General features: G+C 39.8%; 1 protein-coding gene and 2 pseudogenes across 5 annotated transcripts; 2 read left to right on the top strand and 1 right to left on the bottom strand.

Moving 5' to 3' along the window:
* Positions 1 to 27,974: 27,974 nt before the first annotated feature.
* Gm6386 (predicted gene 6386) lies at positions 27,975 to 30,579 on the bottom strand (annotated as a pseudogene).
* On the top strand, positions 39,797 to 141,926 carry Slc22a27 (solute carrier family 22, member 27). 5 transcript variants are annotated; one of them, XM_017318076.2, is made up of 12 exons: positions 39,797 to 40,352; positions 40,541 to 40,593; positions 79,503 to 79,945; positions 80,353 to 80,456; positions 96,209 to 96,363; positions 96,453 to 96,621; positions 109,436 to 109,556; positions 126,035 to 126,150; positions 126,710 to 126,924; positions 139,323 to 139,431; positions 140,369 to 140,572; positions 141,477 to 141,906. In XM_017318076.2, exons 2-12 carry the CDS (start codon positions 40,560 to 40,562, stop codon positions 141,535 to 141,537), a joined length of 1,731 nt encoding a protein of 576 aa, XP_017173565.1. In that variant the 5' UTR covers positions 39,797 to 40,352; positions 40,541 to 40,559; the 3' UTR covers positions 141,538 to 141,906. The 5 variants fall into 5 exon arrangements, with proteins under 5 accessions (XP_017173565.1, XP_006526791.1, XP_017173566.1 ...); XM_006526728.2 differs by lacking the exon at positions 40,541 to 40,593 and having other exon boundaries at positions 79,531 to 79,945; NM_134256.1 differs by lacking the exon at positions 40,541 to 40,593 and having other exon boundaries at positions 40,287 to 40,352; positions 141,477 to 141,926.
* Gm6192 (predicted gene 6192) lies at positions 45,142 to 46,771 on the top strand (annotated as a pseudogene).
* Positions 141,927 to 144,179: the final 2,253 nt, after the last annotated feature.

Below are 144,179 nucleotides of genomic sequence, written 5' to 3'. Positions count from 1 at the left end.
ATCAAAACAGACAACGGTCCTAGATATACCAGTCTTAAGTTTAAACAGTTTTGTGCACAATTACAGATCAAGCACATTACTGGAATTCCCTATAACCCTCAAGGGCAGGGAATTGTTGAAAGGGCCCATCAGACCTTGAAGAACACCCTGACTAAGCTCAGGGCACAAGAGACTATCTACACCCTTAAGGGAAATTCAAAACAGCTACTGTCTCATGCACTTTTTGTGCTTAACTTTTTAACTCTAGACATAAGTGGTCGCTCAGCAGCTGACCAACTTTGGCATCCTAAAACCAGTCTAGAATATGCTCAAGCACTATGGAAAGATCCCCTTACAGGGATTTGGGACGGGCCAGACCCCATCATCATCTGGGCAAAAGGCTCAGCCTTCATCTATAATTTCAAGGAAAGGGGAGCCAGATGGCTCCCTGAAAGACTAATTAAGCCATTTAATACCACCCAGGGTGGTGCCTGAGAAGATGTTTCCTGTTTTCTCTTGTATATCGCCATAGATAGATCTCTCACCATATTTATGATGCTGGTCATGACGGCGACAGCCAGGCAAGCCCAGACCTATCAGGTTTTTAACTATACCTGGATTATTCAAAATCAGGCTGGAGACATAGTTAACTCCAGCTCCAAGATTAGTGCCGAGCCACATTGGCCCGAGTTAGAAGTAGACATCTGTGTCCTCGAATTGGGTGCACATGCCGCCAGGGGCACCCCTGATTATTATATGCCTCAATTAACAGCAGTTAACACAGGTGATAAAAAGATTGATCCAGGTTGCAGCAGTGATATATGTCATACTGCCCTGGCCTTATAAACTGCAGGTATATATGTCTGTCCAGGAACTCATCGAGATAGATCTCTAAATTATAAATGTGGCTATGAAAATGATTTTTACAGTGCCTCTTGGGGCTGTGAAACCACTGGGGATACCTATTGGACCCCATCCTCCTCTTGGGATTATATTACAGTTAAATGACTTCACCCCAATTCCAAAGTCACCTCCCCTGGAAAACAACCACTTAATACCTATTGTTCCCCCCAATTCTTCTAGACAAGGGTGGTGCAACCCATTAAAAATTGGCTTTACAACAGCCGCAAGGACTGCTGACTGGACCAAAAGAGGACTGATTCTCTTGGGGGTTGCGTATATATAAAGAGGGCACAGATTGGGGATTGACATTCAAGATTAAGCTACAAAAGAAAATCCCCAACAAATATAAACCAAATATAGGACCTAACCCCCAATTACATCACCCTAATTCCTCAAACAGTCCCCGACTTCCAGGTACCTGCCCCACTGTTCCTGCCCCAGGGCGTGCTATGACCCTATTTCAGCCCACTTTCCCTGCGGGGGCCTTCCTCTTCTACTGATTTAATGTGGTCTCTATTGAATGCTTCTGCTTTAGCCTTGTTGGATAAGACACAAAGAGATAATGCATCAGAATGTGAAGATTGTTGGATGTACTTTTCTGCTTCCCCGCCCTTTTATGAGGGTATAGCCTTATTTGGAAATTTTACCCTGCTTTCAGATGCTAGGCAGCTTCCTTTTGAGTCAGTTCAGCTTACCTTGACAGAACTCTCTGGGATAGGAAGTTGTGTGTTGGGCCCAGGCATGATCCGCCGCGGCCCTTGCTAGAGATTTGCAATAACACGTTTAGAGTAAATAAAAATGGGTTTTCTTATCTTCTTGCCCCAAATGATAACTTTTTGGCATGTTCCACAGGCCTTACATGGTACATTATTATACAAGATTTTATAAATAATAGAGATTATTGTGTCTTGGTTCAGCTTTTTCCAAATTTTAGTATTCATAAGTCAGATGACTTATTAAAGTTTTGGGACCGAGTTTTGCCATCCTGCCACAAAAGAGAGCCTATCTCAGAGGTGACTCTTGCAGTCCTTCTTGGCCTGGGTGCTGCTGGGACCGGAATTGCAGCCCTTATGTCATCTCAACAGAATGAGTGCAATTACCATCTGCTCAATGAGGCTATTAGCCAAGATATAGAGAATATAAAAAGGGGCCTAGATGATCTTACTGATTCCTTGTGCTCCCTTTCAGAAGTTCCCCTTCAAAATAGAAGGGGATTAGATTTGCTCTTTCTACAACAAGGAGGCTTATGTGCTGCACTTAAGAAAGAATGCTGCGTATATGTTGATAAAACTGGATTAGTTAAAGATAGCATTATCAAAGTTACTGCCAATTTAGAAAAAAGAAAGAGAGAGAGAGAGAACAACAGGAGTCATGGTATCAAAATTGGTTTTCAACCTCCCCCTGGCTTTCGACCTTGTTACCCTCCCTTTTGGGGCCCCTATTGGGACTCCTATTATTGATTTCCTTCGGTCCTTGGGCATTTCAGAAATTGACCCGATTTGTTAAATCTCAAATTGATTCATCTCTTTCAAGTGCATTTGTTTCAGTTCATTACCATCAGCTGGACGTTGGTGATAGCAAGCAGGTTACTGGAGAAGAGTCAGACGTGGATACTGCTTCATCACCCTCGGCTCGGGGAGAGAGACTCAATTTCCATAAAATGCTTAAGTAAGATCATTCCCCTCCCCCCTAAATTTGGCCATCAGTCTCATGCCACAAATCATTTATAGATTGCCGTAGTCTGTGCTTCCGACATGGTAATATACATTCTCACCACATTGGAAACTAAACAGTCATCCCAGGCTAGACACATCGAAAAATTGGAACTTGAAGCCATCGCCCGTGAGAGTTGTGAGACTAAGTACTACACAGAGATTAGTGTGGAAGCTATTAGACAGTCTCTGAGAGGCATGTCTGATTGCATGAAGGTTGAATGCCCTAGGGTCCTTCCTCCAGGAAAAACGGCACAGGAGCAGGTCAGGGTTGCTCTGGGTAAACATCTGTGGGCCTGAGAATCAATCCTGTACATGGCCCCCTAACATTGTACACTGGGGATCAGACCTCTACCTCTACCCACGGAGCTTGCTTCATTCCTAAATCCCTTGGGTAGCCCAGGTTATACCCAACAGACTGGAACCGTTAATTCAAGCCTCATAGATGACTTGTCCTTGTGTCCTTTGTGGTTTTAGAGAATCACCCAGTGAGCAAACAGACATTTAGGCGGACATTAAAAATGTAGCTACAAATTTATTATACAATATGCCTTTATACAAATATTAAAATGGGGGAGATGTTGGGAGCTATTAAGACAACGCTATTGTCCTGATCACCGAATTGGGCCTCTCCCCCAGAGAAGAAAAGGGGGTCAAAAGCTGGCCACCGACACACCGTTCCGAGAACAACCACAAAATGTTCCAGCCCTAAGTCAGCACCGATGTCCTGACCACACCCTGATACCACTAAGTTCCTGCTTCCCTGTGTAACTGCCTAAAGAAACATTTCTCCTGCCCCACCCCTCCTGCTGAAAAGTACTTGTTCTTCCCCTTTTGCTTGTGCATTTAAGCCTTGGGCCTTTCTCAATAAAGCAAGACCTTGATGCTACTCAGACTGCTTCCATGTGTCGTTCATTGCACAGGGTTCTCGTCTCTCTCTACACCCCATTTGGTTCTTAGGAGAAGGTCCCCTTGGGACCCTCGAATAACTGGACCTGCTGGATGGGTCACTTCTCCCATATGTAGGGAAGCAAAGAGGAATCCTGAACAAGTGTCAATACAAACACGTACATATATTTCAATTTTCCAAATTCTGCATAATGAGTTACACCCATTTGCCAAATATTATTAGGCATAAGGCCTCATGTATTAACCCCTAAATGCAGAACTGGAGATAATGTAAGACAGTTAGGGCATTGTTTTACAATCATTCTTGCCTGCTCCTTAGTGATCTTATGTCAGAATCATAAGGTATGGCTACAAAGATGAAACTTATCATGATCACGTCTAGCCAATGCAACAGCATCTGAAACTAAGGCCTCTCCTTTTAGAATTCTATCAGTGCAATCGTTACTTGCAGCTAAATGCTGAGGAAGACCAGAATGAGCTCATATATGACCAATTTAAACTGGATTTTTTTGCAAGCAAGAATGATGTTTTGCAATTGTGAAAAGAGAGATCCTGCTGGCTTATTAAAATTAAATGTACCACAACTTTCCAATAAAGGAACCGACTGCGCTACATATAGATTATCAGTAAAAAGATTAAAAGCCTGCTGATAGAGGCTAACATAAACAACTGAGGAACAGGATCTAACCAGAGACAACTACAACAACTAACTCCAGAAATTACCAGATGGTGAAAGGCAAACATAAGGTTCTTACTAACAGAAACCAAGACCACTCACCATCATCAGAATGCAACACTCCCACCCCACCCAATCCTGGGCACCTCAACACACCCAAAAAACTAGACCTGGATTTAAAAGCATATCTCTTGATGATGGTAGAGGACATCAAGAAGGAGTATAATAACTCACTTAAAGAAATACAGGAGAACACAGCTAAAGAGGTAGAAGACCTTAAAGAGGAAGCACAAAATTCCCTTAAAGTATTGCAAGAAAACACAACCAAACAGGTGATGGAATTGAATAAAACCATCCAAGACCTAAAAAGGGAAGTAGACACAATAAAGAAAACCCAAAGTGAGGCAATGCTGGAGATAGAAAACCTTGGAAAGAAATCTGGAAATATAGATGCAAGAATCAGCAACAGAATACAAGAGATGGAAGAGAGAATCTCAGGTGCAGAAGATTCCATAGACAACATTGGCACAACAACCGAAGAAAACACAAAATGCAAAAAGATCCTAACTCAAAACATCCAGGAAATCCAGCACACAATGAGAAGACCAAATCTTTGGATTACAGGAGTAGATGAGAATGAAGATTTTTCACCTTAAAGGGCTGGCAAATATCTTCAACAAAATTATAGAAGAAAATTTCCCAAACCTAAAGAATGACATGCCCATGAACATACAAGAAGCCTACAGAACTCCAAATAGACTGGACCAGAAAAGAAATTCATCCTGACACATAATAATGAGAACAACAAATGCACTGAATAAAGATAGAATATTAAAAGCAGTAAGGGAAAAAGGACAAGTAACATATAAAGGCAGGCCTATCAGAAATACACCAGATTTTCACCAGAGACCATGAAAGCCATAAGATGGACAGATGTTATACACACCTTAAGAGAACACAAATGCCAACCAAGGCTACTATACCCAGCCAAACTCTCAATTACCATTGATGGAGAAACCAAAGTGTTCCATGACAAAACCAAATTCACACATTATCTTTCCACGAATCCAGCCCTTCAGAGGATAATAACAGAAAAAAAAAAAAAACAATACCAGGACAGAAATCACGCCCTAGAAAAATCAAGGAAGTAATCCCTCAACAAGCCAAAAAGAAGACAGCCACAAGAACAGAATGCCAACTCTAACAACAAAAATAAAAGGAAGAAACAACTGCTTTTCCTTATATCTCTTAATAACAATGGACTCAATTCCCCAATAAAAGACATAGACTAACAGACTGGCTACACAACCAGGAACCAACATTCTGCTGCTTACAGGAAACCCATCTCAAAGATAAGACAGACACTACTTCAGAGTGAAAGGCTGGAAAGCAATTTTCCAAGCAAATGGTCTGAAGAAACAAGGTGGAGTAGCCATTCAAATATTGAATAAAATCGACTTTCAACCCAAAGTTATCAAAAAAGACAAGGAGGGACACTTCATACTCATCAAAGGTAAAATCCTCCAAGAGAAACTCTCAATTCTGAATATCTATGCTCCAAATGCAAGGGCAGCCACATTCATTAAAGAAACTTTAGTAAAGCACAAAGCACACATTGCACCTCACACAATAATAGTGGGAGACTTCAACACACCACATTCATCAATGGACAGATCGTGGAAACAGAAACTAAACAGAGACACAGTGAAACTAACAGAAGTTATGAAACAAATGGACTTAACAGATATCTACAGAACATTTTATCCTAAAACAAAAGGATATACCTTCTTCTCAGCACCTCATGGTACCTTCTCCAAAATTGACCATATAATTGGTCACAAAACATGCCTCAACAGATACAAAAATATTGAAATTGTCCCATGCATCATATCAGACCACCATGGACTAAGGCTGATCTTCAATAACAACATAAATAATGGAAAGCCAACATTCACGTGGAAAATGAACAACACTCTTCTCAATGATACCTTGGTCAAGGAAGGAATAAAGAAAGAAATTAAAGACTTTTTAGAGTTTAATGAAGATGAAGCCACAACATACCCAAACTTATGGTACACAATGAAAGCATTTCTAAGAGGTAAACTCATAGCTCTGAGTGCCTCCAAAAAGAAACTAGAGAGAGCACACACTATCAGCTTGACAACACACCTAAAAGCTCTAGAAAAAGGAAGCAAATTCACCCAAGAGGAGTAGACATCAGGAAATAATCAAACTCAGGGGCGAAATCAACCAAGTGGAAACAAGAAGAACTATTCAAAGAATCAAACAATCAAGGAGCTGATTCTTTGAGAAAATCAACAAGATAGATAAACCCTTAGCCAGACTCACTAGAAAGCACAGGGACAGCATCCTAATTAACAAAATCAGAAATGAAAAGGAAGACATAACAACAGACCCTGAAGAAATCCAAAACACCATCAGATCTTTCTACAAAAGGCTATACTCAACAAAACTGGAAAACCTGGACGAAATGGACAAATTTCTAGACAGATTCCAGGTACCAGAGTTAAATCAGGATCAAGTTAATGATCTAAATAGTCCCATATCCCCTAAAGAAATAGAAGCAGTCATTAATAGTCTCCCAGCCAAAAAAAAAAAGCCCAGGACCAGATGGGTTTAGTGCAGAGTTCTACCAGACCATCCAAGAAGATCTAATTCCAGTTCTGCACAAACTATTCCACAAAATAGAAGTAGAAGGAACTCTACCCAACTCATTCTATGAAGCCACAATTACTCTGATACCTAAACCACAGAAAGATCCAACAAAAATAGAGAACTTCAGACCAATTTCCCTTACGAATATAGATGCAAAAATCCTCAATAAAATTCTCGCTAACGGAATCCAAGAACACATTAAAGCAATCATCCCTCCTGACCAAGTAGGTTTTATTCCAGGGATGCAGGGGTGGTTTAATATATGGAAATCTATCAACATAATCCATAATATAAACAAACTCAAAGACAGAAACCACATGATCAACTCGTTAGATGCGGAAAAAACATTCGACAAGATCCAACACCTATTCATGACAAAAGTCTTGGAAAGATCAGGAATTCAAGGCCCATACCTATCCATGATAAAAGCAATCTACAGCATACCAGTAGCCAACATCAAAGTAAATGGTGAGAAGCTTGAGGCAATCCCACTAAAATCAAAGACTAGACAAGGCTGTCCACTCTCTCCATACCTATTCAACATTGTACTTGAAGTCCTAGCTAGAGCAATTCGACAACAAAAGGAGATCAAGGGGATACAAATTGGAAAAGATGAAGTCAAAATATCACTTTTTGCAGATGATATGATAGTATATATAAGTGACCCTAAAAATTCCACCAGAGAACTCCTAAGCCTGATAAACAGCTTCAATGAAGTTGCTGGATATAAAATTAACTCAAACAATTCAATGGCCTTTCTGTACACAAAAGTATAAACAGACTGAGAAAGAAATTAGGGAAACAACACCCTTTCCAATAGTCACAAATAATATAAAATACCTTGGCATGACTCTAAGGAAGTGAAAGATCTGTATGATAAGAACTTCAAGTCTCTGAAGAAAGAAATTAAAGAAGATCTCAGAAGATGGAAAGATCTTCCATGCTCATGGATTGGCATGATCAATATAGTAAAAATGGCTATCATGCCAAAAGCCATCTACAGATTCAATGCAATCCCCATCAAAATTCCAACTCAATTCTTCAACGAATTAGAAAGAACAATCTGTAAATTCATCTGGAATAACAAAAAAACCTAGGTAGAAAAAAACTCTTCTCAAGAATAAAAGAACCTCTGGTGGAATCACCATGCCTGACCTAAAGCTTTACTACAGAGCAATTGTGATAAAAATAAAAATGGCATGGTACTGTTATAACGTCAGAAAAGTAGAGCAGTGGAATAGAATTGAAGACTCAGAAATGAACCCAAACATCTATGGTCACTTGATCTTAGACAAGGGAGCTAAAACCATCTAGTGGAAGAAAGACAGTATTTTCAACAAATGGTGCTTGCACAACTGGTTGTTATTATGTAGAAGAATGCAAATCGATCCATTCCTATGTTCTTGTACTAAGGTCAAATCTAAGTGGATCAAGGAACTTCACATAAAACCAGAGACACTGAAACTTATAGAGGAGAAAGTGGGGGAAAGCCTTGAAGATAGGGGCACAGGGGGAAAATTCCTGAATAGAACAGCAAGGGCTTGCACTGTAAGATTGAGAATTGTCAAATGGGACCTCATGAAACTGCAAAGCTTCTGCAAGACAAAAGACACCGTCAATAAGACAAAAAGACCACCAACAGATTGAGAAAGGATCTTTACCTATCCTAAATCAGATAGGGGACTAATATTCAATATATATAAAGAACTCAAGAAGGTGGACTCCAGAAAATCAAATAACCCCTTTAAAAAATGGGGCTCAGAGCTAAAGAAAGAATTCTCACCTGAGGAATACTGAATGGCTGAGAAGCACCTGAAAAAATGTTCAGCATCCTTAATCATCAGGGAAATCCAAACCAAAACAACCCTGAGATTCCATTTCATACCAGTAAAAATGGCTAAGATCAAAAATTCAGGTGACAGCAGATGCTGGCAAGGATGTGGAGAAAGAGGAACACTCCTCCACTGTTGGTGGGATTGCAAGCTTGTACAACTACTCTGAAAATCAATCTGGCAGTTTCTCAGAAAATTGGACATGGTACTACTGGAGGATCCCGAAATACCTCTTCTGGGCATATATCCAGAAGATGTTCCAACTAGTAAGAAAGAAACATGCTCCACTATTTTCATAGCAGCCTTATTTATAATAGCCAGAAGCTGGAAAGAACCAAGCCCCTCAACAGAGAAATGGATACAGAAAATGTGGTACATTTACACAATTGAGTACTACTCAGCTATTAAAAAGAATGAATTTATGAAATTCCTAGGCAAATGGTTAGACCTGGAGGTCATTATACTAAGTGAGGTAACCCAATCACAAAAGAACTCAAATGATATGTACTCACTGATAAGTGGATATTAGCCCAGAAACCCAGAATGCCCAAGATAAAAGTGACAATTTGCAAAACCCATGAAACTCAAGAAGGAAGACCCAAGTGTGGACTCTTTGCCCCTTCTTAGAATTGGGAACAAGACATCCATGGAAGGAGTTACAGAGACAAAGTTTGGAGCTGAGACAAAAGGATGGACCATGTAGTGACTGCCATATCCAGAGATCCATCCCATAATCAGCCTCCAAACGCTGACACCATTGCATACACTAGCAAGATTTTGCTGATAGAACCCTGATATAGCTGTCTCTAAGGAGACTACACCCTGGCCTAGAAAACACATAAGTGGATGCTCACAGTCAGCTATTTGATCAATCACAGGGCCCCCAATGGAGGAGCTAGAGAAAATACCCAAGGCGCTAAAGGGAACTGCAACCCTATAGGTGGAACAACATTATGAACTAACCAGTACCCCGGAGCTCTTGACTCTAGCTGCATATGTATCAAAAGATGGCCTAGTCGGCCATCACTGGAAAGAGAGGCCCATTGGACTTGCACACTTTATATGCCCCAGTACAGGGGAACTCCAGGGCCAAAAAGTGGGAATGGGGGGGTAGGGGATCGTTTGGGCGGGTATGGGGGACTTTTGGCATAGCATGGGAAATGTAAATGAGGAAAATACCTAATAAAAAAGAAAAAAGGAAAAAAATAAAATAAAGTTAAAAAAAGATTAAAAGCATCATTTACAGACTGAAAACATTCAGTATCGCTGTAAGTTCTACTAAATGAGCTGGGACCCCAGGAGCCTCTATGACTACCTATTGATTATTCATAAGAAATGTTCAACATCATTAGTCATCAGGGAAATGCAAATCAAAACAACCCTGAGATTCCACGGTACACCAGTCCGAAGTGCTAAGATAACAAATTCAGGAGACTTCAAATGCTGGTGAGGATGTGGAGATAGAGGAACACTCCTTCATTGCTGGTGGGATTGCAGGCTCATACAACCACTCTGGAATTCAGCCTGCCAGTTCCTCAGCAACTGGACATAGGAGTATCTGAGGAGCCAATTATATCACTCCTGGGCATATACCCATAAGATGCTCCAACATATAACAGGGACATGAAAGACCCACAACGTGAAGACTCCCCCACCTTCTGAGTCAGGAGAGGCAAAACCCCCAATCACTCATGAGAAACGGACTTGATGCAAACTGCAAGAGGATTTTTATTCCAAGAGCCCTCGATGACCCACAGTCGTACACCATGCAGGGGTAGAGGACCCTGGGCCCATAGTAGCTGGGTAAGAGGGTATTTAAAGGAAGGAACCACAACCCCAGGGAGTGGGGAGGGCATCGTTGGAAAATACCAAAAATACCAGTTAAGAGTCACCAGGAAGTGCAAAGTCACAAGAGTCACAAGGAATACCTGGTAATTGTGCAGGTTATTTCTCAAGACAGTTTCTATGAGTCTCTAACAATAGCACATTTGCATAGGGGGTTCCATGAATGGTCAGGGTGGTCCTTTTTGAACAAATACTCCCTGAACCCAGGAAGTAGGTGGGTTGAGGAATGTTGATATCTGTTTTATGATTAGAATGCCTTGGAGCATTGAGTCACAAAGGTCACATTCTCAAGCCTGGGCCTAAAGGCCTAGTTTTTATGTTTCGCTTTTTCAGACACATGTTCATAGTAGCCTTATTTATAAAAGCCAGAGGTTGGAAAGAACCCAGATATCCTTCAACAGCGGAATGGATACAGAGAATGTGGTACATTTACACAATGGAGTAATATTCAGCTATTAAAAACAATGAATTTATGAAATTCTTAGGCAAATAGATGGAACTAGAAAATCATCCTGAGTGAGGTAACCCAATTACAAAAAAACACACAGGGTATGCAATCACTGATAAGTGGATATTAGCTCAAAGGTCCAGCATTTTAACATTGAACAATGGAGTTCTGATAAACTAGAAAAGCACTGACTACTGTTACCAGTTATAAACTTAAGATTTTAAATTTCCTCTGATTATGTTCTGTAGCAGAATTTATCAGAACCATTGTACCTGGTATGAATTCCAGAGTGATGACAGCTAGGCTTTGAAAATAGACTTTTGTCAGTGACTGTTATCTAACTTTAAAAAAATTATTTTATTTATTTACATTCCAGATGTTGCCCACCTCATTGTTCCCCCTATAGTTCCTCATCCCATTCCTTCTTTCCTGGAGCTTTAAGTTTCTCCAGGATTAGGTGCATCTTCTCACACTGAGGCTAGTCCATCCAGGTGTTCCTCTGCTATATATGTCATGGGGCCCCATGTCTGCTGTATGGTTGGTGGCTCAGTCTCTGGGAGCTCCCTGGGGTCCAGGTTATTTGAGACTGCTGGTCTTTCTATTGGGTTGCCCTACCCTTCAGCTTCTTCAATTCTTCCCCCAATTCAACTATAGAGGTCTCTGACATTAGTCCAATGGTTGTGTGTAATTATCTAAGTCTGCTTCAGTCAGCTGCTCTTAGGGCCTCTCAGAGGATAGCCATGGTAGGGCCCTGTCTATAAGCACATCATGGATAGCATCAGTAACAGTGTCAGGTCTTGGTGTTCCCTAACCCCTACAAGATGGAGATTTTATAGAGCTATTATTTTGAAGGATTCTCACAGCCTTTGCATAACTTAGTCTTGAGATATACCTGACAAACCAGAACATGTGAGACTTGCTTAAACTGATGCTTCTTTTAGGACAACGCCTAGACCAGATAAGAAGTTCTGATATGCAGAACTTGACTTGCTAAAGGTGCCTTTTGTGTAACAATTAAGAGACTCTGCAAAAAGTGTTTGGAGTTCAGTCTTTGAGAGGCTGATTCCCTGCTACACGAGAAGGCTAAACTCATCCTGCAGTGTCTTTACTTCTTCGATCAACCAACTAATCAATCAATCAATCAATCAATCCCATGTAATGAAGAATAAGAAGAATCTTTCCATAATGGACTTAAAGATGCTTTTTATTATGCTCAAACATCTCTTCCCATTTTATATACAGACATCTCTCAGTACAGAGAAAACTATGTTCATTCTTTATAACCCAAGGCCATAGTTTGTGAGGTGCGGGTGTGGCAGCAGTCCCAAGAAGGAGCCAGGGACTGCAGCTAAGTCTTATGACTTGCACCTGACTTCCTCATACACCTGAAAATAAGCCACAACCATCGTGAGAGCTGCACAGGTGCACCAGGATACTGCTGAATCCATTTTGGTGGAGACATGCCCCTGCTGCCCTGATTAGCTGAAGCTGCATGCCTGGTGAGGTGACATGGCCTGCCGTGAGTGGATGAGGGCTGAGAGTATATAAGAGTGAGAGGCCTGGGTCAGGGAGAGAGAGAAAGATGGAGAGAGAGAAAGATGAAGAAATAAAGTTGAAGCGAGAGGGATGAAGACTGAAGTTTTCTGAATAAACTGCTGTTAGGACTGGTGGTCATGTAGTTCTTGCTGGTTGAGAGCGGATGTGACAAATGGTGGCCCGTACAGGAAACTGACTCCCCCACCAACGAGTTCAGAACTTTCAGCAGTCAGTGTTTGCCGGCAGGGTAAGTTCACGATAAGTGAAACTTACGACCCCAGGAGTTTGGGAAGGACCTGGGATAAAATAGAGGCAAATATAAAGTTGCCAGGAAGCAGGCACAAAGTAACCCAGGAGTTTTGGGAAGGACCTCGGATAAAATAGAGGTGAATATAAAGTTGCCAGGAAGAAGGCACAAAGTAAAAATGAAAACATGGGAGCATCCTCATCGCATCCGATTTCTTCAGCTCTTCAGGAGCTCCTTAAGTCTAAAGGTTTAAAAATTCAAAGAATAACCATAGAAAAGTTTCTTGATGAGTGCAATACTGTCATGCCTTGGTTCGCCCTCTCAGGCAACCTCACAGTCGCTTGCTGGGAGAAGCTAGGTAGGGACTTAGATGTTGCCTGGGAGCAGAGGATCTTGAAGGGAGGCATGAAGGCAGTGTGGAGGATAGTAAGAAGCTGTTTGGATGATGAACGCTGTTGTAGGGCGCTAGAAGCTAGCCAGCAAATTCTGGAGCAATTAAAAGAGGAGAGGTTGTTACAATCTGAGAAGGCCAAGACATCCTCAAGCAGCTCAGAAAGTGAAACAGAAGAGGAATTAGAGCGATTGGCAAAGAGAGTGGAAAAAACCAAATTGTACCCTGACTTGGCTAGGCAAAAAGGGGAGAAGTCGAAGGAAGAGGGAAATGAGAATGAGAAAGGAGACACAGTATCATCAGGTGGACAGAAAGGACAAAACAAAAGAGTCAAGGCAGAGGAGGAATGTGAATTAGCTTCTGCTCCCCCTCCCTATGCCTCCTCGACAGCCGCCTATGGGCGGACCTTCTGTCTGGAGGTTTGGAGAGAGGTTAGACTCTCCTTGCTGGGATGTCCTATTTTCACCGACCAAGCAGGGCAGAGATATCATGAGCCTCTAGATTTCAAAGTAATCAGGAATTTGGCTGAGTCCGTGCGGACATGCGGATGTGACAATAGTTCTTTAAATACCTGGAAGATATGAGTCTATCCAGCTTTGTCACAGACAGCTGTTAGCGACCTTTTCTACAATGTGGATTTCAGTATAGATTACAAAGAGGGGCAATGTTAATATACCTAAAACATTTATCTATTTTGTAAACTAAAATAAAAATCATGTAAACTTTATAGAGTCTAGGGAGACATAAACCTTGGATCCCCCTCTCACAGATAAGACTGACTCCAATAGGTGCTTTTTCTACAATGTGTATTTCAGTTCAGACTACAAACAGTGGTTATGCTAATATACCTGAAGCTTCTATTTTTGCAAACTGAAACAAACAAACAAACAAACAAACAAACAAACAACTTGTAAATTTTAGGGAGTCCAGGGAGTCTTAAGACTTAGAATCCACTCTTACAAATCAAATGGACTCCAGATAAGTGCAGCCTGTTTTCCTACCTGCCTATTCCTAAGGGTATGTATGATCTCTTACCACTCCCCTGTTCTTGGAACTCCTCCTTTCCCCAGACTACCAGAACTGTCACCTGAGAGCTTGAAATGCAACACTTTCCTTAAGTTCCTAAACTTTAATCTCTGTACCTAGTCAATATCTGCCTCAGCAGTTTTCCACTTGACCAACAGACTCTATCTAGGAATCAGTGTGGAGTATAAACTGTTTCAAATGTCTTCGAGCCCGATATTTGCTGAATGCTGAGGTGAACCAGTCTAGCTGATGTAATTGCTCCCCATTTCTTCATCTGGATCATTGACCCAGATGCTTTTGATGAATGCTCAATTGCCTGAATCCCCTCCAAGTCTTTGACTAGCAATCCAGCCTTCAGTAGTAAATAGCTACAGAAGATAGTACATCATCCTTTATCCCTGAAATTCACTGGCATAGGGGACAAAATGTTCCCCTATAATGCTTATTGGTATTTAACAGGAAATGTACCTGTTAAGACCAAATAGACTCAGACCTATCAACAATACTTTTACAATATGGAAACTTGTAGGGTGGGGTTCATGCTCCAAAGGCACCACTCTATTCCAACTTGCATTAGGCTTATCTTTAACCTTATACTGTTGAAAACAAGAGTAGGTTGCAATATTAAATCTTTTGGTGCTTTTTTGATACTCAAATTGCCCTTTCAGTATCTCCTTTTCTTTGCCTTTTCACTTTAGAATTTTACAACTGTGATCACTAATAACCATTGTTAAGGCACAGGCAATTCTACTTGCCTGCTCTCTAGGACCTAGCAATTGGTTCATCTGCCCCTGCTGCAAGAATGCCAGGTACAACAGGTGTTCTAGGTGTGTGCTGCTGATAAATCTACCATCAGTCATACCAGTTTTATTTATTTGTGTTCCCTCTCTCTGTTGTCCCTGTGTGCCCTCTATGCCCCCTTTTTGTCCTCATAGCTCTCTCACTGCTGACTGTCTGTCTGTCTGTCTGCCTGCCTGCCTGCCTGTGTACACATCCACTTGTCTGCTTTTATTCTTTGCCAGGTCCTCACTCCTTTCCTCCATCAATAAATGTCTTTTGTATCAGATCTTCTGTATAGTGAATTTTTTCAGGGGTATATATGGATAGCCTGCCAAAGATACCCCCTAGCTGTATTATATTTCACAACAACCATGCAATAGAATCAATGTTAGGTTCTCTTGAAAACTCTGACAATGATATTAGTACAAAACCTTTGAATTTGGCCTCTGGCAGATTTCTAGGATAAGGGCAGGAAACAGACACATTCTATGCAAAACATCACAAGAATTGTCACTATCCCAGTAGCTAATATTTTTGCCTTCTGTAACCTCTTGAGCTGAGCCTCCATAGTCCTCATTAATGTCAGCACTATTGTCTTCCAAGCTTAAATATGAGCAAATACTAAGTGGAGCTTAGTAGATACTAAGATATGATGGTTTCTAGTCCAAAGTCTCCCAAATTTTCCACAATTCTCCAAAAACCTGAATAACCAGGCCTGTGACAGAAATAAACCAACTTCTGCTAACAACTTTTGTCTTAATTAATTTTTATCCATGTGAAGCGACACCAGAACAAAGATAACCAATAGAACAACATATTAAATTTAGAGTTTGCTTACAATGTCAGGGCATGAGTCCACATTCATCCTAGAAAGGAGCCTGGCACCATACTGGCAGGCAAAGCACTGGATCAATAATTAAGAGCTTATATCCTTATATGCAAGGCCAAGACACAGAGGGACAGAGAAAAGCTCACTGGAAAGGGAATGACCATTTTCAACCTCTAAACCAACCCCCAGTGAAAAATGTCCTCCAACAAGGTCACATATCTTAATTTCATCAAGTTCAATCTACTGAAAACCAACCATTCAAACATATGAATCTGGGAGGGGCATTCATATTTGAAACAGCATGTAGACATTGTTTTACTATGGAGGAGTGTTTAACTAATTTAATTTTAATTTTTTTCTTAACTCTTTTAACAGTCTTCAATATTAAACACAATATACTGAATAAAAGTTAAAGTGGGTCAAGTTGGAGCCTTATAAATTGGATGTTCTGCAATGCATAAAATGTTATAGTTTAAGTTTTTATTTTCTGAGATTTGCATATCAATGTCCATATTTGTCCATGAGGCATTGTGTAAAAAAATACTTTTAAAAGTAAATCTTTCATAAATTCATTCTTTTAATAGCTGGGTAGTACTCCATTGCATGAATGTACCACATTTTCTGTATCCATTCCTCTGTTGAAGGGCATCTGGGTTTTTTCCAGCTTTTGGCTATTATAAATAAGGCTGCTATGAACATAGTAGAGCAAGTGTTCTTTTTTAAAAAATATTTCTTTTAGGTATTTTCCTCATTTAAATTTCCAATGCTATCCCAAAAGTCCCCCATAACCTCCCCTCCACTCCCCTACCCACCCACTCCCACTTTGTGGCCCTGGCATTCCCCTGTACTAGGGCATATAAAGTTTGCAAGTCCAATGGGCCTCTCTTTCCAGTGATGGCCGACTAGGCCATCTTTTGATACATATGCAGCTAGAGTCAAGAGCTCCGGGATACTGGTTAGTTCATAATGTTGTTCCACCTATAGGGTTGCAGATCCCTTTAGCTACTTGGGTACTTTCTCTAGCTCCTCCATTGGGGGCCCTGTGATTGATCCAATAGCTGACTGTGAGCATCCACTTCTGTGTTTGCTAGGCCCCGGCATAGTCTCACAAGAGAGAGCTATATCTGGGTCCTTTCAGCAAAATCTTGCTGGTGTGTGCAATGATGTCAGCGTTTGGAGGCTGAATATGGGATGGATCCCTGGATATGGCAGTCTCTAGATGGTCCATCCTTTTGTCTCAGCTCCAAACTTTGTCTCTGTAACTCCTTCCATGGGTGTTTTGTTCCTTAATTCTAAGAAGGGGCAAAGTGTCTACACTTTGGTCTTCGTTCTTCTTGAGTTTCATGCGTTTAGCAAATTGTATCTTATATCTTGGGTATCTTAAGTTTCTGGGCTAATGTCCACTTATCAGTGAGTACATATTGTGTGACTTCCTTTGTGATTGGGTTACCTCACTCAGGATGATGCCCTTCAGGTCCATCCATTTGCCTTGAAATTTCACAAATTCATTCTTTTAAATAGCTGAGTAGTACTCAATTGTGTAAATGTACCACATTTTTTGTATCCATTCCTCTGTTGAGGGGCATCTGGGTTCTTTCCAGCTTCTGGCTATTATAAATAAGGCTGCTATTAACATAGTGGAGCATGTGTCTTTTTTACCAGTTGGGACATCGGCTGGATATATGCCCAGGAGAGGTATTGCGGGATCCTCTGGTAGTACTATGTCCAATTTTCTGAGGAACTGCCAGACTGATTTCCAGAGTGGTTGTACAAGCTTGCAATCCCACCAACAATGGAGGAGTGTTCCTCTTTCTCCACATCCTTGCCAGCATCTGCTGTCACATGAATTTTTGATCTTAGCCATTCTGACTGGTGTGAGGTGGAATTCAGGGTTATTTTGATTTGCATTTACCTGATGATTAAGGATATTGAACATTTTTTCAGGTGCTTCTCTGCCATTCGGTATTCCTCAGGTGAGAATTCTTTGTTCAGCTCTGGGCCCCATTTTTTAATGGGGTTATTTAATTTTCTGGAGTCCACCTTCTTGAGTTCTTTATATATTTTGGATATTAGTCCCCTATCTGATTTAGGATAGGTAAAGATCCTTTCCCAATCTGTTGGTGGTCTTTTTGTCTTATTGACGGTGTCTTTTGCCTTGCAGAAGCATTGCAATTTATGAGGTCCCCTTTGTCGATTCTCGATCTTACAGCAAAAGCCATGGCTGTTCTATTCAGGAACTTTTCCCCTGTACCCATATCTTCGAGGCTTTTCCCTACTTTCTCCTCTATAAGTTTCAGTGTCTCTGGTTTTATGTGAAGTTCCTTAATCCACTTAGATTTGACCTTAGTACAAGGAGATAGGAATGGATCAATTCCCATTCTTCTACATGATAACAACCAGTTGTGCCAGCACCAATTGTTGAAAATGCTGTCTTTTTTCCACTGGATGGTTTGAGCTCCCTTGTCAAAGATCAAGAGACCATAGGTGTGTGGGTTCATCTCTGGGTCTTCAATTCTGTTCCATTGGTCTACTTGTCTGTCACTATAACAGTACCATGCAGTTTTTTATCACAATTGCTCTGTAGTACAGCTTTAAGTCAGGCATGGTGATTCCACCAGAGGTTCTTTTATTCTTGAGACGAGTTTTTGCTATCCTAGGTTTTTTGTTATTCCAGATGAATCTGCCGATTGCCCTTTCTAATTCGATGCAGAATTGAGTTGGAATTTTCATGGGTATTGCACTGAATCTGTAGATTGCTTTTGGCAAGATAGCCATTTTTACTATATTGATCCTGCCAATCCATGAGCATGGGAGATATTTCCATCTTCTGAGATCTTCTTTAATTTCTTTCTTCAGAGACTTGAAGTTCTTATCATACATATCTTTCACTTCCTTATAGTCACGCCAAGATATTTTATATTATTTGTGACAATTGAGAAGGGTGTTGTTTCCCTAATTTCTTTCTCAGCCTGCTTATCCTTTGTGTATAGAAACACCATTGACTTGTTTGAGTTAATTTTATATCCACCAACTTCACTGAAATTGTTTATCAGGCTTATGAGTTCTCTGGTGGAATTTTTAGGGTCACTTATATACACTATCATATCATCTGCAAAAAGTGATATTTTGACTTCTTCCTTTCCAAATTGTATCCCCTTGATTTCCTTTTCTTGTCTAATTGCTCTGGCTAGGATTTCAAGTACAATGTTGAATATGTAGGGAGAAAGTGGACAGCCTTGTCTAGTCCCTGATTTTAGTGGGATTGCTTCCAGCTTCTCACCATTTACTTTGATGTTGGCTACTGGTTTGCTGTAGATTGCTTTTATCATGGTTAGGTATGGGCCTTGAAATCTTGATCTTTCCAAGACTTTTAATGTTTCCTGGTTCTTTAAATTGGAAAGCTTCACTCTCTTCATTTTTCTTTTTCTTTCTCTTTCTCTTTCTCCTCTTTCTCTTTCTCTCTCTCTTTCTCTTTTTCTTTTTCTTTCTCTTTTTCCATTTTTATTAGATATTTTCTTTATGTACATTTCGAATGTTATCCACTTTCCTAGCTTCCCCTCCAAAAATTCCACTATCCTCTCCTCCCCCCTGCTCCCCAACTCACCCACTCCTGCTTCATGGACCAGACATTCCCCTCTACTGGGGCATAGAACCTTACTCTCATTGATGACTGACTAGGGCATCTTCAGCTACATATGCTGCTAGAGCCATGAGTCTCTCCTTGTATTTTCTTATTTGGTGGTTTAATCCCAGGGAGCTCTGGGGTTACTGGTTAGTTCCTATTGTTGTTTCTCCTAGGGAGGTTGCAAATCCCTTCAGCTCCTTGGGTACTTTCTCTAGATCCTTCATTGGGGACCCTGTGCTCTGTCTAATGGACAACTGTGAGCATCCACTTCTGTATTAGTCAGGCACTTGCAGAGCCTCTCAGGTGACAGCTATATCAGGCTCCTGTCAGCAAGCTCTTGTTGGCATCTCCAATAGTGTCTGGGTTTGGTGGTTGTATATGGGTTGGGTGCCCTGGAGGGGCAGTATCCGGATTGTCATGCCTTCATTCTCTGCTCCAAACTTTGTCTCTATAACTGCTTCTATGGGTATTTTATTTCCCCGTCTAAGAAGGATCGAGATGTCCAAACTTTGATCTTCCTTCTTCTTAAGTTTCATGTATTTTGCAAATTGGACCTTGGGTATTCTAAGCTCCTGGTCTAATATCCACGGATCAGTGAGTGCATATCATGTGTGTTCTTTTATGACTGGGTTGCCTCATTTAGGATGATATCCTCCCGGTCCGAACATTTATCTAAGAATTTCATGAATTCATTGTTTTTAATAACTAAGCAGTACTTCATTGTGTAAATGTACCATATTTTGTATCCATTTCTCTGTTGTGGGACATCTGGGTTCTTTCCAGTTTCTGGCTATTATAAATAAGGCTGCTATGAACATAGTGGAGCATGGGTTCTTATTACAAGTTGGAGCATCTTCTGGGTATATGCCCAGGAATGGTATTGCTGGATCTTCTGGTAGTATTATATCCAATTTTCAGATGAACCGCCAAACTGATTTCCACAGTGGTTGTACCAGCTTGCAATCCCACCATCAATGGAGGAGTGTTCCTCTTTCTCCACATCATCACCAGCATCTGCTGTGGCCTGAATTTTTTATCTTAGTCATTCTGACTGGTGTGAGGTGGAATATCTGGGTTTTTTTTGATTTGCATTTCCCTGATGATTAAGGATGTTGTCCATTATTTAAAGTGCTTCCCAGCCATTTGGTATTCCTTCATTGAGAATTCTTTGTTTAGCTCTGTACCCCATTTCTTAATAGTGTTATTTGGTTTTCTGGATTCCGGCTTCTTGAGTTCTTAATATATATTGGATATTAGTCCCCTATTGGATTTAGGACTGGTACTAAGTCTGTACCAGTACCATGCAGTTTTTATCACAATTGCTCTGTAGTACAGCTTGAGGTCAGGCATGGTGATTCTACCAGAGGTTCATTTATTGTTGAGAATAGTTTTTGCTATCCTAGGTTTTTGTTATTCCACATGAATTTGCAAATTGCTCTTTATCTTTGCCAATCTGTTGCTTGCCATTTTGTGTAATTTAATGTATCCTTTGCCTTACAGAAGATTTGCAATTTTATGAGGTTCCATTTGTCAATTCCTGATCTTACAGCACAAGCCATTGCTGTGGTCACCACTGTCAGGGCACTCACAGGTCACAGGTCAGCCTGTCACATTGGAAGCTAGCATGCTCTTGCAGCAGTCTGTGAAAAAAGCAGAAACATTCCCCCTTTTCCCCACATTAAGTATCTGAACAGGATCATGCCATGTGCCAATAAGTGGATCCCTTTATCTCATGAGTATGCCTGATTATAGGGTGCCATAGACACTCAGAGAGATGTTTGGCATTTAAATTAAAAAGATATAGATTTAAAGTTCCACAGTACTGTTTCCTTGAGAATTATAGAAATCTCAGTAACATGGATAACATTAAATTGTTGACAAAACATCTCAAATGCTTGGCTGTGATAGCCAGTTTTAATTTGATTTGGAACACCAACTTTAAGAAAAAATCAACACAGGCAATGACTAACTATACTTTTAGTTGCTTTTCTTGTTAAAGCAGTTGTAATTAGAAAGACTAAAAAGGTATCACTAGTCACATGTGCATAATTTTATTTTTCTAAAGTCAAAAATGAGCATCTATTTGCAATAATTGATTAAGTATAAGTCCTCAAGAATTAACACCAATGTGTGGAACAGGTAGAAACTGAGGACACTGAGAGCAAATCTTTACAATATGACATGCACCTTTATTTATTTATTTATTTATTTATTTATTAATTTATTTTAAATATCAAATTATTATTTCAATCCATTACTATTTTGATGATGTAAAGAATGAGATTATATGGTTAATTATTTTTGTATAAGATCCATAATCTACCTGGGATATAAATCTAGCGTGGCATTGCCTTAAGAGGTCTTTTCCAGGCAATCTTCAAGATTTTAAAACACCATCTACAGCACATAATTTAATTATCTGTGCTGGACCAGGTAGAAACTCAAAAGAATAAACATGTGATCCAATTCACATATACTTTTCTCCCATATAAGGGTTGTTTTTAAATACAGTAAATGGGATGCATGCATGTATGAATTTATAGAAGATAGAAAAGCATGCATATAAGCAATTAACTTATTTTTAGGATGAATATCAATTTTATTTAAAATGATGGTATGCAATAGGTCAAATATCAATATTCTGCAATAACCAATTGCTGTTTGGAGCAAGGAATTCTTAATTCTTAATTAGCACCACAGCAGCCTTATAATAGGATGTTAAAACTTTGAGGTGAAGAAGGATGATTTTACATTAATGTTTATTCTTGCCAAAAATAGCTATGGACACATTTAATAACAATAACTAGAATATGTAGCTAATATTTGATTACCACCAATTACAATCGATACCAATGGATTACAGAAGTTTCCTCTACTTTCTGTTAAATCCTTTTTGATTCTCTCCAGTTAATTTGAATCTCACTTGATAGCACCTAACAAAGGCTTAGTTTCTCCTGTGGTGAATTTAAGGTGAGGTCTTAGCCAATTAACATCTTCTGGAAGCTTTTGAAAATAAAATTTTGAAGTAAATTTGTACCAATTTTCCAGTATAACTAAAACCCTAATTATTAAAAAAATATTGCCTCTGAATCTTATGAAGCAACAACTATTCCCCAGAAGTTTAAACTTTCCTTTAGAGACATTAGCTAATAAAATACTTTCCACTTAGGAAACAATATATACTGAAAGATTTAAACTTTTTGCTTCTTGTATTGAAGCCTGGACAATGAAAATTTCTTACATAATATAAGACTATATTAGCCATACCTAGGGGCAAAAACCTCTAATAGTCACTAGTTTACTAGAAGTAAACTCTTTACAAATAGAAAAAATAAACTTTCAAATCTATAATAATTTTATATGAAGTAGGCAAGCTATCTTGTAATGCCTTTTTAAGTTTTATAGCCTGATTGACCTTTTATAAATCTTGAATTTAGACTTTATTATAAACAACACCTGGGTAGATCTGAAAGGAAAATGTTGTTTAGCAACCTCCCTGAAGGCAGGGAGGGGTAAAGTTTCAAGAACTTCCCTAGGCTCAGTCTGCAAAACACAAGAAACTTTGCACAAATTTCCCTGAGGCTGCTCTAAGCTTTGTATCAACCCAAATGTATATATTTTCTAATCTGAGCATCTTGACCCTCCTGCAATGAGGACAGATTCCAGAGGAACAATTTAACTGTCTGTTGATGCCTCTGGTTTTGAACAATCTTTCTTAAGATGACTTATACCTTAAACACTTTCTTTTATGACCTTTTATGGTCCTGCAAGGCCGCAACCATAGCCAAACTGATTGTGTGAGGGTCTAATTTCTGCACAAAGACGAATATATCTAGTTAACTCTGCCTTGCTTTGTATGGCTGAATGGCCAAAGTGAGCAGCATTAGCACTCTTATAAGATGATTACTCTTGTAATAATCTTAATTATGAGTGAGTTAAAAATCTTAAGCTTTTGATTAAACTGCAAACTGCAGTCAATGGGACACTGGCCATTTTAACCATAATTTTTAAGTTTCCGTTGCAATATTAGAATATATCTCTAACTTTTGGTAAGTAAGACCCAATTTTAACAATTTATTCTCCTTAAAATCAATACTAGAAACATCACGATCACGTTATAAAGTTTGGCTGCCAATTCATTAATGCATGACAGTTTAAATTTTAATGTTCCATTAAAGAGACGTTGTTTTAAAATCTTATCTCTATAAGTCTACTTTTTAGGATGAGAATTACATAAAATATTATCTCAATTTAGAAGTATCTTTAGAGGAATAGTTTTCTGGGCTGGTTTATGTCAGGTGCTTTTGTTTGAAAATGACTCTAGCCCTGAGTTACTACTTTTAAGTTAACTTTGTAACCAGTGTTACATCTTTTTAATCATACCCAAATAACTTATAAGCCAATTCTCTATGACCAAGATATGCAGATCATATTTATACCTTTAAGACCAATCAAAACCAAATGAAGTGACTACAGGAATCTTATAAATTTAGATCAATCAAAGAATTTTACGTTTTATAGCTATACTTATAAGATAAAAAAGCGATTCGTCATTTGCTAAACACAATAATCACAACCTTGCAGAGAATTTTTTAGGAAAAAATGACTATCAGCTTATTTGCCTTAGAACTAAGAGGTTGCAGATTCCTTTTCTTTAAAAAAGTTTTTTTTAAGCAGGACCTCTCTTGGTGTGCTTGATTTATGGCTAAAGTAAGGGGCCTCTCTCAGCTTCCTTTGTGCAAACTGAGAGTGAATCAGCAGGTAAAGTTTTAACCATTTATTTTTATTTTACTTTTCAACATGAAACATAAAACAGTCATTCAGACAACGAAACAATCATTCAGACAACTAAACAAAAGACATACATGAATTGACACGTGATTGGTGCACCAAACATTAGACAATTTAAAGAGGGTAGAGAATTTCTCCTGTAGGTGCCAGAGAGAATAAAATAGGGCATCCCCCGATTTCTTTCTGTCCCTGGGAGAGTTCTAAAATCCATTTTCTTTTATCCCTTTCTTTCCTTTCTTGCTTGTAAGAGGCAGGTTGTCAAACCAAGATTAAAATCCAAAATTTTCTAACAGCTTCTGGCAAGCATCCAAAACTAATTTATTTAATCTGAGGGCAAATTTTTGAGAAAACACACAATCTCTATACACTAAATGTCTCAAGTAGCCTAAAAGTTTACCATGCTGAATCTTTTTGAAGCCATCATCAGTCCACACTTAGTCATATATTTTGTAGCCATCTGCAAAAACGCTCTCTATTTTCTGCAACCAGCAAAAATACCATTTATAGAATGAATTATATATGTTTTAGGAGATGATTTAACTTGCAATAAAGCCTTTTCTACGAATTTTTAGCACAGTGTAGGTTTGGGAAATTGTAAATAAGGTAACAGTAAGAAGTGACCTATATTTTGACCTTTATGAAGTCTCTTTTTATACTTTGACCATAATTTAACCATAACTTTTAATTTTACCTAAAGTATCGGAATCCACAACTAGAAGTTTTTCTTATAACTGGAGCTGTGTCCTATAATGAGCTCCACAGTTTCTGGACGGGGCTAAGAGACTGCCCCTTTAGTTTTTTGTCTTACCTGCTTCTTAGTGAGCAGAGTCCCATCCTTATGGGACTTTGATTTACATTCAATTTTCCAGTGTTTGTCACAATGCTGGGAGGGACCCAAAGGAATGCTCTTCTTGTCTCCTGAGAGATTTTTACAATCTTTTCCCAGGTGCCCCGGTTTTTTCCAACCGAAACATGTAATTCCATAAGTAGCGCCAAATTTCTTCTCTTTCCTTGCTACAGCATAAGCTATCCCCTGAATTATGGCTGGTGAGGCATCTATACATGCTTTAATATAATCTTGTAGGGAACTTGTCTTACAGATTGGTCTGTTCAGGACTTGGCACGAGGTATTCATGTTTTCCCAAGCCAATTGTTTTATTAATATATCAGTTCCTTCCGAGGGAGGAAGTATCCTACCTGCTTGCTTCCAATCCTCCAATGTTAAGCTTCCCTCCTCTGGAAACCAGGAACTAATTTTTTGCACGAAATTATAAAATTTATCTGAGACCTTTAGGCTTCTGCCAGACAACATGTGCTTAAAGACTGACAGAAACAATGTCTTCCCTTTTAACTTTTACTGACCCATAATAAAACTTACTCATCTCTTAACTGATGTACGAATCAGTTCGTCTTCAGCACGGTCACGACGAGATCCTATCTTTGCCTGAGAAAATAAAGAATAGAAAGAAAAAAGAAAGAAAAATGAGTAAAGACTAACCTGCTCTTGTGTCCCTTGTTCAGGCGCCAAACCTGCCGCAGACCCTCTGGGTCCCTGTGTCTGCGTGGAACGGGTCTCTCGAGCAGGTGGGCAAAGCGTAGGAATTGACAAATAGACGCACAAGAGAGGTTGTGTAGAATCTGAATGTAATGTCTGGTCAAGCATTAGACTGTTTTATATTACAGCGAATTATCAGGAGCTACAAATCACAATAAGACAAGGTACACTGAAATTTACCAGATACAACAGAAAGGAATTTGTAGGAACTAGATAATTGTTTACAATAGAGATTACCAGCCCCGCCTAGGATCAGCCTAATGCCAGGCAAGAATTTCACACTTTAGTGTTAATAGCACCAGGGGGTTTTAACTCTTGACAGACCTCAAGAATAATGTAGTATCACGGACCCCTAAATTCTTAGGCCTTGTAAAATCTTATCTTGTCTGGAGAATTCCCCATATATCAGGATAGTATATCAACTTACTCTTGGCATGGAATGTAGCCTGTACTAAAGATTTTTATCTCAGTGAGATTCCCAGGCTCTTTCTGCAGACCAATTGAGTTAATGGCTCTGTCTATTGTAATGCTTAATTAGTTCCTGAGTAGGTTAAACTATGTTGCTGTAAACTGGGATCTTGGAACACTGGGAGAGGCTTTAGCTATGTCAAAATTCAATCTTAAAAGGCACTTATAATAGGGCAATGCTTAATAGAGGGCACGTGGATCCATACACTAGACTAAAGCGGGAGTGGAAAATTAATTTTATCGGTTAGGGGGCTTGCCGGACTCCAGGAGGGAGTTTCCTTGAAACCCTTTTCCTCATGGCCAGCTTCCAAGCTTCCGCTTATCAAACTGACCCAACTGGAGAACGTGGCTTTCGACAGACTCCAAGAGGGAGCTTTTGTGAAACTCTTTTCCTCATGAGATAGATTCCAAACTTTCGCCGGTCAAGCTGACTCCACCAGAGTACGTGGCAGAGAAAGGGTTTCTCTGTATAGACAGCCCTGGCTGTCCTGGAACTCACTTAGTAGACCAGGCTGGCCTCAAACTCAGAAATCCACCTGCCTCTGCCTCCCAAGTGCTGGGATTAAAGGTGTGCGCCACCACCTCCCAAGGAGTACATTGTTATTAGTGCCTTAAAAACAGAATAGTGACTGTCCTTCTTATAGGACTGGGAATTAAATACTTTTGTGGGTAGCATTTGAAATCTAAGAGGTGCATGCATGTTTTTTAGAGAGTAATTTTAGAGACAGTTAACAAAATATGTTCATTATGGATATAATATTTTGCTTGGTCTTACCTATCCCCTGGGAATTGCTCATGATGTAAGTTATATTTAGTAAAGTTAATTAAATCATAGTAAAATCTTTACATTGATGGCAACAAAGGCTGTGATTTCTGGAAACAAGAAAGTTGAAGTATGGTTTATAGGCACCAGGCGTCTTGTCCAGCATTCATTGCTAGGAAGTAGAAATGGAACTAATTGTTTATCAAATTTCTATCAATGATACCAGTTCAGTGCGCAGAAAAATCTTAGTCACCATTCAAAGATGTTAAGATAATTTAACCTTCTTTGATATAGCAGCAGATTTTAAATTTCAGTGTATACATTGTATGTACATACACACGTGTGCACACACACATTTAAAGAAGTTGATTTTAGTGTTTGGGAAAGATGCTTTAGACAATGTGGCAAGTGACTATAAGTGAAGGATTTCAATCTGGTTTTCATGTAGAGGGTGGAAACCACAGTTTAATGCCATGGTAAACCAGGATAGTTCAATCCATATGAGTAGTCTAAGAATCCCAAATTTATTGCTAAAAGTTGTATGTTAAACTCTAGTCTGTGCTTTTTTTTTCTGCTAGCTTCATTCACGTCTCAGTGTGTCTTGTTTGACCATGAGTAGAAGTCCTCATTCCTAGAAAAGTAGAGTTCAGGCAGGAAAGGAGATTGATGCTCCCAAGGTTTACCTTGGGTCATCTATCATTAATTTATTATTAGCATCCCCAAAAGAGTTATACACCGAGTATACAATATTTCATGTTTGACTTATCAACATTAACCCTAAGATACATCAAAGCTGAAGAAAAAGATGTAATAAGAAATCAAAATACTGACAAAAGTTGGGAGCATTATTTTTCAAATGCCAAATATTTAGTGCAAACCAAAAATACTAATGAGATTTACAGGCACTGTATATATAATATGCAAAGGTTTATAAAGGCTTTCTGGGATTTTTTTTGTGTTTTAAAAAACTATCAAATATATTTCTTACAAATATAAAGCTTCCTTCTCCCATCTAAGAGCAATTAAAAATCTTTGAAGTTTATCAAAACTCAATACAGAACACAGGTGAAACAGACAAATTCATTTTCGTTCTGGAAAAGAATAACAACTCAGTGTTTAAGATGTCAAAAGACATAACAAATACCACTGTCTAGAAACCACTTGGAAAAAAACTGTCATCAATGCCTTTGTTCTTCAAAAGTCACCATCCACAGCTGAACAATTTCTATTCAGATACCCTATTGAAGAATGGGTCAGAATCCATCGTTGTTCAAATTCATTAACTGTGTCTTGCATCTTCATTAGCCTTTGGCTTGGACACTTCCTCTGTCTTGGAAGAGTCCTTTATTTTCTCTCTATCCTTGGATGCTTTGGAAGTTGAAGTCTTCTTGCTCTTCTCCTTTGCTGTATTCTTTGAGGTCTCTGTAGTTGAGGGGCAGCCACCCAAATCTTCTGAGAGGGCATTAATGGGGTCCCGGTCCTGATCAGGTTTCTCTGTTTTCTTAGTCAGTGGCTTCTCTGGTTTGTCCTTCCCATCATTATCCAAGAGATTCCTATATTCAGGGGGGATGGTGTCGTCTCTTTCTCCCAGTTTCTCGCTTTCTCTGCTTTGACTTTTTTCCTTCACTTTATCATCTAGTGGTTTCTTCTCATCTAGATCATGCTGTCTTTATCCAAGACTGTCAAAAAGTACAACCAAGGCATCATCGAGTCTTTATCTCTCTGCTCAGTTCCAGGCAGTGGGGATGCTGCATGGGTGCTTGGAGCAGGTGTATGGGAAACACTTCAGAAATGGCAGCAGAAAGTTTGGCACCTTCAAATTCAAGAGACGATATATTTGCCAGACTGGAGAAGTCCTGAGATGACACATCAAGAAGGAAGTCATCTTTTAAGGGTGCAAGTTGTTCCTGGGATTCTTTGGGCAGGAGTGGTTTTCCATCCTTATCCTTGACTTCTAGTCGATAATCAGGAGGCACCGTTTCTTCTTTTCCACCAAGTTTTTCGTGCTCTTCTTCTTTAGCTTTCTCCTTGACATTATCCTCCACAGATTTTTCATATTCTGGATCTGCTTCCATTATCCCCAGACTTTCAGCCAAGGCTTCAACAGCATCTTCTGGCACCAAGCCCTTCAAGGATTCAGGTTTGGGTGGTGCTGACTGTATACTGCACATGGAGGCCCAACGCACAGTCTCCCTTAGAGGAGTTTGGGATGTGTCATTAGATTTCTTTTCAGCTGGCATAGATGGTTTGTCTTGATATGTAGATCAGCCAAAATCTGCTGAAAGCTCCCCAATCAGCTCCGACTCACTCGGGCACTTAGATGTTTCTTCAGGCTCTGGCAATGGCGGTTTTCCATCTTTATCCTTTGCTGGTTTATAACCTGTACTCAGCTGGGGCTGTGTCCTCATCTTCACCACACTTCTCCTGTCTTTCTTCTTTTGCTGTTGCCCCTTTGACTTGTTCAGCATGGCTAAAGTGGCTCTGAGGATGTGGCTGCTGGGTGCCCAGTGAATCTGACAGAGCCTGAAGAGCTTGATCATTTATGACCCCCTCTTCCACCTTCCTTTTCTTCTCCTCGGGGGGAACAGAACTTCTGGTCACTCCTAGAGACTGAGCTTTGAAAATTTCCCCAGTAGACTTCTCTTTCTCACTTTGCTTTCCAGTTGAAGAATTATAGGTGAAATCAAATGACAAGGCAACTATAGCATGGTCAGTCTCCATAGGTTTAAGAGAGTCTGGAAGAGGTCGTGTGATCCCTTCATCTTTTTCCAAAAGTTTCCTATACTCTGGAGGAATAGTCCCTTCTTTTATACCCAATGCCTCAAGGAGGTAGAATCCATTGGGTCCAAAACTACTGGTCCAGTATATGGTGGATCATCTTTGTTAGTATCTTCACGTTCACCTAAGGTGTCTATCAGGTCATCCAAGACAGCATCCATGACTGACTTGTCAGATGGCTTGCTCGGTGTGGAGTGCATAGGTAAAGCTGGTGTGAATGATTCATGTTCTTTTTTCTTACCAACCACTTTGTCCAAGGCAGTGGCCACAGTTCCACCTCTAGCCACAGTCTCTCCAGCAGCAGAAGGAACACTTGAAATTTTGTCTTAGATTCTGATGGTTTCTCTGACACCATCTGTTCATTTGGTCTGGAAAGTGCTTTTTCTTTATGAACATGCTTACTTCCTGTATTTGATGTGTGCTTGGGAAGATTTTTGGGCTCTGACTCTTCCTTTGACCCTCCTTTTGACTTTTTCTCATAAACCACAGGTGGCAGGCAATCTCCTCTGCTTGACTACACCTCTTTTGTTCCTTTCTCACTTGATTGTGACTTCTCAGACTCTGTTTTCACAGTCTTAGTTTCTGTGGTACTGATACTGGGAGAAATGCTGGTGGCAGCAGAGGAAGCTGTCACCTCTTTGGATCCTTTCTTTTCTCCTGGTTTAGAAGATGATCCAATATTCTTTTCATTAACATGTGTCTTGTACCACCAACTTGCAAATGCCATGGTGACAACTCTGACTTGCTCTGCTGGGAACCTCTCGAGAAAGCAAAACGTGCACCACGATGACTCTCCTCTTAGCTGAGACCTCTATTTGTGACTATTTTGAATCGTGTTGTTTCCCTAATTTATTTTTCAGCCTGTTTATCCTTTGTGTAGAGAAAGGCCACTGACTTATTTGAGTTAATTTTATATCCAGCTAATTCACTAAAATTGTTTATCAGGTTTAGGAGTTATCTGGTGTAATTTTTGGGATTACTTATATAATCTATCAGATCATGTGTAAATGTGATATTTTGACTTCTTCCTTTCCAATTTGTATTCCTTTAATCTCCTTTTGTTGTCTAGTTGCTCTGTCTAGGACTTCAAGTACTATATTGAATAGATAGTGAGAGAGTGGGCAGCCTTGTCTAGTCCCTGATTTTAGTGGGACTGCTTTAAGTTTCTCTCCATGTGGTTTGAGGTTGGCTATTGGTTTGCTGTAGGCTACTGGTTTTCTGTATATTGCCTTTATTATGTTAAGCATGGACTTTGAATTCCTGATCTTCCTAAGTTTTATCATGAATGTGTGTTGGATTTTGTAAAATGCTTTCGCAGCATATAATGAGATGGTCATGTGGTTTTTGTCTTTAGTTTGTTTATATAGTAGATTAGTTTGTTGGATTTCTCTATATTGAACCATGCCTGAATCCCTGGGATGAAGCCAACTTGATCTTGATGGATGATTGCTTTGTTGTGTTCTTGGATTCAGTTTGCTAGACTTTTATTGAGTATTTTTGACTTGATATTCATAAGGGAAATTGGTCTGAAGTTCTTTTTGTTTGTTGGGTCTTTGTATAGTTTAGGTGTCAGAGTAATTGTGGCTTCATAGAATGAATTGGGTAGAGCACCTTCTGTTTCTATTTTGTGAAATAGTTTGAGGAGTTTGAAGGTCTGATAGAACTATGCACTAAACACATATGGTCCTGGGCTTTTTTTGGTTGGGAGACTATTAATGACTCTATTTCTTTACAGGATATGGGTCTGTTTAACTCAGTAATCTGATCCTGATTTAACTTTGGTACCTGGTATCTGTCTAGGAAGTTGTCCATTTTATCCAGGATTTCCAGTTTTGTTGAGTATTGGCTTTTGTAGTCAGATCTGATGATTTTTTTGGATTTCCTCAGATTCTGTTGTTACGTCTCCTTTTTTATTTCTGATTTTGTTAATTAAGATACTGTCCCTGTGCCTTCTATTTAGTCTGGCTAAGGGTTTATCTATCTTGTTGATTTTCTCAAAGAACCAGCTCCTGGTTTGGTTTATTCTTAGTACAGTTCTTTTTGTTTCTATTTGGTAGAATCCAGCCCTGAGTTTGATTATTTCCTGAAGTGTACTCCTCTTGGGTGAATTTGCTTCCTTTTGTTGTAGAGCTTTTAGGTGTGCTGTCAAGCTGTTCATGTATGCTTTCTCTAGTTTCTTTTTGGAGGCACTCAGAGCTATGAGTTTTCCTCTTTGGACTGCTTTCTTTGTGTCCCATAAGTTTGGATATGTGGTGACTTCATTTTCATTAAACTCTAAAAGTTTTATTTCTTTCTTTACTTCTTCTATGACTCAATTATCATTGAGTAGACTGTTGTTCAGCTTCCACATGTATGTGGGTTTTGTCTTATTTATGTTGTTTTTGAAGATCAGCCTCAGTCCATGGTGATCTGATAGAATGCATGAGGTTATTTCAATATCTTTGTATCTGTTGAGGCCTCATTTGTGACAGGTTATATGATCAATTTTGGAGAAGGTACCATGGGGTGTTGAGAAAAAGGTATATCCTTTTGTTTTAGAATAAAATGTTCTATAGATATCAGTTAAATCTATTTGTTCCATAACTTCTGTTAGTTTCACTGTGTCTCTGTTTAGTTTCTGTTTCCATGATCTGTCCATTGATGAGAGTGGGTTGTTGAAGTCTTCCACTATTATTGTGTGCAGTTCAACATCTGTTTTGAGGTTTACTAAAGTTTCTTTAATGAATGTGGACACCCTTGTATTTGGATTCTAGATGTTCAGAATTGAAAGTTCATCTTGGTAAATTTTACCTTTGATGAGTATGAAGTATTCCTCCTTATCTTTTTTGATAAATTTAGGTTAAAAATCAATTTTATTCAATATTAGAATGGCTACTCCAGCTTGTTTCTTGGGACCATTTGCTTGGAAACTTGTTTCCTATCCTTTTACTCTGAGGTAGTGTCTGTCTTTGTACCTGAGGTTGGTTTCCTTTATGCAGCAAAATGTTGGGTCCTGTTTACATAACCAGTCTATCAGTCTATGTCTTTTTATTGGGGAATTGTGTCCATTGATATTAGGAGATATTAAGGAAAAGTCATTGTTGCTTCTTGTTATTTTTGTTGTTAGATATGGAATTTTGTTCATGTGGCTATCTTCTTTTAGGTTTGTTGAAAGATTACTTTCTTGATTTTTCTAGTGCATAGTTTCCCTCCTGTTATTGGAGTTTCCCTTTATTATCCTTTGAAGGGATGGATTTGTGGAAAGATATTGTGTATATTTCATTTTGGCATGATATGCCTTGGTTTTTCTGTCTGTGATAATTGAGAGTTTTGCTGGGTATAGTAGCCTGGGCTGGCATTTGTGCTCTCTTAGGGTCTATATGACCTCTGTCCAGGATCTTCTGGCTTTCATAGTCTCTGGGGAGAAGTCATGTGTAATTCTGATAGGTCTGCCTTCCTATGTTACTTGACTTTTCCCCCTTACTGCTTTTAATACTCTTTGCTTTGTGCATTTGGTGTTTTGATTATTATGTGTTGGGAGGAATTTCTTTTCTGGTCCAGTCTACTTGGAGTTCTGTAGGCTTCTTGTATGTTCATGGGCATCTCTTTCTTTAGGTTGGGGGAATTTTCTTCTATAATTTTGTTGAAGATATTTACTGGCCCTTTAAGTTGACAATCTTCATTCTCATCTATACCTATTATCCTTATGGTTGGTCTTCTCATTGTGTACTGGATTTCCTGGGTGTTTTGGGTTAGGTTCTTTTTGCATTTGGCATTTTCTTTCATTGTTGTGTCAATGTTTTCTATGGTATCTTCTGCACCTGAGATTCTCTCTTCTATCTCTTGTATTCTGTTTGTTATGCTTGCATCTATGGCTCCTGACTTCTTTCCTAGGTTTTCTATTTCCAGAGTTGTCTCCCTTTGTGATTTCCTTATTGTTTCTACTTCCATTTTTAGATCCTGGGTGGTTTTGTTCAGTTCTTTCACCTGTATGTATGTATTCTCCTGTATTTCTTTAAGGGAGTTATTTATGTCTCTCTTATAGTCCTCCATCATCATCATGAGAAGTGACTTTAGATCCATATCTTGCTTTTCTAGTGTGATGGTGTATCTAGGACTTGCTTGTTTTCTATTGTATCTTCTACACCTGAGATTCTTTCTTCTATCTCTTGTATTGTGTTGGTGATTCTTGCATCTATGAGTCCCAATCTTTTTCTCAGGTTTTCTATCTCCAGCATTGTCTACCTTTGTGATTTCTTTTTTGATTGTACTTCCATTTTTAGATCCTGGATGGTTTTGATCAATTCCTTCACCTGTTTATTTGTGTTTCTTTAAGGGATTTTTGTGTTTCCTCTTTAAGTGCTTCTACCTGTTTGCCTGTATTCTCCTCTATTTCTTTTATTGAGTTATTTATGTCCTTCTTAAAGTCCTCTATCATCATCATGAGATCTGGTGTTAGATCATAATCTTGCTTTACGGCTTTGTTAGGGTATTTAGAGCTTGGTATGGTGGCAGAACTGGGTTCTTATGAAGTCAAGTAGCCTTGGTTTCTGTTGCTTATGTTCTTGTGCTTGCCTTTATCCATCTGTTTATCTCTGGTGTTAGCTGGACTTGCTGTCTCTGATTAGAGCTTGTTCCTCCTGTGAGCCTGTGAGCCTATCACCTTGGGTGTCTCCACACTCCTTGAGGACACGTTTTCTCTGGGCAGTATTGGTGTGCAGAAAACTATGGCATAATTAAGCTCCTGGGCACCGATGGAAACTGGAAGGATACTGTCCCCAGCTGCTCTGTAGGTTCTGCATCTGGAAATTCTGTTCTTATAAAACCTACTAACTTATGATAAATTGTTAAAGATGATTAAGACATGAAACTTAATAGTTACCTTAGAAATGATTAAATTATTTATTGTGTTCATAACTATACTAGTCAAGCCAAGTTAAACTGTAATTACAAGAATAAGCTTTATTTAGCCTACGACATATGTTTTCAAGGTGAAGCTGAATAAAATTAGTATGAAATCAGATATACTTAATAGATTATACTCCTTAAATTTTCCTGAGATCTTCTGATTGTGACATTTAACATTTTAAATGGAAGAATCTTCCTGAGATAGAAATGTCAGATCCTACAGGGAATCCAGGGAATCCTAAGATCACCCTAACAGTCAAGGTGGCACTGACTATTCCACCTATATTTTGGTATTACTAACTACTGGGGAAATCTTCCTCATGTCTCACCTTCTACCAGGGCTCTGCACAAGCTGTGGACACTGTTGAGTTGATTGCTCTACTTTGCCTGGTTCTCCAAGTTTCTCCTCCATAGGAAAATCTCTCATACCTATGTCTGAGAGCTACTGTGTGTGGCAGCTGAAGATCAAATTATCTTCTATATAACAACCAAAGACTGATCACTTCTCTTGATATAGCCATAGAGACAATGGTAGCCAAATCCACCATCTAGATAGTAGATAAGTTTCTATCATTTTAATTGACACACAGGCTTTTGGATTATACTTCCTGCTATAACTTATTCTTGTCAGAACTCTGATGGCAGTGATAGCTAGGCTAACTATCTTTGTAAGTTTAACAACACCAAGAAACCAGCTCTTTTCCCCAAAGCTGCAACTATCTTGTTACTTCATTTCATTATGTACCTTCAGGCCTTGCTTTTTCTAGAGCTACTATGTCTTCAGCTGAGAAAACCAGACAGGTTTGCCTTGCTAACTGGCTTGATATTAAAGATGGTAAACAGGTTTCAGATGTAACTTTTTACTATGTCTATTCAAAAGAACTTGCTTTGCAATGATTACTCTTAGTAATAACTACTTTATCTCTGGTAAGTGGTTAAAACTGTTTTAAGTTTATGTAAGTTCAGAGGGTCTAAGAAAGTGTTTTAAGGAACATAAATGCAAGTTTTAATGGTATAAGAAAGTGCTTTAAGGAAATAAAATGTTTCAGATTTACTCCCCCCTTTACATTATTGTTATAGTAATATTTCAAAAGTTCAAAGTTTTAACATTGATCAATGGAGTTCTGATGAACTGGAAAAGCACTGACTACTGTTATCAGTCACAAACCTGAGATTTTAAATTTGCTTTGGATGTGTTCTGTAGCAGAATTCATCAGATCCATTGTACCTGGTATGAATTCCAGAATGGTGGCATCTAGGCTTTCAAAATACAGTTTTGTTGGTGACTGCTATCTGTGTTTTAAAAAATATTTTGTTCACTTACAGTTCTCCTGTAGCTCATGTCCTGGTTCCCCCTCAAATAGTCACTCATTCCATTCCTTCTCTGCGTTGTCTCCGAGTGGGTGCTCCCCCTCAAGAGGCATTCCCACTTCCCTGGGGCCTCAAGTCTCTTGGGGATTAGGTGCATCTTCTCCCACTGAGGTCAGTCCAGGCAGTCCTCTGCCTTATATGTGCTGGGGGTATTGCACCAGGCCATGTATGCTGTCTGATTAGTGGTTCAGTCTCTGGGAGCTCCCAGGGGTTCAGGTTAGGTGAAAATGATGGTCTTCCTATGGGATTGCCCTACCTTACAACTTCTCTAATCCTTCCCCTAATTCAACCACAGGGGCCCCTAACTTCAGTCCAATGGTTGGGTGTAAGTATCTACGTCTGTCTCAGTCTACTGCTGGTAGAAACTCTCAGAGGACAACCATGCTAGGCTCCTGTCTGTAAGCATATCATAGCATCAGAAAGTTTCAGATCTTGGTACTCCCTAACCACCATGAGATGGAGATTTTATAGAGCTATTCCTTTGAAGAATTCTCATAGCCTTTGCATTACTTAGTCTGAGACATGCCTGGCAAACCAAGAAATGTGAGACTTGTTTAAGGTGATGGTTCTTTTAGGACAAAACCTAGACCAGATAAGAAGTTCTGATATGCAGAAATTGATTTGCTAAAGGTGCCTTTTTGTATAAAAATAAAAAGGCTCTGCAAAAAGGGTTCAGAGTTCAGTCTTTCAGAGGCTGATTCCCTGCTGTATGAGGAGGCTAAACTCATCCCAAGTGTCTCTCTTTTTTCAACCAACCAACCAACCAACCATCTCATACCATGTAATGAAGAATAACAACAGCCTTTTAATCATGGACTTAAAGGTGCTTCTCATTGGGCTAAAAACATCTCTGACACACACACACAAATATATATATATATCCAGCACTCAGTACAGAAAAAACTATGTTCCTTCTTCATAACCCAAAGGCATAGCTTTTTAAATAACTTAATGGCATGACTCTATCTAGCTTTCTTAAGCCAGCTATTAGCTGGTTTTTCTACAATGTGGATTTCAGTGGATTCTGAAGAGTGTAATGCTAACATATCTAAAAGATTTATCTATTTTGTAAATTTAAAAAAAACATGTAAACTTCAGGGAGCCCTGGCAGTCATAAGCCTTGGATCCACCTCTCACAGATCAAATGGACTCCGGATAAGCACAGCCTAAGTCTTCCCATCTGTCTATTCCTCAGCATTTGATCTCTCTCTCTCCTCTCTCTCTCTCTCTCTCTCTCTCTCTCTCTCTCTCTCTCTCTCTCTCTCTCTCTCTCTCTCTCTCTCTCCCCACCCCGGTCTTTGGACTCCTTCTCTCCCCAAACTACCAAAACTGTGAACCTGAGAGCTCAAAATGTAACATTTTCCTTTAAGTTGTTAAACTTTAACTTCTGTATCCAGGCAATATCTGTCTGAGCAGTTTTCCACTTCACTGACAGACTCTATCCAGGAATCAGTGTGGAGTACAAATTGCTTCAAATAGCTTCAAGCTTTGGATTTTCTGAAAGCTGAGGTGAACTAGTGCAACCGATGTGATTGCTTCCCATTTCTTCATCTGGGCCATCAAACCAGATGCTTTAGATGAATGCTTGATTTCCTGAATCCCCTCCCAGCCTTTGACTAACAATCCAGCCTTCCTTAGCCCTGGCGATTTCAGCAGTAAATAGCTACAGAAGTTTGTATATCACCTTTTATCCCTGAAATGCTGGAATGTCAGTTCATAAGGAAACTCATTTAGGCACAGGGAACAAAATAGCTCCCTATAGTACTTATTTATGTAACAGGAAATGTACCTGTTAAAACCAAATAGGCCCAGACATATCAACAATATTTTTACAACTTGGAAACTTGCAGGTTGGGGTTCATGCCCCAAAGGCACCACTCTATTCCATTTTTCATCAGGCTTATCTTTATCCTTATATCGTTGAGAACAAGAGTTGGTTTCAATAGTAGATGCTTTTCTGATACTCAAACTGCACATCCTGTATCTGCATTTCCTTCCTTTTTCACTTTAGAATTTTGCAAGTGTGGTACTAATAAATATTGTTAGGGTAAAGGCAGTTCTACTGGCCTCTTCTCAAATGCTGGAATGTCAGTTCACAAGGAAACTCAGTTAGGCATAAGCAACAAAATGCCTTCCTATAGTACTTATTTATATAACAGGAAATGTACCTTTTAAAACCAAATAAACCCAGACCTAGATTTGAAAACTTGTAGGGTGGGGTTCTTGCTCCAAAGGCACCATTCTATTCCATTTTGCATCAGCAATTGGTTCACCTGCCCCTGCCATTAGGATTCCAGGTACACATGGTGCATAAGGTGTGTGCTCCAGAAAAAACTACCATCAGTTTATTTTTTATGTTTCCTCTCTCTGTTCTTTCTGTGTGACCCTCTATAGCCCCTCCCTCTGTCCTCATGATCACTCAGTGCTGTCTCTCTTTCTGTCTGTCTGTCTGCCTGTATGCACATCCACTTTTCTAACTTTATTCTTACCCCAGGTCCTGACTCCCATCTCCTCCATCAATAAAGCTCTTTTGTACCAGATCTTTTGCATGCTCAATGTTTTTCAGGGGTTCATCTTGGTAGATCCTGACAAAGGTACCCCTGGCTGTATTATATTTCATAACAGTCAGGCAATAGAATCAAAGTTGGGCTCTCTTAAAATCTCTGCCAATGAAATTAGTCCCAAACCTTTGAATTTGGCCACTGGCAGATTTCTAGGACAAGGACAGGAAGCAGGCACATTCTCTGCAAAATATCACAAGAATGGTCACTATCCCAGTTGCCAATATTATTCCCTTCTGTAACTTCTTGAGCTGAGCCTCCATAGTCATCATTAATGTCAGCACTGTTGTCTTCCAAGCTTAAATATGAGCAAATACTAAGTGGAGCTTAGTAGATACTAAGAAATGATGTTGTACCACTTTCTAGTTCAAAGTACCCAAATTTTCCGTATTTTTCCAAAAACTGCATATCCAGCCCCATAACAGAAATAAAACACCCTCTGATACCAATTTTTGTTAAAATAAATTTTGTATCCCTGTGAAGAGAAACCAGAACAAGCACAACCTATAAAACAACATATTTAATTTAGGGCTTGTTTACAATGTCAGGGCATGAGTCCACGTTCATAAAAAGAGCTTGGCAACAATACTGGCAGGCAAAACACTGAAGTACTAGTGACAAGCTTATATTGTTATATGCAAGGTGGAGGCAAAGAGAGAGAAAAGCTAAGTAGTAATGGAATGCACATTTTAAACCTCTAAGCCTAGTCCTAGTGACAAATGTCTTTCACCAAGGCCACTCCTCTTACTTTCATCAACAATTTCCATACACTGAGAACCAAGCATTCAAACAAATGTGTCTGGGAGGAACATTCTTATTTGAAACAGCTTTTGTATGGTGTTTTGCATTAACTAATTTAACTTTAATTCTATTCCTTAACTCTTTTAGCAAGCTTTAATATTAAACACAATACATTGAATAAAAAACAAAATGGGTCACCTTGGAGCCTTTTAAATTGCATGTTCTGAAAGGCATAACATGTTATAGTTTAACTTTTTTGATTCCTGAGATTTGCAGATCAATGTCCATATTTGACCACGGAGCATTGTGTAAACAAAATACCTTTTAAAATAAATCTTTAACAAGTTCAATTGCTGAAATAGAAACAATGGTAGGAAGCTTGTTGATTTTAAAAGAAGCTAAAGAGAGAAAAGTTCATTACTAATGGCATGGACATTTTAAACTTTTGTTAGCTCACTAAAGGATAATTTTTCTATGACAGCAATGCAGAAGTTAGTAGGGACACATGAAGAACAGCTCAGGACTATTTAGGGTGTCTTTGTGAAATATAATTTTTAAATGCTTTGTACTAATACTTTTCTATAGTAAAGTATTATTTGTCCCTCTTTGTAGATAGCTATTCAGCTTCGATGGCCTTTCAAGAATTCCTGAATCAAGAGGGAAGCCTAGGGAGATTCTAGATCTTTCATATAATTTTTCATTTCCTCCTCAACGCTATTGTGACACCTCATATTGCAATGGAGAACTTTACTGCGGCCATTCCTAGTCATCGCTGCTGAATCCCCATCTTTGACAATGACACTGCCTCTGATAATGACAATAGGATCCTGAGCCAAGATGACCTCAGGATCTCTATTCCCCTGGACTCCGACCTGAGACTGGAGAAATGTCATCATTTTGTCCAACCACAGTGGCATCTTCATTTGAATAGCATGTTTTCCATGTGTGACAGAGCCAGACACTGAGCCCTGTGTGGATGGATGGGTGTGTTACAGGAGCAACTTCTTATCCACTGTGATCGAGGTAAGGCATTCCCCAAAATGATTTCATTGTGGGGTTTTACCAATAGTACAAATAGTGGATATTCAATTAGCTCAGTCTTCAACTTTAAGCCAACATTAATTACTGATATTTTAAATGTGAACATTTCTCATTCTTCTAATATTTTATTCTAAGGTTGACCACAGTTTATGAATTAATTTATTTATCAGTGTTTTCTAGAATCTAAGTATGTGGACCACCTGTGTGCTTGGTACACTAAGAGGTAAGAAGAGGGTGTTGTATCCTAGGAAACTGAAATTAGAGATGTTTGTGAGCCACTATGTATGTGCTGAGAACTGAATTCTGGTTCTTTGCAGCAGCAGTAAGTGCTCTCTATTGTTTAGGTATCTCTTCAACCTAAATCTCTTCAATGAATTATTAATTCATTTTTAGCAAATCCTTATGTGCCTTCTTGGACATGTTATGACAGGACAGTGTTATTCAGCCTCAATTTAAAATTTAAAAGAAATGGGTGATTATATAAAACCACAAGGTCAGCTAAGGCTATTGCTCAAAGGAAGAGTGATTATGTTTCATGTGTGTGACTCAGGATCCTTTATCAGCCTTGTCTAAGAAAAGATATTATATTTTACCTCTATAACAGGATAGAATGTTTCTCATTGTTAGAACACTGTATCACTTAGTTAAATACTCATTCTACCAAAAGTAACAAAAGAAAATAGGAAAAAAATAAGAGAGGGATGGAGAGAGAGGTGAGAGGCAGTCATTCAGGCTCTGTCAACAGCTAGTGAAATAATGTCAGAGTTTATATACTAGTATATAGGATCCCGAAAATTCCTTAAGTCAGATTGCATCAAGTATCTCTTCAATTAATTTGATATTTTATTTAATCATTTATTGATTTATTTATTGTTTTACACTCCAGATTTTATTCCCTTCCTCTCAGTCCACATCACATAAATTTTCCCTATGCTCCTGTCTCTAGGATGTCCCCACCCTCTACCTGCCACCTATCCAGACCTCTAAACTCTCTGGGGCTTCTAGTCTCTTGCAAGTTAGGTGCATCTTCTCAGACTAAGCCCAGACCCAGCAATCCTATGCTATATATGTGTGTTGGGGGCCTCATATCAGCTGTTGTATGCTGCATGGTTGGTGGTCCAGGATCTGAGAGATCTCTGGGGTCTAGGTTAATTAAGACTGCTGGTCCTCTTGCAGGGTCACCCTCTTCAGTTTCTCCCAGATTTTCCCTAATTCAACCACAGAAGTCAGCTGCTTCTGTACATTGGTTAGGTGCAAATATCTATATTTGACTCTTTCAACTGCTTCTTGGGTCTTTCAGAGGGCAGTCATGATTAGTCCCTTTTTGTGAGTGCTCCATAGTAATAGTGTCAGGCCTTGGGAACTCTCCTTGAGCTGGACCCCACTTTGGGCCTGTTGCTGGACCTTCCTCAGGCTCCTTTCCATTTCCATCCCTGTAATTCTTCCAGACAGAAACAGTTATGGGTCAGAGTTGTAACTGTGGTATGGGAACCTCTTCCCTCACTTGATACTCTGTCTTCCTGCTGGAGGTGGGCTCTATAAGTTCCTTCTCCCTACTGTAGGTCATTTCATCTAAGATCCCTCCATTTGATTTCTGACAGTCTCTCGCCTCCCTGGTCTCTGGTGCATTCTGGAGGGTCCCCCCAACCTCCTACCTCCTGAGGTTGCCTGTTTCCATTATTTCTGCCTGCCCTCAGGACTTCAGTCCTTTTCCCATACCTAGTACCAGATAAGATCTCCTCTTCCCCCTCCACCCTCTGACCACTCTCTCCCAGGTCCCTCTCTCCCTTCCCATTTGTGATTTCTTTCTTCTCCCTCCCAAGTGGGACTGGGGAGTCCTCACTTGGGCCCTTCAGCTTGTTCTGTGGCTTTATCTTGGGCATACTGTATTATGTTTTGGCAAGTATTCACTTATTAATGAGTATGCATGCCTTTTGGGTCTGAGTTACCACACTCAGGATGATACATTCTAGTTCCATGCATTTTCCTGCAAAAGTCAGGATGTCCTTGTTCTTAATAGTAGTATTAATGGAGTAGTATTCCATTGTGTAAATGAACCACATTTTCTGTGTTCATTCTTCTGTTGTGGGACATGTGGGTTGTTTCCAATTTCTGGCAATTACAACCAAGGCTGCTATGAACATAGTGGAACATGTGCCCCTGTGGCATAGTGGGTCAGTTTTGGGTTTATTCCCTGATTTCAAGAGTGGTTGTATTAGTTTGCAACCCCACCAGCAATGGAGGAGTGTTCCTCTATCTCCACAGCCTCACCAATGTGCTATCCCCTGAGGTTTTGACCTTAGCCATTCTGATTGGTGTAAGTTGGAATCTCAGGGTCATTTTAATTTGCATTTCCCTGATCACTAAGAACTTCAAACATTTCTTTAAGTATTTCTCTGCCATTCCAGATTCCTTTGTTGTGAATTCTTGGTTAATTTTATATCCCATTTTTTGATTGGGTTGTTTGGTTTTTTGGTTGTTAGCTTCTTGAGTTCTTTATATATTTTTAATATTAGCTCTCTGTTGAATGTGGGGTTACTGAAGATGTTTTCTCAATCTGTAGTTTGCTGATTTGTCCTATTGACTATGTCCTTTGACTTACAGAATCTTTCCTGTTTCATGAGGTCCCATTTATCAATTCCTGATCTTAGAGCATGAGCCATTGGAGTTCTGTTTAGGAAAATTTCCCCGTGCCAATAAGTTCAAGGCTCTTTTCCACTTTCTCTTCCATTAGATTCAGTGTATTTGGTTTTATTTTGAGGTTCTTGATCAATTTGGACTTGAGCTTTGTGCAAGGTGATGGATATGGGTCTATTTCCATTTCTTTAAATACAGACAGCAGTTAGACCAGCACCATTTATTGAAGATGCTTTCTTTTTCCCATTGTATATTTTTGGCTTCTTTGTCAAAGATCAATTGTCAGTACTTGTGTGGTTTTATTTCTGGGACTTTAATTCTATCCCACTGATCAACATATCTGTCTCTGTACCAATACCATGCGCTTTTTAATCACTATTGATCTGTAGCATAGCTTGAGGTCAGGGATAGTGATTCCCCTAGCCATTTTTTTATTGTTAAGAATTGTTAATTTTTATCCAGCCACGTTGCTGAAGTTGTTTATAATCTGTAGAAGTTCTCTGGTAGAAATTTTGGGGTTGCTTATGAATACTAACATATAATCTGCAAATAGTGATACCTTTGTTTCTTTTTTGCCAACTTGTATCCCCTTGATTTCTTTTGATTGTCTTATTATTCTAGTTAGCATTTTGAGTACTATATTGAGTAGATATGGGGAGAGTAGGAATCCTTGTCTTGTGCTCAATTTTGTGGGATTGCTTCAAGTATGTCTCCATTTAATTTGATATGGACTACTGGTTTGCTGTAAATTGCCTTTATTATGTTTATGTATGGGCCTTGAATTCCTGATCTCTCCAATACTTTTAGCATGAAGGGTATTGTATTTTCTCAAATGCTTTCTCAGCATCTAAGGAGATGAACATGTGATTTTTTTTATTGAGTTTGTTTATATAGTGGATTATTTTAATGGAATGTTGTATATTGAACCAACCTCACATCCCTGGGATGAAGCCTACTTGATCATGTTGAATGATGGTTTTAACATGTTCTTGGATTCGGTTTGCAAGGATTTTATTGCATAGTTTTGCATCAATATTCAGAAGGGAGATTGGTCTGAAGTTCTCTTTTTTCGTTGGGTCCTTGTGTGGTTTAGGTATCAGAGTAATTATGTCTTTATACAATGAGTTAATTAGTGTTCCTTCTATGTTAATTTTATGGAATAATTTGAGGAATATTGATATCAGGTATTCTTTGAGGGTTCGGTAGAATTCTGTACCAAAGCCATCTGACCCAGGACTTTTTTTTGGATGGGAGGTTTTTAATGACTTCTTCCATTTTCTTAGGGGATATGGGACTGTTTAGATAGTTTACCTGCTCTTGATTTAACTATGGCACATGGTATCTGTCTAGAAAATCACCCATTTCATCTAGATTTTCCAGTTTTGTTGAGTCTAGGCATGTGTAGTAGAATCTGATGATATTTTGAATTTCCTTAATTTCTCTTGTTATGTCTCCCTTTTCATTTCTGATTTTGTTAATTTTGATATTTTCTCTGTGCCCTTTAGTTAGTTTGGCTAGGGGTTTTTCTCTCTTGATGAATTTCCCCAAGAAACAGCTTTAGGTTTTGTTGATTCTTTTTATCCTTTTCTTTGTTTCTATTTGGTTGATTTTGGCCCTGAGTTTGAGTATTTCTTGTTGTCTACTCATATTTAAGTATCAATTATATCACAATTTACAAGGTGCTAATACAATAATTTCTGAGCCAATTGATAATGATAAATGCCTTATTCCAATTATCTAACCTTATGATGCCACAACTACTTGTAGGTGGTAAATGCCACGCAGGTTCACGTCTACAACCATCTCTCTTTTCCTCCTACCCTGAGACACTCCCTCTCTCTCTGTAACTCTTACTCCAACTCCTTTTACCCTGTCCAATCATAAACCTACCCTGTACTAATATAATTGGAAAGGGAAAATTCTGCAACACTTCTTGTACATTTATGGCCATCTCTTTCTTTAGGTTGGGGATGTTTTCTATGATTTTGTTGAACATGTTTTCAGGTCATTTGACCTAGGAATATTTGCTCTCTTCTATTCCTATTATTCTTACGTTTGATCTTTTCATTGTGTGCTGGATTTCCTGGATGAATTGTGTTAGGAGTTTTTTATGTTTTAAATTTTCTTTTACCCGTTTCCGCAACGGGTTTGCGGTCAGAACGCAGGTGTTGTGAAAGACACCACTTATTACAAGCAAAAATGGGAAAGGAAAAGACTTGTATCAACATCATAGTAATCGGACGTGTAGATTCCAGCAAGTCCACCGCACCAGCCACCTGATCTACAAATGTGGTGGTATCGACAAGTAAACCATCGAAAAGTTTGAGAAGGAGGCTGCTGAGATGGGAAAGGGCTCCTTAAAGTACACCTGGGTCTTATACAAACTGAAAGCTGAGTGTGAGCGTGGTATCACTATTGACACCTCCCCATGGAAATTCGAGACCAGCAAATACTATGTGAACATCATTGATGCCCCAGGACACAGAGACTTCATCAAAAACATGATTACAGGCACATCCCAGGCTGACTGTGCTATCCTGATTGTTACTGCTGGTGTTGGTGAATTTGAAGCTGGTATCTCCAAGAACGGGCAGACCCTTGAGCATGCTCTTCTGGCTTACACCCTGGGTGTGAAACAGTTGATTGTTGGTGTCAACAAAATGAATTCCACCAAGCCACAATACAGTCAGAAGAGATACGAGGAAATTCTTAAGGAAGTCAGCACCTTGAAGAAAATTGGCTACAACCCTGACACAGTAGCATTTGTGCCAATTTCTGGTTGGAATGGTGACAACATGCTGGAGCCAAGTGCTAATATGCCTTGGTTCAAGGGATGGAAAGTCACACGCAAAGATGGCAGTGCCAGTGGCACCACACTGCTAGAAGCTTTGGATTGTATCCTACCACCAATTCGTCCAACTGACAAGCTTCTGCGACTGCCCCTCCAGGATGTCTATAAAATTGGAGGAATTGGAACTGTCCCCGTGGGCCCAGTAGAGACTGGTGTTCTCAAACCTGGCATGGTGGTTTGCTCCAGTCAACGTAACAACTGAAGTCAAGTCTGTTGAAATGCACCATGAAGCTTTGAGTGAAGCTCTTCCTGGGGACAATGTGGGTTTCAATATAAAGAACGTGTTGGTCAAAGATGTTAGACGAGGCAATGTTGCTGGTGACAGAAAAAACGACCCACCAATGGAAGCAGCTGGCTTCACTGCTCAGGTGATTATCCTGAACCATCCAGGCCAAATCAGTGCTGGCTATGCTCCTGTTCTGGATTGTCACATAGCATGCAAGTTTGTTGAGCTTAAAGAAAAGATCGATCATTATTCTGGTAAGAAGCTGGAAGATGGCCCCAATATCCTGAAGTCTGGTGATGCTGCCATTGTTGATATAATCCCTGTCAAGCCCATGTGTGTTGAGAGCTTCTCTGACTACCCTCCACTTGGTCATTTTGCTGTTCGTGACATGAGGCAGACAGTTGCTGTGGGTGTCATCAAAGCTGTGGACAAGAAGGCTGCTTGAGTTGGCAAAGTCACCAAGTCTGCCCAGAAAACTCAAAAGGCTAAATGAATATTACCCCTAATACCTGCCACCCCAGTCTTAATCATTTGTGGAAGAATGGTCTCAGAACTGTTTGCCTCAATTGGCCATTTAAGTTTAATAGTAAAAGACTGGTTAATGATAACAATGCATCATAAAACCTTCAGAAAGAAAGACTGTTTTGTGGACCATTGTTTTGTGTGTGGCAGTTTTAAGTTATTAGTTTTCAAAATCAGTGCTTTTTTAATGGAAACAACTTGACCAAAAATCTGTCACAGAATTTTGAGACCATTAAAACAAGTTTAATGAGAAAAATTTTTTTCTTTGATCATTGTATCTAAATCTTTTAATGTATCTTCTACACCTGAGATTCTATCTTCCATCTCATGTATTCTGTTGGTATTACATCTTTTCTGTAATTCCTGACTTCTTTCCTAGGTTTTCCATTTTAAGTGTTGCTTCCATATGTTTTCTTTATTGTTTCTACTTCCACTTTTAGGTTTTGGACTGCTTTGTTCAATTCCTTCACCTGTTTGATTGTGTTTTACTGTATTTCTTCAAGGGATTTATTTGTTTCCACTTTAAGAGCATCTACCTGTTATCCTGTGTTTTATTGTATCTCTTTTATTGAGTTACTTACATCCTTCTTTTTTTGTTTTTCTTTTTTTTATTAGGTATTTTCCTCATTTACATTTTCAATGCTATCCCAAAGGTCCCCCATACCCACCCCCCCAATCCCCTACCCACCCACTCCCCCTTTTTGGCCCTGGCATTCCCCTGTACTGGGGCATATAACGTTTGCAAGTCCAATGGGCCTCTCTTTGCAGTGATGGCTGACTAGGCCATCTTTTGATACATATGCAGCTAAAGACAAGAGCTCCCGAGTACTGGTTAGTTCATATTGTTGTTCCACCTATAGGGTTGCAGTTCCATTTAGCTCCTTGGGTAATTTCTCTAGCTCCTCCATTGGGGGCAGTGTGACCCATCCAATAGCTGACTGTGATCATCCACTTCTATGTTTGCTAGGCCCCGGCATAGTCTCACAAGAGAGAGCTATATCTGGGTCCTATCAGCAAAATCTTGCTAGTGTATGCAATGGTGTCAGCATTTGGAAGCTGCTTATGGGATGGATCCCTGCATATGGCAATCACTAGATGGTCCATCCTTTCGTTACAGCTCCAAATTTTGTCTCTGTAACTCCTTCCATGGGTGTTTTGTTCCCATTTCTAAGAAAAGGTATAGTGTCCACACTTTGGTCTTCATTCTTCTTGAATTTCATGCGTTTGGCAAGTTGTATCTTATATCTTGGGTATCCTAAGTTTCTGGGCTAATATCCACTTATCAGTGAGTACATATTGTGCGAGTTCCTTTGTGATTGGGTTACTTCACTCAGGATGATACCCTCCAGGTCCATCCATTTGCCTAGGAATTTCATAAATTCATTTTTTAATAGCTGAGTAGTATTCCATTGTGTAAATGTACCACATTTTCTGTATCCATTCCTCTGTTGAGGGGTATCTGGGATCTTTCCAGCTTCTGGCTATTATAAACAAAGCTGCTATGAACATAGTGGAGCATGTGTTCTTCTTACCGGTTGGGACATCTTCTGGATATATGCCCAGGAGAGGTATTGCGGAATCCTCCGGTAGTACTATGTCCAATTTTCTGAGGAACTGCCAGACTGATCTCCAGAGTGGTTGTACAAGCTTGCAATCCCACCAACAATGGAGGAATGTTCCTCTTTCTCCACATCCTTGCCAGCATCTGCTGTCACCTGAATTTTTTATCTTAGCCATTCTGACTGGTGTGAAATGGAATCTCAGGGTTGTTTTGATTTGCATTTCCCTATGGTCACTTGATCTTTGACAAGGGAGCTAAAACCATCCAGTGGAAAAAAGACAGCATTTTCAACAAATGCTGCTGGCACAACTGGCGGTTATCATGTAGAAGAATGCGAATTGATCCATTTCTATCTCCTTGTACTAAGGTCAAATCTAAGTGGATTAAGGAACTCCACATAAAACCAGAGACACTGAAACTTATAGAGGAGAAAGTAGGGAAAAGCCTCGAAGATATGGGTACAGGGGAAATATTCCTGAATAGAACAGCAATGGCTTGTGCTGTAAGATCAAGAATCGATAAATGGGACCTCATAAAATTGCAAAGCTTCTGCAAAGCAAAAGACACCGTCAATAAGACAAAAAGGCCACCAACAGATTGGGAAAGGATCTTTACCTATCCCAAATCGGATAGGGGACTAATATCCAATATATATAAAGAACTCAAGAAGGTAGACTCCAGAAAATCAAATAACCCCATTAAAAAATGGGGCTCAGAGCTGAACAAAGAATTCTCACCTGAGGAATACCGAATGGCAGAGAAGCACCTGAAAAAATGTTCAACATCCTTAATCATCAGGAAAATGCAAATCAAAACAAAACTGAGATTCCACTTCACTCCAGTCAGAATGGCTAAGATCAAAAACTCAGGTGACAGCAGATGCTGGTGAGGATGTGGAGAAAGAGGAACACTTACATCCTTCTTAAAGGACTCTATTATCTTCACAAGATAGGTCTGCTTCCTGATTTTCAGGTGTATTGGTGTATTCAGGACTTTCTATGTTGGGAGAACCAGATAAGATGATGCCAAAGTATATTGGATTTTGTTGCTTGTGGTCTTATGCTTGCCTCTTTGCATCTGGTAATATCTGCTGTTATCTGGCCTGGATACTTCTCTCTGGAGTCTTTCTCCTGTGTCCTTGAGTTGGTGCAAGTCTTCTGGTAGGCCTGTTGCCCTGTGTGCAGCAGATCTCCTGGCAGGCCTTCAGAGGGTTGGGTCTTCAGAGGTGTATTCAAGCTGTTGTATTGCATCTAGCTTTTCTCCTAAGAGGGCTTTACCATGTGGGGTCTGTTATCCTGTGTGCAGCAACATTCCTGGGAGGCTCTTAGACTGTGGAGTCAGTTGCATTGTGTGCAATAAAACTCTCCATAGGCCTTCAGAGTGTTCAGTCTTCAGGGGAGCTGAGAAGCTGGTGATCTGCCCTTGTGGAAGGTGTAGGACAGTTGAATTCGGGGTGAAGAGGGTTGCACTATGATCTGTACTGAGTCGGCTGGGCTCCTTGGGTTCCCAGCTCCTGTGGTTGTTTGAGAGGAACCCTTGCCTATTGACCTCTGTGCAGCAAAACTCCTGTGATGCTTTCAGACTCTGGGGTCTTTAGAGGAGCAGAAAATCTGGTAATCTGCCCTGGTGGAAGTCAAAGACTAGAAGCTTTTTGTAATATTCTTCTGCATAAAATTTCATTCACAAAATTAATAATTGTAATGGAATATGTTAGTGATATATATTAGTATGCTTAATTCTGATATTTAGTATATGTATTTTTGATAATTTCTCTTTTATCTATTCATTATTCTCATATTCACCTACAGAAAGTGAGAGGAACATAAGGATGATAGTAGAATAAATATGAGTCTTTTCTCTTCCCTCTGCCCCAAAATCCTCAACTACTTTTTCCCCTTTGTCATGTGTGTGTGTGTGTGTGTGTGTGTGTGTGTGTGTGTGTAAACACACATATATGTATGATGTATGTATGTATGTATATATACATATATATAATGACAAATATATGTATACAAATATATGAAGTGAAAGATCTGTATGATAAGAACTTCAAGTCTCTGAAGAAAGAAATCAAAGAAGATATCAGAAGATGGAAAGATTTCCCATGCTCATGGATTGGCAGGATCAATATAGTAAAAATGGCCATCTTGTTGAAAGCAATCTATAGATTCAATGCAATCCCCACCAAAATTCCAACTCAATTCTTCACAGAGATAGAAAGAGCAATTTTCAAATTTATCTGTAATAACAAAAATCCCAGGATAGCTAAAACTGTTTTCAACAATAAAAGAACTTCTGGGGGAATCACTATCTCTGACCTTGAGATAAAAGCTGTACTACAGAGCACTAGATATAAAAACTGCATGATCTTGGTGCAGAGATGAGCAAGTAGATCACTGGAATAGAATTAAAGACCCAGAAGTAAACTCATACACCCATGGTCACTGGATCTTTGACAAAGAAGCCAAAAGCATGCAGTGGAAAAAGGCAGCATTTTCAACAAGTGGTGTTGTTTCAACTCGTGATTTGCATGTAGAAGAATGCAGATTGATCCATTTTTATCTCCTTGTACAAAGCTCAAGTCCAAGTGGAACAAGGACATCCACATCAAACCAGTTATGCTGAATCTGATTGAAGATGAAGTGGGAAAAAGCCTCGAACACATTGGCACATGAGAATATTTTATGAAAGAACACCAAAGACTCCTGCTCTAAGATCAACAATTGAAAAAATTGAAATGTATCTTTAAGGCAAACAACACTGTCAAAAGGGCAAAACAGCAGCCTACAGATTGATAAATGATCTTTACCAACCCTGTATCTGATAGAGGTATTTTCCAAAATATACAAAGAACTCAATAAGATAGACTCCAGAGAACCAAAGAACTCTTAAAAAATAATGGGTTATAGGGTTAAACAAAAAATTCTCAAGTGAGGCATCTCCAAAGGCTGAGAAGTACCAAAAGAAATATCCAACCTTATAGAAGCTTTTCAGTTTCATGAGGTCCCTTTTATCCTTCTTTATCTTAGAGCATGAACCATTAAAGATTTGTTTAGGAAATTTCCCCCCATGTCAATGGCTTTGAGGCACTTTCTCATATCCCACAGTAGCAAAGATTTACATTAATGGATTTTCATATATTGAAGCAACTTTGCATTGCAGTGATGAAGCCCTCAGTTAGTTTGGCTAAGGGTTTTTCTATCTTGTCATTTCTCTCAAAGAACTAGCTTTTGGTTTTCTTAATTCTTTGTATAATTCTCTTTGTTTCTATTTGGTTTATTTTAGGCCCTGAGTTTGACAATTTCCTGCCATCTACTCCACTTGGGTGTGTTTGCTTCTTTGTGTTCTAGAGCTCTCAGGTGTGCGTTAAGTTGCTAGTGCAGTATCTCTAGAGAGCACTAGAGATAAAAACTGCATGATCTTGGTGCAGAGATGAGCAAGTAGATCACTGGAAAAGAATTGAGACCAGCACTATTGAAGGTGAAATCTTCTGGTAAGCTTAACTGTGTGAGAGCCACCCACATGATACTGATTTGGATACAAGGGAGCTTCTAGATTGAATGGGTCAAGGAAGTGCAGTGGAGGCTTGGTACTGTTAAAAGTCAGGAAAGGCTGTTTGTGCAGGCCAGCCTCAGTTGTGGTAGAGACTCAAGTATATTGGAGATGCCAGGATTGTGGTATAACCAACAAGGCATCGAAACATGTGGAATAGAATCAGTCTAGCACAGTGGTTCTTAGCCTTCCATGTCTGTGACCTTTAAATATATTTCTTCATGTTGAGATGACAACCAACCATAAAATTATTTTTGTTCCTACTTCATAATTGTAATTTTGCTACTTTTTAGAATTATAATGTAAATGCCTGTATTTTCTTATGGTCTTTTGTGACTTAGTGAATGGGCCATTAGATCCTCAAATGGAGCCTGACCCACATGTTGAGAACCACTGGACTAGATTATAAGACAACCTTGTGTGACAGTTGGCAAATTGATATAAGTAGCACTGTTCAAGCCCTTTGGAGTCTGGAAGATCATAAATTCAAGATGCCAGACATTTAGCTATAGGATGTAATTTACTCTGTTGGACATTTTTTTATACTTTGATTCGCCTTCTCTCTTGGAAAGCAAAACTCTTTAAAGTGTTTAAACATTTAAAGACTATTGTAGGCTTAGATTTTTCAAAACCTACTTATAATAAATGGTCTTAAACTAATACATGTAATCTCCACTGTAGGTCACAACCCAGCACAGGTAGAGGGAGTTTTTGACCTTAGCCATTCTGACTGGTGGTGTGAGGTAGAATCTCGGGGTCGTCTTGATTTGCATGTCCCTGATGACTAAGAATGTTGAACATTTCTTTAGATGCTCCTTGGCCATTTCAAATTCCTCAGTTGAGAATTCCTTGCTTATCTCTGTACCACATTTTTAATAGGGTTATTTGGTTATTTGGAGTCTAACTTCCTTAGTACTTTTTATATATTGGATATTAGCCCTCTATTGGATGTAGGATTGGTAAAGATCTTTTCTCAATCTGATGGTTGCCATTTTGTCCTATTGACAGTGTCCTTTGCCTTATAGAAGATTTGCAATTTTATGAGGTCCCATTAGTCAATTATGGATCTTAGAACATATGACATTGTTGTACTGTTCATGAAATTTTCTCCTGTTCCCATATGTTCGAGGTTCTTCCCCACTTTCTCTTCTATTAATTTCAGTGTATCTGGTTTTATGTGGAAGTCCTTGATCCACTAGGACTTGAGCTTTGTACAAGGAGATAAGAATGGATTTATTTTCATTCTTTTACATGCTGACTCCCAGTTGAACCAGCATCATTTGTTGAAAAAGCTGTCTTTTTCCCTCTGGATGGTCTTAGCTCCTTTGTCAAAGATCAAGTGAACATAGGTGTATGGGTTCATTACTGTGTCTTCAGTTCTATTCCATTGCTCTATTTGCCTGTGTCTGTATCAATACCATACAGTTTTTAATCACTATCGATGTCCTTCAACAGAGAAATGGGTACAGAAAATGTAATGCATTCACACAATGGAGTACTACTCAGCTATTAGAAACAATGAATTCATGATATTCTTAAGCAAATGGATGGAACTAGAAAATATCATCCTGAGTGAGGTAACCCAATCACAAAAGAACACACATTAGGTATCTACTCACTGATAAGTGGATATTAGCCCAAAAGCTCAGAATACCCAAGATACAATTCACAGAGAACATGAAGCTCAAGAAGAAGAAAAACCAAAGTGTAGATGCTTCAGCCCTTCTTAGAGGGGGGAACAAATACTTACAGGAGGAAATATGGAAACAAACTGTGGAGCAGAGACTGAAGGAAATGCCACCCAGAGACTGTTCTAGCTGGGGATCCATCCCATATACACCAAACCCAGACATTATTGGAGATGCCAAGAAGTGCTTGCTGACAGGAACCTGATTTAGGTGTCTCCTGAAAGGCTCTGGAGAACCTGACAAATACAGAGGGGGATGCTCTCAGCCAACCTTTGAACTTACCATAGTGTCCCCAATGGAGGAGTCAGAAAAAGGACTGAAGGAGTTAAAGGGGTTTGCATCCCCATAGGAAGAACAATATCAACCAATCAGACCCCCTAGAACTCCCAGGGACTAAACCACCAACCAAAGAGTACACATGAAGGGACCCATGGCTCCAGCCACATATATGGCAGAGGATGGCCTTATTGGGAATCAATGGGAGGAGAGAATCTTGGTCCTGTGTAAGTTCAATGCCCCAGTGTAGGAGAATGCTAGGGAGGGATGGTGGGAGTGGGTGGTTCAGTGGGGGAGCACATTCATAGAGGCAAGGGAAGTGGGGAAGGGATAAGGGTTTCTGGAGGGGAAACCAGGAATGGGGATAGCATTTGAATTGTAAATAAAAGAAAATATCCAATTAAAAAAATAAAAAACAAAAAACAAAAAAAGGAGGGAACACCTTTTGTCTTACCCTTCTTTCTCATAAAAATCTTGGTACTTTATTCATTACATGAACTGCAATTATACAATTGTTTTATACAGAGAAATATATCTAAAATGGAAATAATTTATAGATGAAATTTGATAAATATGCCATAAGTATGCTGTTATTGACCTACTAATGTTAAGGAACATTTATGCTTGCCTTCATTTTTTGTTGAATCAATTTTTTATTTATTGTGTGTATGCACATGCACACATACACATTCATGCCTGCACATGCACATGAAATTGTTAAGGTTAACAACTCTTTAGGGTCAATCCTCTAGGGCCACTACTTTGGTCCTTGGAATTGAATCCTCCTCCTCTGACTTGGTAGCATGTGCTGAGCCATCTTACCAGTCATTAGAGAAAATGTCATGTAAATAAAGTCTAAAACTTTTGGTGAATTCTTCTCTATGAGGTAAAATTCCCTTTTCCTTGTTTGTTGTTGTTTTTTGAGAATTGCATACATGAATATATATTTATCTAGTCTGCCCCTATTTCCTCTCCTCCATCTCATTCCTTTTTGTTTCTTCCACTTCTCTCTACAGCTTTATTTACTCTCTTTAAAACCCATTGAGTCCACTTAGTGCTGCCCCTGTGTACAGGGTGTAGACTCTACACTGTAGAGCCACCCAGTGGAACATGGGCAGCCTTTTATGGGCAATATCTGAAGAGAACTGACTCTCCTTTCCTAAGCTATCAACTGAAAATAGTTTCTCAGATAACTGTAGAAGTCTATGATACCTTCCCCCACTTCTTTTGGAATGTTGATTGGAGAATGTTGTTCAGTCCTTTTACAGGCCACCTGGGACCAACTTTTATATATTGCCTCCAGCTGGAGTGGGCTCATCACTTTATAATCAGCACATGTAATGCTTGAAAAAGTACTATTTAAATCAGCTTTTGCTATTTGATACAACTAGAAACTGTTGCCATGAACAACTGGGAAATAAGTTTCTAGGATGTCCCAATATTCATTTTATTAGGACAAACTGACATTCATGCCTAAATCCTTGCTTAACTCCTCTACTCTCCAGGGCAGATCATTCTTGCTACTGTCTTTCTGTCCTGTCTGAAGATTGTGATGAATTGCTATAGAATATCCAAAAGTTGACACAAAGCTTATTTGCCCTAGTTAAAGAGATCTAAATGTATCAAGTATATATGTGTTGTTCACTCCATGGCTTAACTCGCCATAAACCAAATGTAATCTGTCCATCTGAAACAGAAACCTTTACATGGTCTTGGTATGTAAGAGCTGACCAGGAAAAATAGCTGTATGTGGGCTCTGCTTGGTACCAGATTTTCCAGTGTTTAGCTTAGTGCTGACTTTATGGAATATCCCTGTGGTACCTTCCAGGACTGCCAGTGAGCATGTAGGCTTTGCCTGTAAGTCTGCTGAGGTTTGGGAACATGTGGTAGAGGCAATATTTTGACCAACTGTCGAAAAAGGTCCAGAAGTTCAAAACTCAGTTCTTTGCCTAGAGATCAGGTGTCAGCCTGCACTATCAATGACTGTGCTACACAGAAGGAGGTATTTGCAATCTAAAGCTTAGACTTAATTCTGTCTGCTTTCATATACTGGGGTTCACATCTTCATAGTGCAGTTCTCAGTGTTTTGGGAAATGTAACATGCTTACTTCTTTCTATCTTGCTTTATTCAATATGTCTTTTGTTGTTATTAACATTTAGTTTCTTACCTATATTCCTTATTCCTCTAAAGGTAGTTTGTATGAGAATAGAAGTTTAAATTGTGTGACTGTTGGAGGTTTGTGAACATGAGTGTCTTGGTCAGGCACATCCTTGCTGCACCATACTCTTCTATTCCTTTCATTGCTGGTATTCAGTCTGGCAGTTCCTCCAAAACTTCAAAATAGTTCTACCTGAGGACCCAGCTATACCACTACTGGGCATCTACCCAAAAGATGCTCCAAAATATAACAAGGACACATGATCCACTATGTTCATAGCAACCTTCTTTGTAATAGCCAGAAGCTGGAAACAACCCAGATATCGCTCAACAGAGGAATGAATATAGAAAATGTCTACACTTACACAATGAAGTACTACTCAACTATTAAAAATGATGACTTCATGAAATTCCTAGGCAAATAGATGGAATTAGAAAATATCATCCTGAGTGACTTAACCCAAGTCACAAAAGAACACACATGATATGTACTAACTGAGCAAAAAGCTCAGAATACCTACCATAAAGCTCACAGATTATATGAAGCTCAAGAAGGAAGACCAACATATGAATGTTTTAGTCCTACTTAGAAGAAAGAACAAAATAATCATGGGAGGTAGAGGGAGGGAAAAAACTGGGAGGGAGAGAGGAGGGGGGAGGAAAATGGGGCAGGATCAGATGGGAGGAGACAGCAAGAAGTACTGAAGGTCAGAAATTTGAACAGAAGTGTGTAACAATGAGGGATTGGGGATAAGGGGTAGCCACAAGAAAGTCCAGATGCCAGGAAAGCAAGAGATTCCCAGAACCCATGGGGATGACATTAGCTGAAATACCCAACAAAAGGGAGGTAGAACCTGTAGAGGTCATATCCAGAGGTTAGGCTAGTTGAGGCCACTAACGCATCTCAAAAATATTAACACATAATTGTTCCTGTTAAAAGAAAAGGCAGGGAATAAGAGTGTAGCAGAGACTGAATGAAATGCCAAGTAGAGACTGACCCACCTACAAACCATCCCAACTGTAGACACCAAACCCAGACATTATTACTGATGCTAAGAAACACTTTCTGATAAGAGCTTGATATAGCTGTCCCCTGAGAGGCTCTGCCAGAGCCTGACCAATAGAGATGCAGATGCTCACAGTCAAGCATGGGGCTGAGCATAGGACTCCAGTGGAGGAATTAGGGCAAGAACCAAAGAAGCTGAAGGGGTTTGCAATCCCATAGGAAGAACAATGATATCAACCAAACAGACCTCCCAGAGCTCTCATGGACTAAATTAGCATTGACCTCCTTCCTAGGACTTCCTAGGACTGTATGAATCTTCTCTGTGCTTTTGTCTATTGTGTTATGTGTTACTTCTTGTTATTTAACTGACTATTATCATGGTGTTCCTTTTCTCAGATGTGTCAAATCTTCTCCTAATTTTGTGAAAATAAAATTTGTAGGAGACACCATTTTAGATGATTTACATTTCTGATAAAACTCTCATTCTACCTGTGGGTTTGTAGCAGGTCAGACTCCAGAAGGATGGACAGACTTACAGACTGAAAAGCCTCCCTGGAATCATGTGCATTTTCCTTTTCTTCCTTGGGATACTGTTTTTTTTTCCATGTGTAAGAGGATTATTGGGGGGGCAGGTGGCCACAGAAAGAGAAGGGGGGAAGAGAGAGATAGATTAGGGGGGGGCCTTTCTTTTTTAAAATTAGGTATTTTTCTCATTTACATTTCCAATGCTATCCCAAAAGTCCCCCTACCCACCCTCCCAATCCCCTACCCATCCACTCCCCCTTTTTGGCCCTGGCATTCCCCTGTACTGGGGCATATAAAGTTTGCAAGTCCAAAGGGCCTCTCCTTCCAGTGATGGCTGACTAGGCCATCTTTTGATACATATGTAGCTAGCGACAAGAGCTCCGGGGAACTGGTTAGTTCATATTGTTGTTCCACATATAGGGTTGCAGTTCCCTTTAGCTCCTTGGGTACTTTCTCTAGCTCCTCCATTGGGGGCCGTGTGACCCATCCAATAGCTGACTGTGAGCATCCACTTCTGTGTTTGCTAGGCCCTGGCATAGTCTCACAAGAGACAGCTATATCTGGGTCCTTACAGCAAAATCTTGCTAGTGTATGCAATGGTGTCAGCGTTTGGAAGCTGATTATGGGATGGATCCCTGGATATGGCAATCACTAGATGGTCCATCCTTTCGTCACAGCTCCAAATTTTCTCTCTGTAACTCCTTCCATGGGTGTTTTGATCCCATTTCTAGAAAGGGGCAAAGTGTCCACACTTTGTTCTTCATTCTTCGTGAGTTTCACACGTTTAGCAAATTGTATCTTATATCTTGGGTATCCTAAGTTTCTGGGCTAATATCCACTTATCACTGAGTACATATTGTGCGAGTTCCTTTGTAATTGGGTTACCTCACACAGGATGATGCCCTCCAGGTCCATCCATTTGCGTAGGAATTTCATAATTCATTCTTTTTAATAGCTGAGTAGTACTCCATTGTGTAAATTTACCATATTTTCTGTATCCATTCCTCTGTTGAGGGGCATCTGGGTTCTTTCCAGGTTCTGGCTATTATAAATAAGGTTGCTATGAACATAGTGGAGCATGTGCCATTCTAATCGGTTGGAACATCTTCTGGATATATGACCAGGAAAGGTATTTCGGGATCCTACAGTAGTATTATGACAAACTTTCGGGGGAACCACCAGACTGATTTCCAGAGTGGTTGTACAAGCTTGCAATCCCACCAACAATGGAAGAGTGTTCCTCTTTCTCCACATCCTCTCCAGCGTCAGTTGTCACCTGAATTTTTGATCTTAGCCATTCTGACTGGTGTGAGGTGGAATCTGAGGGTTGTTTTGATTTGCATTTCCCTGAAGATTAAGGATGTTGAACAGTTTTTCAGGTGCGTCTCAACCATTCGGTATTCCTCAAGCGAGAATTCTTAGTTTAGCTCTGAGCCCTATTTTTTAATGGGGTTATTTGATTTTCTGGAGTCCACTTCTTGAGTTCTTTATATATATTGGATATTAGACCCCTATCTGATTTAGCATAGGTAAAGATCCTTTCCCAAACTAGTGGTGGCCTTTTTGTCTTATTGACTGTGTCTTTTGCCTTGCAGAAGCTTTGCAATTTTATGAGGTCCCATTTGTCGACTCTCGATCTTACAGCACAAGGCATTGTTGTTATATTCAGGAATTTCCCCCCTGTTCCCATATCTTTGAGGCTTTTCCCTACTTACTCCTCTATAAGTTTCAGTGTCTCTGGTTTTATGTGGAGCTCCTTGATCCACTTAGATTTGACCTTAGTACAAGGAGATAGGAATGGATCAATTCTCATTCTTCTACATGATAACTGCCAGTTGTGCCAACACCATTTGTTGAAAATGCTGTTTTTTTTCCACTAGATGGTTTCTGCTCCCTTGTCAAAGATCAAGTGACCATAGGCTGTGGGTTCATTTCTGGGTCTTCAATTCTATTCCATTGGTCTACTTGTCTGTCGCTATACCAGTACCATGCAGTTTTTATCACTCTTGCTCTGTAGTACAGATTTAGGTCAGGCATGGTGATTCCACCAGAGGTTCTTTTATACTTAAGAAGAGTTTTTGCTATCCTAGGTTTTTTGTTATTCCAGATAAATTTGCATATTACCCTTTCTAATTCATTGAAGTATTCAGTTGGAATTTTGATGGGGATTGCATTGAATCTGTAGATTGCTTTTGGCAAGATAGCCATTTTTACTATATTGATCCTGCCAATCCATGAGCATGGGAGATCTTTCCATCTTCTGAGACCTTCTTTAATTTCTTTCTTCAGAGACTTGAAGTTCGTATCATACAGATCTTTCACTTCCTTAGTTAGAGTCACGCCAAGATATTTTATATTATTTGTGACTATTGAGAATGGTGTTGTTTCCCTAATTTCTTTCTCAGCCTGTTTATCCTTTGTGTAGAGAAAGGCCATTGACTTGTTTGAGTTAATTTTATATCCAGCTACTTCATTGAAGCTGTTTATCAGGCTTAGGAGTTCTCTGGTGGAATTTTTAGGGTCACTTATATATACTATCATATCATCTGCAAAAAGTGATATTTTGACTTCTTCCACTCCAATTTGTATCCGTTTGATCTCCTTTTGTTATCGAATTGCTCTGGCTAGGACTTCAAGTACAATGTTGAATAGATAGGGAGAAAGTGGGCAGCCTTGTCTAGTCCCTAATTTTAGTGGGATTGCTTCCAGCTTCTCACCATTTACTTTGATGTGGGCTACTGGTTTGCTGTAGATTGCTTTTATCATGTTTAGGTATGGGCCTGGAATTGCCGATTTCCAAGACTTTTATCATGAATGGGTTTGGATTTTGTCAAATGCTTTCTCAGCATCTAACGAGATGATCATGTGGTTTTTGTCTTTGAGTTTGTTTATATACTGGATTACGTTGATGGATTTCTGTATATTGAACCATCCCTGCATCCCTGGGATGAAACCTACTTGGTCAGGATGGATGATTGTTTTGATGTGTTCTTGGATTCGGTTAGCAAGAACTTTATTGAGGATTTTTGCATCGATATTCATAAGGCAAATTGGTCTTAAGTTCTCTATCTTTGTTGGGTCTTTTTGTGGTTTGGGTATCAGACTAATTGTAGGTTCATAGAATGAGTTGGGTAGAGTACTTCTGTTTCTATTTTGTGCAATAGTTTGTGATGAACTGGGATTAGGTCTTCTATGAAGGTCTGATACAACTCTGCACTAAACCCATTTTTGGTTGGGAGACTATTAATGACTGCTTCTATTTCTTTAGGGGATATAGGACTGTTTAGATCATTAACCTGATCTTGATTTAACTTTGGTAGCTGGTATCTGTCTAGAAACTTGTCCATTCCATCCAGGTTCTCCAGTTTTGTTGAGTATAGCCTTTTGTAGAAGGATCTGATGGTGTTTGTGATTTCTTCAGGATCTGTTGTTATGTCTCCCTTTTCATTTCTGATTTTGTTAATTAGGATGCTTCCCCTGTGCCCTCTAGTGAGTCCAGCTAAGGGTTTATCCATCTTGTTGACTTTCTCAAAGAATCAGCTCCTCGTTTGTTCGATTCTTTGAATAGTTCTTCTTGTTTCCACTTGGTTAATTTCAGCCCTGAGTTTGATTATTTCCTGTGATCTACTCCTCTTGGGTGAATTTCCTTCCTTTTTTCCTAGAGGTTTTAGGTTTTTTGTCAAGCTGCTAATGTGTGCTCTCTCTACTTTCTTTTTGGAGGCACTCAGAACTATGAGTTTTCCTCTTAGAAATGCTTTCATTGTGTCCCATAAGTTTGGGTATGTTGTGGCTTCATTTTCATTAAACTCCAAAAAGTCCTTAATTTCTTTCTTTATTCCTTCCTTGACCAAGGTATCATTGAGAAGAGTGTTGTTCAGTTTCCACGTGAATGTTGGCTTTCTATTGTTTACGTTGTTATTGAAGATCAGCTTTAGTCCATGGAGGCATGGTACAATTTCATACTTTTATATATGTTGAGGCTTGTGTTGTGACCAATTATGTGGTCAGTTTTGGAGAAGGTACCATGAGGTGCTGAGAAGAAGATATATCCTTTTGTTTTAGGATAAAATGTTCTGTAGATATCTGTTAGATCCATTTGTTTCATAACTTCTGTTATTTTCACTTGTCCCTGTTTAGTTTCTGTTTCCATGATCTGTCCATTGGTGAAAGTGGTGTGTTGAAGTCTCCCACTATTATTCTGTGAGGTGCAATGTGTGCTTTGAGGTTTATGAAAGTTTCTTTAATGAATGTGGTCTGCCCTTGTATTTGGAGCATAAATATTCAGAATTGAAAGTTCCTCTTAGAAGATTTTACCTTTGATGTGTATGAAATACCCCTCCTTGTCTTTTTGGATGACTTTGGTTTGGAAGTCGATTTTATTAGATATTAGAATGGCTACTCCAGCTTGTTTCTTCAGACCATTCGCTTGGAAAATTGTTTTCTAGCCTTTAATTCTGAGGTAGTGTCTATCTTTTTACCTGAGATTGGTTTCCTGTAAGCAGCAAAATGTTGGGTCCAGTTTGTGTATCCAGTCTGTTAGTCTATGTCTTTTTATTGGGGAGTTGAGTCCATTGATAGTAAGAGATATTAAGGAAAAGTAATTGTTGCTTCCAATTATTTTTGTTGTTAAAGTTGGCATTCTGTTCTTGTGGCTGTCTTCTTTTAGGTTTGTTGAGGGATTACCTTCTTGATTTTTCTAGGATGTGGTTTCCGTCCTTGTATTGTTTTTTTCCTCTTATTATTTTTTGAAGGGAGGTACTCATGGAAAGATAATATGTGAATTTGGTTCTGTCGTGGAATACTTTTGTTTCTACATCTAAATTAATTGAAAGTTTGGCTGGGTATAGTAGCCTGGGTTGGCATTTGTGTTCTCTTAGTGTCTGTATAACATCTGTCCAGGCTTTTCTGGGCTTCATAGTCTCTGGTGAAGAATCTGGTGTACTTCTGATAGGCTTCCCTTTATATGTTACTTGACCTTTTTCCCTTACTGTTTTTAATATAGGTTTGGGAAGTTTTCTTCTATAATTTTGCTGAAGATATTTGTTGGCCCTTTAAGTTGAAAATCTTCATTCTCATCTACTCCTATTATCCATAGGTTTGGTCTTCTTATTTTGTCCTGGATTTCCTGGATGTTTTGAGTTAGGATCTTTTTGCATTTTCCATTTTCTTTGATTGTTGTGCTGATCTTCTCTATGGAATCCTCTGCACCTGAGATTCACTCTTCCATCTCTTGTATTCTGTTGCTGATGCTCACATCTATGGTTCCAGATTTCTTTCTTAGGGTTTCTATCTCCAGCGTTGCCTCACTTTTGGGTTTTCTTTATTGTGTCTACTTCCCTTTTTAGGTCTTTGATGGTTTTATTCAATTCCATCACCTGTTTGGTTGTGTTTTCCTGCAATTCTTTCAGGAATTTTTGTGCTTCCTCTTAAGGTCTTCTACCTGTTTAGCAGTGTTCTTTACTTCTTTGAGTGAGTTATTAAAGTCCTACTTGATGTCCTCTACCATCATCATGAGATATGGTTTTAAATCCGGGTCTAGCTTTTCAGGTGTGTTTTGGTGCCCTAGACTTGGTGAGGTGGGAGTGCTGTGTTCTGATAATGGTGATTGGTCTTGGTTTCTGTTAGTAAGAATCTTATGTTTACCTTTCAGATCTGGTAATCTCCGGAGTTAGTTGATTTAGTTGTCTCTGGTTAGAGATTGTTCCTCTCGTGATTCAGTTACCCTCTATCAACAGACCTGGGTGACTAGCTCTCTCCTCTGAGTTTCAGTAGAAAGAGCAATCTCTGCAGGCAAGCTCTCCTCTTACAGGGAAGGTTCACAGATATCTGGCTTTCAGACCTCCCTCCTGGCCGAAGATGAAGGCCCAAAAGAGGACCTGTCCCAGAAGCTGTGTTGCTTCGGCCTGTCCCAGAAGCTGTGTTGCTTCGGCCTGTCCCAGAAGCTGTTAGCTTCTGTAGTCCACACTCTCACCTGTGCAGACTACTCTCGGCAGAGTCCCGGAACCAAGATGTCTGCCACCGATGCTCAGGCAAAGCCCTCCCAGGCTGGGCGGACACCTATCCTCTGGCCGGGAAGGTGCCCGGATGTCTGGAGCCTGAAAAGGGGGCTGGCTCAGAAGCTCTGTGGTTCCCATCTGTCCCAGAAGCTGTTAGCTTCTGTAGTCCACACTCTCACCTATGCAGACTATTCTCGGCAGAGTCCGGGAACCAAAAAAGATCAACTTCTTGTGCTTCTGCTTCATAGGCTATCCAAGGTTTGTTGTAGCAGGATAGCTGGAAGCAATTTGTAGCATTTGTACTACAGAGTTGATTCCTAGATACTGTCTGTTGGTCAAGTGGAAATCTGCTGAGACAGATATTGACTAGGGTCCAAAGTTAAAGTTTAGGAACTTTGGAGTTCTTCAGTTTATAATTCTGATAGTTTGGGGAGGGGAGGAGGCCCAAGAGGGGGGGATGGGAGAGACAGACAGACAGACAGACAGACAGACAAGCAGGCAGAGACAGACAGAGACAGACAAAGATTCAAATTCTCAGGGATAGACAAGTGGAGAAACTTAGGCTGTGGAGAAGCTTAGGCTGTGGAGAAGCTTAGCAAATTTCCATAGGAGAGAACAGAGGTGGCAAAGTAATGGGGTGAGTAGATGGTCTAAGAGGGGAGAGAATTTAGGTAAAAGACCAGGAGTTAGGACTGGATGTCTATACATGAGTTCAAAGGGTGAGATGAGGAGAAGTCAATTTGGGGGAGCTTGTAGCTTGAACAGAAATTCTCTGGAGTCCATTTGATAAGTGAGAGGTGGATCCAAGTATTATGGCTCCCTGGACCCCCTAAAGTTTGCATGACATTTTCTTTTTTTTTTAAGTTTACAAAATAGACAAAAGCTTTAGGTATAGGCATTATCACTCTTTATAATCTGTACTGAAATCTACGTTGTAGAAAAAGCATCTAACAGGTGTCTGTAAGAGAGCTGGAGTAGACCCATGCCTTCCAGTTATTAAAAAAGCCCCCATATTCCTCTGGCCATTTTCTACAGTGATCTTTTGTCTGGTCAAAGAGAAAGCAAGTATAGAGATCATAATATTCAGATGGGAAAACAGATATAGGGATGATAGCATTTGGATAATTTCCTGTCATCCAGCTATGGAGCAGTTTCCTGACCCTATTTGGAAACACTGTTATCTGTGGGAGTTTCTTGGACTTCAAATCTTCAGATGTAAGGGCTACCCTGGATGTAAGTGAACAGTAGGGTGAGGCTGAGAAACCCCTGTCTAATCCAGTGAGGTCATGCTCAGCTGCTGGAGTGGAGTTTCATTTTCTGCGATTGGGGAAAAGATGGGTGGTCTCAAAGTCCTCCGGGATTTAACAGAGCATGGTCCTGTTAGGGTCGATGTGTATGAAGAAGAGTCATCTTTAGGTGCAGGAATGAAAGATTTGAGGTGAGACAGATGTACCCAGTGAGCAAGTCCCTCAAGTTTAGCAGCTGTACGGGTTATGAGAATTACCTTTAAAAGGTCCTGTCATTTGGGAGACAGGGGTGAAGACTGATGATCTGGAGGGGAAAGAAGGACTTTGTCTCCAATGTTGCCAGGCAGTGAACAGGAGACAGTGTATGGCCACTGTAAGTGGTAGTCAGCAAATTTCCATAGGAGAGAACAGAGGTGGCAAAATAATGGGGTGAGTAGATGGTCTAAGAGGGGAGAGCATTTAGGTGAAAGACCAGGAGTTAGGACTGGATGTCTATACATGAGTTCAAAGGGTGAGATGAGGAGAAGTCAACTGGGGGGAGCTTGTAGCCTGAACAGAACCAGAGGTAGGAGTTTTACCCAATCAAAGTGAAGTTCTTGTGACAGCTTAACACGAGTGGTTTTTAAAGAGTGGTTAGTTCTTTCTACCTTATCTGAAGATTGAGGGTTGTAGGGAATATGAAAATGCCAGGGGATATCTAGGGCCTTAGATAAAATTTGAGAAACTTGGAAAGTAAATTTGGGACCATTATCTGATTGGAGAGAAGCTGGGACACCAAACCAGGGGATTGATCTCTTGGAGGAGGAGATCAGGGATTATCTGAGCCCTTTTATTAGTTGTGAGAAATGCCTCTATCCACCCAGAGAAGGTTTCTACCAAAACCAAGTGGTACTTGGCACATCTGACAGTGGGCATGTAGGTAAAGTCAAGTTGCCAGTCAGTTCCAGGAAGGGAACCTCTAGCCTGATGGGTTGGAAAAGGGTGCTATGATACCCTGAGTTGGAGTCTGATATCAGACAGATTTTGCAAGAAACGGTGATAGATTTTAAAAAGCTTAGGTCCTCAGAAGTAGGCTGTAGGTAGGTCTTGAAAAAAGAAGACAATGCTTGGCTATTAGGAAGAAAGAGTTGGTGAAGGTAGGACAGAGTTTGGTGGGTGTCAAGGGGTGAAGTGGATATGTAGGTTGTAGTATAAGAATGTCCTGGGGTGGATGAGACAAGTCTAGTCACCTAAGGGCCACAGCTATAGTTTCCTTGTCAGCTTGGTTGTTTCCCTTGGAGACAATAGAGTCATCCATCTGGTGGGATCTACAGTGAACAATCCCAATAGCTGTGGGGAGATGGGAGGCCTTTAGCATGGCCATAATTTGGTTTGCATTAGTTACTGATCCTACTTTTGTGGTAAGTAAACCATGTTCCTTCCAGATAGCAGCATGGGACAGGAGGATATGAAAAGCATATTTGGAATCTGTGTTGATGTTGAAGGATTTTCCCTGTTCCAGTTTAAACGCACGAATAAGTGCTATTAGTTCAGCTTGTTGATTGGTGTTATAAGCAGAAAGGGCCCTTGCCTCCACCACCTTGGTTTCTGATACTATGGCATAGGCAGCTCTTCTGGCCACTTCATGTAAAAAGGAGCTGCCATCTGTATACCAGGTAAAGATGTCCTGAGGCAATGTGCCCTCCTGTATGTGTAAGTTTCAGTACAGGAGTGAGATAGGGAGTGGTCAGTATTTGGTCAAGGAAGAAGATTGGAAATATTAAGAGGTGGCCATGATTGGAAGGTGAGTGTGGGGTCTTCTATTAGAGCTACCCGAAGAGAAAGAACCCTGGAGGGAGATATAGTCTATAAGCCTTTATACATTAGGAGCTGTGACAAGTTATAAGAAGACACTTATAGGTGACCCAAAGCTTAGTTTTGTTGACTCTCAAATAAGGAGTTCAGTGGCTGCTAAGGTGCAACGCACACTCCGTTAAAGTCTTCTTGGCAGAGGCCTGGAATAGCTAACGAGGCAAAGAGTTTCACAGAGAGACAACCGGCCACCTTCCAGGTCAGAGCATAGCTGTCCGCCCGGCCCGAGAGGCTTCTGCCTCAGCTTCCGCGGGAGCCACCTTGGTTCTGGGACTCTGCGGAGGGCAGGCTGCACGGGTGAGGGTGTGGGATACAGAGGCCAGCAGTTTCTGGGACAGGCAAGAGCCACAGACCTTCTGAGGCGGCGCCATTTTCGGGTCCAAAAACCGGCCACCTTCCAGGTCAGAGCACAGCTGTCCGTCCAGCCTGAGAGGCTTCTGCCTCAGCTTCCGCGGGAGCCACCTTGGTTCCAGGACTCCGCGGAAAGTAATGTACACAGGTGAGAGTGTGGACTACTGAAACAACAGCTTCTGTGACAGGCCAAAGCAACACAGCTTCTGGGCAAGATCCAGTTTTGGGCCTTCATTTTCGGCCGGGAGGAGATCCAAACACCAGATAACTGTGCATCCTTTCCTGAAAGAGGAGAGCTTGCCTGCAGAGACTGCTCTGACCACTGAAACTCAGAGGAGAGAGCTAGTCTCCCACGTCTGCTGATAGACGTGGGAGACTAGCAAAATCACCTGACGAACAATCTCTAAACAGAGAAAACTATAACAACTAACTCCAGAGATTGCCAGATGGCAAAAGGTAAACGTAAGAATCCTACTAACAGAAACCAGGACCATTCACCATCATCAGAACCCAGCACGCCCACTTCACCCAGTCCAGGGCACCCCAACACACCTGAAAAGATAGACCTAGATTTAAAAGCATATCTCATGATGATGGTAGAGGACATCAAGAAGGACTTTAATAACTCACTTAAAGAAATACAGGAGAACACTGCTAAAGAGTTACAAGTTCTTATAGAAAAACAGGAAAACACAACCAAACAGGTGATGGAAATGAACAAAACCATACTAGACCTAAAAAGGGAAGTAGACACAATAAAGAAAACCCAAAGTGAGGCAACGCTGGAGATAGAAACCCTAGGAAAGAAATCTGGAAACATAGATGCCAGTATCAGCAACAGAATACAAGAGATGGAAGAGAGAATCTCACATGCAGAGGATTCCATAGAGAACATCGGCACAAAAATCAAAGAGAATACAAAATCCAAAAAAATCCTAACTCAAAACATCCAGGAAATCCAGGACACAATGAGAAGACCAAACCTACGCATAATAGGAGTGGATGAGAATGAAGATTTTCAACTCAAAGGACCAGCAAACATCTTCAACAAAATTATTGAAGAAAACTTCCCAAATCTAAAGAAAGAGATGCCCATGAACATACAAGAAGCCTACAGAACTCCAAATAGACTGGACCAGAAAAGAAATTCCTCCCGACACATAATAATCAGAACAACAAATGCACTAAATAAAGATAGAATACTAAAAGCAGTAAGGGAAAAAGGTCAAGTAACATATAAAGGCAAACCTATCAGAATTACACCAGATTTTTCACCAGAGACTATGAAAGCCAGAAGAGCATGGACAGATGTTATACAGACAATAACAGAACACAAACTCCAGCCCATGCTACTATACCCAGCTAAACTGTAAATTACCATAGATGGAAAAACCAAAGTATTCCATGACAAAACTAAATTCACACATTATCTCTCCACGAATCCAGCCCTTCAAAAGATAATAACAGAAAAAAAAAAAAAAAACAATACAAGGACGGGAACCACGCCCTAGAAAAAACAAGAAGGTAATCCCTCAACAAACCTAAAAGAAGACAGCCACAAGAACAGAATGCCAACTTTAACAACAAAAATAACAGGAAGCAACAATTACTTTTCCTTAATATCTCTTAATATCAATGGAATTAACTCCCCAATAAAAAGACATAGACTAACAAACTGGCTACACAAACAAGACCTAACATTTTGCTGCTTACAGGAAACTCATCTCAGAGAAAAAGATAGACACTACCTCAGAATGAAAGGCTGGAAAACAATTTCCCAAGCAAATGGTATGAAGAAACAAGCTGAAGTAGCCATTCTAATGTCTAATAAAATCGACTTCCAACCCAAAATAATCAAAAAAAAACAAGGAGGGGCACTTTATACTCATCAAAGGTAAAATCCTCCAAGAGGAACTCTCAATTCTGAATATCTATGCTCCAAATACAAGGGCAGCCACATTCATTAAAGAAACTTTAGTAAAGCTCAAAGCACACATTGCACCTCACACAATAATAGTGGGAGACATCAACACACCACTTTCACCAGTGGACAGATCATGGAAACAGAAACTAAACAGGGACACAGTGAAACTAACAGAAGTGATGAAACAAATGGACTTAACAGATATCTACAGAACATTTTATCCTAAAACAAAAGGATATACCTTCTTCTCAGCACCTCATGGTACCCTCTCCAAAATTGACCAAATAATTGGTCACAACACAAGCCTCAACATATAAAAAATATTGAAATTGTCCCATGCATCCTATCAGATCACCATGGACTAAGGCTGATGTTCAATAACAAAATAAATAATAAAAAGCCAAAATTCATGAGGAAACTGAACAACACTCTTCTCAATGATACCTTGGTCAAGGAAGGAAAAAGAAGGAAATTAAAAACTTTTTGGAGTTTAATGAAAATGAAGCCACAACATACCCAAACTTATGGGACACAATGAAAACATTTCTAAGAGGGAAACTCATAGCTCTGAGTGCCTCCAAAAAGAAACTAGAGAGAGCACACATTAGCAGCTTGACAACACACCTAAAAGCTCTAGAACAAAAGAAAGCAAATTCACCCAAGAGGAGTAGAAGGCAGGAAATAATCAAACTCAGGGGCGAAATCAACCAAGTGGAAACAAGAAGAATTATTCAAAGAATCAACCAATCAAGGAGCTGGTTCTTGGAGAAAATCAACAAGATAGATAAACCCTTAGCCAGACTCACTAAAGGGCACAGGGAAAGCATCCTAATTAACAAAATCAGAAATGAAAAGGGAAACATAACAACAGATCCTGAAGAAATCCAAAACACCATCAGATCCTTCTACAAAAGGCTATACTCAACAAAACTGGAAAACCTGGATGAAATGGACAAGTTTCTAGACAGATACCAGGTACCAAAGCTAAATCAAGATCAGGTTAATGATCTAAACAGTCCTATATCCCCTAAAGAAATAGAAGCAGTCATTAATAGTCTCCCAACCAAAAAAAGCCCAGGACCAGATGGGTTTAGTGCAGAGTTCTACCAGACCTTCAAAGAAGACCTAATTCCAGTTCTTCACAAACTATTCCACAAAATAGAAACAAAAGGTACTCTACCCAACTCATTCTATGAACCTACAATTACTCTGATACCTAAACCACAAAAAGACCCAACAAAGATAGAGAACTTAAGACCAACTTCCCTTATGAATATCGATGCAAAAATCCTCAATAAAGTTCTTGCTGACCGAATCCAAGAACACATCAAAACAATCATCCATCCTGACCAAGTAGGTTTCATCCCAGGGATGCAGGGATGGTTCAATATACAGAAATCCATCACCGTAATCCAGTATATAAACAAACTCAAAGAAAAAAAAAGACATGATCATCTCGTTAGATGCTGAGAAAGCATTTGACAAAATCCAACACCCATTCATGATAAAAGTCTTGGAAAGATCAGGAATTAAAGGTCCATTCCTGAACATGATAAAAACAATCTACAGCAAACCAATACCCAACATCAAAGTAAATGGTGAGAACCTGGAAGCAATCCCACTAAAATTAGGGACTAGACAAGGCTGTCCACTCTCGCCCTACCTATTCAACATTGTACTTGAAGTCCTAGCTAGAGCAATTAGACAACAAAAGGAGATCAAGGGGATACAAATTGGAAAGGAAGAAGTTAAAATATCACTTTTTGCAGATATGATAGTATATATAAGTGACCCTAAAAATTCCACCAGAGAACTCCTAAGCCTGATAAACATCTTCAATGAAGTAGCCAGATATAAAATTAACTCAAACAAGTCAATGGCCTTTCTCTACACAAAAGATAAACAGGCTGAGAAAGAAATTAGGGAAACAACACCCTTCTCAATAGTCACAAATAATATAAAATACCTTGGCATGACTCTAACTAAGGAAGTGAAAGATATGTATGATAAGAACTTCAACTCTCTAAAGAAAGAAATTAAAGACGATCTCAGAAGATGGAAAGATCTCCCATGCTCATGGATTGGCAGGATCAACATTGTAACAATGGCTATCTTGCCAAAAGCAATCTACAGATTCAATGCATTCCCCATCAAAAATTCCAACTCAATTCTTCAACGAATTAGAAAGGGCAATCGGCAGATTCATCTGGAATAACAAAAAACCTAGGATAGCAAAACCTCTTCTCAAGGATAAAAGAACCTCTGGGGGAATCACCATGCCAGACCTAAAATTGTACTGCAGAGCAATTGTGATAAAAACTGCATGGTACTGGTATAGTGACAGACAAATAGACCAATGGAACAGAATTGAAGACCCAGAGATGAACCCACACACCTATGGTCACTTGATCTTTGACAAGGGAGCTAAAACCATCCAGTGGAAAAAAGACAGCATTTTCAACAAATGGTGCTGGCACAACTGGCAGTTATCATGTAGAAGAATGCGAATTGATCCATTTCTAGCTCCTTGTACTAAGGTCAAATCTAAGTGGATTAAGGAACTCCACATAAAACAAGAGACACTGAAACTTATAGAGAAGAAAGTAGGGAAAAGCCTCGAAGATATGGGTATAGGGGAAAAATTCCTGAATAGAAGAGCAATGGCTTGTGCTGTAAGATCGAGAATCAATAAATGGGACCTTATAAAATTGCAAAGCTTCTGCAAAGCAAAAGACACCGTCAATAAGACAAAAAGGCCACCAACAGATTGGGAAAGGATCTTTAACTATCCCAAATCGGATAGGGGACTAATATCCAATATATATAAAAAACTCAAGAAGGTAGACTCCAGAAAATCAAATAACCCCATTAAAAAATGGGGCTCAGAGCTGAACAAAGAATTCTCACCTGAGGAATACCGAATGGCTGAGAAGCACCTGAAAAAATGTTCAACATCCTTAATCATCAGGGAAATGCAAATCAAAACAACCCTGAGATTCCACTTCACTCCAGTCAGAATGGCTAAGATCAAAAACTCAGGTGACAGCAGATGCTGGCGAGGATGTGGAGAAAGGGGAATACTCCTCCATTGTTGGTGGGATTGCAAGCTTCTACAACCACTCTGGAAATCAGTTTGGCGGTTCCTCAGAAAATTGGACATAGTACTAACGGAGGATCCAGCAATACCTCTCCTGGGCATATATCCAGAAGATATCCCAACCGGTAAGAAGGACACATGCTCCACTATGTTCATAGCAGCCTTATTTATAATAGCCAGAAGCTGGAAAGAACCCAGATGCCCCTCAACAGAGGAATGGATACAGAAAATGTGGTGCATCTACACAATGGAATACTACTCCGCTATTTAAAAAATGAATTTATGAAATTCCTAGGCAAATGGATGGACCTGGAGGGCATCATCCTGAGTGAGGTAACCCAATAACAAAGGAACTCACACAATATGTACTCACTGATAAGTTGATATTAGCCCAGAAATTAGGATACCCAAGATATAAGATACAACTTGTTGCTAAATGCATGAAATTCAAGAAGAAGGAAGACCAAAGTGTGGACACTTTACCCCTTCCTAGAAATGGGAACAAAACACCCATGGAAGGAGCTACAGAGACAAAATTTGGAGCTGTGACAAAAAGATGGACCATCTAGTGATTGCCATGTGCAGGGATCCATCCCATAATCAGCTTCCAAACGCTGACACCATTGCACACACTAGCAAAATTTTGCTGAAAGGACCCAGATATAGCTCTCTCTTGTGAGACTATGCCGGGGCCTAGCAAATACTTAAGTGGATGATCACAGTCAGCTATTGGATGGGTCACATGGCCCCCAATGGAGGAGCTAGAGATGTTACCCAAGGAGCTAAATGGAACTGCAACCCTATAGGTGGAACAACAATATGAACTAACCAGTACCCCGGAGCTCTTGTCTCTAGCTGCATATGCATCTAAAGATGGCCTAGTTGGCCATCACTGCAAAGAGAGGCCCATTGGACTTGCCAACTTTAGATGCCCCAGTACAGGGGAACGCCAGGGCCAAAAAGTGGGAGTGGATGGGTAGGGGATTGGGGGGGGTGATATGGGGGACCTTTGGGATAGCATTGAAAATGTAAAAGAGGAAAATACCTAATTTAAAAAATTAAAAAAAAAGAGTTTCACAGAAACTCACCTCCTGGAGTTTTGGCATTCTCATTAACCCATATACTCATACCCTTTCCTGAGTTAGACTGGTATATGGATCCACGTGCTCTCTTTTAGTATTATCTTATTATAAGTGCCTTTTAAAATTGAATTCTGACACAGATAAGACTTCAACAGTGTTCCGATGTCCTAGAAAATCTTTGAGCTGACCATGGGCTTGGAATTCAATGTTGCCTATGCAGTGACATTCAAAATTGCCTCTGGTATTACACTATCACTTAGAATAAAAGCCTAGTTGCTCCCATATACAGGAATTTACAATGGTTTAGGAAGTAGATCGGGCTGTGGTTTTAGAGTATTGCATTATTCATGAGATGGTTAGCTAGAGCAGAACTCCCTAATTAGAGCCATGACTTGGGTGTGAAAGCCCTTGCCCTAGGATTGTAAAGACCTCACACCTGGCTTCTAAGACTATAGCTGACTTAGACAGGGCTGACTTTGTCTCAGTTGTTTTATTGCCCAGTTCCTGCCATTTTTTGTGTTTACATTCCTCTGTTTTGTGTAAGAGTCATTAAGCATCCGGTAACCTCATTTGTACCTTGCTGATGTGTCACCTAACTTCCCTATTTTCTTCTGTATAAAAAGTTTGATGCTCAATTTGACAAATTACATTCAGATTCTACACAATCTCACGTATTGGTTTGTCATTTGCCAACTCCTTGCCCATCTGCACCCAGAGACCCCTTCCATGCAGACAAAGGGACCCAGAGGGTCTGGGGTACTAAGGTCCAGATACAATGTGCCCATCCCTGGATGTTTAGATCATTTTTTGACAAATATGTTACAGGTGCAAAAGAGGGTTCCAGTTGGTGACCTAAGACTCCAAGGGAAAATCTCTCTTTTTCAGTGACATAAAAGGAAAAAGGATGAGGCAGATCATGGAGTTGTAAGGCTGGGGCCATAAGAAGAGCCTGTTGGAACCTTTGAATGGCCTTGGTAACAGGTTTGAGAAAAGGTTTGCTGCTTCATATAAAAGGCAGGAAAGGAGGGAAAAGGAAGGAACCCAGGAAGGAAAAAACTAATTATTCCTAGGAATGATAAAATCTCTTCTTTTGTAGAAGGAACAGTTAGAGACCAAATCAGATATTTTCTATATAAGGTAATAGCTTTGTGGGTTGGGGTAATTGTTAGTCCCACATACATAACCTGAGGAGTGGAGAGTTGGACTTTAGAAGGTGAGATCCTGTAACCTGGACTACAAAGGAAATTTAGAAGAGCAGAGTTGTCAGCTTGGCTAATATCTAGAGAAGGGTTGTAGAGAAGGATATCATCTAAGTAAAGCACAGTCTTAGATTTAGGGAGAGATAGAGTAAGTCAGAAGCTGGGGCCTGGTCAAATAAGTGGGGGCTGTCCCTGAATTCCTGAGGTAGAACAGTCCAGGTAAGTTGGGTAGAGAAGTGGGTTTCAGGATCTGTCCAGGTAAAGGTTAATTTGTTCTGTGACTGGGCATCTAGAGGAATAGAGAAAAATATATCCTTGAGATCCATGACTGAGAAATGGGAAGTCCCTGAGGGTATAGTGAAAAGAAAAGTATAGGGTTACACCACAACAGGATAGAGGGGAACCACTGCAGAATTAATGTGCCTGAGGTCTTGAACCAGGTGATAGGTACCATTAGGTTTCTTAACTGCTATTATAGGGATGTTAAAGGAGGGGAAGATGTGGGACAAATGAGTTTTTTCCTTAAGGTCAGAAATGATAGGCTTAAGTCCCCTGAGGATCTGGAGAGAGAGGAGGTGGGGTATTGAGCTTAGGTGATGTACCTGCTAGAGTCCAATAACTGGATGACAACAGGAAAATGATGTTGAGCAACAGAGGGATGTCCCAAACTTCGGAGTCCACATGAGAAACTGGTAAAGGAAACAACATGTTAGTGCTATTAGGTTAACTGGCTAGAAGAAGGAGCAGAGTGACTGCTGTCAAGGTTGAGTTTAGGCGAATGGGGAAAGCAAAGGAAATAGAGTCTCCCAACTTAGCTAAAATATCCCTTCTCAATAAGGGGACAGGACATGTTGGCACTACCAAAAAGGAATGGGTGAGAGGTACACCCCTAAAAATGCAATTAAGTGGTGGGGTCTGGTGAGGAAGGTAAGACTGTCCTCCTACCTCGACAAAAGGAAAATGTGAGAGGAAGTGGGTTCCCAAAACTACCAAATAAGTGGCCTCAGTGAGCAAGAAGAAGGAGACTGGCTGTCCACATACCATGATGGCTACCTGAGTCTCCCTGCTAGTGATGGCCATGGTCAGGTTGACATAGCTTGGGCCTCTTCAGTCGTCCATAGTCAAGCCTAGGAGACCAGCTAGAGGGTTACCTGGGAGTGATGCCCCTCTCTCTTGCATGGCATGAAGGCAATTGACAGTACAATGTCCCTCCTAATGACACCTAGGATATGTCCCCCTTTGCTTGCAGAGGGTAGGGCAAGCCCTTGCCCAGTGACCTTGTTGACCACATCTATAGCAGGGTCCTGGTGGTCTCTGAGCCTTAGAAGACCTGAAGTCCAAGGCAATAGCTTGGACTGGTTGGGAAGCCTTTGCAAGCGTGTGACATTTTTGTTTGTGGGCTTTCTCATCTCTCTCATGGTACACCTTGAAGGCCAGCACAAAAACTTTTGCCTATGGAGTTAGGGCAGTTCTCCAACTGCCTAAGTTTAGCTTTTATGTTGGGGTAGCTCTGGGAATAAAAGTAGGTCATCATAAGTTGTTTACCTTCTGAGTCTTCAGAGTCCAGATTAGTGTATTATAATAAAGCCTTTGTAAGGCATTCTAAAAATTGGGATAGGTTTTCCTGTTTGTCCTGGATAACCTCTTGGAGTTTTTCAAAACTTACTGGTTTTAAGGCTGCCTCATAGAGACCAGCCAAAAGGCAGATTGTGAATCTATCTCTTGCTAAAATACCACCTATGGAATTATAATTCCATCAAGGATCTTTGTCCGGTACTGCCTCAGATCCGATTGGATATGTTTTATCTGTTTGAAGAATTTTGTCTGCATGTATTTTTGCCTGTTCCCAAACTTTCTAGCATTCATCAGGAAGTAAATTATTAGTAAGGATCATATGTATATCATGTAAGATCAAGGTATAAGATTGAGTAATGTATCTGGTGTCACACGAATTTTTGATCTTAGCCATTCTGACTTGTGTGAGGTGGAATCTCAGGGTTGTTTTGATTTGCATTTCCCTGATGATTAAGGATGTTGAACATTTTTCCAGGTGCTTCTCAGCCTTTCGGTATTCCTCAGTTGAGAATTCTTTGTTTAGCTCTGTACCCCATTTTTAAATAGGATTATTTGGGGCAAATACAGAAGTGGATGCTCACAGTCATCTATTGGATGGAACACAGGGCCCACAATGGAGGAGCTAGAGAAAGTTCCCAAGGAGCTAAAGGGGTCTGCAACCCTATAGGAAGAACAATATGAACTAACCAGTACCCCCCCAGAGCTTGTGTCTCTAGTTGCATATGTAGCAGAGGATGACCTAGTTGGCCATCAATGGGAGGAGAGGCCCTTGGTCTTGCAAAGATTATATGCCCCAGTACAGGGGAATGCCAGGGCCAGGAAGCTGGAGTGGGTGGGTTGGGGAGCAGGGCAGGGGGAGGGTATAGGGAAATTTTGGAGAGGAAACTAGGAAGGGGAATAGCATTTGAAATGTAAATGAAAAAAATCTAATAAAAAATTAAAAATAAAAAAAGAGATTGAGTAATATACTAGAACCCTTTAATAAAGGCAGAGGAGTCAGAGGTATAGAAATACAGTCTGATTTTTATTTGAGAAAGTTCACTCAGTGAGAATGGAACATGTACTCTGACAAGATCATCTACCCCAAACACTTCCCTCAGAGGAAGGCCCAATCCTGGATCAGGTGTTCCTGGAGAGGAACAACTTGGGGGTTTGGCTGTGGCCCTAGAGCGAGTAATAGGAGAGGTGAAGGTTAGTGCCAATGCAAGATGATTGGAGCAACCTGCAGCTGGCACACGGGGATGGGAGGGCTCTGGTAAGGTGGAGCTAGTAGGCGCTGGAGTATCCTGGTAAGAAGGAGAAACTGAGGTGGCAGTTTGGGTTTTCATATTTATTTATTTATTTATTTATTTATTTATTTATAAATTTAGATATTTAGATTTTTTTATATACATTTCAAATGATACCCCAAAAGTTCCCTGTACTCTCCCCCCACCCTGCTCCCCTACCCACCCAACTTCTTGGTTTTTGAAGGCGTGGAAACAGGTCTGAAACAGAAGGGAGGCGGCTTATTAGCTGTATCAAGGGTTGTTGGATTTGCTCAGAGTTCACGTGAACCAATCAAGCTGATATGATTGCTCACCATTTCTTCATCTGGATTATTGAACCAGATGCTTTTGATAATGCTCAGTTGCCTGAATCTCCTCCCAGCCTTTGACTAACATTCCAGCCTTCCTGGGTCCTGGCAATTTCAGCAATCTAGAAACTTGTGGAGTGGGGATTCTTGCCCCAAAGGTACCACTCTATTCCATCTTGAATCAGGCCTAGCTTTAATCTTCTTCTATCTTTGAGAACAAGATTTGGCTGCAATATTAGATTTTTCTAATGCTCTTTTTGTACTCAAACTGCATGCTCTGTATCTCTTTTTGCTTGCATTTTCACTTTAGAACTTTACAAGAATGATCAATAATAATCATGGTTAGCATACAGGCAATTCCAGTGGTCTGCTCTCAGGGACCCAGCAACAGCTTATGCCATCACCTGCCCATGCCACAAGTGTGCCAGGTATATCAGGTGTATCAGGTGTGCTGCAGATTAAACTACCACCAGCCACACTAGCTTGATCTCTCTGCATTCCCTCTCTCTGTTCTCCCTGTGTTATCCTCACTGCCCTCATGGCTCTCTCATTGCTGTCTGTCTGTCTGTCTGTCTGTCTGTCCATACATCTACTTATCTGCCTCTATCCCTTCCCCATGTCCTCACTCAACTGTCCTCTACCAATAATCCTATTATGCAAAAGATCTGTGGCTTGGCAAATGTTTTCAGGGGTCCACCATGGCTTGGCCTGACAGCACTATATTCCATAACAATTATAAAATAGATCAAAATTAGGCGGTCTTGAAATCTCCATCAATGAAGATAGTCTAAAACTTTTCAATTTACCTTCAGACAGATTTCTACGACAAGGGCAGGAGGCAGGAACCTTCTCTGCAAAATATCACAAGAATGGTCACTATCCCAGTTGCTAATATTGTTTCCATTGGAAACCTCTTGTGCTGAGACTTCATATTCTACATTGATGTCAGCATGAGTGTCTTCCAAGCTTAAATAGGAGGAGATATTATGCCCCAGTTGCAATGTTGAACCACTTTTCTAGTCCAAAGTGCCCAAGTTTTTAATATTTTTCCTAAAATTTGGTTAGTCATGCCTGTCATAGAAACATACCACACTCTGCTACCAATTTTTGGCTTAGTTAATTTTCTATCTCTGTGAGGAGACCCCATAACAAAGAAAACTTTTAATTTAGAGCTTGCTTACAGGGGAGAGCATAAGTCCACTTTAATCATAGAAAGGAGCCTGGCAACAGACTGGCAGGCAAAGCACTGGAGCATAGTTAAGTACTTACATCCGTATCTGCAAGACAGTGGCAAAGAGAGAAAATCTCATTAGGAATATAATCCTCAAATCCTACCCATGTGATGAATGTCCTCCACCAAAGTCACAAATTTTAATCTCTTCAACAATTCAATCTACTGAGAACCAAGCATTCAACATTCTTATTTGAAACAGCATGTGAACCATGCTTCATCTTAAATAATTTAACTTTAATTCTTTTTTTTTTTGGGGGGGGGGGTTTGAGACAGGGTTTCTCTGTGTAGCCCTGGCTATCCTAGAACTCACTTTGTAGACCAGGCTGGCCTCAGAAATCTGCCTGCTTCTGCCTACCAAAGTGCTGGATTAAAGGCATGTGCCACCATGCCCATCAACTTTAATTCTTTTTCTTAACTCTTTTAACCAAATTTAATACTCAACACAACACACTGTAAAAAATAAAATGGTGTACTTTGAATTCTTTTATTTTTTAGGTATTTTCTTTATTTACATTACAAATATTATCCCCTTTCCTAGTTTCCTCTCCAAAAATCCCCTATCCCTTACCTCCTCCCCATGCTCCCCAATCCAACCACACCCGATTCTTGGCCCTGGCATTCCCCTATACTGGGGCAAAGAATCTTTTTGAAGTCCTTTAAATTGCACATTCTGTATTGCATTAAATGTAATAGGTTAACTCTTTTATTATTTTCTGAGATTTAAAGACCAATGTCCATCGTTGACCATGGGAATTGTGTAAGCAAAATTCCTTTAAAATAAATCATTAAAAAATCCAATTGCAGAAATAAAATATTAGTAAAATGCTTACTGACTTTAAAATAATAGGCTCCATACCTAACATTTAGCTCACTAGAGGGTAATGCTACTCTGACAGCAATGCAGAAGGGACACATGAAGAACAGCTCAGGATCAACACTATTTAGGGTGCCTTTGTGAAACATAATTTTTTAATGCTTTGTACCAATATTTTTCACAGTAAAGTCTTTGTCTCCCTTTGGAAATAGTTATTCAGCCTCAATGTCCTTTCAAGAACTCCTGAATCAAGTTGGAAGCCTAGGAAGATTCCAGATCCTTCAGATAGTTTTTCTTTTACTCCTCAATGCCATTGTGGTACCTCATATTGCAATGGAGAACTTTACTGCAGCCATTCCCAATCATCGCTGCTGGGTCCCCATCCTTGACAATGACACTGCCTCTGATAATGGCAGTAGGATCCTGAGCCAAGATGACCTCCTGAGGATCTCCATCCCCCTGGATTCCAACCTGAGGCCAGAGAAGTGTCGTCGTTTTGCCCAACCACAGTGGCATCTTCTTCATTTGAATGGCACTTTCTCCAATGTGTCAGAGCCAGACACTGAGCCCTGTGTGGATGGTTGGGTGTATGACAGGAGCAACTTCCTTTCTACCATTGTGACTGAGGTAAGTCATCCCCACAACGAATTCATGATTGTGCTGTCCCAAGGGCACAATAGTAGATATTCTTTTAGCTCAGTCTTTGTGTTTTAGACAACATTAATTACTGTTATACTAAATGTGAAACAGTTCTCATTCTTCTAGTATTTTATTCTAAGGATGATGGCACATTATGGCCTATTTGAGAGAACTTTGTAGCATGGTTTACAAAACATTAACCTAAGATACAGAGAGTTTGATTAAGGTTATAGAGAAAGGTAATCTTAACTGATAGTAGAAATAATATTGTATGCAAAAGGAATGTTGAAGTGTAAGATAGGGCTATAGAGTAATATCAGGATTTATGGTGAAGGCTTAGAGCAAATGGCACTGAGTAGCTATAATCTCTGAGTTGGTCATTTCTTCTTTTCTAGTGGGACTTGGTATGTGAATCCCAGGCACTGAATTCTGTCACTAAATTTTCATTCATGATTGGCCTATTTATAGGGGGTATCATATGTGGCCATCTGTCAGACAGGTGAGTGTGTTTAAAATGCTCCTACCCACTCTACATGCACTTTTAGCAGCTGTCACTCATTAGACATGAAGTATTGGTTGTATATTATACTGTTCTAGTTCTGACACTGAACCAATAAAAGAAAAATCTATGAACAGTGTTCAAGAGGCAGAAAGCTCCCTTCCTCCAGGTCAAGGCACATGGTCCCTTCCTCTAGGACACTGAACTGAGTAGATGTGATGCCAAATGAAAATAATACAGTATTTTAGTTGCTTGATAACAACAAGCAGAATGCCTTTGGATGCCTGTGAAATATACAGCCAAGTGTGATTAGGGGTTGGTTGAAGGAGACAGTAGTCTGAGTCCAGCCATCTCAGGGATAACGTCTTCATCTTGCTGCCAGGGTCAAACTAAGTTCATGTTTCCAGGCCAGAAACCAACTTTTATCATGTTTGTCCAGATGTTTCTTGTTTGTCTGTTAACCAGTAAATTACAAATAATGTAAAAAGGGAAAATGCCTGTTATCTACACGAATATACCCAAGTCATAAATGTATATAACTGATAGCCTGTCATAGACCTAATTGACTACATGCCGTTTGTTCACTCATTTGTTCTCTAATCATTTTGAGTTATGTGCTAGATGTCCAGAATGGGGTATGATCTTCAAGGCTCTGAGTCAAGGACCTGGTAACCTAGATAAATCCCAACCACACACATTTACTCTCTTCCAGTAACTGGCTGGTTCCAGTTAGTAACAAAACCTTAGTGGAAATTCCTTTCTCAACCCTTTGTGTCAAAATATGGCTAGATAATGCTACAGCCACCCTGACCCCCCCCCCCTTTGCTTTTTGGCTTCATCCTTTAAGAGTGATATACGATTTTCCATTCGAGGACATGGTTCATATCCTGAGCTGATCAACTGCTTGAGTGATCAGAGAATACAGCCTTCATTTTAACCTCACTTTTTGAAGTAAATTTTTTCAGATTCTCCCTAAACCTAACATTTGGAAGTTATACCTATCTCTTCTATGCTTGCTTCTGCTGACACACCTTTCTGACACTTACAGAATCCATACTATTATGTGATTAGGCAAGTAAATACTGAAAAGTTTAATTGTGGAGTAAGAAGCAGCATCTTGTGCCTGATAATATCTTCCTTAAATTAACAACTGTTTCTGCAAATCAACTTGATTCATTTTTCTTCCTGTTACATGGACACTCCTTAAAACAAAGTAGGTTTAAGCAAAACTGACCCAATTGCATATTTTGTGATAGAATGTTTACTGGGAGACTAAACAAGGGATGTTCTAGGGGAGGTGAAACATTCACTCTGCAGGGAAGATTAGGAGGTAAACAATCAAATAACTTAAAGAAGTCCCTGAAATTGACCAGATTAGTTAGTCCCCTCCTTTTTCATGCATGTCTAAGTAGAAAGCATTTCTCAGAGACATTCTCAGACACGCTGATCTGCCTAGAAAGGGCTCAGACCAGCTGAACACTCTGGAAAGACAGAATTCATTAATGTTACAAAGTTACCAGGAAGAGGCTCAAATTAACTGTGTTACCAGCAGAGGCCACCCACCAACCTGTTGAACTATCTGTGGGCCAGACAGGACACTGTGTTTCCAGCTTTCATGAGCTATCTCCCATGCAGGATGTGTTTGGTGATAGAGCTGTCTTTGAGTCATGTTACTCCTTTAAGGAACTTCTCACCTATTTTCATTTGAGTAGTATAATACAACTGATTGTTTCAGCAAGTTAGACTTTTGTGTTATCTTTTCTCTAGACCCTTTTCAGTTCCCTAGCTGAAGTGAATACATGTTTGTTTATATATTTCAAAAATAGTGTCTCATAATGCTCCGATGGAGCAATATTAGTTTCTTCTTTGAGGGGTGTCAATACTCAAAAATGGGGTGGGGGGAGTACACTTAATGACATTCTTGGAAATATGTGATAACACTTTAGATAGTGTAATATAATGAAACAGAGACATTTGAAACTGCTGAAGTTGGGACCTGGTTCTTCCTCCTAGCCCCATGCTCATAGAAATAAGACTGAGACTCAAAATCTATTTACAAATACCTTGACCATACAGCTATGCTCTTCTATGACTATACTGTAACTGAAGATAACCCAGTTATTTTAACCTGAATTCTACCACATGGCTGTTTACCAGTGCTCAGGTATCATTCATCTATCTCCTCACATTTTTTTTCTGGGCCGATCTCGACATCCTGGCTATATGCCTGAATCCTTTCTATCTCTCTTGTAGGACCAACCCTATTTCCTGCCTAAGCCATAGGCCTAGGCTTTTTACTGACAGGTGATATATCCATACAATAAACAATATAGTCTGTCTACAAGTGAAGAAATAAAACAGAATTCTTTTTAAAGAAGCAGGTTAATAAAGTCACTGAAGTCACAGAGTACTAAATTTTAACAACAAAATCAATCAGGAAAAGTGTATATGCACAAAGAAAAACTGAATTTCAGAATTTCTATATTTAATGATTCTTCTTTTGGAAAGAAACAACAATGCTACCACCAATGGCTTGCCATCTAAAGCATTAATTTTAGAAATTACTATTTCCTGTGACAATATATAAGATTTATTTTAGAACTCTATATAATATTTAAGCCAACCAACCTCTATAAATGACATTTAATTATTTTTACTTAATGTATCATTTATTTATTTATTCATTCTTTTCCAATCTAAATGGAGTCATTTTTACATAAGACATGTATGTCATATAAGTACTTGTCTTAGGGTTTCTTTGCTGTGAAGAGACACCATGACCAAGGTAATTCTTTTTTTATTAGATATTTTCTTCATTTATATTTCAAATGCTATTCCCAAAGCCCCCTATACCTTCTGCCCACCCTACTCCCAAACCCACCCACTCCTGGTTCATGGCACTGGCATTCCCCTGAACTGGGGCATATGATCTTTGCAAGACCAAGGGCCTCTCCTCCCATTGATGGCTGACTAGGCCATCCTCTGCTACAAATGCAACTAGAGACACAGCTCTGGGGGGGGGGGGTACAGGTTAGTTCATATTGTTGTTCTTCCTATAGGGTTGCAGACCCCTTTAGCTCCTTGGGTACTTTCTCTAGCTCCTCCATTGGGGGCCCTGTGTTCCATCCAATATATGACTGTGAACATCCACTTCTGTATTTGCCAGGCACTGGCATAGCCTCACAAGAGAGAGCTATGTCAGGGTCCTGTCAGCAAAATCTTGCTGGCATATGTAATAGTGTCTGGGTTTTGAGGTTGTAGATGGGATAGGTCCCCGGGTGGGGCAGTCTTTGGATGGTCCTTCCTTCCCTCACAGCTCTGAACTTTGTCTCTGTAACTCATTCCATGGGTATTTAGTTCCCCATTCTAAGAAGGGGAAATGATGCACATTTTGGTCTTCCTTCTTCTTGAATTTCATGTGTGTTGCAAATTGTATATTGGGTATTGTAAGTTTCTGGGCTAATATCCACTTATCAGTGAGAGCATATCAAGTGACTTCTTTTGTGATTGGATTACCTCACTCAAGATGATATCCTCCAGATGCATCCATTTGCCTAAGAATTTCATAAATTCATTGTTTTTAATAGATGAGTAGTACTCTATAGTGTAAATGTACCACAGTTTCTGTATCCATTCCTCTGTTGAGGGACATCTGGGTTTTTTCCAGCTTCTGGCTATTAGAAATAAGGCTGCTATGAACATAGTGGAGCATGTGTCCTTATTACAAATTGGAACATCTTTTCCATATGTGCCCAGGAGAGGAATTGCAGGATCTTCCTGTAGTAATATGTCCAATTTTCTGAGGAACTGCCAGACTGATTTCCAAATGGTTGTACTAGCTTGCTATCACACTAGCAATGGAGGAGTGTTCCTCTTTCTCCACATCCTTGCCAGCATCTGCTGTCACCTGAATTTTTTATCTTAGCCATTCTGACTGGTGTGAGGTGGAATCTCAAGGTTGTTTTGATTAGCATTTCCCAGATGATAAGGATGTTGAACATTTTTTTAAATATTCCATTTTTATTAGATATTTTCTTTTTTTTACTTTTTTAAAATTTATTTACTTTTATATATTTATTTACTTATTTGCTGTTTGTTTTTTGTTATTTTTCTTCTTTTTTTATTAGATATTTTATTTATATATATTTCAAATGCTATCCCGAAAGTTCCCTATACCCTCCGTCCGCCCTGCTCTCTTACCCACCCACTCACGCTTCTTGGCCCTGGCATTCTCCTGTACTGGACCATATAAAGTTTGCAATACCACGAGGCCTCTATTCTCAGTGATGGCTGACTAGGCCATCTTCTTCTACATATGCAGCTAGAGCTATGAGCTCTGGGGGTACTGGTTAGTTCATACTGTTGTTCCTCCTATATAGTTGCAGACTCCTTAAGCTCCTTGGGTGCTTTCTCTAGCTTCTTCATTGGGGGCCCTGTGTTCCATCTTATAGATGACTGTGAGCATCCGCTTCTATATTTACCAGGCACTGGCATAGCCTCATACGAGACAGCTATAACAGGGTCCCTTCAACAAAATCTTTCTGGTATATGCAATAGTGTCTGGGTTTGGTGGCTGATTATGGGATGGATCCCCGGGTAGGATAGTCTTTGGATAGTCCATCCTTTTGTCTTATTCCAAACTTTGTCTCTGTAACTCCTTTCATGGGTATTTTGTTCCCTATTCTTAGGAGGAATGAAGGACCCACCCATTGGTCTTTCCTCTTCTTGATTTTCTTGTGTTTTGCAAATTGTATCTTGGGTGTTCTATGTTTCTGGGCTAGTATCCACTTATCAGTGAGTGCATATCTAATGACTTCTTTTGTGATTGGGTTACCTCACTCAGGATGATATCCTCCAGATACATCCATTTGTCCAAGAATTTCATAAATCCATTGTTTTTAATAGCTGAGTAGTACTCCATTGTGTAAATGTACCACAGTTTCTGTATCCATTCCTCTGTTGAGGGACATCTGGGTTCTTTCCAGCTTCTGGCTATTATAAATAAGGCTGCAATGAACATAGTGGAGCATGTGTTCTTATTACCAGTTGGAACTTCTTCTGGGTATATGCCCAGGAGAATTATTGCTGGATCTTCTGGTAATATTATGTCCAATTTTCTGAGGAGCCTCCAGACTGACTTCCAGAGTGGTTGTACAAGCTTGCAATCCCACCAGCAGTGGAGGAGTATTCCTCTTTCTCCACATCCTCACCAGCATCTGCTGTCACCTGAATTTTTAATCTTAGCCATTCTGACTGGTGTGAGGTGGAAACTCAGGGTTGTTTTCATTTGCATTTCCCTGATGATTAAGGATGTTGAACATTTTGTTCAGGTGCTTCTCACCCATTCTATATTCCTCAGTTGAGAATTCTTTGTTTGCCTATATACCCCATTTTTAATAGGGTTATTTGATTTTCTGGTTTCCAACTTCTTGAGTTTTTTGTATGTATATTGGATATTAGTCCCCTATATGATTTAGGATTGGTAAAGATCCTTTCCCAATCTATTTGTGGCCTTTTTGTCTTATTGAAAGTGTCTTTTGCCTTACAGAAGCTTTGCAATTTTTTGACATCCCATTTATCAATTCTCAGTCTTACAGCACAAGGCATTTCTGTTCTGTTCAGGAATTTTTCCCCCTGTGCCCATATCCTCAAGGCTTTTCCCCACTTTCTCCTCTATAAATTTCAGTGTCTCTGGTTTTTTTTTTTTTTCCATTTTTTATTAGGTATTTAACTCATTTACATTTCCAATGCTATACCAAAAGTCCCCCATATCCACCCACCCCCACTCCCCTGCCCACCCACTCCCCCTTTTTGGCCCTGGTATTCCCCTGTACTGGGGCATATAAAGTTTGCAAGTCCAATGGGCCTCTCTTTCCAGTGATGGCCGACTAGGCCATCTTTTGATATATATGCAGCTAGAGTCAAGAGCTCCGGGGTACTGGTTAGCTCATAATGTTGTTCCACCTATAGGGTTGCAGATCCCTTTAGCTCCTTGGCTACTTTCTCTAGCTCCTCCATTGGGAGCCCTATGATCCATCCATTAGCTGACTGTGAGCATCCACTTCTGTGTTTGCTGGGCCCCGGCATAGTCTCACAAGAGACAGCTACATCTGCGTCCTTTCAATAAAATCTTGCTAGTGTATGCAATGGTGTCAGCGTTTGGATGCTGATTATGGGGTGGATCCCTGGATATGGCAGTCTCTACATGGTCCATCCTTTCATCTCAGCTCCAAACTCCGTCTCTGTAACTCCTTCCATGGGTGTTTTGTTCCCAAATCTAAGGAGGGGCATAGTGTCCACACTTCAGTCTTCATTCTCCTTGAGTTTCATGTGTTTAGCAAATTATATCTTATATCTTGGGTATCCTAGGTTTGGGGCTAATATCCACTTATCAGTGAATACATATTGTGTGAGTTTCTTTGTGAATGTGTTACCTCACTCAGGATGATGCCCTCCAGGTCCATCCATTTGGCTAGGAATTTCATAAATTCATTCTTTTTAATAGCTGAGTAGTACTCCATTGTGTAGATGTACCACATTTTCTGTATCCATTCCTCTGTTGAGGGGCATCTAGGTTCTTTCCAGCTTCTGGCTATTATAAATAAGGCTGCTATGAACATAGTGGAGCATGTGTCCTTCTTACCTGTTGGGGCATCTTCTGGATATATGCCCAGGAGAGGTATTGCTGGATCCTCCGGTAGTACTATGTCCAGTTTTCTGAGGAACCGCCAGACTGATTTCCAGAGTGGTTGTACAAGCCTGCACTCCCACCAACAATGGAGGAGTGTTCCTCTTTCTCCACATCCTCGCCAGCATCTGCTGTCGCCTGAATTTTTGATCTTAGCCATTCTGACTGGTGTGAGGTGGAATCTCAGGGTTGTTTTGATTTGCATTTCCCTGATGATTAAGGATGTTGAACATTTTTTCAAGTGCTTCTCTGCCATTCGGTATTCCTCAGGTGAGAATTCTTTGTTCAGTTCTGAGCCCCATTTTTTAATGGGGTTATTTGATTTTCTGAAGTCCACCTTCTTGAGTTCTTTATATATGTTGGTTATTAGTCCCCTATCTGATTTAGGATAGGTAAAGATCCTTTCCCAATCTGTTGGTGGTCTTTTTGTCTTATTGACGGTGTCTTTTGCCTTGCAGAAACTTTGGAGTTTCATTAGGTCCCATTTGTCGATTCTCGATCTTACAGCACAAGCCATTGCTGTTCTGTTCAGGAATTTTTCCCCTGTGCCCATATCTTCAAGGCTTTTCCCCACTTTCTCCTCTATAAGTTTCAGTGTCTCTGGTTTTATGTGAAGTTCCTTGATCCACTTAGATTTGACCTTAGTACAAGGAGATAAGTATGGATCGATTCGCATTCTTCTACACGATAACAACCAGTTGTGCCAGCACCAATTGTTGAAAATGCTGTCTTTCTTCCACTGGATGGTTTTAGCTCCCTTGTCGAAGATCAAGTGACCATAGGTGTGTGGGTTCATTTCTGGATCTTCAATTCTATTCCATTGGTCTACTTGTCTGTCTCTATACCAGTACCATGCAGTTTTTATCACAATTGCTCTGTAGTAAAGCTTTAGGTCTGGCATGGTGATTCCGCCAGAAGTTCTTTTATCCTTGAGAAGACTTTTTGCTATCCTAGGTTTTTTGTTATTCCAGACAAATTTGCAAATTGCTCCTTCCAATTCGTTGAAGAATTGAGTTGGAATTTTGATGGGAATTGCATTGAATCTGTAGATTGCTTTTGGCAAGATAGCCATTTTTACAATGTTGATCCTGCCAATCCATGAGCATGGGAGATCTTTCCATCTTCTGAGATCTTCTTTAATTTCTTTCTTCAGAGATTTGAAGTTTTTATCATACAGATCTTTCACCTCCTTAGTTAGAGTCACGCCAAGATATTTTATATTATTTGTGACTATTGAGAAGGGTGTTGTTTCCCTAATTTCTTTCTCAGCCTGTTTATTCTTTGTATAGAGAAAGGCCATTGACTTGTTTGAGTTTATTTTATATCGAGCTACTTCACCGAAGCTGTTTATCAGGTTTAGGAGTTCTCTGGTAGAATTTTTAGGGTCACTTATATATACTATCATATCATCTGCAAAAAGTGATATTTTGACTTCCTCTTTTCCAATTTGTATCCCCTTGATCTCCTTTTGTTGTCGAATTGCTCTGGCTAATACTTCAAGTACTATGTTGAAAAGGTAGGGAGAAAGTGGGCAGCCTTGTCTAGTCGCTGATTTTAGTGGGATTGCTTCCAGCTTCTCTCCATTTACTTTGATGTTGGCTACTGGTTTGCTGTAGATTGCTTTTATCATGTTTAGGTATGGGCCTTGAATTCCTGATCTTTCCAAAACTTTTATCATGAATGGGTGTTGGATCTTGTCAAATGCTTTTTCTGCATCTAACGAGATGATCATGTGGTTTTTGTCTTTGAGTTTGTTTATATAATGGATTACATTGATGGATTTTCGTATATTAAACCATCCCTGCATCCCTGGAATAAAACCTACTTGGTCAGGATGGATGATTGCTTTAATGTGTTCTTGGATTCGGTTAGCGAGAATTTTATTGAGGATTTTTGCATCGATATTCATAAGAGAAATTGGTCTGAAGTTCTCTATCTTTGTTGGATCTTTCTGTGGTTTAGGTATCAGAGTAATAGTGGCTTCATAAAATGAGTTGGGTAGAGTACCTTCTACTTCTATTTTGTGAAATAGTTTGTGCAGAATTGGAATTAGATCTTCTTTGAAGGACTGATAGAACTCTGCACTAAACCCATCTGGTCCTGGGCTTTTTTTGGTTGGGAGACTATTAATAACTGCTTCTATTTCTTTAGGTGATATGGGACTGTTTAGATGGTCAACTTGATCCTGATTCAACTTTGGTACCTGGTATCTGTCCAGAAATTTGTCCATTTCGTCCAGGTTTTCCAGTTTTGTTGAGTATAGCCTTTTGTAGAAGGATCTGATGGTGTTTTGGATTTCTTCAGGATCTGTTGTTATGTCTCCCTTTTCATTTCTGATTTTGTTAATTAGGATTTTGTCCCTGTGCCCTTTAGTGAGTCTAGCTAAGGGTTTATCTATCTTGTTGATTTTCTCAAAGAACCAACTCCTCGTTTGGTTAATTCTTTGAATAGTTCTTCTTGTTTCCACTTGGTTGATTTCACCCCTGAGTTTGATTATTTCCTGCCGTCTACTCCTCTTGGGTGAATTTGCTTCCTTTTTTTCTAGGGCTTTTAGATGTGTTGTCAAGCTGCTAGTATGTGCTGTCTCCCGTTTCTTCTTGGAGGCACTCAGCGCTATGAGTTTCCCTCTTAGAAATGCTTTCATTGTGTCCCATAGGTTTGGGTACGTTGTGGCTTCATTTTCATTAAACTCTAAAAAGTCTTTAATTTCTTTCTTTATTCCTTCCTTGACCAAGGTATCATTGAGAAGAGTGTTATTCAGTTTCCACGTGAATGTTGGCTTTCCATTATTTATGTTGTTATTGAAGATCAGTCTTAGGCCATGGTGGTCTGATAGGATACATGGGACAATTTCAATATTTTTGTATCTATTGAGGCCTGTTTTGTGACCAATTATATGGTCAATTTTGGAGAAGGTCCCGTGAGGTGCTGAGAAGAAGGTATATCCTTTTGTTTTAGGATAAAATGTTCTGTAGATATCTGTCAGGTCCATTTGTTTCATAACTTCTGTTAGTTTCACTGTGTCCCTGTTTAGTTTCTGTTTCCACGATCTGTCCTTTGAAGAAAGTGGTGTGTTGAAGTCTCCCACTATTATTGTGTGAGGTGCAATGTATGCTTTGAGCTTTACTAAAGTGTCTCTAATGAATGTGGCTGCCCTTGCATTTGGTGCGTAGATATTCAGAATTGAGAGTTCCTCTTGGAGGATTTTACCTTTGATGAGTATGAAGTGTCCCTCCTTGTCTTTTTTGATAACTTTGGGTTGGAAGTCGATTTTATCCGATATTAAAATGGCTACTCCAGCTTGTTTCTTCAGTCCATTTGCTTGGAAAATTGTTTTCCAGCCTTTCACTCTGAGGTAGTGACTGTCTTTTTCCCTGAGATGGGTTTCCTGTAAGCAGCAGAATGTTGGGTCCTGTTTGTGTAGCCAGTCTGTTAGTCTATGTCTTTTTATTGGGGAATTGAGTCCATTGATATTAAGAGATATTAAGGAAAAGTAATTGTTGCTCCCTTTTATTTTTGTTGTTAGAGTTGGCATTCTGTTCTTGTGGCTGTCTTCTTTTTGGTTTGTTGAATGATTACTTTCTTGGTTGTTCTAGGGCGTGATTTCCGTCCTTGTATTGCTTCTTTTCTGTTATTATCCTTTGAAGGGCTGGATTCGTGGAAAGATATTGTGTGAACTTGGTTTTGTCGTGGAATACTTTGGTTTCTCCATCTATGGTAATTGAGAGTTTGGCCGGGTATAGTAGCCTGGGCTGGCATTTGTGTTCTCTTAGTGTCTGTATAACATCTGTCCAGGCTCTTCTGGCTTTCATAGTCTCTGGTGAAAAGTCTGGTGTAATTCTGATAGGCCTTCCTTTATATGTTACTTGACCTTTCTCCCTTACTGCTTTTAATATTCTATCTTTATTTAGTGCATTTGTTGTTCTGATTATTATGTGTCGGGAGGAATTTCTTTTCTGGTCCAGTCTATTTGGAGTTCTGTATGCTTCTTGTATGATCATGGGCATCTCTTTTTTTATGTTTGGGAAGTTTTCTTCTATTATTTTGTTGAAGATATTAGCTGGCCCTTTAAGTTGAAAATCTTCATTCTCATCAATTCCTATTATCCGTAGGTTTGGTCTTCTCATTGTGTCCTGGATTACCTGGATGTTTTGAGTTAGGATCCTTTTGCATTTTGTATTTTCTTTGACTGTTGTGTCGATGTTCTCTATGGAATCTTCTGCACCTGAGATTCTCTCTTCCATTTCTTGTATTCTGTTGCTGATGCTCGCATCTATGGTTCCAGATCTCTTTCCTAGGGTTTCTATCTCCAGCGTTGCCTCGCTTTGGGTTTTCTTTATTGTGTCTACTTCCCCTTTTAGTTCTAGTATGGTTTTGTTCATTTCCATCACCTGTTTGGCTGTGTTTTCCTGCTTTTCTTTAAGAGCCTGTAACTCTTTAGCAGTGCTCTCCTGTAAATCTTTAAGTGACTTATGAAAGTCCTTCTTGATGTCCTCTATCATCATCATGAGAAATGTTTTTAAATCTGGGTCTAGATTTTCGGTTGTGTTGGGGTGCCCAGGACTAGGTGGGGTGGGAGTGCTGCGTTCTGATGATGGTGAGTGGTCTTGATTTCTGTTAGTAGGATTCTTACGTTTGCCTTTCGCCATCTGGTAATCTCTGAAGCTAGCTGTTTTAGTTGTCACTGTTAAGAGCTTGTTCTTCAGGTGACTCTGTTAGCCTCTATGAGCAGACCTGGAGGGTAGCACTCTCCTTAGTTTCAGTGTGCAGAGTATTCTCTGCAGGCAAGCTCTCTTCTTGCAAGGCAGGTACCCAGATATCTGGTGTTCGAACCAGACTCCTGGCAGAAGTTGTGTTCCACTCACTAGAGGTCTTAGGATCACGTGTGGAATCCTGTGTGGGCCCTTGCGGGTGTCAGGCGACTCAGCTGGCAAGGTAGCCGGGGCTCGAGTGGAGTGGAAGGGGTTTGTGCCCCAGATCAAGCCCGGGTAGCCTGCTTCCCTATGTACCGCAGTCTCAAGTTCCACGCGATTGGATTGGGGCAGGCACTGTGATCCACTCACCAGAGGTCTTAGGGTCCCGTGGGGAGTCCCGTGTGGACCCTTGCGGGTGTTGGGCAAGACTCTGCTGGCAAGGTAGCCCGGGGCTCGAGTCTCGAGTCGAGCGGAAGGGACTTGTGCCCCAGATCAGGCCCGGGTAGCCTGCTTCCCTATGTACCGCAGTCTCGAGTTCCGCGCGATTGGATTGGGGCAGGCACTGTGATCCACTCACCAGAGGTCTTAGGGTCCCGTGGGGAGTCCCGTGTGGACCCTTGCGGGTGTTGGGCAAGACTCTGCTGGCAAGGTAGCCCGGGGCTCGAGTCACGAGTCGAGCGGAAGGGACTTGTGCCCCAGATCAGGCCCGGGTAGCCTGCTTCCCTATGTACCGCAGTCTCAAGTTCCGCGCGATTGGATTGGGGCAGGCACTGTGGTCCACTCACCAGAGGTCTTAGGGTCCCGTGGGGAGTCCCGTGTGGGCCCTTGCGGGTGTTGGGCAAGACTCTGCTGGCAAGGTAGCCCGGGGCTCGAGTCTCGAGTCGAGCGGAAGGGACTTGTGCCCCAGATCAGGCCCGGGTAGCCTGCTTCCCTATGTACCGCAGTCTCAAGTTCCGCGCGATTGGATTGGGGCAGGCACTGTGGTCCACTCACCAGAGGTCTTAGGGTCCCGTGGGGAGTCCCGTGTGGACCCTTGCGGGTGTTGGGCAAGACTCTGCTGGCAAGGTAGCCCGGGGCTCGAGTCTCGAGTCGAGCGGAAGGGACTTGTGCCCCAGATCAGGCCCGGGTAGCCTGCTTCCCTATGTACCGCAGTCTCAAGTTCCGCGCGATTGGATTGGGGCAGGCACTGTGGTCCACTCACCAGAGGTCTTAGGGTCCCGTGGGGAGTCCCGTGTGGGCCCTTGCGGGTGTTGGGCAAGACTCTGCTGGCAAGGTAGCCCGGGGTGTCTCTGGTTTTATGTGGAGATCTTTGATCCACTTAGACTTGACCTTAGTACAAGGAGATAAGAATGGATCAATTTGCATTCTTCTACATGATAACTGCCCGTTTTGCCAGCACCATTGGTTGAAAATGGATGGTTTTCCACTGGATGGTCTTAGCTCCCTTGTCAAAGATGACGTGACCATAGGTGTGTGGTTTCATTTCTGGGTGGTCAATTCTATTTCATTGGTCTACCTGTTTGTCACTGTACTAGTACCATGCAGTTTTTATCACAATTGCTCTGTAGTAAGGCATGATGAATCCACCAAAGGTTCTTTTATCATTGAGAATAGCTTTTGCTATCTTAGGATTTTTGTTATTCCAGATGAATTTGCAAGTTACCCTTACTTTTTTTAAATTTATTTTTAATTAGGTATTTTCTTCATTTACATTTCAAATGCTATCCCAAAAATCCCCCAGACCCTCCCCCCTGCCACTTCTCTACCCACCCATTCCTACTTCTTGGTCCTGGTGTTCCCCAGACAAGTTACACTTTCTAATTCGTTGAAGAATTGTGTTGAAATTTTTATGGGGATTGCATTGAATCTGTAGATTGTTTTCAGCAAGATGTCCATTTTTACTATATTGATCCTGCCAATCCATGAGCATGGGAGATCTTCTGAGATCTTTAATTTCTTTCTTCAGAGACTTGAAGTTCTTATCATACAGATCTTTCACTTCCCAAAATAACTCTTATACAGGACATTTAATTGTGACTGGCTTATAGATTTAGAGGTTCAATCAATTATCATCATGGCAGGAAGCATGCCAGCATACAGGCAATCATGATGCTAGAGAAGGAGCTGAGAATTCTGTATTTAGATCCAAAGGTAGGCAGAAAAATATTGTTTGTTGCAGGCAGCCAGAAGGAGACTCTCTTTCATATGGGTAGATCTTAGTACTGAGACCCCAAAGCCTATGGCCACAGTGGCATACTTCCTCCAACAAGGCTACAGCTACTCCAGAAAGGCCATACCTCCTAAACGTGCCTTGTTCAACCACAAATACATAAACAATATATTTATCTGGGTGGGATTTTACTCTGAGATCAAACATCGTTTAATCTCCTTATCTTCTTGAGCAAAGAATTCAGCTCCATTTCACTACCTGGTGCCCATTTAATATTTGAACCATGCATTTTGTATTTTTTTCTTTCTCAGCTTGTGTATTTTCATCTAAATGCTCTTCATTAGTTTGAAATTTAGTAACCAGACAACAGAAATTATACCTGGGTTTTTGGGATTTCCTTTGCTAGTGCAATGAATCTAAATCTCTTTACTTTAGCCTCAGGCAGACTCTTTGAACCAGGGCAAAATACAGTCATATTTTTCACCAAAATATCACAAAATAGTCTCTAGGCAACAGACTAACATTATTGTCCTCTGAAACCTCTTGAGCCAGGGTTTCACAGTTCTAATCACTCTCAGCGACAACATCTTCCATATTCCTACTAGGCCCATTTAACTCAACTTAAAGCATTCCACTGATTTCCATAATCCCATATACCCAAATCCACATTCCTCTAAACAAAAACATGGTCAGGCCTGTAACAGCAATACCACACTCCTGTTACCAACTTCTCTCTTAGGGTTTTATTGCTGTGAAGAGACACCATGACCATGGAAATTCTTAATAAGGACAGCATGTAATTGTGACTAGCTTGTGTCAGACATTTAGCCTGTTATCATCCTAGCAGGAAGCATGGCAGTGTCCAGGTAGACATGGTGTTGGTGAAGGAACTGATATTTCTAAATCTTTATACAAAGGCAGGCAGAAAGAGAATGCCTGCTGCAGGTAGCCAGGAGGAGGCTTTTTTTCCACACTGGGAAGATCTTGAGCATTGAGACCTCAAAGCACCCCCCACAGAGAGTGCATTTATAAATACATTCCTCCAACAAGGCAACATATATTCCAACAAGCTCACACCTCCTAATAGTGCTACTTGCCCTGGTCCAAGCATATTCAAACCACCACAGTACTCCTGAGATGGAGTGTATAATACATGTTATGATGTGACTAAGCTGTTGAGAGTTGCAAATAACACACTGGTTTCCCACTTCCCATTTGTTAGGACAGCTGCTCCAATAAATTCAGTACAAATGATTTGTTCAATTTGACAGAAAATATTGCATTTCTCATATTCTGGGAAAATCAGAATTTGGTTTTCCTATGTTAAATCATTCCTCTTTGGTGTTTCTTCATTTTCAGTGTTGCTCATTTCTCTGAAACTTTCTAGATGTATCTTGCCCTGCATGATGACTGTCTTATAGCCTGTACTGCAAAATGGAATAGGAATTTCAAGGTCAATACATTCAAATTCACCAAAAGTAGATTTTACAAAGGAACAGGTCAAATATTCCTGTGATATTAATGTAGCCATGACCTCTGCAGTACTAAACTTCCAAGTGCTGGCTTAGGTACCTAATTTTACAAGTCTATTTGTGTTTTGTACTATGCTCATGTGTCCACCAAAATCTCAAGGTTTTGAACAATTTTTACTTTAGCTAATGACGGTGTTTTGGGAGGACACAGAACATTTGGTAATGGAATTTCCCTGGAGGAATTGGGTTGCTTGAGTACATATTGTGGGAAATACCTATTTGAAGTCTGGTATTATACTGTTTCATCCTCTGTATGAGACATCTATCTCATGTTCATGGTACCATACTGACCAGTTACCATGTTTTATTTATTGTGTATCTGCTGGTACTCTAACAAAATATGTCTTTTTTTTCCCCTTAAGGAGCTTTTAACAAGTATCTTGTCGTATCAATGAAACAAATCAGTGATAACACTATGTACATTATATCTTTATGACATGTTGTAATACCAACATAATATTTTATCATATGGCATGAGTTAATAAAATTACTGATAATAAACTGAGAAAAATATTGTTTAACTATATATTTATTTATAAAAGCAAAAAATCTTTTGAGTTCATGCACTCTCTGTTATTTACAATTCCTTATTATTTATAATTATAGCTGTCTTGAAGTCTCAAGCAAACTGAATTGTTCCCATAATCTAATTTTTTCCTTTTCTTCAGGCTTGGGAGGAAGTTCATTTTAACATGTGCTTTATTACAATTTGCCATCACTGAAACCTGTGTAGCTTTTGCCCCCTCCTTCTTCATCTACTGCTCACTTCGATTCCTGGCAGGATTGTCTGTGGAACCCATATTAGTAAATAGTCACTTGCTCAGTAAGTCAAAGATTTTGAAATGGGCCCTTATTCATACTTTGGTCTTGACCCTCAAATCCCTTTCAAGTCAATGTATCTTTTTCTTTCAGTGTTAGAATGGACAAGCCCTAAATTTCTAACCATGATGGCAGCGCTTTTATCTTGTGCTCCTAATATTGGATACATGATATCAGCAGGCCTGGCTTTTCTATTTAGAATCTGGCATCACCTCCAGCTGACAATGTCTGTGCCAATATTCTTCTTCCTTATACTCACAAGGTATGAGCTTCCTTTCCTATTCTGTGTTATGGAATTCTGTGACAATAATGAACAGGTATAAGGACAAAAGAAATGCAATTATCTTTGGTCTGCACCTGACAGTGTGAGCTCCTCTTTGCAATTATAGGAGAGGAGGAAAAGAACCAATGTCAGATAAAATGGAGGAGACTGAATTCTGCCTAAATGTGAGGTAAACATTAAATAAATATATAAAATTATATATTATTGTGGGAAGAGTTACTGGTACATTGAAGAGGATTCACTTCTTTATCAAAAAATTTTGTTTAAATTCAAATTCTGTATTTCACAAATTAACTAGATGAAAGGTATAACATCTAATTGAGTTCATATTATGGATAAACATTTAGTACTAAAGAAAGTATATTGGAAATATTGGATATGTTACCCCGATAGAAAAAATATTATACTATTTGGTAGTTAAGTGCTACTATGCAGAGTTTAAGTTTCTTTGGTAGAAAAACAAAACAAAACAAGAGTAGCAATGAATGCAGCCTGAATATTTTTCTTCTTTCTGTCTGTCTTTATGTGGTGACTATTCTTGGTTGTCTACTTGACTACGTCTATAATGAATTAAAATTCATAATTGAAAAGTACATCTGTGAGGAATATTTTTTTCTAGGTTTGAAGTGGGCGAATTCACTTCTAGTCCAGACTTTTGAAGTAGGAGGACACATATTTTTGATTTGGATCTTGAGATAAGAAGACACTTTTAATCTGTGCCATACCTTCTGCTAGAAAACTACAAAAGGACATGGAAGAAGAAAGGGTTTGCTTTTTGCCTGTTTGCCCTCACAATGTTAGCACATCTATTCCTGGAATGGGAGATTACCTCTTTGGGATTTCAGAATATCCGGAAGACCAGCTTTGTGGGACTCAGCAACTACTAGATTTTTTGACTTTCCATTCATAGCTAGTCATTGTTGAATTAGCTTTTCTGCAGCCTGTAAATCATTCTAATTAATCTCATCTATGTATATTTACATAGACGTATATGTACATAAAATATGCTTATTTTTTATTTATTTGCAATGCTAGGGCAGCTATTCTTTTTAAAACCTAATCCTCCACAATGGGAAGTCCCAGATAACATGTCAATCATTGATTATTTTTTTAATTGGTTATTTTCTTCATTTACATTTCTAATGCTATCCCGAAAGTCGCCCACACACTCCCCCACCCACTACCCCACCCACCCATTCCCACTTCTTGGCTCTGGAGTTCCCCTGTACTGAGACATATAAAGTTTGCACCACAAATGGGCCTCTCTTTCCACTGATGGCCAACTAGGCCATCTTCTGATACATATGCAGCTTGAGACACGAGCTCCGGGAGGTACTGGTTAGTTAATATTGTTGTTCCACCTATAGGGTTGCAGATCCCCCCAGCTCCTTGGGTACTTTCTCTAGCTCCTCTATTGGGGGCCCTGTGATCCATCCAATAGCTAACTATGAGCATCCACTTCTGTGTTTGCTAGGCCCCAGCATAGTCTCACAAGAGACAGCTATACCAGGGTCCTTTCAGCAAAATCTTGCTAGTGTATGCAATGGTCTCAGCGTTTGGAAGCTGATTATAGGATGGATCCCCGGGTATGGCAGTCTCTAGATGGTCCATCTTTTCGTCTCAGCTCCAAACTGTGTCTCTGTAACTCCTTCCATGGGTGTTTTGTTCCCAATTCTAAGAAGGGGCAAAGTGTCCACACTTTGGTTTTTGTTCTTCTAGAGTTTCATGTGTTTCACAAACTGTATCTTATATCTTGGGTATTCTATGTTTCTGGGCAATATCCACTTATCAGTGAGTACATATTGTGTGAGTTCTTTTGTGATTGGGTTACCTCACTCAGGATGATGCCCTCCAGGTCCATTCATTTGCTTAGGAATTTCATAAATTCATTGTTTTTAATAGCTGAGTAGTACTCCATTGTGTAACTGTACCACAGTTTCTGTATCCATTCCTCTGTTGAGGGACATCTGGGCTCTTTCCAGCTTCTAGCTATTAGAAATAAGGTCCTATGAACATAGTGGAGCATGTGTCCTCATTACAAGTTGGAACATCTTCTGGATATATGCCCAGGAGAGGTATTTCAGGATCCTCTGGTAGTACTATGTCCAATTTTTTCCAGAGTGGTTGTACAAGCTTGCAATCGAACCAACAATGGAGGAGTGTTTGTCTTTCTCCACATCCTCGCCAGCATCTGCTGTCATCTGAATTTTTGATCTTATCCATTCTGACTGGTGTGAGGTGGAATCTCAGGGTTGTATTGAATTGCATTTCCCTGATGATTAAAGATGCTGAGAATTTTTTCAGGTGCTTCTCAGCCATTCCTCAGTTGAGAATTCTTTGTTTAGCTCTGAGCCCCATTTTTAATGGGGTTATTTGATTTTCTGGAGTCCACCTTCTTGAGTTCTTTATATATATTGGATATTAGTCCCCTATCTGATTTAGGATAGGTAAAGATCCTTTCCCAATCTGTTGGTGGCCTTTTTGTCTTATTGACAGTGTCTTTTGCCTTACAGAAGCTTTGCAATTTTATGAGGTCCCATTTGTCGATTCTCAATCTTACAGCACAAGGCATTGCTGTTCTATTCAGGAATATTTCCCCTGTGCCCATATCTTCGATGCTTTTCCCTACTTTCTCCTATAGAGCAATTGTGATAAAAACTGCATGGTATTGGTATAGCGACAGACAAGTAGACCAATGGAATAGAATTGAAGACCCAGAAATGAACCCACACACCTATGGTCACTTGATCTTTGACAAGGGAACTAAAACCATCCAGTGGAAAAAAGACAGCATTTTCAACAAATGGTGCTGGCACAACTGGTGGTTATCATGTAGAAGAATGCAAATTGATCCATTCCCATCTCCTTGTACTAAGGTCAAATCTAAGTGGATTAAGGAACTCCACATAAAACCAGAGACACTGAAACTTATAGAGGAGAAAGTAGGGAAAAGCCTCAAAGATATGGGCACAGGGGAAAAATTCCTGAATAGAACAATTATTAATTCTTATAAGACACAAATTGGTGAAAGGGGCACCAGCTCATTTGTAGAGTTTTGCTGTCATACTTTTTCTTGTGCCAGATATTAGAATTGGAGATGCTGTTTGTCAATTAGATATATTAAAGGCAATGTGTTTAATTTGGCTCCTGAGTTGGCAGATGCCAGGTGGTAGCGACACTGATTCACCAAAGACAAGGTGATTGTACTTATTGATATGGACAGTGTGGATGTTTGAATAGGTATGGCCCCCATATGTAGCTGTTGTATTACATAGCTACATATGAATTAACTATGTTCCCCCCAAAAAAACTGTGTCTTCACTAGTGTCTGCATGTAGTTTTGGGAACCTGCCCCAAGTTGATTCTGATTGGTAAATAAAAATGCCAATAGCTAATAGCTTGGGAGAACAGACATAGGCAGGATTTTAGGACTTCCTGGTCTTGGGACCACGAGGAGAAAAGGAAGAAGGAGATATACCATGCTGGGCAGAGTGTGTGAATAAAGGAGAGACAAGCAGCAATGTGGTAGAAAAGCAAGGAGAGGACCCTAGGCTCTGGGGTAAGAAAGTATGGCTCCAGAGTGCCCAAGATAGGTATAGAATTGATAAGTAAAAGCTCAGGATTAACAGAATGGGTAGTGGTCCAGCTACTGTGCTGTTTAAGATGTATTAAAATAAAAAGGCTGTGAGTGTCTTTCATTTGGGAATATAGACCATTGAGGGAGGTAGCACACCCACCACCTGGATTCATTATAAATTATTTCAATGGATGGCAAACAACATGTTAGGCAAGAACTCAATTTTAAAAATTAATTGGAGATTCCCAAATGGGATAGACATGCCTTCCCCTTAAGTTTAGAAGGAAGGGAGAACTGGTCTCAGTGGAACCAGGCATGCAGTTCTTTCTAACACCTGTGAGTTCTGAGCTCTTGCTGAGACAAGGCAGCTGCAGAAGACAGGCTTGAATAGAGTAGGAATGGAGGAATTGATGGAAATTTAAGAAGTTAAGGCTTCACAAGCCTTGGCACACAGATTCTTGGAACACAGGAATTCTGGGGTAGCTTAGCATGGTATTCATTCATAAATTGCCCGAGAATATGCTCATAAAGAAAATAGAAGGGAATTTAATTGAAGTTAAATACAAAAGAAAGGATGTTAAGACAAATTATATAAAGAAAGGGGGACATAACTATATATCCACAGATACCAATCTCCTTAGAAGGGAAGAATAATGGAAAATGGCATTGTTTTAAGGATAGAAGAGGGAAATAGTGGTAACTGCTTTAAGTTCTTTTAAGTATACATGGGAAAATAAAGAAATTCAGGCCCTGATCTCAATTGTAGGAAACAAAAGCATGGAGATAAAAAGAGAAACCCTGTATCAACAGATAATAATAATTGTTAAAAAACGTTTTAGTTGCTTTGAGTTGTTTTAATTATCAAAATGAAGGTGATATCAATGCCATGACTAATCTTCTGTGAAAGAGGTCATAGTAAAGAAGACCCTAGGAAAAAGGAGGCTGCTAAATTGAACTGATTGATTTCTGGTTTCTGGACCAAGGACATGCTATTTTGGGAGGGAGGCTCTGTATTTGTGTTAACAGGAAAGGATATTTGGACCCCTTCCAAAGTAATATGGATATGATATGATAGGCTAGGACCCCCTGAAATCTTTGCTACAGACAGGAAAGAGAAATTCTAGAAGACTAAATAGGAGAGGTAACATGAATTGCTGATCTCTCCACATGGGAACAGCCCTAAAACTGGCTTAGACATAAAAATGTCTCTAACCAAAATTTCAGCTAAATCTTTTTTAGAAAATTTACATGCAAATCATTACCCTCCCCCCAAGTACTCCCTCCCACAGTTTCTGATCCAACTCCTCCTCCCCCTTGGCTTCTAGAGGGTTCTCCCCTGCCACCTAACACCCCCGTCCCTGAGGCCTAAAGTCTCTCAAGGATTAAACTCATCTTCTCTTACTAAGGCCTGACCAGGCAGATCTCTGTTACATTTGTGCCAGGGGCCTCAGACTGGCCCTTGTATGCTCATGAAAGGTGGGTGAGCCTCTGGAAGCTTCCTGAGATCTGAGCAAGTTGTGACTGGTGGCCTTCCTATGGGGTCGCTTTCCCCTTCAGCTTCTTCAATCCATCCCCTAATTCAACCAAAGGGTCCCTGACTTCAGTTCAATGGTGGGTTTAAGTATCTGTTTCTGTTTCAGTCAGCTGCTAGAAGGGCCTCTCAGGGGCCAGCTATGCCAGGCTATCATCTGTAAGCACATCATAGAATCAGTAATAGTGTCAGGCCTCAGTGCCCTCCCGTGATATGGATCCCAAGTTGGGCCAGTCATTGGACTGCCTTTGCTTCAATCTCTTCTCCATTTTTGTTCTTTCAGTTCTTTTAGAGAGGAACAGTTCTGGGCCAGAAGTTTTAACTGTGGATTAGTAATGCTATCTCTCTGCTTGAGGCCATGTCTATTTACTGGAGGTATATCTTCTAGTTCCCTTTCCCCAATGTTGGGCATTTTGACTAAGGTCATGCTCCTTGAGTCCTTTGAGTCTTTTGCCTCCTGGGTCTCTGCTTATTTCTATAGGATCACCCACATCTCCCTGAGGCTGCTTATCTCTATTCATTATCTTGATCCTCTGGACTTCTCTCCCCTTGCCTGGCAAACCTAATGATGTTCCCCCTTTTCCCCTCCCCCTCCCTTCTCACACCCAGGTCACTGCCTCCCTCTGCCTTCCTCTGCCTCCCTCTATTATATCTGTCTCCCCTCTATTAGATTCAGTGTATCTGGTTTTATGCTGAGGTCCTTGATCAACTTGGACTTGTGCTTTGTGCAGGTTGATAAATATGGATCTATTTTCATTCTTCTACATATAGACCACCAGTTAGACTAGCACCAATTATTGAAAATAATTTCTTCTTTCCACTATATGTTTTTGGTTTCTTTGTCAAACATCAAGTGTCCATAGCTGTATGGATTTTCTTTTGGGTCTTCAATTCTATTCTATTCATCAACCTGTCTGTTTTAATAGGAATATCATGTGGTTTTTAATCACTGTTGCTTTTTAGTACAGCTTAAGGTCAGGGATGGTGATTCCTTAGAAGTTCTTTTATTGTTGAGAATTGTTCTGGTTATCCTTTTTGTTTGTTTGTTTGTTTGTTTTTACATATGAAGTTGAGAATTGCTGTTTTCATGTCTATGAAGAACTGTGTTGGAATTTTTATGGGGATTGCATTGAATCTGCAGATTGCTTTTGGTAAGATGGCTGTTTTCACTATGTTAATCCTACCATTCCATGAGTATGGGAGATGATCTTTGTATATTCTGATGTCTTCTTTGATTTCTTTTCTTTTTCTTTTTCCTTTTTTTTTTCTTTTTAAGGGATTTGACGTTCTTGTCATGCAGCTCTTTCATTTGCTTGGTAAGAGTTACATCAAGATATTTTATAGTATTTGTGGTTGTTATGAAGGGTATTATTTCCCTGATTTCTTTCTTAGTCTGTTCATCATTTCTATAAGGGAAAGTTACTGATTTGTTTGACTTAATTTTATATCCTGACATTGTGTTGAAGTAGTTTATCAGCTATAGGAGTTCTCTGGTGGAATTTGGGAGGTCGCTCATACATACTATCTTATCACCTGCAACTGGTGATACTTTGATTTCTTCATTTAAAATTTGTCTCCCCTTGATTTCCTTTTGATCTAATTATTCTGGCTATACTTTTGAGTAGTATATTGAATAGATAGGGAGAGAGTGGGCAACCCTGTCTTGTCCTAGATTTTAGTGGAATTGCTTCTGGTTTCTCTCCACTTAATTTGATGTAGGCTTTTGGTTTGCTATATATTGCTTCAATTATGTTTATGTATATGCCAGGATTCCTAATCTCTCCAAGACTTTTACTATGTGGGGCTATTGTATTTTGTCAAAGACCTTTCCAACATATGATGAGAATATCATGTGCCTTTTTCATTGAGTTTGTTTATATAGTGTATTATGTTCATGGATTTTCATATTTTGAACCATCACTGCATTCCTGCAATGAAGCCTACTTGATTGTGGTGAATGATGGTTTTGATGTGTTCCTGGATTCGGTTTGCAAGAATTTTATTAATTATTTTTGCATCAATATTCATAATCAACATTGGTCTGAAATTCTCTTTCTTTGTTGAGCCTTTGTGTGGTTTAGGTATGAGAGTTATTGTTGCTTCATAGAATGATTTAGGTAGTGTTCCTCAGTTTCTATTTTTGTGATATAGTTTGAGAAGTATTTGTATTATCTCTTTTTTGACGGTCTGGTAGAATTCTGTAATAAAACAATCTGGCCCTGGGCTTTTTCTTTCTTTTTTTTTTTTTTTTTGATTGAGAGATTTGTGATGACTATTCTATTTCCTTAGAGGTTATGAGACTGTTTAAATAGTTTATCACATCATGATTTAACTTTGGTATGTGGTATTTGTCTAGAAAATTATCCATTTATGTAGATTATCTATTTTTTTTACAGCATATACTTTTATAGTAGGTTCTGATGATTTTTTTGAATTTTCCTTAGTTTCTGTTGTTATGTCCGTTTTTGTTTTTAGTCTGATGGCATTTACCCTATCCAGATAAGCTACAGGTTTTTTCCAACAACATTTGGCAGACTTTTCTGAGCTTTATAATAGGGTGGTACATTAGTCTGTGGCCTTCTTTCTTCTATCTCTTAGAGTCATTTTCAATTTTATTAATTAATTTTCCAAATTTTTCTTCGAAGGTCTGAGTTCATTTTTCATACTCCTTCATCTTGTATCTCTAATATTTTAGCATTTTTCTCATTTTGATTAATAACTTTCTTCCATCTCTCCTCTAATGTTTGATTTCATTCATCATCTCTTTCCCTTTGTTTCATCTTTGATATCTCAGTATTTTCCTCAGTCTAATTTATGAGTTTCTTTAATTTATTCTCTAATACTTGCCTCTATATTTCATTGTTCTCCTCTCGTCTTTTAGATATCTTAGTATACTCCTCCTTCTGATTTAAAATTTCTGAAATATCTCTTCTAATGCTTTTCCCTATATTTCACTTTTTCCATTTTCTTATCTTTTAGATATCTTTGTATTTTCCTCATTATGATTTATAATTTCTGAAGCTTTTCCTTGAAGGCTTGTGAACATCCTTCATTCTTTTCCTTTTCCTGCTTCTCTATGGCCCTCTTCTTTGAGACGACATAGGAAGCCAAAATGATTCTGAGGATAAGAATGAGGATGGCCAATGCAGTGATCATAATCAGTAATGTTTCACTTTCATTCAGTCATCTATCTCACTCTCCTTTGTTTCCATCCTTGATCCATTCACAAAGTCAATACATAATCTCCAAGAACCTTGTGTTATTTTGTGTCTCATCTTCATATGCCCTAGTCCCTCAAATCTATGAATTTCAGACTACTTATATTTATGTATGAAATTTTGCATCCAATTCTTTCCCTTTAAACATAAAAACAGAATTTTTACCTTCTCTGAAGTTTTGTTGTGTCTGGATTCCTTTTATATGTATTTTGTCTCCCTCTGATGTTCAGTTCAGGACACTACAGTGATTGGTCTTGTCCTAATCCTTTTGCTCACTGGGAGGGGTGGAAAGTTCCTTCAACTGGAAAAACCAGCTTGAGGCCATCTGAGTCCTGGAGTACTGTGCCATCTTGCTTTGTTGGGCTGAGTCAGCACTTGTGACCTCCCCCATCTCTGGGAAGATGGTACCTGTTTCAAGTGGGCTGTGGTGTCTTACATGCTTTAAGCCTTAGCACAGGTGTTTTGAAAGTGCAGGTCCAAAATTGGCCAGCTGAGCCAGTCTATAGCCAGGTTGCATGCCAATCTGGGCTCTGTTGCATTTGGCACAGTCCTTGTAGACTAGCTGTGCTAGCATGGCAGCACTATGCTACCACCCATGTGAGCACAATTAGCTGTGAGCTGCATTTCACCTGTCTATACGGGGAGGAAGGGAGTCCAATGTCTGGTTGCTAGTGTATTTTAGCAGCATGGGGATTGGTCTGCCAGCATTTGTGCACAGCAGGGTTCCTCCTCCCTCCTGTACCTTTTTGACAATTTATTAGTAAGCTGTAAGCACTATACTTAGCAGGTTCTGAGCTATTGTAATTCTTCTACCTGTTAAAACCCACCCAAATGTCAATCACTTGCCAATCTAATGTCTCTCTGGCTTCTACTCTAACTGCCTGCCCTCAGGGTGAACTTCTCTTGACTACATGTTCTTAGTTCATCCTGTCTGACGAAAACTTCCTCGTCTTTCTGTCTTTTCTTTCCTCCCTTCTGGTCTTTCTTGAGACCCCTCACTTGATTCTAAGCCCTTCCTTCCTATCCTTCTGCCCATTCATAAACCCCTGCCATTTATTGACCAATCATACATTAATGGGGAGAATTCTTTACAGTACATTGGTTAATATAGTGCCCTAATATCAGGTTATAGTCTGGTCTGGGGAACAGTATTCAGATTCTGAGTACACAACACACAAGATGAATTCCAACAGGATCTCTTTCCTTACCTCCTTTTAAAAAGACTTAGCAATTACTACCACAGGGTCATCAATATAGGAATATTTGATCAGAAGTGACTCTACAAGGTGACCACAGACTTAATACATAAAGACAAACTTATACAGAGAACTACAAACGACTCACGTGCCACACATTTCTTTTCATCCACACAGCCTGTTAGTATTATTGTGTGTCAGGAGCCATCTAGGAAAAACTAAGGGTAGCAGATGTCCTTCCTAGAGTTGGTCCACTTTTTTGCATGGACTAAGGTGGGTAATCTCTGAGAGGCAAGTCAAAGAGACTTTATCTCCGGATTGCTTCTTGCAGCTGTTATTCCATTCCTATCATTATGAAATTAATTTAACAATCCCTAGGCATTAGCCAACCCTACTGAGCTGATTTCCTGCAGATCAACATAAAGATTAACTTTCATGAATTAATGTTGTTTTGATGAATTAATGATTTTATAGAGTTCCTGTTTGATTCAAATAATCTTAGAAAGAAAGTTTTAAGGGGTGGTGTTAGTTGTTTTGCTAAAAAGATGTAATAAAATTAGAATCAAGGCTATAGTGTGCCCACTCCTCATACTAGTAAGTAAGGCTGCATAGTAAGAAGTACAATGAGCTTTCATAATTACACTAAAAATCAAGATAATCTTAGGACAAATTTATGTTCAAGGCAAAACATTCATTCTAGGTTAGATCCAAGGATGAAGCCATGGGTGTTCTCTATGATAAGACAAGGTCATATGAAACTGTTCTTTGAACTTATAATGAACTTTTATAGTGAAGCACTGCTTTAAATTTAATATTATCATCCTTTTGTATCTTCCATGTTTTGTAAAATTTTATGAGGTAATTTTCTAAAGAACTTTTTTCTAGTATGTGTAAAAAGTCTAGAGAAAAGAAATAAATTTGGCTGTGCAGTGGTGGCACACACCTTTAATCCCAGCACTTGGGAGGCAGAGGCAGGTGGATATCTGAGTTCGAGGCCAGCCTGGTCTACAGAGTGAGTTCCAGGACAGCCAGGGCTACACAGAGAAACCCTGTCACAAAAACTGTAACCTCCCCTCCCCCTCAGCCTGAAATCTGGCTGATCAGGTTTGACTGTTATCACTAGGAGAGCCTCAGGGATGGAGCCTGCCACCCTATCATTCTGCCACTCCCACTGCTACTACCTGCCACCTAGCTGTTCCGGAGCCAATGCGTGGTCACCTGAAACTGGACTCCAAGGATAATTTGGCAGGAATGGGCCCCTCCCCCTTCTTCAAAAACTTGTGTCTCCGAATAGTAAAATTGAACCTTGATCAGACTAATGTCTTGGTTCCATTCTTTCTCACACCGCCTAGTTCCCTCTTTTCTTCCAGATTCCAAGATGCCTCCCAGTCTAGAACACAGACACGCGGGCCGCTGGTCGGCCTCAACAAAAAAACAAACAAATAAATAAATAAATAAATAAATAAATTTGGTGGCTTGGAGGACTCTGCTCCATCCATCTATCCATCCATCCATCTATCCATCCATCCATCGAAATGTTTGTCTGTTTGTTTATATTTATGTATGTAGGTATATGTGTGTATACACACACACACACACACACACACACACACACACACACACACACACATATATATATATATATATATATATATATATATATATATATATATATATATATATGTAGGCATTCATAGACACTTCTGGAGTTGATTGAGACAGATGGTTGGGCCTGCTAGGTTTTTGTATGAATGTATGTGTGTCTGTGCATACTTGTCTGTGTAAAGGATTCTAATTATTTTTCTCTTGTTGTAGCATTTTATCTATGAGGTAATTATTTTATACACAGAAAACTTTTGTCTATAAAAGGTGATATAGTCATTTTTAACTTCTTCCAGTTTATGTGCTTTCTGTGTGAATGACTCTCTCTTTCCTCTCTGGTTCACAAAGAGTAAACCAGCTTGATCAGTGAGGGGCTCCTGGCTGCCTGGCCAGAGAAAGGACCACTATCACTAAATCCTTTACTTAATCCCCTGCTGTTAAGCAGCAAATGTTAATTGCCTGAAGCCATTGGCTTCTTGGCCCAATAATAATGAATCAAGGAGAGTAAATATTATTTATAGTAAGCAACCTTTACTCTCACAAAACCAAATTTGCCCCTCCACCTTCACTCCACCCCTGTGGGCTGCTATCTAGAGAGAACCAGTGCCGGGACAATTTCCCATCCCTTATATATGCTTCCATCCTGTAAATGAAAAGCAGGACCAGTTTGCTTTGCTTGACAAGTCAGGAGCTGATTAGAAGAAGTTATGAATGCAATTTGGATGATGTAATTAGTATACAAAATTTATACAATGTTTTTTTTTTCCAAGACAGGGTTTCTCTGTGTAGCCCTGGCTGTCCTGGAACTCACTTTGTAGACCAGGCTGGCCTTGAACTCAGAAATCCACCTGCCTCTGTCTCCCAAGTGCTGGGATTAAAGGTGTGGACCACCACCACCAGGCTTTTTTTTTTTAAAGATTTATTTATTTATTTATTTATTTATTTATTTATTTATTTATTTATTATATGTAAGTACACTGTAGTTGTCTTCAGACACTCAAGAAAGGGCGTCAGATCTCATTACAGATGGTTGTGAGGCACCATGTGGTTGCTGAGATTTGAACTCAGGACCTATGGAAGAGCAGCCAGTGCTCTTAACCACTGAGCCATCTCGCCAGCACTATTTTTTTCTTTTTTTAAAGCTTTTTTTTTTGTTTTTGTTTGTCTGTTTGTTTTTTGTTTGTTGAGACAGGGTTTCTCTGTGTAGCCCTGGCTGTCCTGGAACTCACTCTGTAGACCTGACTGGCCTCGAACTCAGAAATCTGCCTGCCTCTGCCTCCCCAGTGCTGGGATTAAAGGCGTGTGATACCACACCCAGCCCAATGCTTTTCATTTAGAGAAAAGAACACATTATTACATGATATTTCCTATACCCTAACAAGGAAGTTGGTATATGTCTGTGGAAGCATCCCTCATAGTCTAGTTCCATGCTTCACAGTACTAATGTATATCCAGGTAGAGGGAGACAGATCTCCACTAGGGATCTTGGTATGCATTTCAGAAGTGCAGTCCATTATGTGGCTAAATCATTCCTCACATCTAATGAAGGTATTAGATGACAAAACAATTTAATGATGGATATATCAGAATGTTTTAGGTCAATTAAAGAACAAAATTTTCAAGGTTAAATTTTGTATGGAAAATAACAACGCAATATCTTCATTGACAGGTGGCTGTCAGAGTCAGCTCGGTGGCTGATTGTGACCAACAAACCCCAGAAGGGCTTAAAGGAACTTAGAAAAGTTGCACACATGAATGGAATGAAGAATTCTGGAGACCTAACCATGGAGGTAAGCATAATGGGTGATGGTTATGACATAAAGGAAATACAGGCTTGACATTTGTATGAGTTAGTGCCCAAGATGTACTATGCTGTCATTAAGAACACTGCGTGTGAGAGTTTCATCTAATGAGACTGAAAGCACTGATGTTTAAACTCCTTTGTTTCTTGAATTCAGTTTGTAAAATTCTTCTGCAGAGGATTTCATTCACAAAGTAGCTGTTTTAGTACAATGTTAGTGATATATACTAGTTTGCTACATTTAATATATCTAGATAATATATTTTGATGATTCCCACTTTATCCTTTCGTTAACCTCACAGTACCCTAGAGAGTGTAAGAGGAACATAGGAAGATGGGGAGATAAAAATAAGTCTTTTCTTCCTATGGGTTTACAAATCCCTTCAACTCCTTCAGTCCTACAACAATATCAACCAAACAGACCCCTCAGATCTCCCATAGACTAAGCCATCAACAAAGGAGTACACATGGCTCCAGCTGCATATGTAGCAGAGGATGGTCTTGTCATGTATCAGTGGGAAAAGAGGTTCTATGAAGGCTCACTAGATGCACCAGCATAGGGGAATTGAGGGCAGGGAGGTGGGAGTGGGTGGGTGGGTGGAGGAACACCTTCATAGAAGTAGGGAGAGAGAGGATGGGATAGGGGGTTTCCAGGAGGGGGGAAACTGGGTAAGTGGATAACATTTGAAATGTAAAGAAAATATCCAATAAAAGAAAAGGCTTTTCTTCTTCCCAAGAAGTCCCCAACTACTTTCTCTGTGTGTGTGTGTCTTTTACTTTTTGGTGAATTAAGAAGATAAATTAAGATTTCTTAGAGGATCCATTTATAGGGACATGGACAATAAACAAGGGGCTACATTACTTTACAAACTTCTACCTCTCCAGAGCAATCATTAATCATCTTTCCTATCTCAAAATGATGGATTTTATTCATTGAATTTTTGGTGGGTCTAGTGCAGATAACCACAGCTGTTTAGAGTGCAACCACCATGTCATGCCTAGAATACAGCATCACATATCATCCCATGCACAACTTTAGACCTTGTATTGTGTGAGAACTCTCTTTCAGTATGGTTCCTGATCCTTGCAAATAGTGTTGTAGACATCTAATTTACGACTTACTCATTTAATAACTCTTTATTTTAATTTTCTGAGGAATGGCCAGTTTCAGCTTTGGAGTAACTTTCTCAAACTGTGGAAAGAAGACTCTCTGATCAAAACGGAAAACAGCATTAACATATGATTAATATATGACTAATATATGATTAATATATGATTAATGTATGGGCATGAACTGAAAACAGCATTACTATATGATTAATATATGGACATGAACGAAATCATTAGAAGGCCATTCAACTGGAACACAATCTCCATATAGATTAATACTGAACTACCTCTACTACTAGGGCCCAGGAGTTCATTGTTGAATAAAATAATGTAGAGTACTGTCTAGCATCAGCCTGCATAGCAACTTTCAGTGCGGTGAGACTAACCAGCAGAGAATAAGACTCCAGGTTAGTTCTAGCTTAGTTTTTATATGTTCAGCAACCAGAAGTTGTAGTATATTCAGCAATTGTCTCTTAACATTCTTTCTATTTGGATATTACTTATACATGTGTGATCATTAATATCAGAAGATATTCCAACTTGTAATAAGGACACATGCTCCACTATGTTCATAGCAGCCTTATTTATAATAGCCAGAAGCTAGAAAGAACCCAGATGTCTCTCAACAGAGGAATAGATACAGAAAATGTGGTACATTTACACAAAGGAGTACCACTCAACTATTAAAAACAATGAATTTATGAAACTCTTAAACAAATGGTTGGATCTGGAGGTTATCATCCTAAGTGAGGTAACCCAATCACAAAAGAACTCACATATATGCACTTACTGATAAGTGGATATTAGCCCAGAAACTTAGAATACCCAAGATACAATTTGCAAAATACATAAAACACAAGAAGAAGGAAGACCAAAGTGTGGATACTTCGTTCCTTCTTAGAAGGGGGAGCAAAACATCCATGGAAGGAGTTACAGAGACAAAGTTTGGAGCTGAGACTGAAGGATGGACCATCCAGAGACTGTCCCACCTGAGGACCCATCCCATAAACAACCACCAAACCCAGAAACTATTGCATATGCCAGCAAGATTTTGCTGACAGGACCCTGATATAGCTATCTCTTGTGAGGCTATGCCAGTGCCTGGCAAATACAGAAGTGGATGCTCACAGTCATCTATTCGATGGAGCACAGGGCCCCCAATGAAGGAGCTAGAGAAAGAACCTAAGGAGCTGAAAGAGTCTGTAGCCCTATAAGAGGAACAACAATATGAACTAACCAGTACCCCCAGAGCTCATGTCTCTAGCTGCCTATGTAGCAGAGAATGGCCTAGTTGGCCATCAATGGGAGGAGAGGCCCTTGGTATGGGAAGATTATATGCCCCAATATAGGGGAATGCCCGGGCCAGGAAGCAGGAGTGCGTGGGTTGGGGAACAGGGGAAGAGGGGAGTTATAGGGGATTTTTGTAGAGGAAAGGGGATAGCATTTGAAATGTAAATGAAGAAAAATATCTAATTAAAAAAAGAAAACATTTTTTAAAAATACTAATTGTAAATTGTAAGCACCTTTAATTACTGGTGGGTGATCTGACAAACATGCCTACAAAGACTTATTTATGTTAAGTTAGTTTGCAGGAATGACAGCATGATTATCTTCATCAGTAAAATTGGCGAGAAATGGCCACCTTAAAAGAAGACAACATTATTCCCTGTGATTGCGTCCTGAGGTACATAAGAAGAGGCAGCTAGCTGAGAATAATATACAATTTTCTCTTCTTCTTCTCCTTCTTCTTCTTCTTCTTCTTCTTCTTCTTCTTCTTCTTCTTCTTCTTCTTCTTCTTCTTCTTCTTCTTCTTCTTCTTCTTCTTGCATACATACACAATGCAACTATTTGCCTTCCAAATTCCTTTAAGCTGACATTCTTACTTGAAATTACTACATAATTGATGTATGTGGCAAAATAATCTTTTTCTTCTTTAAATATGTTTTTGTAAGATTATCTTATCCCATCAACAGGAACACTAACTAATAAAAAAAGTGGCATTAGGGATGAGGTTTTTGTCACCGTAAAGCCCATATGCATTCTCAATGCCTGTGAACTTGTTAAGGAAGGAATATAGAAATATTAGAAACTCAGTAGTGAAGAGACCTTGGATATTCTATAAGTATAACTCAAGGAGCCATTCCAGTGCCTTTTGGGAAATGGGAATGATGAAAGAAGCAGAGCCAGTGGAGGTAGAAGCCATGAATTTCTGAAGGGCACACAGGCTCTATCAAAGAGGAGTGATCAAACAAGTCAAAGTTTACAGCCAAGGCATTATTAGCTAAGAGTTTGCATCACCTGCAGTGAGACATCATGCTTCACACCAGACAGAAGGAAAACAGCCATGAGTGCAAGAGTCCAGTCATCAAATGATCCAATTTCTGAAAACACAGAAAACCTCTAAAAGGAAGGAGTTTAAACTGAGGCCCTTGACCTCAGTTCATGGGGATTCATGTTCCAGGAAAGCAGTTACCCAGGAAATTGTTTTCATGGGAGGAATAAATGGAAGGGCAGACTCCACTTTGAGCTGCTGACAGAACATGAGTGTGTGAGCACATAATACTGGCTTTGCAAACATGAAATGAAGATAGAGTGAGTCAGGGAGTGAGTACAGATCCAGGCTCTAAGAGCAGCAGAGGCCTTAGGATGTGGGGCATGGCAGGAGGCACTTGCAGCATTCCTTCCAAGAGCACTGCATAAAGCTGTGAAGTTGAGTATTGGGCTGAAATGGAGATTTTTGGATGTTCTAGATGCAAGAACCACAGGAGATCTGTTGCAGAAAATTGCATGCATGAAGTATAATTGTCTCAAGATAAAAGTTATATGTGCTCAAAACAATATAGTTAGAGAAGCAGACTACCTAATCCCTTAGAACCAGGACATTCTGTTTTGGACAACATGCTGAAAACATGAAACTTGTGCTGAAAAGTCTATGTCAGCTTGAAAGGCATAATAGAGGTGTCTGGAAGGAGGGAACCTTACTTGAGAAAATTGCTCTGGACTTAAGGCATTTTCTTTTCATTTTTTTTTTGTTTGTTTGTTTTCTGTTTTTGATTTGGTTCTTATTTTTTCAATTTTGATTATATTACTTATTCACATGCCAGTCGTTGTCCACCCTCCCTGTTTTCCTTGGACCTTCCACAGTTCTTCATCCCATTCCTTCTACACGCTTCCAAAAGGGTGCTCTCTTGACACCAGCCACCAGGTCTCCCTCTTCTAAGAGGCCTCAAGTCCTTCCAGGATTAAGTATATCTTCCCCACTAAGGCCTGACCAGGCAAACCTCTGCTATATCTGTACCAGGGGCCTCAGAATACTCCTGATAGGTGGGTCAGTGTCTGGGAGATCCTTGAGATCTGAGTAAGTTGAGACTGCTGGCCTTCCTATGGGGTCACTCTCCCCTTCAGATTCTTCAATCCTTCCCCTAATTCAACCACAGGGGTCCCTGACTTCAGTCCAATGGTTGGGTATAAGTATCTGCATCTGATGTTGGGTGAAAGTCAGCTGCGAGTCGGCCCACTCAGAGGTAAACCATGCCAACCTCTCACATCATAGCATCAGTAATAGTGTCAGGCTTTGGTGCCCTCCCATAAGGTGGATCACAAGTTGGGCCTGTCTTTGGACCACCTTTCCTTCAGTTACTTTTCTTTTCTTCTTTTTTTAAAATTTTATGAGATATTTTCTTCATTTACATTTCAAATGCTATCCCCAAAGTTCCCTATAACCTCCACCCACCCTCCTCCCCTAACCACTCACTCCCACTTCTTCGCCCTGGCGTTCCCCTGTACTGGGGCATATAAAGTTTGCAAGACACAGGGGTCTCTCTTCCCAATGATGGCCAACCAGGCCATCTTCTGCTACATATGCAGCTAGAGACAGGAGCTCTGGGGATACTGATTAGTTCAATTTTTTTTCCACCAATAGGGTGGCAGACCCCTTCAGCTCCTTGGGTACTTTCTCTAGCTCCTCCATTGGGGGCCCTATGTTCCATCCTATAGATGACTATGAACATCCACTTCTGTATTTTCCAGGCAATGGCATAGCCTCACAAGAGACAGCTATATCAGGGTCCTTTCAGCAATATCTTGCTGGCATATGCAATAGTTTCTGGGTTTGGTGGCTGATTATGGGATGGACCCGGGGGGGGAGGTCTCTGGATGGTCCATCATTTCATCTTAGCTCTAAACTTTGTCTCTGCAACTCCTTCCATGAGTATTTTATTCTCTATTCTAGGGAGGAATGAAGTATACACCCATTGGTCTTCCTTCTTGATTTTCTTCTGTTTTGGAAATTGTATCTGGGGTATTCTAGGTTTCTGGGCTAACATCCACTTATCAGTAAGTGCATATTAAGTGACTTCTTTTGTGATTGGGTTACTTCACTCAGGATGATATCCTCCAGATAACCTTAGGTTCCATTTGCCTAAGAATTTCATAAATTCATTGTTTTTAATAGCTGAGTGGTACTCCATTGTGTAAATGTACCACAGTTTCTGTATCCATTCCTCTGTTGAGGGACATCTGGGTTCTTTCCAGCTTCTGGCTATTATTAATAGGGCTGCTATGAACATAGTGGAGCATGTGTAATTATTACCAGTTGGAACTTCTTCTGGGTATATGACTAGGAGAGGAATTGCTGGATAGTAGTACTATGTCCAGTTTTCTGAGGAACCTCCAGGCTGATTTCCAGAGTAGTTGTACCAGCTTGCAATCCCACCAGCAATAGAAGAGTGTTCCTCTTTCTCCACATCCTTGCCAGCATCTGCTGTCACCTGAAGTTTTGGTCCTAGCCATTCTGACTGTTGTGAGGTGTAATCTCAGGGTTGTTTTGTTTTGTATTTCCCAGATGATTTGAGGATGTTGACCATTTTTCTCAAGTGCTTCTCAGCCCTTCAGTATTCCTCAGTTGAGAATTCTTTGTTTAGCTCTGTACCCCATTTTTGAATGGGGTTATTTGAATTTCTGAAGTTCAGCTTCTTGAGTTCATTGTATATATTGGCTATTAATCCCCTATCAGATTTAGGATTGGTAAAAATTCTTTGTCAATATATTGGTGGCCTTTTTGTTTTATTGACAGTATCTTTTGCCCTACAGAAGCTTTGCAATTTTAGAAGGTCCCATTTGTCGATTCTTGATCTTACAGCACATGCCATGGCTGTTTTGTTTAGGAATTTTTCCCCTGTGCCCATATCTTAGAGGGATCCCCCACTTTCTCCTCTATAAATTTCAGTGTCTCTGGTTTTATGTGGAGATCTTTGATCTACTTAGACTTGAGCTTTGTAAAAGGAGACAAGAATAGATAAATTCACATTCTTCTACATGATAACTGCCAGTTGTGCCACCACCATTTGTTGAAAATGTTGTCTTTTTTCCACTGGATGGTTTTATCTACCTTGCCAAATATAAAATAACCATAGGTGTGTGGGTTCATTTCTGGGTGTTCAATTCTATTCCATTGGTCTACCAGTCTGTCGCTGTACCAGTACCATGCAGTTTTTATCACAATTGCTCTGTAGTACAGCTTGAGGTCAGGCATGGTGATTCCACCAGAGGTTCTTTTATTGTTGAAAATAGTTTTTACTATCCTAGTTTTTTGTTGTTGTTATTCCAGATGACTTTACAAAATGCCCTTTCTAACTCAGTGAAGAATTGAGTTGGAATTTTGATGGAGATTGTATGAATCTGTGATTGATTTTGGCAGAATAGCCATTTTGACTATATTAATCCTGCCAATCCATGAACATAAGAGATCTTTCCATCTTCTGAGATCTTCTTCAAATTCTTTCTTCAGACACTTGAAGTTCTTGTCATACAGATCTCTCAATTCCTTAGTTAGAGTCACACTAAGGTATTTTATATTTTTTGTGACTGTTGTGAAGGGTGTTGTTTCCCTAATTTCTTTCTCATCGTGTTTATCCTTTGTATAGAAAAAGGCCACTGATTTGTTTGAGTTAATTTTATATCCAGCTACTGCACTGAAGCTGTTTTTCAGGTTTAGGAGTTCTCTGGTGGAATTGTTAGAGTCACTTATAAACACTATCTCATCATCTGCACAGAGTGATATTTTGACTTCTTCTTTTCCAATTTGTATCCCCGTGATCTCCTTTTGTTGTCTAATTGCTCTGGCTAGGACATCAAGTACTATATTGAATAGGTAGGGAGAAAGTGTGCAGCCTTGTCTAGTTTCTGATTTTAGTGGGATTGCTTAGAGTTTCTCTCCATTTAATTTGATGTTGGCTACTGGTATGCTGTAGATTGCTTTTATTATGTTTAGTTATGGGCCTTGAATTTCTGATCTTTCCAAGACTTTTATCAGGAAAGGGTGTTGAATTTTGTCACATGCTTTCTCAGCCTCCAATGAGATGATCATGTGATTATGTCTTTGAGTTTGTTTATAGAGTGGATGGATTTCCGTATATTAAACATTGATGGATTTCCGTATATTAAACGATCCCTGTATCCCTGGGATTAAGCCTACTTGGTCATGATGGATGATGATTTTGATGTGTTCTTGGATTTGGTTTGTGAGGATTTTATTGAGTATTTTTGCATCGATATTTATAAGGAAAATTGGTCTGATGTTCTCTTTCTTTGTCGGATCTTTGTGTGGTTTAGATAGCAGAGTAATTGTGGTTTCACAGGATGAATTGGGTAGAGAACCTTCTGTTTAAATTTTGTGGAATAGTTTGAGGAAAGATGGAATTAGGTCTTCTTTGAACGTCTGATAGAACTCTACACTAAACCCATCTGGTCCTGGGTGGGTTTTTTTGTTTGTTTGTTTTGGTTTGGTTTTTTTGGTTTTGGTTTTGGTTTTGGGGGGTTTTTTTGTTTTGTTTTGTTTTGTTTTGTTGGTTTTTTTGTTTTTGTTTTTGTTTTTGTTTTTGGTTGGGAGACTATTAATGATTGCTTCTACTTCTTAAGGGGAAATGGGACTGTTAAGATCCTTAATCTGATCCTGATTTAACTTTGGTACCTGGTATCTGTCTAGGAAGTTGTCCATTTTATCCAGGTTTTCCAGTTTTTTTGAGTATAGCCTTTTGTAATAGGATCTGATGATGTTTTGGATTTCCTCAGGATCTGTTATTATGTCTTCTTTTTTATTTCTGATTTTGTTAATTAGGATATTGTCCCTGTGCCCTCTAGTGAGTCTGGCTAAGGGTTTATCTATCTTGTTGATTTTCTCAAAGAACCAGCTCCTGGTTTGGTTGATTCTTTGAATAGTTCTTTTTTTTCCCACTTGGTTGATTTCACCCCTGAGTTTGATTATTTCATGCATTCTACTCCTCTTGGGTGAATTTACTTCCTTTCATTCTAGAGCTTCGAGGTGTGCTGTCAGACAGCTAATGTAAGTTCTCTCGAGTTTGTTTTTGGAGGCACTCAGGGTTATGAGTTTTCCTCTTAGGACTGCTTTCATTGTGTCCCATAAGTTTGGGTATGTTGTGACTACATTTTCATTGACCTCTAAAAACTCTTTAATTTCTTTCTTTATTTCTTCCTTGACCAAGGTATCATTGAGTAGAGTGTTGTTCAGTTTCCACATGAATGTTGGCTTTCTTTTATTTATGCTATTATTTAAGATCAGTCTTACTCTGTGGTGATCTGATAGGATGCATGGTATACTTTCAATATTTTTGTATCTCTTAAGGCCTGTTTTGTGACAGATTATATGGTCAATTTTGGATAAGGTACCATGAGGTGCTGAGAAGAAGGTATATCCTTTTGTTTTAGGATAAAATGTTATGTAGATATCTGTTAAATCCATTTGTTTCATAACTTCTGTTAGTGTCCATGTGTCTCTGTTTAGTTTCTGTTTCCAGGATCTGCTTTTGATGAGAGTTAGGTGTGGAAGTCTCCCACTATTATTGTGTGAGGTGCAATGTGTACTTGGAGCTTTACTAAAGTTTCTTTAATGAATGTGGCTTCCCTTGCATTTGGAGCATAGATATTTAGAATTGAGAGTTCATCTTGGTAGATTTTAACTTTGATGAGTATGAAGTGACCCTCCTTGTCTTTTTTGATAACTTTGGGTTGGAAGTCGATTTTATTTGATATTAGAATGGCTACTCCAGCTTTTTTCTTTGGACCATTTGCTTGGAAATTTTTTTTCCAGCCTTTTACTCTGTGGTAGTATCTGTCTTTGTCTTTGAGGTGGGTTTCCTGTAAGCAGCAAAATGTTGGGTCCTGATTGTGTAGCCAGTCTATTAGCCTATGTCTTTTTATTGGAGAATTGAGTCCATTGATGTTAAGAGAAATCAAAGGAAAGTAATTGTTGCTTCCTGTCATTTTTCTTGTTAAAGTTGGAATTCTGTTCTGTGGCTGTCTTCTTTTAGTTTTGTTGAAGGTTTACTTTCTTGCTTTTTCTAGGGTATAGTTTCCATATTTGTGTTGGTGTTTTCCCTTTATTATCCTTTGAAGGGCTGGATTCAAAAGTGGAAAGGTATTGTGTGAATTTGGTTTTATCATGGACTACTTTGGTTTCTCTATCTATGGTAATTAAGAGTTTTGCTGGGTATAGTATCCTGGACTGGCATTTGTGTTCTCTTAGGGTCTGTATAACATCTGTCCAGGCTCCTTTGGCTTTCATAGTCTCTGGTGAGAAGTCTGGTGTAATTTGAATAGGTCTGCCTTTAAATGTTACTTGACCATTTTTACTTACTTCTTTTAGTATTCTATCTTTATTTAGTGCATGTGTTGTTCTGATTATTATGGGTTGGGAAGAATTTCTTCTCTGATCCAGTCTATTTAGAGTTCTGTAGGCTTCTAGTATGTTCATGGGCATCTCTTTCTTTAGGTATGGGAAGTTTTCTTCTATAATTTTTTGAAGATATTTCCTGGCCCTTTAAGTTGAAAATCTTCATTCTCATCTACTCCTATTAATTGTAGGTTTGATCTTCTCATTGTGTCCTGGATTTCTTAGATGTTTTGAGTTAGGATCTTTTTGCATTTTGCAATTGTTGAGTTCATGTTCTCTGTGGAATCTTCTGCACCTGAGATTCTCTCTTCCATCTCTTGTATTCTGTTGCTGATGCTCACATTTATGTTTCCTGATTTCTTTCCTAGGGTTTCTATCTCCAGATTTGTCTCCCTTTCAGTTTTCTTCATTGTTTCTACTTCCATTTTTTAAATCTTGGGTTGTTTTATTCAATTTCATACCCTGTTTATGTTTTCCTGTAATTCTTAAAGAGATTTTTGTGTTTCTTCTTTAAGGACTTCTACCTGCTTAGCAGTGTTCTCCTCTAATTCCTTGAGGGATTTTTGTGTTTCCTCTTTAAGGGCTTCTACCTGTTTAGCAGTGTTCTCCTGTATTTCTTTAAGTGAGTTATTAATGCCCCTCTTAAAATCTTCTATCACCATCATGAGATATGATTTTAAATCTGTGTCTTGCTTTTCAGGTGGGTTGGGGCATCCCACACTCACTGTGGTGTGCATACTGGGTTCTGATGATACCCAGTGTTCTTGGTTTCTGTTAGTAAGATTCTTACGTTTGCCTTTCGCCCTCTGGAGATCTCTGGTGTTAATGGTCAAGCTGTCTCTGGCTGGAGCTTGATCCTCCTGTGAATCTGTTAGCCTCTGTCAGCACTCCCTGGAGTCCAACTCTCACCTGAGTTGCAATGGTCAAAGCATTCTCTGCAGGCAAGCTCTCCTCTTGCAGGGCAGGTGTCTAGAAGCCTGGAGCTCCAATCCACCTCCTGAGTCCTGGGCTCAATGCCCTCTCTATAGGCCGACTCTCCTCTGGCAAGGAAGGTGCCCATGGGTCTGGGTCTCAGCTCCACCTCCTGGTGGAGGACGAAGACCTGAAGGGACACTGTCCAAGAAGTTCTGTTGCTTCTGTCACCCACATGCTCTCAGGTGATCAAGAGGTCCTGGATCTGCTAGGGGTTCTGTAGTGTGGATAGTCCTCTGGGGCTCTAGAAACCCTCAGCCATGTTCATGCAGAAGACTGTGGGGCTGGCCCAACCTGAAAGGATCCCAGCCTCTGGTCGGTGGTGTTCCTCCATCCCTGTTACTGCTGGCACAAGACCCTCCTCGATTCTTTGGGGCTAATGTTGTGTTCCACTCACCTGTGATCCTGAGGTGACCCCAAGGTCCTGTGGCATGGAGAGCACTCTAGGGCCCCTGGTGGCCTCTGTCGGGTTCAGAAAGAAGATGGCTGGGGGTGGCCCTGACCAGAATGGATACCAGCCTCTTGTCTGGCAGGGTTCCTTTGTCCTGTTCTTGCTGGCACAAAACCCTCCAAGATTCTTTGGAGTTGATGTTGTGTTCCATTCACCCATGATTTGGAGGTGATCCTGAGGTGATCCCGACGTCCTGTGGCATAGAGAGTACTCTGGAGCCCTTAGTGGCCTCCACTGGGTTCAGAAGGAAGATTTTCCTTCAATTTCTTCTTCATTTTTGTCCCAGCAGTTCTTTTTAGACAGGAACAGTTCTGGATCAGAAATTTTGACTGTGGGTTGGTAACACTGTCCCTCTGCTTGAGGCCCTGTCCATCTACTGGAGATAGACTCTTTGAGTATCCTCTCCTCAATGTTGGGCATTGAGTTCTTAGATTCCCTCAACCACGCCCAATGGTGCTTATCTCTTTTTATTCTCTTAGTCCTCTGGGCTTCTCTCCTGCTCCCTTACCCTCTCACCCTATTGGGTTGCCCTTTTCCCCTCTCCCTGCCTCCTTCCACCCAGATCCCTGCCCTCTCTATCTCCCTTGTTTATTTCCATCCCCCTTCTAAATGGAATTGAAACATTCTCATGTGGGCCTTTCAGCCTATTACACTTTTTATTGTCTGTGGGTTGTATCCTTGGTATTATGAACTTTTTGGCTAATATCCACCAATCAGTGAGTATATACCATATATGTCTTTTTGGGTTTGAGTTACGTCATTCAGAGTATTTTCTAGTTCCATCCATTTGCCTGCAAAATTCATGATGTACTCATTTTTTGTAGCTGAATAAGTATTCCATTTGTGTAAATGTACCACAATTTCTATATCCATTTTTCCGTAGAGGGACAACTGGGTTGCTTCCAGCTTCTGGGTATTGCAAATAAGGCTGGTATAAACATGGTGGCTGATATGTACTTAGGGTATGGTGGGGCATCTTTTGGTTATATGTCCAAGAGTGGTATAGCTGGGTCTTCAGGTAGAACTTTTCTAATTTTCTGAGGAACCTCCACATAGATTTCCAGAGTAATGGTAACAGCTTGGAATCCCACCAGCAATGCAAGAGTGTTCCTCTTTCTCTACATCCTTGCCAAGCATGGGTGCCACTTGAGTTTTTGATCTTAGTCATTCTGATTGGTGTAAGGTGGAATTTTTTCAGAGTCAGTTTGATTTGCATTTCTATAATGACTAAGGACTTTATACATTTCTTTAAGTGCTTCCTGACCATTCAAGATTCTTCTGTGTTATATTCTCTGTTTAGCTCTGTAACCCATTCTTTATTAGGGTTATTTGTTTTTTAGAGGTTACCTTCTTGAGTTCTTTATGTATTTTGGATATTGGCACTTTATCAGACGTAAGGTTAGTGAATTTTTTTCCCAATATTTTCTCCTTCCATTTAGTGGCTGATTTATCCGATTGATGGTGTCTTTTGCCTTACAGAAGCTTTACAGTTTTATGGGGTCTCATTTATTGACTATTGATCTTAGAGCCTGACACATTGGTATTCTATTCTGTAAACTTTCCCTTTTCCAATGAGTTCAAGGCTCTTTCCCACTTACTCTTCTCTTAAATTCAGTATATCTGGTTTTATGCTGAGGTCCTTGATCCACTTGGATTTGTGCTTTGTGCAGGATGATAAATATGGATCTATTTTTCTTTCCCAACATACAGACTGGCAGTTAGACCAGCACAAATTATTGAAGATGTTTTCTTCTTTCCACTGTATGTTTTTTACTTCTTTGTCAAACATATAGTCCATAGCTGTGTAGTTTAACTTGTGGGTCTTCAATTCTATTGCATTGATTGACCTGTCTGTTTTTGTACCAACACCATACAGTTTTTTTTTTATTTTTTTTATTAGGTATTTTCCTTGTTTACATTTCCAATGTTATCCCAAAAGTCCCCCATATCCACCCCCCCAATCCCCTACCCACCCACTCCCCCTTTTTGGCCCTGGTGTTCCCCTGTACTGCGGCATATAAAGTTTGCAAGTCCAAAGGGCCTCATTTCCAGTGATGGCTGACTAGGCCATCTTTTGATACATATGCAGCTAGAGACAAGAGCTCCAGGGTACTGGTTAGTTCATATTGTTGTTCCACATATAGGGTTGCAGTTCCCTTTAGCTCCTTGGGTACTTTCTCTAGCTCCTCCATTGGGGGCCCTGTGACCCATCCAATACCTGACTGTGAGCATCCACTTCTGTGTTTGCTAGGCCCCAGCATAGTCTCACAAGAGACAGCTATATCTGTGTCCTTTCAGCAAAATCTTGCTAGTGTATGCAATGGTGGATATTAGCCCAGAAACTTAGGATACACAAGATATAAGATACAATTTGCTAAACGCATGAAACTCGAGAAGAACGAAGACCAAAGTGTGTACACTTTGCCCCTTCTTAGAAATGGGAACAAAACACCCATGAAGGAGTTACAGAGACAAAATTTGGAGCTGCGACAAAAGGATGGACCATCTAGTGATTACCATGCAGTTTTTAATCACTATTACTTTCCAGTACAGCTTGAGGTCAGGGATGGTGATTCCCCAGTTCTTTTATTGTTGAAAATTGTTCTGGTTATTCTTTTTGTTTGTTTGGTTGGTTGGTTGTTTTTCCATATGAAGTTGAGAATTGCTCTTTACATGTCTGTGAAGAATTCTGTTGGAAATTTGGTGGGGATTGCATTGAATCTGCAGATTGCTTTTGGTAAGATGGCTGTTTTCACTATGTTAATCCTACCATTCCATGATTATGGGAGATCTTTCCATATTCTGAGGTCTTCTTTGATTTCTATTCCTAGGGATTAGAAGTTCTTTTCATACAGATGTTTCACTTGTTTGTTAGAAATTACACCAAGATATTTTATAGTATTTGTGATTGTTGTGAAGGGTGATGTTTCCTTGACTTCTTTCTTAGTCTGTTTATCATTTCTGTAAAGGAAAGCTACTGATTTGTTTGAGTTAATTTGGTATCCTGACATTGTATTGAAGTAGTTTATCATCTGTAGGAGTTCTCTGGTGCAATTTTGAGGGTCATTTATGTATACTATCACATAATCTGCAAATAGTGATACTTTGATGTCTTTGTTTCAAATTTGTCTCCCCTTGATCCCCTTTTGTTGTCTAATTGCTCTGGCTAGAATTTTGAGTACAATATTGAATAGATAGGGAGAGAGTGGACAACCTTGTCTTGTCCCAGATTTTAGTGGGATTGCTTCTAGTTTCTCTCCACTTAATATGATGTAGGCTTTTGGTTTGCTATGTATTGCTTCAATTATGTTTATGTATATGCCAGGATTCCTAATTTCCCCCAAGAACTCTACCATGCAGGTCTGTTGTATTTTGTCAAAGGCTTTTCAACATCTGATGAGAATATCATGTGTCTTTTTTCATTGAGTTTGTTTATATAGTATATTATATTCATAGATTTTCATATGTTGAACCATCCCTGTGTTCCTGGGATGAAGCCTACTTTATCATAATGGATGATGTCTTTGACATATTCATGGATTTGCCTTGGAAGTATTTTGTTGAGTATTTTTGCATCAAGTTCATAATTGAGATTGGTCTGAAGTTCTCTTTCTTTTGTGTGTGTGTGTGGTTTAGGTATCACAGTAATTGTTGCTTCATAAAATGATTTAGGTAGTGTTGCTTCTGTTTCTATTTTTGTGATATAGTTTGATGAGTATTTGCATTATCTCTTTTTTGAAGGTCTGGTAGAATTAATTACACACTAAGACCATCTGGCCCTGGGACTTGTTGGGAGATTTTGTTGTTGTTGTTGACTATTTCTATTTTCTTAGTGGTTATGGGGCTGTTTATATAGTTTATCTCATCATGATTTAACTTTGCTACAAGGAATCTATGTAGAAGAATCATCTGTTTCATCAAGATTTTCTAGTTTTGTACAGTATAGGCTTTTGTAGTAGGTTCTAATGAGCTATTGGATTTCCTCAATTTCTGTTCTTATATCTCCCTTTTCATTTCTGATACTGTTAATTTGTATATTGTCCCTGTGCCCTAAGTTAATTTGGCTAAGGGTATATCTATCATGTTGATGTTATTCAAGAACCAGCTCTTGGTTTTGTTGATCCTTTGTATCATTGTCTTTGTTTCTTCCTGGTTGCTTTCAGCTCTGAGTTTGACTATTTCCTGCCATCTACTCCTCTTGCCTGTATTTGCTTCTTTCTGTTCTAGAGCTTTCAGATGTGCTGTTAAGATGCTTGTATGAAATCTCTTCAACTTTTTTATTAAGGTAATTAGTCCTATGACTTATCCTCTTAATACTGTTTTCAATGTGTCCCATAAGTTTTGGTATTATGTGTCTTCATTTTCATTAAATTCTATAAATCTTTGATTTCTTTATTTATTTCTTCTCTGACCAAGTCATTGAGCAGAGAGTTGTTTACTTTCCATGTAGGCTTTCAGTTGTTTTTGTTGTTATTGAATCTTAGCCTTAGTCCATAGTGATCTGATAGAATGCATGGGGTTATTTCAATCATCTTGTATCTGTTGAGGCATTTTTGGAAGCAGGTATTGAGGGCAGAGGATTCTCACATCATCAAGCCAGCATTCATGACTGCACTTGAAGGCCAGATTATAAGTGACCTATTTGACAGGAAGACTCTACCACCTAAAAGCTTATTGCCCTCCAAAATATCACCAGCATTCCAAAATGAAACTAGGAGATTCAGTCTACTTGTTTTCTGAACATCCTTAACTAAATTCTAGGCATCATAAAGACAGTGATTTGTGTCTTCCTTTAAATGCCATGCTTTCTAAGGTAAAATAAAGAGCCCTGCAAAGAATTCTTTTTCCTGAATCTATTTTCAGTCATTCAGAATCAATGGAAGTCAAATATAAGTACCATTAGCATTGAAACTCAATGGTCTAAATAAAATTTGGATTTTATGTTAAGTAACTCTTAAATTATTTTCCTTTCTAACCTTTATCTGCAGCTCCAAGGACTCCTTTAATGTTCATTAAGCACCTATAATCCCTTCTTTAATACTCACTGTAGAAATCCCCTGAGTGTCTTTTTGTCTCCTGGACTTTCATTTCACTCTAATTTTTGGGTGTAAATTTATCTTTGGTGTTTATATTTTCAGTATGTAGAACAATAATTATTGATCTGGTCTTCTACAAGTGTCCAAAATACCCTGGAGTTCTCATCACTTTGTGACAACTAAAAAAAGTGTTGATTTTATTTTCAAAGATTGTGAGAACAAGTATGAAGGCAGAACTTGAGGCAGCAAAGACTAAACCTTCTCTAAGAGATTTGTTCCATACATCTATCCTACGTAAGCGGATATGTGTCCTGTCCTTTATGAGGTATGCTTACAATGTGCCTATTGAAATAGTGTACAGACAAATTTTCTCACTGACAGATTTGAGGTAGAATATGACAATTTCTGCTGCTAGAAGTAATCAAAGAGTTTTGAGTATATGGAATTTACTGTGCAGTGAGGAGTGTGTGCATCCAAACTTCCTGCCAGGCTCATTACCATGGGCTGATGGTGAGAATGCCAATCACAGTATAAACTTGGATGTTGTTACTCCCCAGTTGCCTGGTTCCACTCAAATAAATATAAAAATTCTAATATAATTTATGTAAATACATTTAACTCAAGAACATATGTAGATATAAAGATAGAACCTTCAACCACAAACCTGCTAATATTTTCCAAAACTTTAAGAGTGATTATGTGCTCCCTCACCATACAATGGTTTTGGTGGCTATAAAATTATACTCTAGAACTAAAAATTCCAAAAAGCCAAGATACCTTCATAGTCAACCTACTAGAACTTGATTTCTTGTCTAATAATATTAACATCTGTTGAAAATCAATTTCAAACCTTGTGATACCCCATTTTTCTTTTCCCACCACAGACTTTTTTTTACAGTATCAATTTTTGGCCTGGCAGTTCACCTCCAACACCTGAGTTCTAATATTATCCTGTTGCAGTTTCTCATTAGTGCATTGGCCATACTAGTCAGTGTTATTGGACCTTTTGTACTTAATCACATTGGCCGTAGAATAACCTATCTGGTTCTCATGTCTCTGAGGGGAATCTTCATTCTGATTGCTGTATTTGTACCTCAAGGTAAGGAAAGAGTTACAGGTAAGCAAAAAATAAAGAAAGAGAGAAAGAAAAGAAAAGAAAAGAAAAAAAGAAAAAGACAAAGAAAAAGAAAGAAGAAGAAAGAAAAAGAAAAAAAAGTTCTGCCACCTCCCCAGGATTTATCATTCCTTATCTACTATACATCAGAGCACTCATCAAACAATTTCTGGTAGCCATGGTGGAAATTCAGGGCATGTGCTCTATTAAAGAACTGGATAACAAAAGAAGTCAAAATTCAGAAAAGAACATTTATTACAGTTAAAAGTGTCTAAAAGTGGTGTCATTTATTCCCACTATAGATTATTCATTTTTGGTCATTATATTTTGTTATTCTAGCCACATATGTTTTAGGCCTTATAATTATCTCCAAGATTGCACAAATAAGTCTAACCAACTCTATGTGCTATGCCAGTTGGGTTGCTAATCAAGAAAATAATTTTTAGTTGTGTTGGAATATAGCAGATGTGCAGAGAAGAACAAGTAGACTGAATACTAAAAATCTCAAGACTAAGTTATGTACATACAATTAATAAGTAGTGGTACCCATGTGCTCAACTAAGTTTACTAAAATGCAGTATTGTAATATATTTTTTAAAATCACATGATGCGATAACCCTTGAACTTTCAGTTTTTCTCTCTCTTTGTCTCATTCACTGTTCTATTTCTGTGAAGAAACACCATGGTTAATGGAAAGTCTCATAAAATAAAGCACTTAAAAGAGGTTTGCTTAATATTTCAGTGATCTAGTTCACTATTTTCACAAGGAAAATGGCCACAGGAAAGCAGGGATCTGGTAAAGCAATTAATATTTAAAGCCTGATTCATAGTCCAAGAGAGAGACTGGCCTGGGATGGGCTTTTGACACTTCAAATTACAACCTACAGCCAGGCAGTGGTGGGACACACCTTTAATCCCAGCACTTGGGAGGCAGAGGCAGGCGGATTTCTGAGTTCGAAGCCAGCCTGGTCTACAGAGTGAGTTCCTGGACAGCCAGGGCTACATAGAGAAACTCTGTCTCAGAAAACCAATAAATAAATAAATAAATAAATAAATAAATAAATAAATAATCCAACCTACAATATAATTCCTACAACAAACCTACCTATCATTCAATACTTTTGCAGTAGTCACACTGGCCCTGGTGAATAAGCATTCAAAGTTATGGATCTTTGAGGGGCCATTATTATTATTATTTTAAATATTATTTAATCTTTTATTTACACTCCAGATTTTATTGCATTTCCAGTCCACAGAACTGTTCCCCATTCCGTACCCCTTCTTTGCCCCCTGTCTCCATGAGAGTGTCCTCACTTCTCACCCTCAACCCGCAAGACCTCTAAACTGCTTGGGGCTTCCAGTCTCTTGAGGGTTAGGTGCATCGTCTCTGACTGAACACAGACCCGGCAGTCCTCTACTGTATAAGTGTTGGGGCATCATATCAGCTGGTTCATGCTGCCTGCTTGGTGGTCCAGTGTCTGAGAGTGTCAGGGGTCCAGGTTAATTGAAACTGCTGGTCTTCTTATAGGGTTGCCTTCCTCCTTTGCTTTTTCCAGCTTTTCCCTAATTCATCCACAGGAATCAACAGTTTCTGTCCATTGGTTGGGTGCAAATATCTGCATCTGACTCTTTCAGCTGCTTGTTGGGTCTTTCAGAGGGAAGTCATGATAGATCCCTTTTTGTGAGTACTCCATAGCCTCAGTAATAGTGTCAGGCCTTGGGGCCTCCCCTTGAGCTGGTTCCCACTTTAGACCTGTTGCTGGACCTCCTTTTCCTCAGGCTCCTCTCTTTTTCCATCCCTGCAGTTCTTCCAGACAGGAACAATTATGGGTCAGAGTTTTAACTGTGGGATGGTAACCCCATCCCTAACTTGATGTCTTGTCTTTCTGCTGAAGGTGGGCTCTACAAGTTCCCTCTCCTGACTATAGGGCATTTCATCTTCAGGTCCCTCCCTTTGAGTCTGAGAGTCTCTCACCTTCCACGTCTCTGGTATATTCTGGAGGGTCCCCCTAACCTCCTACCGCCTGATGTTGCCTGTTTCCTTTATTTCTGCTGGCCCTCAGGATTTCAGTCCTTTTCCCCCAACCAATACCAGATCACATTCCCCTTCCCCTTTCTCCTTTCCTGCCCAGGTACTTTCTTCTCTCCCCACTTGTGATTGCTTTCTTCTCCCCCCCCCAAAGTGAAATTGAGGTGTCCTCATATGGGGAAGGGGACACTCTTATTCAGTCTACCACTTCCAATCTCTGAGCCCCATAGGCATTCAGTCAAACTTCAAAAGTCCCAACAGTCTATTGCTGTCTCCACACTGTTTAAAATTCCAAAGTTTAAGTATCTTCTGAGAGTCACATCAATCACTTAACTCTAAGCTTTTATAAATTCAAAATACATAGCAGATCATATCCAACATACTATGGCTCAGGTTATTCATTACTCTTCCAAAAGTGAAGAAATAGAGCACAATGAGGCACTACTGTCCCAGTGCAAATAAAAATGTGCAGGGCAATCTCCAAACACTGCATTTTCATGTCTGATGCCAAATGCCCTTTTGATTCCAAACTCCTTTGATCCTTGTTTGCTGTAACTCATTTCTATGTTTTGGGTTGGTTCCAGTCCTGCTCTGCAGCTCCCCTTAGCATGTATGACTCTGGCATCTTCAACATCTTGAAATCTCAAATGAAAGCCAGCGTTCACTTTCACTTCAGACTATGGTCTCTCTTGGTCTCCATCAGGGAACTGCCTGACACATGCTTGCAATCAGATGATTTCTTCAGTCATGGAAGTATATTTCACCAAACCATTTTAACACTCTTGAATTTTAGTCGAGATGCAATTGGCTAAGCCTATCAAGTTTGGCCATTTGATGGTGATGGACCTTGGCCCCCTTATTCATTTATATCTGCACCATCATTCTTTTCATCATGATATTCATTACAACTTAAGATTTTCTTTAAATTGAAATTTGGAAGCAGGCCTCAGGATCGGCGGGAGCCACCTTGGTTCCAGGACTCCACAGAAAGTAGTCTGCACAGGTGAGAGTGTGGACTACAGAAGCTAACTGCATCTGGGACAGGCAAGAGCCACAGAGCTTCTGAGGCAGCGCCATTTTCAGGCTCCAGACATCCAGCCACCTTCCCGTCCAGAGGACAGGTGTCCACCCAGCCCGGGAGGCTTTTGCCTCAGGATTGGCAAGAACGATTTTGGTTCCGGGACTCCACAGAAAGTAGTCTGCACAGGTGAGAGTGTGAACTACAGAAGCCAACAGCTTCTGGGACAGGCGAGAGCCACAGGGCTTCTGAGGCAGCACCATTTTCAGGCTCCAGACATCCGGCCAGAGAACAGGTGTCTGCCTAGCCCGGGAGGCCTTTGCCTCAGGATCCATGGGAGCCATCTTGATTCCGGGACTCCGCAGAAAGTAGTCTGCACAGGTGAGAGTGTGGACTACTGAAACTAACAGCTTCTGTGACAGGCCAAAGCAACACAGGTTCTGGGAAAGGTCCTGTTTTGGGCCTTCATCTTCGGCCAGGAGGAGGTCCAAATGCCAGATAATTGTGCACCTTCCCTGTAAGAGGAGAGCTTGCCTGCAGAGACTGCTCTGACCACTGAAACTCAGAGGAGAGATCTAGTCTCCCAGGTCTGCTGATAGAGGAACAATCTCTAAACAGAGACAATTATAACAACTAACTCCAGAGATTACCAGATGTTGAAAGGTAAATGTAGGAATCTTACTAACAGAAACCAAGACCACTCACCATCATCAGAACCCAGCACTCCCACTTCACCCAGTCCAGAGCACCCCAACACACCCGAAAAGTTGGAGCTGAGATGAAAGGATGGACCAACTAGAGACTGCCATACCCGGGGATCCATTCCATAATCAGCCTCCATACACTAGCAAGATTTTGCTGAAAGAACACTGATATAGCTGTCTCATGTGAGGCTATGCCGGGGCCTAGCAAACACAGGCGTGGATGCTCATAGTCAGCTATTGGATGGATCACAGGGCCCCCAATGGTGGAGGTAGAGAAAATACTCAAGGAGCTAAAGGGATCTGCAATCCTATAGCGGAAACAACAATATGAACTAACCAGTACCCTCCCGGAGCTCGTGTCTCTAGCTGCATATGAATCAGAAGATGGCCTAGTCGGCCATCAGTGGAAGGAAAGGCCCATTGTTCATGCAAACTTTATATGCCTCAGTACAGAGGGATGACAGGGCCAAGAAGTGGGAGTGGGTGGGTGGGGGAGTTGGTGGGGGAGCATGTGGGGGACTTTTGGGGTAGCATTGGAAAGGTAAATAAAATAAATACCCAATTAAAAATGGGATACAAAGCTAAACAAAGCATTCTCAACTAAGGAATAACAAATAGCTGAGAAGTACCTAAAGAAATGTTCAACATCCTTAGTCATCAGGGAAATGCAAATCAAAACAATCCTGAGATTCCACCTCACACCAGCCAGAATGGCAGATCAAAAACAAAGGTGACAGCAGATGCTGGTGAGAATGTAGAGAAAGAGGAGCACTCATTCATTGTTGGTTCTACTGCAAGCTGGTACAACCACTCTGGAAATTAGTCTGGAGGTTCCTCAGAATACTGTACTTAGTACTACCTGAGGATCAGCAATACCACTTGTGGGCATATATCCAAAAGATACTCCAAAATATAACAAGGACACATTCTTTACTATGTTCATAGCATCCTTATTTACAGTAGCCTGAAGCTGGAAACTATCTAGATGTCCTTCAACAGAGAAATTTATACAAAAAATGTGGTAAATTTACACAATGGATTACTACTCAGCTATTAAAAAGTATAAATTCATAAAATTCTTAGACAAATGGATCAAAGAAGAAATATCATCTTGAGTAAGATAACTCAGTCACAAAAGAATATACATGGCATGCACTATTGATAAGTGGATATTAGCCCAGAAGTTCCAAATACCCAAGATACAATTCACAGCTTCATGTGAAGCTCAAGAAGAAGGAAGACCAAAGTGTTGATGCTTCAGGTCTTAAGGGGAAACAAAATACTCACAAGAGAAAATATGGAGAAAAAGTGTGGAGCAGAGACTGAAGGAAAGGCCATCCAGAGATGTCCCACCTGGAGGTTCATCCCATGTACAAACACCAAAACTAGACACTATTGCAGATTCCAGGAACTGCTTACTGACAGGAGCCTTATATAGCTGTCTCCTGAGAGGTTCTTTCAGAGCCTGGCAAATACAGAGGCAGATGCTTGCAGCTAACCATGCTATGGATCATGGGGTCCCCAATGGAGGAGTTTTAGAAAGGACTGGAGGAGCTGAAGGGGTTTGAAATCCATAGGAAGAACAACAATATCAACCAGAGCCCCCAGAGCTCCCCGGAATTAAACCACCAACCAAAGGGTACACACGGAGGGTCCAATGTTTCCAGCTGCCTGTATATCAGAGGATGGCCTTGTTGGACATCAATGGGAAGAAAGGCCCTTGGTCCTGGGAAGGCTCAATGCCCCAATGTAGGGGAATGTCAGGCTGGGTGGGTGGGTGAGCACCTTCATAAAAGCAGGGGGAGAGAGGATGGGGTAGGGAGTTTCTGGAGAGGAATCAAGGAAAGGGGGTAACACTTGAACTGTAAATAAATATCTAATTTAGAAAAAAAACAGTTTCACAAAAACTTCAAACACTAGAATGTGCTGAGTGGTATGGTTGTTTGAAGAAGAATGCCCCCCATAAACTCATTTATTGGAATACTTAGTACCAGGGTGCAAAACTTTTTGGAATGATTCGAAGCATTATACGATGTGGCTTTTGTCATTGAGGTGTGTCACTGCAGGGTGGGAATTATGTCAGAAGCCCATGCCAAGCCCAACATCCCTCAGCCTTGGATTAGGATGAAGCTTTTCCCTGTCTCTCTGTACCACACTTGCCTCCTTCCATGCTCCCTGCCACTATGCTTACTGCCATGATGATATTGGACTAAACCTCTGCAACTTCAAGCAAGTCCCCAATTAAATACTTTCTCTCATAAGAGTTGCCTTGGTTGGTCATGATATTACTTCACAAAAATAGACCAGTCACTAAAACAGATACTGGTACCAGGGACTTGGTTGACTACATTTGTGACAGGCTTGACCACACTGTTTATAAAAACAATACTGAAAACATTGAGACTTGGACTACAAAATTGGTTGGATGATTTAAGTTAGGCTTAGTGGGCCATAGTAGTTGAAGAATGGATGACTTTGCTAAGGCTTATTTAAATTGCAGAGGTCAAGCTCAACAGGATTCAAAGTGGAAAATTTCTAGTAACTGGCTAGAGACCATTCTTGTGATTTGGGAAAAAAAAGAATGTTGCTGCTTTTTGTCCCTGTTCTGAAAAGGTGTGCTTCAAAATAAAGAGTTAACTAACTATTATTACATATTTTCCTCAATTACATTTCCAATGCTATCTCAAAAGTCCTCCATACACTCCCCCCCCACTCCCCTACCCACCCATTCCCACTTTTTGGCCCAGGCTTTTCCCTGTACTGGGGCATATAAAGTTTGCATGTCCAAAGGGCCTCTCTTTCCAGTGATGGCCGACTAGGCCATCTTTTTTTTTTTTTTAAAGGAACATTTATTTGTATAGCTTGTGGCAATTTTCTTTTTTTTTTTTTTTTTTTTTTGGTCTCCCCTGCTTTATTTATTGGCAAAAACAGGAACTCAAATGTCTCCCCTGATAAACAGCTGCAGAAAATGTAATTCTTAGTGAATACAGTCCCTGTAGGGGGGACTCAGAGAAAACAAAACAAATCCTTAGACTTAGAAAGTAGAGTTAAAACTGGAAACACATCCATCCGACCCGTGCTCAAGAGACATGGAGGCACAGAGGTTATCTGAGTGTGTATCTGTAGCCCTTCTTCTCAGTCTTGCCACACTAGGCCATCTTTTGATACATATACAGCTAGAGAAAAGAGCTCCAGGGTACTGGTTAGTTCATATTGTTGTTCCACCTATAGGGTTGCAGTTCCATTTAGCTCCTTGGGTACTTTCTCTAGCTCCTCCATTGGGGGCCCTGTGATTCATCTAATAGCTGAGTGTCAGCATCCACTTCTGTGTTTGCTAGGTCCCGGCATATTCTCAGAAGAGACAGCTATATCTGTGTCCTTTCAGCAAAATCTTGCTAGTGTATGCAGTGGTGTAAGTGATTGGAAGCTGATTATGGGATGGATCCCTGGATATGACAATCACCAGATGGTACATCATTTCCTCACAGCTCCAAATTTTGTCTCTGTAACTCCTTCCATGGGTGTTTTGTTCCCAATTCTAAGAAGGGGCAAAATGTCCACACTTTGGTCTTCTTTCTTGAGTTTCATGTGTTTAGCAAATTGTATCTTATATCTTGGGTATCCTAAGTTCCTGGGCTAATATCCACTTATCACTGAGTACATATTGTGTGAGTTCCTTTGTGATTGGGTTACCTCACTCAGGATGATGCCCTCCAGGTCCATCCATTTGCCTAGGAATTTCATAAATTCATTCTTTTTAATAGCTGAGTAGTACTGCATTGTGTAAATGTACCACAGTTTCTGTATCCACTCCTCTGTTGAGGGGCATCTGGGTTCTTTCCAGCTTCTGGATATTATAAATAAGGCTCCTATGAACATAGTGGAGCATGTGTCCTTCTTACCGGTTGAGACATCTTCTGGATATATGCCCAGGACAGATATTGTGGGATCCTCCGGTAGTACTATATCCAATTTTGTGAGGAACCGCCAGACTGATTTCCAGAGTGGTTGTACAAGCTTGCAATCCCACCAGCAATGGAGGAGTGTTCCTCTTTCTCCACATCCTTGCCAGCATCTGCTGTCACCTGAATTTTTGATCCTAGCCATTCTGACTGGTGTGAGGTGGAATCTCAGGGTTGTTTTGATTTGCATTTTCCTGATGATTAAGGATGTTGAACATTTTTTCAGGTGCTTCTCTGCCATTCGGTATTCCTCAGGTGAGAATTCTTTGTACAGCTCTGAGCCCCATTTTTAATGGGGTTATTTGATTTTCTGGAGTCCACCTTCTTGAGTTCTTTTTATATATATTGCATATTAGTCCCCTATCTGATTTAGGATAGGCAAAGATCCTTTCCCAATCAGTTAGTGGTCTTTTTCTCTTATTGACGGTGACTTTTGCCTTGCAGAAGCTTTGCAATTTTATGAGGTCCGATTTGTCGATTCTCGATCTTACAGCACAAGCCATTGCTGTTCTATTCAGGAATTTTCCCCTGTACCCATATCTTTGAGGCTCTTCCCTACTTTCTCCTCTATAAGTTTCAGTGTCTCTGGTTTTATGTGGAGGTCCTAAATCCACTTAGATTTGACCTTAGTACAAGGAGATAGAAATGGATCAATTCACATTCTTCTACATGATAACTGCCAGTTGTGCCAGCACCATTTGTTGAAAATGCTGTCTTTTTTCCACTGGATGGTTTTAGCTCCCTTGTCAAATATCAAGTGACCATAGGTGTGTGGGTTCATTTCTGGATCTTCAATTCTATTCCATTGATCTACTTGTCTATCGCTATACCAGTACCATGCAGTTTTTATCACAATTGCTCTGTAGTACAGTTTTAGGTCAGGCATGGTGATTCCACCAGAGCTTCTTTATCCTTGAGAAGAGTTTTTGCTATTCTAGGTTTTTTGTTATTCCAGATGAATTTGCAGATTACCCTTTCTAATTCATTGAAGAATTGAGTTGGAATTTTGATGGGGATTGCATTGAATCTGTAGATTGCTTTTGGCAAGATAGCCATTTTTACTATATTGATCCTGCCAATCCATGAGCAATGGAGATCTTTCCATCTTCTGAGATCTTCTTTAATTTCTTTCTTCAGAGACTTGAAATTCTTATCATTCAGATCTTTCACTTCCTTAGTTAGATTCATGCCAAGGTATTTTATATTATTTGTGACTATTGAGAAGGGTGTTGTTTCCCTAATTTCTTTCTCAGCCTGTTTATCCTTTGTGTACAGAAAGGCCATTGACTTGTTTGAGTTATTTTTATATCCAGCTACTTCATTGAAGCTGTTTATCAGGCTTAGGTGTTCTCTGGGGGAATTTTTTAGGGTCACTTATATATACTATCATATCATCTGCAAAAAGTGATATTTTGACTTCTTCTTTTCCAATTTTTATCCCCTTGATCTCCTTTTGTTGTCAAATTGCTCTGGCTAGGACTTCAAGTACAATGTTGAATAGGTAGGGAGAGAGTGGACAGCCATGTCTAGTCCCTGATTTTAGTGGGATTGCTTCCAGCTTCTTACCATTTACTTTGATGTTGGCTACTGATTTGCTGTAGATTGCTTTTATCAATCATCCCTGGAATGAAACCTACTTGGTCAGGAGGGATGATTGTTTTGATGTGTTCTTGGATTCGGTTAGCGAGAATTTTATTGAGGATTTTTGCATCAATATTCATAAGGGAAATTGCTCTGAAGTTCTCTATCTTTGTTGGGTCTTTCTGTGGTTTAGGTATCAGAGTAATTGTGGCTTCATAGAATGAGTTGGGTAGGGTACCTTATGTTTCTATTTTGTGGAAATGTTTGTGAAGAACTGGGATTAGATCTTCTTTCAAGGTCTGATAGAACTCTGCACTAAACCCATCTGGACCTGGGCTTTTTTTTTTGTTTCGGAGACTATTATTGACTGCTTCTATTTCTTTAGGGGATATAGGACTGTTTAAATCATTAACCTGATCTTGATTTTACTTTGGTACCTGGTATCTATCTAGAAACTTGTCCATTTCATCCAGGTTCTCCAGTTTTGTTGAGTATAGCCTTTTGTAGAAGGATCTGATGGTGTTTTGGATTACTTCAGGATCAGTAGTTATGTCTCCCTTTTCATTTCTGATTTTGTTAATTAGGATGCTTTTCCTGTGCCCTCTAGTGAGTCTGGCTAAGGGTTTATCTATCTTGTTGATTTTCTCAAAGAACCAGCTCCTCGATTGATTGATTCTTTGAATAGTTCTTTTTTCCACTTGGTTGATTTCACCCCTGAGTTTGATTATTTCCTGTTGTCTACTCCTCTTGGGTGAGTTTGCTGGCCCTTTGAGTTGAAAATCTTCATTCTTATCTACTATTATCCGTAGGTTTTGTCTTCTCATTGTGTCCTGGATTTCCAGAATGTTTTGAGTTAGGATATTTTTGCATTTTGTATTTTCTTTGATTGTTGTGCTGATGTTCTCTATGGAATCTTCTGCACCTGAGATTCTCTCTTCCATCTCTTGTATCCTGTTGCTGATGCTCGCATCTATTCTTCCAGATTTCTTTCCTAGGGTTTCTATCTCCAGTGTTGCCTCACTTTGGGCTTTCTTTATTGTGTCTACTTCCCTTTTTAGGTCTTGGATGGTTTTATTCAATTCCATCACCTGTTTGGTCATGTTTTCCTGCAATTCTTAAAGGGATTTTTGTGCTTCCTCTTTAAGGTCTTCTACCTGTTTAGCACTGTTCTCCTGTATATCTTTAAGTGAGTGATTAAAGTCCTTCTTGATGTCCTCTACCATCATCATGAGATATGCTTTTAAATCTGGGTCTAGCTTTCAGGTGTGTTGGGGTGCCCTGGACTGGGCAAGGTGGGAGTGCTGGGTTCTGGTGATGGTGAGTTGTTTTGGTTTCTGTTAGTAATTTCTTACATTTACCTTTCGCCATCTGGTAATCTCTGGAGTTAGTTGTTATAGTTGTCTCTGGATAGAGATGGTTCTTCTCGTGATTCTGTTAGCTGCTATCAACAGACCTGGGTAAATAGCTCTCTCCTCTGAGTTTCAGTGGTCATAGCACTCTCTAAATGCAAGTTCTCCTCTTACAGGGAAGGTGCACAGATATCTGGTGTTCAAACCTCCCTCCTGGCCGAAGTTAAAGGTCCAAAACAGGACCTGTTCCAGAAGCTGTGTTGCTTCGGCCTGTCACAGAAGCTGTTAGCTTTTGTAGTCCACACTCTTACCTGCACAGACTAGTCTCAGAGGGATCCAGGAAACAAGATGACTCCCCCAGGTGCTCCTGCAAATCCCTCCGAGGCTGGGCAGACTCCTATCCTTTGGCTAGGAAGGTGCCCGGATGTCTGTGGCCCGAAAAGGGGGCTGCCTCAGAAGCTCTGTGGCTCCCACCTGTCCCAAAAGGTGTTAGCTTCTAGGTCCACACTCTCACCTGTGCAGACTACTCACGGTGGAGTCCCAGAACCAAGATGTCTCCCACCGATGCTGAGGCCGGGAGGCTCTGTGGCTCCTGCCTGTCCCAGAAGCTGTTAGCTTCTGAAGTACACACTCTCACCTGTGCAGACTACTTTCGGCAGAATCCCAGAACCAAGATCTCTGTATCCCATTTTTCATAGGGTTATTTGGTTCTCTCGAGTCTAACTTCTTGAATTCTTTGTATATATTGAATATTAGCCCTCTATCAGATGTAGGATTGGTAGATTCATGGAACTTTTGTTTTCAACTAGGTATTTTCTTTATTTACATTTCAAATGTTATCCCCTTTCCTAGTTTCTCCTTTGAAAATCCCCTATCCCCTCCTTGTTTCCCCCTGCCCCTCCCCACTTCACTAACTCACCCACTCTGGCTTCTTGGCCCTGTCATTCCCCTACACTGAGGCACAGAGCCTTCACAGGACCAAGGGCCTCTCCTCCCATTGATGACCTACTAGGCCATCCTCTGCTACATATGCAGCTGGAGCAATGAGTCCCACCATGTGACTCTTTGGCTGGTGGTTTAGTCCCTGGGGGCTCTGGGGGTACTGGTTAGTTCATATTGTATTTTCTCCTATGAGGCTGCAAACTCCATCAGCTCCTTGGGTCCTTTCTCTAGATCTTTCATCATGAGACTTCTAAAATGAAGTTGGACAATAGTTCTAAGAAACTTTCTTTGAAAGGTATCCAGAGTCTGACATTGTCCTAGAAGAAATACTTATTCTTTTTTCTTGAGGAATATGCCATCCCAGCAGTATTGGCCTCCAGGTTTATATGACACTCTTTTATTTTATCCCATATTTAGCATGGATTTCAATGTCCTATGATTCTTTAAGAGTTTATATTCTTTCCTGATTCACCCCATGACAGTATTATATTGTGCATGAAAGACCATTGAGACTCCAGAGAGGAAATATGAAAGTGGATTCCCCCTGGACTCACCACTCTCTGAAATGTGAAGGAATGAACACAATTGTTTAAACGCTTTAATTCTCCACAAATCATCATGAATAAATTAGCCACTTTTCTCAACATACTAGCCATTCTTTTCTCTGTGCTGGTTTTCCTCTCTGTGTTTTATATATGCAAACACCTCTGAGGATGGTATTATCATTTGGAAATTGAGAAATATAAATTATTACAGCCAAGCTGAACTAACCACTACCCTTGGTCTTCCTTTCTCTAGAAATGCAGACCCTGCGTATTATTATGGCCACATTGGCAGAAGGAATTTCTTCTCTGTGTGTGGGTGTTAGTCGTCTTCATACAAATGAGCTACTCCCAACCACACTAAGGTACAAGTTTTAAGTCAATCATAGAATAGACTTCTCTGCTTGTTCTATATAACTAGAGGAATAAAAATAAAGACAGGGAACCTGTCTAGCCAATTACTTGTAAAGAAAATATTTATAACTTTTGTATCCTGGAATTTCACTTTATTTTGGGATAATTAAGTCTACTAAAGCACTACTACTTAGCACCTTATGTAAATATGTGGAATAAATAAATAGGTGTGTTTTATAAACAACAGCATACTCTAAATTTCTTTACATTTGTTATATTTACTTAAGGCAATTTCATACAGGTACAGAATATACTGTTATCATATTTATTTTCATTATTCTTTCTGATCATCTTATTATTTCTACTTAATTAATTCTTCTTTGTAATTGAATGCTCTCATACCCAAACTTTTAAATTGCCATGCAACACAATTAGTTGCTTTGTAACATTATCACAGAGATGTTCTTTCTTTTGATTCAACTCTACCAGTCTCTGATCCACAATTCTGCAGGTCCACTTCTAATGCTCAGTAAACCCTTTTATTTTCATGTCATGTTTATACTTAAACTCTTATTCATCTTGAGATGGGTTCTACCTCTTTTAATAGCTCCTTCCCAGTTTTAGAGCCTATATCCATAGCTCATACGTGTATACACACAATGCTAAAATATAAAATTTACATAAAAGATAAATTATATAGTGTTGCTATTTGTTTCATTGTGTTGCATAAGGAAGTGTCTTCTTCATCTGAATCTGACAAAAAATATGACAAAATGAAACAAATTTGAGAAGGACGAGTAACTTACCAAGATCCTTAAATTTAATTACACTGATTTCTGATAAGTAACAGGTTTTTAGATTTTTTAAAGTATCTGTATGATCCTAAGTCACAAGTTTCAAGTGTGTATTTTTACCAGATTTTTCTATGCATTGTATTTTTGCTCCAAGGGCAACAGCTGTAGGAGTCATTGGGTTCTTTGGTAATAGTGGATCATTCCTATCCCCCCTGTTTATGCTGCTAGCGACATACTATGCCAACATGCCCTGGATCTTCTATGGAGGCTTCTCCATCTTCAACGCGTTTACTGTGTTTCTCCTTCCTGAAACCAAGAATCAGCCTCTTCCTGACTCCACCCATGATGTAGGAAATGAGTGAGTAAAACTTCTCAGTGCCCCTTAGGGGAATTGTTTGCTAATGTGCTGTGCTGAGGGAGGCAAAGCAACATTGAAGGACAGGATCAATTGTGTTAATTTAATAGTAGTTACTACCTTTGATTGGAACGTGTATCTCCTAAATATGTATAAACTAAAATAATTTGGAGTTATTTTAATTGTGGTCAGTATTTTGAATGAGGACAATTTTTTAATCAATTTGTCCTGTAGATTCAGAAGTCCCTAGAGGCTCTCTAAGTCACAAAGTCTACCTATGTTCAAGCCGTGCCAGCACAAATTTACTGGTTTTATTGGCTGGTAATATATATATATATATATATATATATATATATATATATATATATATATCAGACCCAGTTACCTTTCAGCTCAGTGAATGCTGACAAACTGTATAGAAGTAATAGTCTATATATTTGAGTATGCAATGTTCATGAAATAATTTAGGATAAATAAATAACATACAAGACTGCCATAGATGACTATGCATCTAAGTGCTGCATGCTTCTATTCTCTATGACATTACAATCACCTTGGTTTCTCTAGAAATGAAAAGTTCAGGTAGAGAATAATGTAAGTCAATTAATGGATCTTAGCAAGGAAATAATAGAGTATTTTTTAAAACATTTTTTGTATTTCAAATGCTTTCTTACAAAACACATTTGGTAATCCCCTAATGACCAACATAGAAAGTACTAAATCGCACTCACAAATTACCAGAGAATTTATTTTACAATATTTACCAAAATCCTCCAGAAGTAGTCATTGTTACAAAGGTGATGAGTGTAAATAGATTATTCTGAGATGAACCTAGGGACAAACGCATTTTCTCCAGATTTTACTGATTTTGTTTTCATGCTTATGTTTTTTGTTGTTTATGTTCTAGTTGGAAAGAATCAAGAAAAGGAAAGAAGGAGGATCCCATCATTAAAGTCACGAGGTTTTAAGGAACTCCTGGAATTGTCATCTGATCAAAGAATAAGAGAAGAAAATGGTATTCAGAACATGGCGACAATTTTCCCAGGATCATTACTCAGAAGTATTCACTGATATTATCAAAAGTATTAATAACTCAAGATAAAACAGAAAACTGATCACACTGGAATTGCTACAATCGATTACTATATGTTAAATACCTATGAGTAATCACATAGGTAATTTGAAGTATTGGAACGAACATTGAAAGATTTTAAAAGTACATTGAAAAAATCATACTTGACAATTTTTGCAATCATGTACACCTGTTTTGTTTTGAGATGGTATATCTATTCTATTTTTCCACTTCTGTGATATAATACCTGAGGAAATAAAAGGAAGTAATCCTTTTTCCCCCAAATCCACATCACTAGCTTCAGTTTATGGTTACTAGGAAACACTTCAGCTTTAGTGTTAAACAGTAGTATGGTAGGAGAATGGTTATTTCATACTGACAAGGAAGATAAAGGGGGGAGGGGAAAAGAAAGAGGGAGGTTAGGAGGGAGAGAGAGGAAGGGAGAGAGAGGGTGCAGGGAGAGAGAGAGGAAGGGAGAGGGCGAGATTGAAAGAAAGAAAACACACAAGAGAAGGAAGAAAAAGAAGAAAAAGGGGCAACATTGGAGAAAAGTAACTGGATATGGCCAAGAACAAAGTAGAATCCTGGAAGCAATGCTTCCCCAAATGGTTGCATCAAAGTAATGCTCCAACCTGCCCCTGCTCAAATTTTCTGTTTCCCTGTAATAACAACAAATGGAGGGGACCAGTTCTTCAGTAGAGGAAACTTTTAGAGTCACTTAAATCCAAGTTATAACAAGAAGATTGACTACATTTTATTATTTTTGGTACTTTTCTCATTTTTTTTATTTATACAATTTTCTATTAGATATTTTCTTCATTTACAATATAAATACTATCCCAAAAGTCCCTTATACCCTCCCCGCACCCTCCTGTCCAACCCACCCACATCTGCTTCCTGGTCCTGGTATTCCCCTGTATTGGGGCATATAATCTTTGCAAGACTAAGGGCCTCTCCTCCCAATGATGGCTGATTAGGCCATCTTCTGCTACATATGCAACTAGAGACACGAACTCAGGGAATACTGATTAGTTCATATTGCTGTTCCTCCTATAGGGTTACAGACCCCTTCAGCTCCTTGGGTACTTTCTCTAGCTCCTCCATTATGGGCCATGTGTTCCATCCAATAGACGACTCTGAGCATCCACTTCTGTATTTGCCAGGCCCTTTCATAGCCTCACAAGAGTCAGCTATATCAGGGTCCTGGATAGACTACATTTTAAAGACTGCTGTTCAGCACTATGGAGAACAGTGCAAAGATTGCATAGGTCTAAACAAAAGAATATGCATAATGAAGATACAGGACAAAGCAAAGGATAGGTGATAACTGGCTTATAAAGTAGCACAATTATATTAACAGTACCAAGCCAATACACTGACAGCAGTGATACATTCTTTAATCTGTTCATTTGTTTGTATAACCTGGATTGCTGATAGAGTCCAGGAATAGAGAAAGAGTGCACTGTGAGTGGGTGAGGAAAAGACTGCTTAATGCAAGGGGATCATAGAACAAAGTTAATGTGAAAAGGAAGAGAAACAATATGGTGGGAGCAGAAAGCAGTGGGTGAATGGAATGGTGGATAAAACAGAGTGGCGATGAGGAAGAATCAGTAACAGTAAGCATCTTTAAATAAGTTATTTTAAAACACTACTGTTTTCAGATGTATATTTCATATATATAACACATACATATATACACACACATATTAATATATATGAAAACTGGAATTAGCACATGTGGGGTGGGAAGAAAAAATGTTTCTCCCAAAAATTGCGGATTATAAAACAAAAATTTAATTGTAAACATGGGATAACTCAACTAAAATCATTAATCTCAATCAATTCAAGATTAACACCCCTTCCATTCACATATGCACCCTGGAGCTGATTCTGTGCTCCAGCCTTCACCCTGCCCATGCTCGGAGACAATTTGAGAGAAAGGAGTTCTGACATCCCCAGGTTCACAGGTGACTCTCCCACCACTGCCCCAATACATGGCCTAACTGTGACTCCCCACCCCCTCCCCAGGGCCCATAGGATTCAAGACCTCTAGTCCTGCTGGAGACACAATTTCCTTCTGGTTTGCACCTGTACTTGGGATCAGATTCTGTACTTAAGCTCCTATTCCCACCCCTTCCACACCCAGAGACAGTTGACATCCAGGACTTCTGACACAGCCATGCTACAGATCAAGTTCTCCATATGCCCTACCATACACAGTGACAGCCTGATCCAAGAAAGCCTGACATTAACTAGGCTCACAGGAGGGAAAGGCTCAAGTAAGAGGCAGCAAGAATTGTTAACAACAGACATAACCAAATGGTGAGAGACAAGTACAAGAAGATAAGCAATAGAAATTAATGCTACTTGACATCAGAACCCAGTTCTTCCACCAGAGCAAGCCCTGCATACCCAAACATACCTGAAAAGCAGGATGGTGATCTAAAACCCAATCTTATGAGGAATTAAGTAAGACTTTAACTAGGACCTTCAGTAGGACAAAAATAAATCTCTTAAAGAATTTCAGCAGAACATGGG

The sequence above is a fragment of the Mus musculus genome, chromosome 19 (genome assembly GCF_000001635.26).
Source record: "Mus musculus strain C57BL/6J chromosome 19, GRCm38.p6 C57BL/6J".
NCBI classification, from domain to species: domain Eukaryota; kingdom Metazoa; phylum Chordata; class Mammalia; order Rodentia; family Muridae; genus Mus; species Mus musculus.
The sequence above is the reverse complement of the archived record's forward strand: the minus strand, read 5'-3'. Positions and strand labels throughout refer to the sequence as shown.

Excerpts from the sequence above, each read along its gene's own strand:
- Slc22a27 (XM_017318076.2), top strand. The coding sequence starts at position 40,560 with ATGTGGACCACCTGTGTGCTTGGTACACTAAGAG. Across the intron at positions 79,946-80,352 it reads TTTCTACCATTGTGACTGAG|TGGGACTTGGTATGTGAATC; the intron begins GTAAGTCATCCC and ends CTTCTTTTCTAG. Across the intron at positions 109,557-126,034 it reads CTGGAGACCTAACCATGGAG|ATTGTGAGAACAAGTATGAA; the intron begins GTAAGCATAATG and ends TTATTTTCAAAG.